Source organism: Xyrauchen texanus, chromosome 8, assembly GCF_025860055.1.
Source record: "Xyrauchen texanus isolate HMW12.3.18 chromosome 8, RBS_HiC_50CHRs, whole genome shotgun sequence".
Classification (NCBI taxonomy): domain Eukaryota; kingdom Metazoa; phylum Chordata; class Actinopteri; order Cypriniformes; family Catostomidae; genus Xyrauchen; species Xyrauchen texanus.
In genome coordinates this window covers 38,801,101-38,930,820 of record NC_068283.1, presented here as the reverse complement: position 1 = coordinate 38,930,820, position 129,720 = coordinate 38,801,101, and the positions used below count along the sequence as shown (strand labels likewise).

General features: G+C 39.0%; 1 protein-coding gene across 1 annotated transcript; it reads right to left on the bottom strand.

The window, feature by feature from the left end:
• Positions 1 to 38,478: 38,478 nt before the first annotated feature.
• Positions 38,479 to 127,593, bottom strand: LOC127647285 (glutamate receptor ionotropic, NMDA 2C-like). Its single transcript, XM_052131444.1, has 14 exons — positions 127,211 to 127,593; positions 126,053 to 126,535; positions 96,002 to 96,443; positions 77,793 to 78,391; positions 72,862 to 72,976; positions 61,206 to 61,417; positions 52,848 to 53,016; positions 51,136 to 51,289; positions 46,932 to 47,057; positions 46,468 to 46,697; positions 42,552 to 42,712; positions 42,274 to 42,461; positions 41,839 to 42,071; positions 38,479 to 40,711 (listed from the first exon to the last, which is right to left on the bottom strand). Exons 3-14 carry the CDS (start codon positions 96,425 to 96,427, stop codon positions 39,140 to 39,142), a joined length of 4,185 nt encoding a protein of 1,394 aa, XP_051987404.1. The 5' UTR covers positions 96,428 to 96,443; positions 126,053 to 126,535; positions 127,211 to 127,593; the 3' UTR covers positions 38,479 to 39,139.
• Positions 127,594 to 129,720: the final 2,127 nt, after the last annotated feature.

Genomic DNA, 129,720 nt, shown 5'->3' with positions numbered 1-129,720 from the left:
TCTTTTCTCACTGTCTTACTTGAAGACATATACAGTGCCCCCAAAATTATTTTGACACTTAAAGGGGTCATGACATGCCATTTTTATTATTGTAATATGTAACTTGGGGTTCACTTATAATAACAATAAAGCTTTTTGCACAAAAAAAAGTCATATCTATAAACATGATCATTTTCCACCCTCATTCTGAGCCTCTGTCAGAAATGCTCATTTTAGTGTTGCTTCTCCTTTAAGACTTGACAGTAAATGCCCACTGTTATGATTGGCTTTCTACAGTACTAGCCATCTCACTGCTCACCACTATTTGGTGGGCTACGGATATGATAAGGCCAAGTAGGCACTGAAATGTTGTTGTTGAGGTGGTCAGATGCAAATGTCTACTACAGTGTGACATCACAATGTGGAGGAAGTAGTGAACAAGTTGTTTCGGCAGCTTGGTTTCAACAAGTGCTTTTTTTTACTTAGAGGAGGAAGTTTTGAGTTCTGAAACTTACGGTATGTTTTATAGTACAATGACTTCTTATATGTCAAAATATCAAGGAAAATTTGATTCCTCATGTCATGAAATCTGGGTTACAGTGAGGCACTGACAATGGAAGTGAATTAGGGCCAATCTGTAAATATTCAAATATTCAAATCTTTCTCAAGTATATCCACAAGATGTAAACAATATGCATGTTAACATGATTAGTGTGATTAAATCGCTGACTAAACTTTTCGGTGTAAAGTTATATCCAATTTTGCAACTTTATTGACGTGTCGACATAACACCGTAAATCCTGTTATCCCTGTAAACAACGATTTAAACAACTTTACAGCTATGAAATGTGAGTTTTAATGGAAGAATGTGCAGACTGATCTCACAGTGAAGTGGGAAACAGTAGGTTGAATTTTCTTTAGGTAAAATTGGTGTGTGCTTACCACAATTTGAAACGCTGCCCCCAGTGGCCTAAAGATATTTGTGGTTTTGTTGGGCGTATGGTAGAGGTCTGCAACCCGATCCAGGCCCAATGTGTTTTGGGCCGTGTTCGGTCAGTTTTTTAAGTAGTACTTAAGGTTCAGATTTGTAATTAATGAAAAAATAAACAGACATAGCCTACCAAACTTATTTCACGCACGTTTACTGTCAAAAGGCCCTGAACTTTTTGAAGATTCAAACACGTTTCACTTCACAAATAAAATAGGTTTTATTTACTTTGATTTTTTTCGCCCGTACTAGCAGTACGTCTGTCCTTGATCAAATGCAGTCAGCACTGGTTTTGGTAGATTACGTTTACCGCTTACCTTACACGTTCTTCCACTCACCTCAGTTTTATATTGTATTATAAATAGGCAATTGTTGAACAGTACCTGTTCCGGCCGATAGGTGGGACAGTTGTCAGTCGGCAGGTTTCAACAAACCGCCATTGAACAGTCCTCATGCATTCGCTCAAATAGCTGGTGAGGTAATAATACAACTGTTCAGCGAAATTGAGAACTTATTTCTAACTTCAAAGCTTAATAATTGTTTACAATGTGACCTTGTAAGTTTGTAGTATTGGGGAAATTAAATAACTTGAACCAATATAATATAATTCATAAATGTATAAATACACTTACATTAAAACTTAGCAATGTTCTTGTACAATTTATGAGCTAGCTATTTTATCTAGATATGATATAGCCGGCTAGGCAACTGTCTGATAACATATGTTACTGTAATGTTATCTAGTGTTGGGCAAATCAGTTGTTCCTACTTAAGCTAGCTATAACTCATAGTTAAATCAGAGATTTGTTGGCTAGCTTGCTACACCTCAGTTAATCACTATGTTTGTAGCCTTGTAGCACATTGTTTAGATGCTTCATATATGCTGACAGCTTAATATAAATCATATTTTCAGATGTGAAATGAAGACATGCAGAAAATAACACAACTGAAAACAGACAGACACTGCCGACCAGGAGGAGATAGGGGGCTCACGAGGTATATGACCCATGACAGCTGTAAATGAGGAGTGGGTTGATTTATGCAGACAGAGATTTTGTCTCTCCACATTTTACAGTTTTTCTTTAGATGTTTAGAGTTGGTCATTTACCCACATGCCATGTAAACTAATACATGTCTTTAATTTATTTAGCTTTTTCCCCTTAATTTTAGTCAGATCAAGCATCAAAGATGTGGTCAGAGAGGGTCAGTATCCAGAAGGTGGCTAAATCGGTACGCTAAATAATGACATTTACCAAAGTCTTAGACCCAAGTATTCATCTTAAAACGATTATTTCAGGCAAACTGATGAATAATTATCAGCAAACCCTTTATTTACTTGTGTGGTTTCTGCGAGCAAATACTTAGAAAATGATATATCTCCTGTAGAAAAAAGATATTCATGTGACATGTTACATATTTAAGTGTTACAGTAAGCATCTCAGATTTGTACATCATTTGTTTACTATATATATATATACTTTGTAGATCAGCCTGTGAGGATAAGGGACGAGCATGAGACTGTTGAAAGAACAGGAGATGATGCAGGGAGAGCTAGGGAGGACAAGGATGACCTAGGTGACCTTGAGACAGGCCATTGAGCCATTTTAAGTTGCAAATGAGGGCGTTCAATTCAAAATGGTATGATAGTTTTTTCTGGCTTGAATACTCAGTAGAAAAAGATGCAGCGTTTTGCTGTCGCCCATTTGGAAAACAACATACTCGAACCAACAGTGACAAAAATTGGAAGAAAGCCCTCAGTTCATTCAGAGAACATGAAAAAAACCTCTGTTCACACTGCCAGCATGGTCTCGTGGCAAGGCTTCAAAAGTACAAAAGAGCATGGTGATATATGCATGCAACTGCACTCGGCCAGTATAAATGAAACCCAGGAAAGACGTGAATGCCTTTGTCGCATTGTTGCAATAACAGGATTTCTAGCAAGACTAGGTATACCATTTCGGGGCCATAGTGAAAAAGAAAGCAGTGAGAATCAAGGAAATTTCTTAGAGTGCTTCAAACTACTGACTCAGTTTGACCCGTTCCTTCAGAATTACACGGTTGCCTCTAATTCCACCTATCTCTCTCCCTTGTGTGGATCGGATGATTAGTGAGCTCTCTTGGTACTCTCTTCAGCAACATTCTTGTCACAGGATCTGGTCAGTGAAGTTGCACTACACTACAAAATAGAGCTTTGCACAGAAGAAGTAGAAGTAGAAGGAGGAAGGTATCATTCCAGACATGTTTTCCTCTCTCAAAAAACTTTTCCAGACTGCACTAACTCTGCCTGTCAGCAGCTGTACATGTGAATGATCATTTAGTGCCCTGAGATGCCTGCACACATGGTTGAACCATGGGTCAGGACAGACTTCCCAATCTTGCCTTTTCAGGGTGATATCACGTGACTCAATCATGCTACATGAGAACAACTGTGCTCACAATAACACATTATTTACTGCATCAACTTCAAAATACAATGTACAAATATACATATAAAATATAATAAACAAAATAAAACTTCTGTTTCTAAACATTCTAAACAAGTTCAGGCTGCATAGAGGGGACTGTTGCAGTGTTTCAAATTATTGCAGATTGTTCTGCACCAAATGAATTTTCAGCGCATAGGGTACTAAGGCGCTGCCGTGCCTTGTTAAATCTGTGTATGTTTACTGTCGAATTTTGCCTATTGCAACAGTACTTGCTAGGAGAAGCAATATCGGGTTTGGGTTGGGTTTGGGCTTAAAACCTGATTGTATCGTTCGGGCGGGGTATGGTCGGGTTCAGGTTTCATTTTAAGGCCCGTGCAGACCTTTAGCGTGTGGGCACATGTGAGCTCCATTTTCTGGGTGTAATACCCACAGAGAGGCGCCAAAAGTTAGTTTTTTTCTGCTGTACAGGCTGTAATACAGTTAAGAGGAATGCAGTTGTATTAACTGTACCCACAACCTAAACCCCAAACCAGAACCTAATCTTCAGTGTTGTAAAAATGTAATATTAGAGGACAAAATGCAACCTCTGAATTGCACTGATTGCATGAACACAATTACTTCCTGGTTTTAACTCTGGATTCGAACCCGGGTCTCCCACTCTGGGGACAGTAAACACACCGAAGCAGATGCAAAAATGTTGCCCGTCAATCAATCGGCATTGTGTGGCGATCCAAGGGAACTCTCGGAAACAGCATGCCGACTTCCTGTGTGATCATCCTGCAATGTGAGTGTTTTTAAATTTAAGAAAATTCTGCCTTGAAACCCTCTGAAAATTGGCCCCATTCACTACCATTGTAAGTGCCTCATTGTAACTTGATTTTTGCATTTAAAAAAAAAATGCTGTCAATTGACCTTAACTTGTATTGAACCCAGAATATCCCTTTAACTATGGACATGTTCCACTTACAATCAGTAAGTGCATATCCTTTTCCTTCTTTCAATGAAACGTTAGTGCATAACAAGTTAGTGATGCAGACAGTCAAGTGGACTAATCAATAAATCTCATGCCTTTCTCCTGTAATAGGAAGAGCAGAAAAGAGTTCATTAGGACACCGGTAATAGCTTACAGCTAGATGGAAAGAATGAAAGGAAACAGCTCCTATCAATATTTTAAAATGGTCACTGCACTTTGGGGAAAATGTATTCCAAGTTATTTCAGTATTTTCAAAATGATCCTATCCAATTAAATAGATTTTTACATTAACTTATGTACTTATATTCGCAATCACATAGCTATGGTGTTTTTGGATTGTTGCCAATTGCTTGCTAAGGTGTTCCGAGTGTTTTTTATTGTGATTCTAGGCATAGGTTTGCTTGTACCACATTGGCATGCTGACAAACCCTCTAAATAAAAGTGTCTGTGGAATGTAAAACAGCCCCTCTATAATAAGATTAAATTGCAAGCGTATGCTTACATGTTTATATTCTTTTTAGCCTCCATCCATCCATCTTCAACCGCTTATCCGAAGTCGGGTCGCGGGGGCAGCTGCTCCCTATCCCGAGCCACATTAACCAGCTCTGACTGGGGGACACTGAGGCGTTCCCAGGCCAGTGTGGAGATGTAATCTCTCCACCTAGGCCTGGGTCTTCCCCGAGGCCTCCTCCCAGCTGGACGTGCCTGAAACACCTCCCTAGGGAGGCGGCCAGGGGGCATCCTTACCAGATGCCCAAACCACCTCAACTGACGCCTTTCGACGCAAAGGAGCAGCGGCTCTACTCCGAGCTCCTCACGGATGACTGAGCTCCTCACCCTATCTCTAAGGGAGAAGCCCGCCACCCTTCTGAGGAAGCCCATTTCGGCCGCTTGTACTCACGACCTAGTTCTTTCGGTCATGATCCAACCTTCATGACCATAGGTGAGGGTAGGAACAAAAATTGACCGGTAGATCGAGAGCTTTGCCTTTCGGCTCAGCTCTCTTTTCGTGACAACAGTGCGATAGAGCGAGTGCAATACCGCCCCCGCTGCCCCGATTCTCCGGCCAACCTCCCGCTCCATTGTCCCCTCACTCGTGAACAAGACCCTGAGGTACTTGAACTCCTTCACTTGGGGCAAAACCTCATTCTCTTTTTAGCCTATGTTCTGAAAATAATGAATTCAGTAGCAATATTCTTGATTAAAGAAACTTACGTTAGAGATCTTGTCTTTTAAAATGCAATCGATGATATTGAAACATAACTGACCAACTTATGCTTCATTCAAACATTGTATAGAAAGTAAACTTCGGTTTTTGAAAGAGTCTGTTCTCTTGTGAGAGTGGCAGTTGTCAAGCTATTAAGGACTTAGCGAATGACTGCTCTCCACAAAAATTAACTGTCCGTTTCGGCATTTCTGACATAAAAGTCAGATTTATGGTGTCGGATGAATGCCTAGGTAAAGGTCTTTCTGCAAGCAGAATTAAACTCACTTTTTATAGGATATTATGTAATTTCCCTGATATCAAAGTGGTCATTTTTCTTGCATCTAATAATCCGACCGCTTCTCGTTCTAACCCTCCCTTTCTGTCTAACTTGTGGTAATTTATGGAATTATGTTGTACATTAGATTGATATAGGCTAATTCTTAAGAATAGCTATTTTGCGCTTTCATTATCACTTAATGTATGAAAAAAACATTTAGCTCCATAAATAATCACCTTGCTTTCTGAGAAATTTCTGCTCTGTCTATAGAAATGAGTCATTTTAGGTTATGCTACTAACACAACCAATATGGGTTAATTAATAATTTGATGTTTGTTTACTCTTCATTTGCAAAGCATTCTGTTTCTGGAGACTTGTGGTCATAAAACATCAATATTTATACATTAACATAACTGTGTGGAGCATCTGCGTGCAACATGAAGCAACCTTTTCATTAAGATCTTGTTTGGTGAGACTAGTCAAGAATATAAAGAAATGAATTATTGTACATTAAGTATTTAGCTGAGCCTCTAAGGATCAGGTGTGATACTGAGATAAAGACAATCTATAAACCCATTCCTGGTTCACGTCCCTGCCAAACTAATGAAGTGTTTAACTGAATAAGCCTTAATCATGAGACAAGGATGATTTCCGCTCATGTCAGGACAGAGACGAGACCAATTTCCTCATCTTTAAACTTTTCTTTAACCTTTTTTTTTTTGGAGTGCATTTTAAGCCTGGCAGGTGTAGACTGACTAAATCCTCTAAATTGAAGAGGTCTTTTGGGGAGCCGGGGAAGAATTTGAGTTTTAAAGGAGAGCACACGTTTGGAGAGACTGATTCTGTTAGATGCTATTTATTTTGGGTTGGTTAAGTGGGTGAAGTGCTAAATGCTCTAAAGGGAACAACTGTGTATCTAATTTGTGGATCCATGATCCACAAATCATGGTGGATAAAACCATGGTGATGTTCAAATTTACCATAATTAAATGCTCAGAGGTTTGATACCGATTGTAATTTTTGTAATTTTACTTTTATTATACAGCTGTGTAGTTCTGGACCAATGGGATTTCACTGTAGGTGGAGCTAAAAAGGGCGAGAAAATAAGCCATTATCCATCAATCCATCCATCCAACCATTTTATAGATAGATAGATGGATAGATAGATCCATCATCCATCCATTCAGTTTTCCATCTACTGTATTATCTATCTCATCCATAAATGTTTCCATCTATTGCATCAATCCATCCATTAATTTTTTCATCCATCCATCCATTAATTTTTTCATCCATCCATCCATACATCCATTAATTTTTCTATCCTCTATCCATCATCCATCCATCTATTCATTTTTCTATCCATCCATCCATCCGTTCATTTTTCCATCTACTCCATCCATCCATCCATCCATTAATTTTTCCATCTATTGCATCCATCCATCATCCATCCATCCATCCATCCATTAATTTTTCTATCCATCCATCCATCCATCCATCCATTAATTTTTCTATCCATCCATCCATCCATTAATTTTTCCATCCATCCATCCATCCATCAATTTTTCTATCCATCCATCCATCCATCCATCCATCCATCCATCCATCCATTTTCTATCCATCCATCCATCCATTAATTTTTCCATCCATCCATTAATTTTTCCATCCACTATCCATCATCCATCCATCCATCCATCCATCCATCCATTAATTTTTCTATCCACTATCCATCATCCATCTCCATCCATCCATTTTTCCATCTACTGTTTCCATCCATCTCTCCTTCTTTCCATCTATCTACTCTCCCTCTTAAAAAAGTCTTAGGCTTTTAAAACGTTGTTAAACTTTTAGACAAGGCTTGGTTATGTCAGCATGTAAAGCCCTTTTCCAACAATGGCACGAACGGTTCTCGTTGGCATGTTTACAGTTTTTTGTTTTTGTTTTTTTGCTGCGAATTTAGGGTTGCAATGGATTGACTGAGCAAGTGACAAATCACGAGTCTCCACATCACTACAGGCGTTCCACCAGAGAAATTTGGGCCGGGAATGGTTTGCAATTGTGTACCGAACTATGCTTAAGTAGAAATGCTAATGGATCCATTAATGACTGTGCTCAGAACTGTTCAGCCCAATTGTGAAAACGCACTTATAGATTGTCTTTGGAAACTTACTATAGGCCTAGTTGTTTTTGCAGTTTGATTGGGTTTCACTTAAGCCCCACAAATACACACTTTACCTTTAACATTTTACGCTTGGGTCGTGAGATGCAAGGACAATGTAACTGATGTGCTCCTCATCCTTTCTTTCCATTTCAACACCTTCTCCATCCATTACAGTCTTTTCGATCTGCCTCAAGACAACTGATCCTCCTTCCATCCCCTCCGTCTCTCTTAACCAGAGCCAGCCCGTCCTAAAGATGAGACAGGTGGCCGCCTTGGGGGGCCCTGCGAACATGTGCAAAGTAAATGAACAAGTCATAAGATTAACATTGATGACTTTTATTTTGTACACACTAATCTGGATCATTCATTCATTATGCAAAGCATTGCTGGGAACTGGAGCGTGGCTTCTTTTCACAGTATTATTAAACACAGATCACACATTGCTGAATAATGCTCACGTCTGACAGAAACATAGAAAATAAGTTATGGACGATATTGAATTATGGCTATTTGAGACTCTGAGGCTTACTGTAATTAATGTGTAAATGACAGCAGAAACAGCGCTTGTCAAAACATTAGGGCTTTTAATGTTTTCTCAAGAATAATCTGCTGGGGAAGGAATTAAAGCAGATGTAAAGACATAAATAGCTAGAATAGAGTGAACATATGAGCAGTTAATCTGGAAAATAACCAAACTATCTGCAAAGATCAATGCTCTCGAAGAGGTATGTGTTTATTCTTTACATTTGTTTACAAATATATATTTAAAAGTATTGTGTTTATAGGCCCTATTTAAAACACACTTTAACCTAACATCTTCACGTTGGGGAAAAAAGCTATTGGACACGTTATTACCGAGCTATACAGTATAGTGCTTCTTTTTTAGTGCTTTCTATTTAAAAAAATCTTCTCATCACGTTTGCAGTGGTACTATGATGTTTTAAAGTTAAGACAATTTTCACACCGGTTGGCCCATTTTTATGACTTTGCCTAGGGCCCCACAAACCCACGGGCCGGACCTGCTCTTAACCACATGAGTCTGTGCTCCTCTGTGGTCCAGGACCAGGCTGTAAGCTTGTTCGCCTCTTAATCAAAGCAACAGATGCGATTAGTCTGGAGCGGGTGACACAGTCTGCTCCTTCCCCAGGGTAATCAATTTGCAAAGGCAGATGCTCGCAGGAGGGAAATCTTGCATGCTCCACAACAGCTGTTCCCCCAAACATATCAAGGATCTCTCTCTTTATTGACTCTTGCTTTGATCTGGGGTCAATAAAATGTTCTACTTTGTAGTCAAACATTCAGAGATCACATTGAAAATGGAAGCATGGCTGTAGAGCTTCTACGTGTAATGCGCAGGCTTACCTAGGCTTTACCTAAGGGCCCACAGGCTTTCTGAAGGAATGTATGATATATTAAAATTGATCACTTCAGTGTGTTGGCTGTCATAACAATTTTGCTGTTATCACTTTGGTATGAGTGTGTGGATGTGAGAATGGGGGGAGGGGGTGAAGTGTTGGATAAAAAACAAAACAGTAAACTAGCTATAATGATTGATGACCCTTTAAGTTCTCTGAGAAACGTACTTTTAGTTCATGCAATAGCTAAACCAGTTGCTGCAGTAACTCCATCATAAGGGGAAGGCTTTCAATCTCAAGAGTTTTGGTTGAAACTCAGAGTACGTTTTGTATCGAAGGAATCCAAAATGGTGCCTCGAGTGTTATCTTTACAGTGTTGATGGATAATGCTTTTGTGGCAGGGCGGAGGGCGAGACGGGTCGTAATTATACACACCCGGTCCCTTACCAGGCTAATTAAGCCTCCGAGAGGGATAAAGGCCGATTGCGGGCGGTGGTGCGGGAGAGAGAGATCGTTTACAGACATGTCCGACATGCGTGTTGTCTTTTGTTTCAGTTTTATATTAAACTTTTATTTATATTATCAAGCCGGTTCTCGCCGCCTCCTTTCCATTGAACTAAGTTACATTGGTGCAGAAGCCCGGGAAGCTGGAGGGATGCCCGTAACTGAGTCCTCGACACTGCCGTCCGACCGGTGTGTATAATCATGACCCGGCTTCGCCCTGCCACAGCATTCTGTTCCACCAAGGGGAGACAGGTGGTCGAGGGGCAGACAGGTGGTGCTATTTTGGCACCCACATAGTAAAAGATTTACAGATAAATTGAGAAGAAACAATCATCAGGACTCAAATTCTCTCAATGTTACAATAGTTCAACATGATTATGATGGATGGAATGGAGCAGAGGGCAAGGCTTTGCTCTTTGAGCAGCTGCTGATCGGAAAAGAGACACCGGCCGACTTTTGATCCACACAATCTGGCAAGTTACCGCCAGCACTGCTCACCTTGGCTAACTGGAATTTGTAGCACTACAATCTAAGTAGTGCTACACTAAGAGGCTATTATTTCTACTTTGCTTGTCAAAGCACTGCAAGAGTTTGACAAATGATAGCAGACCGTTTGCAGCAACGTTCATCCATTTTAATTAGGGCATTGGGCTCGTGAGATGGCTCTTTAGTTGGACACTAGACAGAGGACAGTGGAGTGGCACAAAACTGCTGCCCAGTCAGGATGTCTTCAGGAAAGAGTTTGGGACAGCTTGTCCTCTGCATATTAGCTAAAGCACTCCAGAATGATGGGATGTGTTAAAGGAATAGTTCATCCAAAGATTACAATTATGTTGTGATTTTGACTTTGTTTCAAATCTGTATGACTAGAGCCCCATGAGATTCATTTTATTTTATTTTATTTTATAAGTCAGTTAAATTTTTTCACAAATTCTGTGTTTTCCGGTTAATTTTTGTTTCTGAATTCCATTTGAACAAATGTATTTATTGAAACATTAATAAAAGTGAAAATACATTTTTTATCATTTTTTTTTTGTCCCATTTAATTTTGTTTCCGCTTTAATTTTGGCTTAAAACTGAGTGAAATCGTTTCAGTTTTTGTGTGTTTTTGACAGTAGTTTCTCACCTCTGGATAAGCTGGGCACTACATTGCCCAGTGTGATTATTGCCCACTGTAAACAAAAAAACTGAAAAATGATCAAGCTGTTTTTTCAGTTTATGAGTGGCCGGCTTCACACATTCACTTTGAAGCATGCAGCACATGCAGAATATATTTAGCTGATTAAATTGCAGCAATAGTGATTTAATAATCACACTAGGACACATCACAATTTGAATTTGATTAATTAGAATTCAAACATGTTTTTTTAGCGCAAATAAGTCATATTCCGTGAACATTTACATTTACATTTATGCATTTGGCAGACGCTTTTATCCAAAGCGACTTACAGTGCACTTATAACAGGGACAATCCCCCCAGAGCAACCTGGAGTTAAGTGTCTTGTTCAAGGACACAATGGTGGTGGCTGTGGGGATCAAACCAGCAACCTTCTGATTAACAGTTATGTGCTTTAGCCCGCTACACCACCACCACTGCGTGAAATTCCATGTTCTATAGTTAATTCTGTTTTTATGACTGAATTCTGCGAATCCGTCCGCAATTTCTGCATAGGGCCCTATACGAATTTATTTCTTCAGTGAAACACATTAGGAACATTTTTAAGAACGCTGAGGCTAATCTTTGTTTCCCAAAGTGAATGGTGATTGATAATAGCATTTTGCCCAACATCTCTTTTGTGTTCCACAGAAGTACAGTAAGAAAGTCATACAGGGTTGGATCAACATATGGGTGAGTAAATATTTACAGAATTGTATTTTTGGGTGAACTGTTCCATTGACTGTGCTTTAGTTTATTCTGACATGAATTCGTTGTACATGTGTGGAGCGGAGGGGGGCAGGGCCGGAATATCGCACGCCCGGTCCCCAATCGGCCTGATGAGGCGTGCGAGGGATAAAGGCGGCCGGTGACGATGGTTCGAGAGAGGAGAGAGAGAAAAAGCTCACTCACCGGTTCTCTGATGTACCGTCGCGTGGTCCTCGAACACTCCTCCACACTCAGGCGGACGACAGCCGCTCCAACCCCGGGCGAACCGGAGTGAAACCTTCGACCCCCAGCGGGCAGAACGCGCCTCCGCTTTTCTGGAAGCAAATGGGGACACTCCTCCGCCCCTGGCAGCGGCTCTACCGCTCTGGGCGGTCGGACAGTTTCTTCCCTCCTCCCCTCGCGAACGGCGGTCTCCGTCGACTCCTCCGCATCTCTGGGGACAGCAGGGCACTCCTCCACCCCCGGCAGCGGCTCCCTCGCTCCAGGCAGTCGGGGTATCCCGTCCCCACTTGCCCCGCGGATGACGGCCGTTTCCCGCATCCGGGCAGTCGGGCTACTCCGTCACCTGGCCGATGGCAGCGGTGCTCCCCAGGGTGGACGGCAGTGTCGAGGACTCTGCGACGGGCATCCCTCCTCCTTCCCAGGTTTCGGCACTAATGTAACACAGTTAAAGGATGGGCAAGGAGGAGGCGAGAACCGGCTTGTCAACATAAATGATAATTTAATAAGAACTTAAACCAAAAGCACAAACATAAACACACATGACGGACATGCCCGTAATTCTCTCTCTCTCGAACCATCGTCACCGGCCGCCTTTACAGTGTTGCCAACTATTTTCAATGGAAAGTAGCTAAAGCCTGCTCGAAAAGTAGGTAAATGTCGCCAGATGACGTCATGCGTCATTAGCATATTAATGACGTCATCACGTCGTATTTGCATTCTGCCTAATTTGTCGGTACTGTAGCCTACTTCAGTTTATAATAACGGTTATCTCCCCTAAACCGTGCTCATACTGTTTTTATATAAGTATATAGCCGAATGTCCAGTAAAACGGTTCTCAATTACATATTTTCTGTTAGACAACGGAACGGAACTTAGATAACGTTACATGTTTATGAGTTTGAAGAAGGTTTATTGTTGTGTTTGGATAAGTAAAAGTATAGAGTCTGTAAATATACGATCTGAAGTCGGAGAGTTCAGAAACCGAACCGGAATGAACTAAAACTCTGATTAGTAGTGAATATAAGCGCATGCCAAGAAAAAACGGTCAAATTAAATGTTTTGAATTAAAACAAAGGAGAAGGCAGCTGCTATGTGATCACTTATTGGTTCCTGCTAACACAGCGTGCACATGCGCAGCTCATTCATGTCTATGTCCGCTGGCGTGCAGTCAACGGAATGTGCTGCTCCTCTCAGCCGCTCACTGAACAGAGCAGACGCAGCGGGGAAGTAAGACCTCACGCTTGCAGTACTGGCGATATTTGGAATTTGGAAAGTTGCTAAGGTTTGTCCAAAAAGTCGCTAGATTTGTCACTAGTCGCTTTTTTGAAAAAATGTCGCTAAAGGGGTCTGAAAAGTCGCTAAAAATAGCGACAAAGTCGCTAAGTTGGCAACAATGCGCCTTTATCCCTCGCGCGCCTCATCAGGCCGATTGGGGACCGGGCGCGCGATATTCCGACCCGGCCCCGCCCCCCTCCGCTCCACAGTATGGTTCATTAATAGAAAAGCAGGAGCACTATAAAGCTCAGAGATGTCACCAGTTTTGTTACCTGGAATGGAATAAGAAATTATTTATAAAAGCAGAAGAATCACAAGTTTTAGCTGACACAATCTTTTCAGATTTCCAGAAAGACTTGGTAAAGTTTAACAGAGTCTGTAACATTGTTGTTTGTTTTATCTCTAACTTGTGTGCTTGTAATTTTAGCACCACGCAATCTCAGGCTTCAATAATAGCAACTGTCACTTTCTAGGTAAAATGCATCATGATAAATCCTTCATTGAAACTGACACTGGAATAAAAACTACATGCCTAGAGGACAGAAATGCCATCCATTTATATCCAAATATGTTATTTTAAATCAAACATTCTGAGACAGTACATGAAGGCACATGTCAGATGAGTTTGTGCTGTCAGTCAAATAAGATGTCAGTTTTAAAGAAATTGTTTACCCTAAAACTTCTCACCATCATGTCTTTCCAAACTCATCTGACTTTCTTTTGGTCAGCAGAACACAGAAGATGAATTTTAAAATCTCATATTTTAATACAGTGTGAAGCCTTGTGAGCAGATATCTCCACCAATGTACCAGATAGCCGCCAATGTACGAGTGCATCCACGTGACCGTGAGGGACAGTCAATGTTTTACATTGGTGTGTATAAATGGGTATAATTTATAGTGTATGTGTATGTTTTCCCACTGTACTCCCAGAAATGTGGAATTCTTTCCACTGTGTTGACTTGTTGTTGAGCTCCATCCTATGATGTTAATTATCTGGTCTATTCCACGCACATACACACTACTTAAAAACCTGTAATAATGGCACTTATGTGTTTACACGGCCACTTAAGCCACGATCTCTGCGAGAAACCAGGTGTGTTAAAACGCTTCTCTTAAACTCTTAAAGGTGTAAGGGCATGATGTTTCATAACTCCTCTTTCTGCAAAAACCCAGGAATAAACCGTTTTCTTTAGTGCATGTAAATGTGGTCATTGAATTGAAATCTGAGATTAAGGGGTGATTTCACAATTCCGATGCCTTTGCATCCTGCTGACTTCACATTTGCTAATATACACCTGAGAATTGCCATGCCATCCCAAATGTGCATGAATTTCTTTCTTCTGCAGACCACAAACGAAGATATCTAGAAGAATATCTCAGCTCTGTTGGTCCTTCCAACAAGTCATCACAGAACAAAACCTGGTGGTTTAATCCATATATTCAGAAGTGATATGATAGGTGTGGGTGAGAAACAGATCAATATTTAAATCTATAAATTCTTCTCCATACTCAGTCAATTTCCACTTTACTTTCGCTTTCTCCTTCTTCTGTTTTTGGTATTCACATCCTTCTTGCATATCGCCCCCTAATGGGCAGGGAGGAGAATTTATGACCAAAAATTGCTTATTTATCTGTTTCTCACCCACACCTATTATATCGTGTCTGAACGTCATATGCATTACGTTTATGCCCCCTTTATGCTTTTAGAGTTTCACAATTTTGCCACCTATTCACTTGCATTGTGAGGACCTATAGAGCTGCAATATTCTTCTAAATAAATCATTTGTGTTTTGCAGAAGAAATAAAAGTCACACAACTGGGATGGCATCTTTTTTGGATGAACTATCCCTTTAAGAAACATGACCTTTATGAGAACATGCGAGTTTAAAAAATTGCTTAAACCATTAAAAACACAATCAATAAAGTAAAAAAAAAAAAAACATTTCACTCATCTTTCCGCTCTGGTACTATAATTTACCTTGAAATATATATGTTAAAGTACCCCAAAACATTATTATCATTACATTATTTTGTAAATATACAATTTATATTAGGTTTAAAAAGCATATGTTGTGTTATTTATTTAGTTTGACATTTATTATTTAAAATTTTTTCCTGCATTTTCAGTGATATTGTGATTTTTACAGAGAAGGTACTGGTTCAACCCTGTTACCCAAATTATAGGTGTAATTTAATAAAAGTAATGAATTAATTACAAAAAAAAAAATACAAAAAATTATGCATCCATTGTCCACAAAAAAAAAACATAAAAAAACAAACACATGCAACAAATAAAATATCAACAGACTTTTTGAATGTTTGAATTCATGTTAAGATCAAATGTTGATAATTGACAGAAAGTTTACTTTCATTTTTAAGTGAAATTAACATTTTAAATTACTGGGTCTAAGTGGCACCTCAACTGTGGAATCACCCCTAGACATACTTTCACATTTCTTCTTTTGGGTTCAGAGGGAGAAAAAGTTATAGGGGTTTAGAACAACATGAGGTTGAGTAGATAATAACAGAATTTTTATTTTCCTTGATGTTATCTACAAGTTAATCAGGTAGTAAAACAATTAATTCTGGTTGGCAAAGAGCTGCGGGCGTGAAAGGAGAGAATCAAGACCTGCTTCTACTGATGAAGGTCAAACGTGGCCAAGGCTGGAGAGAAGGGAATCATGGGGATTTGTTTCTGATCATTTCCCACTGATAGGGAGGGATAAGCACTCTAATAGACCTTTCCCTCAAAAGGATTTCTCCGAGGGAGAACAGCAGATTTTTCTCATAAAAGGTCCCGGATTGGTAAATGTTCAGTAATCACTTTTTCCTGCCCTGTTTTATCTTCTATCTCTTCCTTTCCTTCTCTATATCCTCCTTTCGGATCTATCTCTTTCCATTGGTGCAGTCAGGCCTTTCATAATCCATTTTCACATTCTAGCAGAAAGGTGGATCGCCGTTGAGGGGGAGTCACGTTGGTCCCACAGTACAAACAATGGGATTTCTCTGCTTCCCATCTTGTCAGGAGGGAAGAAAATGAATGTTTGTCCTTTGTAGAGTGGGTCATTTCCTTCAGGTGAGTGGCTCTTTATTAGGATGCTGCTCTGACCAGAGGAGGCAGGAACAGAATCTTAATTAGAAGAGTGTGTGTTTCCCTGGTATATCCCAAATCATCACCATCTCATACTGGACAAAGACTGTGTGTGTGTATGTATAAATGGATGTATGCTGGTCTCAGCTTTATTCAAAGCTTTTTCCATTGCAGGGTTATTTTCATAACCCTACTTGTACAAGTGTTCATTTAAAAACACCTTTAAGTCATAACCGTGGCCTAGCAGTTAGTGTACAGAAGATGTCATTTCTTATCTGGTCTGTGTTATGTCCTGATTTCATTCACCATCTCTCTCCTCTATATTTCATGTTCCTTCTCTACCATCTCTGTCAGTAAAAAGTAAGCTCGATTTTTCCATTTTCTGAATGAAATGTTGAGTGGTGCTTGCCTGTGTAAGACCCGCCTAAATGCTGCAATATTCTGGGTCGTTGCCAGGGTGTTACAATGTGGTTGCTGTAATCTTCAGAGTGTGTTTTTTTTGTGTGTTGCTATGTGGTTGTTAGGGTCTTTAGAGTGTTTCTTAGCATTTTGCTATACTGTTGCTAGGGTGTTCTGAGTGGTTTGGAAATGTGGTTGCTAGGGTGTTGCTATGTAGTTGTCTCTAGAGTGCTTTTAGCATCTTAATATGCAGTTGCTTGTGTTTCCTGAATGTTTTTAGTGTGTTGTCATGTGGTCAGGGTTGGGGAGTAACAGAATACATGTAACGGGATTACATATTTAAAATACAAAATATAAGTAACTGTATTCCACTACTGTTACATTTTAAATCATTGGTAATTAGAATACAGTTACATTCTAAATGTATTTTGATTACTGAAGAGATTACTTTGCATTTTATTGTCATTTGTTTAATTTAATATTTCGTCCTTTCAGGTGAAAACATTTATACATATAAATTATGTGATCCAAAGTGCATTTGAACAGTAGTGAAACACTTTCTCATGATGTTTTCATACGAGCAGACAGAGAAGTACGTTTGAAGTAAGTTTGGGGCACAAGAAATAGAAATAAACCTTGTGTAAATTGTTAGCTTTATGCTAAGCTAAAATGCTATTTCTAGCCATTTTACATGCACGTTACCAGACATGGTCATATTATTTATCAAGAAAATTCACGTTGGATCATAATTGCTTTTTTATAGTAAGATCTTTGATATTAGGGCAGAAATCATATTCTTGATAATAATTTTTGTATTGTTTTCCTTAAAACAATGATCTTGTTTTAGAAACAACACTGCATGAGATATTCAGGTTTTTCAGAGAATGTATTTTTAACATGTGTATATTGTCTTACTGTACTGGCAGAGTTTTTATAGTCAAAACAAGTGAAAAATCTACCAGTGCTGAAGAAATAATCCAAAGTATTTACAATACGACCTTGAGTAATCCAACAGAATACATTACAAATTACATTTTAAACATGTAATCTGTAGTGGAATACATTTCAAAAGTAATCCTCCCAACCCTGCATGTGGTTGATAAGGTGTTGTGAGTCACTGCCAATGTGTTGCTATGTAGTTGATTAGGTTTTCAGAATGCCTTTAAAAGTGTTACTATTCAGTTGCTAGGGTTTTCTGATTTTTGTTAGTGTGTTGTCATGTGGTTGCTAGGGTGTTGTGATTCACTTCCAAAGCATTGTAGTTGATTAGATCTTCAGTGTGTTTTTAGCATATTACTATGCAGTTGCAAGGGTTTTTAGCGTGTTGTTGCTATGCTATGGTTTTTGTTAGTGGTTTTTTGTGTGTTTCTGTGTGATTGCTAGGGTGTTCTGGGTGGTTTTTACAGCGTGTCTATGTTGTTACTTTGCAGTTTCTAATGTTTTCTGAGTGTTTTTTAGCATGTTGCTATGCTTTTCTTAGTGTTTTCTGGGTGGTTTTTAGTGTGTTATGTGGCTGCTAGTGTGTTGTGTGTTATTGCCTGGGTGTTGCTATGTTGTTAATAAAGATTTCAGAGTGCTTTTTAGCATGTTACCATCCAGTTGCTCAAAAGTCAAAATTCATGTTTCCATGAGTTTATAGTTACTCCTTTAATGTAAGTTTTGCATTTTCTTTCTTTTTTGTATTTTTTTTTAGTTTTTTTTTTTAAGTTTTTGCCTGTTTCCTCCTCTCTGTCAAGTTTTAACAAGTTTGACTGGTTAAAGTAATTCCTCTACGGAGCCCCCGAAGTGACCTGTGCAAAAAAAAATCTAAGAGACTTTCTCGTGCGCACGAGAAACTATCGCGTGCGCACGCGTTACAGTTTCCGGTGTGTGTATAGCTCTTTTCCGATTGCGTCATTGCCATCATTCTCAAAGATACTGAGAGCATGGATGCGCATGAATTTATAGAGATATATTTTAAACTTGGCCTTCAATACAAAGACATTACTGTCTATGACATTTGTAATACTGTCATGGCTGAGACACGCTTTGATCTTCCAAAGGACACTAATCAAGCAATAGACTTGTACTTGCATTTAACACTAGAACTACCGAATTCTAGAACTACTAGAATGGCCATAGTGGTCATTCTGACCGTTCATACTAGACTGGACCAAATGTCATGTCATATTTACATTGAAACTTCTATTGAGGTTTTAGAATGAAGCTTCTAATGTCTGTCGTCATATTTTATGAGCGTCATCACCCTAAAAATGTATTGAATAGAATAGAATAATATGGATTAAATGGAGCACCAGCTTAACGCAGATAGTCCTACATTATACGATCTTTTTTTGTAATATATAATAGTGCTAGACTATATAAATACATAGGCCTATATATATTATATATTATATATATTAGCTGCTAGACTGCCCCGGAAGGTGCGTGCCTCGCTTTGTGTCCCGCAAGTTTTTTCCACCACAGTGAAAATGGTTTTGAAAGTCTAAACGCCAACAAACATGGATTGAGGCAGAATATTTCGTTAGATAAAAACATGTTGTGAATTTTGGAAATTATTACATCTATCCTTAATAATAATATAAATAATCAAATTTGTATCTGTAATTAGCTACAATAGCAAGTTCTGTGGTTGTCGATGAACTAATACATTTTCACATTCATTAGAATTACAATTTCGTGTCCTGGTGTTTATTATTAATATTACAGATTCATTTATTCATGGATTTTGATTCCAGTGAAAAAACTTGCGGGACACAAAGCGAGGCATGCACCTTCCGGGGCAGTCTAGCAGATAATATATAATATATATAGGCCTATGTATTTATATAGTCTAGCATATATATTACAAAAAAAGATAGCATAATGTAGGACTATCTGCGTTCGCTTGGCGCTCCATTTGATCCATATTATTCTATTTTATTCAATACATTTTTAGGGTGATGACGCCATAAAATATAACGACAGACATTAGAAGCTTCATTCTAAAACCTCAATAGAAGTGTCGAATGTATAGATGACATGACATTTGGTACAGACTAGTATGAACGGTCAGAATGACCACTATGGCCATTCTAGTAGTTATAGCAAGTACAAGTCTATTGCTTGATTAATGTCCTTTGGAAGATCAAAGCGTGTCTCAGCCATGACAGTATTACAAATGTCATAGACAGTAATGTCTTTGTATTGAAGGCCAAGTTTAAAATATATCTCTTTACATTCATGCGCATCCATGCTCTCAGTATCTTTGAGTAAATGAATGATGGCAATGACGCAATCGGAAAAGAGCTATACACACACCGAAACTGTAACGCGTCGACGCTGATAGTTTCGTGCGACGCTGAAAGTTTCTCGTGCGCACGCGAAAATCTCTTAGATTTTTTTTTTTTTTTGCACAGGTCACTTCAGGGGCTCCGTATTCCTCACCTGTCATCAATGCCAAAAATAATTTCAGGTAGGCCTATCATTCACAAAGAAAGTTTAATACTTAGGTTTAGGGATTTTAACAAATCCCAAAATACAGCATAAAAAACTGATGAAATGTAAAAGCAGCATACAGTACTGTGAAAAAGTTTTAGGCACTTGTGAAAAATGTTGCATAGTGAGGATGTCTTCAAAAATAATGACATAAATATTTTTCATTTATCACTTGATGTCATACAAAGTCCAGTAAACATAAACAAATTAATATTCGGTGTGGCCACCTTTACCTTTAAAACAGCACCAATTCCTCTAGGTACACCTGGACACAGTTTTTCTTGGTTGTTGGCAGACAGGACGTTCCAAGATTCTTGGAGAATTCACCACAGTTCTTCTATATATTCTCAATTGCTTCTGTCTCTTTATGTATTCTCAGACTGACACAATATTCAGTGGGGGTCTCTGTGGGGAACGTGACATGGTAAATGGTCTGCACTTATATAGTGCCTTTTTAACCTTAACGGTATTCAAAGCGTTTTACACTGCGTCTCATTCACCCATTCACACACACATTCATACAACAATGGCAGCAGAGCTGCTATGTAAGGTGCTAGCCTGCCATTGGGAGCAACTTGGGGTTCAGTGTCTTGCCCAAGGACACTTCGGCATGTGGAGTCATGTGGGCCGGGATTCGAACCACCAATCCAGTGGCCGACCTGCTCTATCAACTGAGCCACAGCCGCCCTGTGTGCATTTGTTGCAGGGCTCCCTGTTCTTCTATTCTAATCTTTTCTTTACGCAAAAGTAATGTTTGGGAGTCTAACATTGATATTTCCTATTGACACACTAAAGCTGAAGATATAAATAACCATCTTAAGACAAATGCTTTTGTGAAACATCTTATGTGCCTAAGACTTTTACACATTACTGTAGGTTTAAAGGAGTACTTGTACAACCATTTTACATTTGAACTAATTCATTTCAACCTCCTAAATTACACTTTATGGCTCCTCTATGGCCAGCCAGTGCAGCTTGTAAACTTTGTGAAGTGGAGAAATTAGTCTGTGTGTTACAGTAGATAAATGTGGTTGTTTCTCCCAAATGTATCATCAGCTTTATTTGGCTTTGTGAGAGAAATCAATGACTAAAATGATCAGAAGTCAATCGTATGTGGTGTTTAGCTATGTGTGTGTGCAAAGAGGTTTGTGTGAGGATTAGGTTTAGTGGTAGAGTTAAAATATAGAATATAGAATTGGCTCAGTATAAAACAAATAGAAGTAAATAGAAAGTTCCCATCTGCAACGAGATGCAATGTACTATGAGTACCCAGATATTGAATGTTCAACCAAGAAAACAAAGTGTGGACGTGGCATCTACTGGAATGTCTGTGACAATGACATCACCTTACATATGTGAGCTGAATATTTGATCACAATCCACTTTGTGTAAAATATATGAAAGAAATTTTGCAAATGAATTCCCATTTGGACTCAGGTTAGCTAACGTGCTAAAGCTAGCAACAGGGTTGAAGCATAATTTCCCTCAAAACCTTAGTGTTTGCCTTCGAAATGCATACACTAAAAGGCCATGTACTCAGTGTGTAGCTTGAAGTTACACTATGTAACTTTTTACCCTCTTGCGGTGAAAAATAAAACTGCATGCATCTAATGGCGTAAGTTGTGCTTCGACTCTGCTCCTCTGTGCGGATGAATGTGGTTCGAGGCACCGTGTACACACGGATACAGGACATCTTATCAGAGCGAATGGACAAATAAATAACGAAAGAAAGGAAAAGACGGATATCCGAAAACATGTCGTCTGAGCAGGTAAGTGCCATATCTTATGCTGTTGTTTTGACTTATTGGAAACATTGATGTTTTGAAATAAATGACTTTACAAAGGTTAGGCAACGTTCGTTGTAATTAGACATAACGATTGCTAGTCTGATGAGGTCAAAAGTTGTAAAGTTTTTATAACAGCAGGATATTCTGGCCAAATAGACCACGGTAGTAACTCATTTATAGATTGTCATTGTTACCAACCAGTGGTCAACATCATTTCAAGATTCGCATGAACTAATTTATAGATTGTCATTGTTACCAACCAGTGGTCAACATCATTTCAAGACTCGCATGAACTCATTTATAGATTGTCATTGTTACCAACCAGTGGTCAACATCATTTCAAGACTCGCATGAACTAATTTATAGATTGTCATTGTTACCAACCAGTGGTCAACATCATTTCAAGACTCGCATGAACTCATTTATAGATTGTCATTGTTACCAACCAGTGGTCAACATCATTTCAAGGCACCTCGCCATGAACTCATTTATAGATTGTCATTGTTAACAACCAGTGGTCAACATCATTTCAAGACTCGCATGAACTAATTTATAGATTGTCATTGTTAACAACCAGTGGTCAACATCATTTCAAGACTCGCATGAACTAATTTATAGATTGTCATTGTTAACAACCTGTCGCTACAATTCCAAGCGTTTACCCTGTTTCCTGTTCTGTCTATCGTGTATCGACCCTGCTTCGTCTCAGTACCTCGTTTGTTTGCCGCCTGCCCTGTATTACTATTGCCAGTTCTAGTTTATCGATTGTTTGCTGCCTGCCCCGGTCTTCTGCCTGCCCTTACTCTGATTCTGCCTGCCTCTTACATACCTGTTTACCTGTGCTTGACCATTGCCTGTACGACTACTGAGTGTTTATCATTAAACTGCTTATGGATCCCAACCTGCCTGAGTCTTCGTTACAGTTACCAACCAGTGGTCAACATCATTTCAAGACTCGCATGAACTAATTTATAGATTGTCATTGTTACCAACCAGTGGTCAACATCATTTCAAGACTCACATGTGCTTGGCAAGTCTAGGACTAAAGGATTTATTTATATAAATGATTGCCGTTATAAAGAAAAAAACACAGACATGTGCTAGCCTACCGATTACAGTATAATTATTGTATTTCACTTTTGTGATTATACAACTATACATAAACCCATATCAATAAAATATCTTACATGTTGAGTAAGAAAAAAGTGATCTCTGGGTCACTTTTAAATCCTTTCAGACCTTAGAGATGTCGCCAGCTCTGAAAAGCCAAGCCGATGTTGATTCAGGTTTCATTACGGACCCTGTCGCTTTCCCTTTTTTGCTAGTTGAGTCTGCTCTGTTCTGGGATTCTTTGTTTTTACAAACGGTGATTCCCCAGAGGTAATCACATCAAATAATTTTCTTGTTCATTGTGACAAACTTTCAGCTTCACGTTACACAGACTACACACTTATTTTCTTTGTGTACAGATATGACGTGACATGCAAGGGTGAATGACGTATGCAGTGAGTCCATGAGCTCTAACTGACCTGAGAAATATTTTCTAGCAATGACCAATTTGCGAATGTATAATTCTTTTGAGTGGGCTCTTTTCAGTAAATTAGCCAAACAAGCTTACCAAACTGTCTGAATCGATTCATGATTCAGTACAATTTGTTCGGACCGCTCTCTCACTGAATCATTTGGACCGGTTTCTCACACAGTAAAACAGCATCGGGATATTCACGAATACAGAGAACAAACAGTGCTGAATGCAGTGGAAATTAACCTACAATCATCAGAGACAAAAGTCTGACTTTTTGAGAGGTAACTTTGAGAGATAACACATTAGTGATGTGTCATGTGAACAAGGGGCTGTTCAAACTGAATGTGTTTTTGCGTCTGCTCACACTGTTTTTCAACCGTTGTCTATGTGAACATTCGCGAACATGTCTTTTGACAACTGCGTCATGTTTTACTGTGTTTGTAGGATCTCTAACAGGAGCGCTGCATTTCTAGAAGCCATTTTAAGTTACAAAATCGCTGTGGTGCGTTTTGCTTTTTTAGCGTGAGGCCGTGTCTGTTCTGAACGGTTACTGGAAGCCACTGAATGCTTTAGCCAATAGTTACATGAATGCTTCACTCAAAGTCACAAGAAATGATGCTTTGATGTTGTTTTTGCAAAAGCAATCTCACGGGGGAGCATGCCCCGCCCCCCAGATATAAGGTTGTACAAGGCATATTTCTGTGCGTACCCTCAGATGAAATCCAGCAGGCGCCCATGGACGCATTTATTCAATTTCACGTGAAATCAGTCCCGACAGCTCTAAAATATAAATCATTATTATAGGTTTATCAATGTGTATTTGGGTAAAGATATGGTTTGGAAGATGGATTTTTGTTGCACTCTCTCATTAATAACATTTTGTTGTTTTTTTAACAACAAAAGTTACATGGTTATTAATACATTATACAGTATATTAATTAAGTATATTAATTAAGACACAGCTCATGTCTGTTTGATCCCTGAAGGTATTTTTCTCAAGTACCGTATAGTGAAACTATTGTAACACTTGAGGAATTTAAGACTGCTCAATTAAGTAAAATTGAAATAACAGCTCTGGGCAATTAATGGTTGAGCATATTAAACAATCTGGCCTCGTTTTCTCTCTGCAATAATAAGTAGTGGGAACCACAATGCATGAAGCGTGTGGATGAATGTCAAGTCCTCTGTATTTAAAAGTGTCCATAATAACATAACCTTGCATGGTTATTATCATGGTATAAACTATGTCCACACACCGGCACATGTCTTGATACAATAGGTAAAAAGGACAAAAATAGTGAATGAAAGTGAGAGACATTAACTCGGTGGTGACCTTGAAACACTCTTTCTTAATGAGAGCTTCCAGTAATGACTGCACCAGGCTGAGTGGTGGTTGTAGGTGTATGACTTGGAAAAGATGGAATTGAAAGCTGGCTGAGGATTTCTATCATCCATCCCTCATGACCCGAGCCCACCCCTGTCCATCAGTTGACACTCCAATTTCAGGCACATGTATCTACACTACCGGTTAAAAGAAACACTTACTCATTCTTTAGTATAATTGTTTTTTTCACATTTTAGAATAATAGTAAAGTCATCAATACTGTAGAAGAACATAAATGGAAATATGGGAATTATGTTGTGACTAAACAAAATCCAAAATAAATCAAAACTGTGTTATATTTGAGCATCTTCACAGTAGTCCCTCTTTGTCTAGAATTTACAGACATGTACTCTTGACATTTTCTCAAGCAACTTCTTGAGGTTTCATCCTGGGATACGCCTTCAGATCAAAAGATTTATAAGATCATGAAAAACATTTCAGTCAAGTGTTTCAAAACTTTTGACCTGTTGTGTATGTATGTATCCACGGTCCGCCACACTCAATGGATTCAATCCAGCGGCCTGAAGCAGCTGGCCGCGCGCTTGGTGTAAGACTCTGTCACATGACCTGGAACAGTTTTTAGCCTGAGCGTTAGGTTTCAGTGCCACATAAGAACATTAGGACTTCCTGTAACACTCAGCTAATGGTTTCCAGTAACCCCCCCACTAGAATGCTTTCATCTGAGAGAGCATGGACTTCAGAGCTGATAACAGTAAGCGGTAATTAGATTTCATGCTTACACTATGCAAATGGTAATCAATCAGTGCTTACATTAGCAGGACTTTCAGAGGAAGTTCTATAGAGTCAGTCAGTCATAGTATGCACCATATTTAATTTGTCTTGAATTAAACTGAGGCTGTGAGGGATGGATGTACAATACATTCATTACTGTATGTCAAACTGTTGTGTTGTTTCTCAGTGTCACTCTGTGAGAAAAAAAAAGGACGAAAATATGGAAAAATGGTTGTGAAAATAAAATGAGGAAAACCTTAAGGTCAATGACGTGATGATTATTTTTTTCGTCTGGATAGACAAAGTAAAAAATGTCTAAGTGGTGTAACCATCCATCAATGTCAATAAAAAAATTCTTGTTGGCATAAACAGTTTGCAATAATCTTTTATTATTATTTCAAAAAACTAAGCAGAGAAACTATTTTGTTTTAAAACATTTTAATATTTGAAAACGTGTCCACCAAGCCAAATGTAGATGGTGCAACCAACATGCTGGTTGCCAAATTGTTGTTATGTAAAAAAAACAACAACATGTTTTTACATTTATATATATTAGTTTTTTTTTAAATGTCAGATATATTGAAATTTTTATGAAAAGGGACCTTTTTTCTGGTCAAATGGAGTAGCCCAAAGAAAACTTAGTGATAATGTGTACCTTTTTTTACATTTACAATTGAGTTGCATCAAGGTGTACAAGGAAAGTTCTTGATGGTTACTCCACTTGACATTTTTATCATTTTTTTTATAACTTAAAATGTTGTTGTTTTTTTTGTAGAAAATGCTATAAAATATTTGTTTGTTTTTTTTAAATGTCTGAAACCAACATGTTATATATAACGTTATATTTCTACGAACTTGACACATTTTTTTAACTAGATTTTTAAAAGACTTCCAATTTTCATCACCTCGGACAACTTTATTTGTCAATAACCCTCATGTCAAATGTGCACCTAAAAACAAAATGAGATATCTGTCATTATTTACTCACACTAAACTAACGTCATTCCAAACTTGTTTGACTTTCTTTCTTCCATGGAATCACTGGAGAGGATTTTCCCTGGGCACTTTAAGTACTTTCCTTGTATGGAAAAGAGCAGCATAAACGTTATTCAAAATTTCTCTATTTGTGTTCCATGGAAGAATTTCACACTGGTTTCAAAGACTACATTTTTATGAACTAAATTATGCACCTAAAATCTATAAATCTACTTAGTCTTAATCTGTACTGGATGTGCAGTGGTTAAAGATCTGGCTTGATAATCCACAGGTCAAAGGTTTAAACCCTGGAAGACGTGATATAAATGAGTAACCATGCGTTGCCAAGATAGGTTCATGCTCTATTTGCATGAGAAATGAGGAGGACATTCTTGGACGCATTATAGGTTGTCTGGACAGACTCCTTGATGCTTCATCACCACTGATGTCTTTGACTCATTGTGAATAGATGCAATAAGTGTATACAGTATATGTGCTTTTCATGACCACTGCTCTAATCTTTGTTTTCCACTTCCATTTGTGATATTTGCTGGACTTTACTGTCCCCTCAATTTCTCGCATCTAAGCCTCAAGCTGTTTCTCTTTCCTAGCACACTCATCCTTTACTGAAAGCTATTCTCAAGGTGACTCATAACATCTGGGAAAATTTATGGAGTGTGAGGTTATTTATTCAGGGCGAGAATGTGCAGGGAATGCTGCTCCATAGCCGTTCCTTCTATGGAGAATATCAATTAGTGTGTGTGAGTGTGTTTGTGTCACTCTCTGTCTCTTGGCATAGAGAACTGTCATGAAATAAACATGTGATGAGATGACAGATGATCACCAGGGTGCCTCTCAAATCCAATACATCAGAACAAGTGTTTTAAAATGCCACACAGGTTAATTGATGAAATTGTTAGTTAATTGACAGTATGCCACTTCATGGAGGGCATAGAGATACCAGTTTGCCAATTCATAGAAACACAGCACACTGTACCCACTCACTGTATAATACTAATAGATGAATGTTATGGCTCCTATTAGTGTAAATTATACAATATTTAGCATTTCCCCCCTTATATTCTGAATGTACTGTCTTCTATATGATTCCTCTTATTGTGCGTATCATTTTGCCATAATTCAGCAGTGAATTCATCTCAACTGCCATATATTACGTTTTCTGTATGAACAATATTATTCCACTATCGGTGGTGTTTGTTAAGGCAAACTATTACTATTATACACTATTACTGTTGCTCATACTTAGGATTAGGGATGCACTGGCTGGACATAGTAGAGTAATGAAATTAAAATTAATGCAAAATGGTTGGAGAAGTTCCCCATTTCATGCTTTTTATGCATTTACTATTGCTTATAGTTAGGCTTAGAGTTAGGGATTTGAACAAACCCTAAGAATAATTCATTCTGCACTAAAGTTATACTACGAACATGAATGATCTCTCAAATTCCTCATTTGCTAATTCCTTTCTAAGTGATCTGACTAATGTTTTTTTGCACTGTGGACAACAAACTAATTAATCCAATAGGGACCCAAGGTAAAAACACTTGGACCAAAGGGACTACGTGTAAAAAAAAACATATGCTAAAAACACTCTGAGCACTTAGCGAGTCTGAAACAACATGCTAAAAAACACACCCTTTTCATTGTAGCGATCGCATAGCAACATGAAAACACTCGCAATCTCAAAGAAACATGTTTAAAACACTCCGTAATGCATAGCTCTCAGTATAGTTTAGTTACCACGAAGCAACATGATGAAAAGGCACTCAGGACACTAAAGCAACTACAAAACAATATGCTAAAAACACTCTGATCACTTTAGTACCAAAAGAACATGATAAAAAACACTGCGAATATGTTAGCAACCGCAAACCAACATGCTAAAAACACTCTGAACACTTTAGTACCAAAACGTGATAAATAAACACTCCGAATATGTTAGCAACCACAAACCAACATGCTAAAAACACTCTGAACACTTTAGTACCAAAAGAACATGATACAAAACACTCCGAATATTTTAGCAACCGCAAACCAACATGCTAAAAACACTCTGAACACTTTAGTACCAAAAGAACATGATAAAAAACACTCCGAATATGTTAGCAACCACAAACCAACATGCTAAAAACACTCTGAACACTTTAGTACCAAAAGAACATGTTAAAAAACACTGCGAATATGTTAGCAACCGCAAACCAACATGCTAAAAACATTCTGAACACTTTAGTACCAAAAGAACGTGATAAAAAAAACACTCCGAATATGTTAGCAACCGCAAACCAACATGCTAAAAACACTCTGAACACTTTAGTACCAAAAGAACATGATAAAAAAACACTCCGAATATGTTAGCAACCGCAAACCAACATGCTAAAAACACTCTGAACACTTTAGTACCAAAAGAACGTGATAAAAAAACACTCCGAATATGTTAGCAACCGCAAACCAACATGCTAAAAACACTCTGAACACTTTAGTACCAAAAGAACGTGATAAAAAAACACTCCGAATATGTTAGCAACCGCAAACCAACATGCTAAAAACACTCTGAACACTTTAGTACCAAAAGAACATGATAAAAAAACTCTCCGAATATGTAAGCAACCGCAAACCAACATGCTAAAAACACTCTGAACACTTTAGTACCAAAAGAACATGATAAAAACACTCTGAATATGTTAGCAACCGCAAACCAACATGCTAAAAACACTGTGAACACTTTAGTACCAAAAGAACATGTTAAAAAACACTCCGAATATGTTAGCAACCGCAAACCAACATGCTAAAAATACTCTGAACACTTTAGTACCAAAAGAACATGTTAAAAAACACTCTGAATATGTTAGCAACCGCAAACCAACATGCTAAAAACACTGTGAACACTTTAGTACCAAAAGAACATGTTAAAAAACACTCCGAATATGTAAGCAACCGCAAACCAACATGCTAAAAACACAGTGAACACTTAAGCAACCACAAAATATACAGCTCTCAATACTTTAAAGCAACTGCAAAACAACATGTTAGAAACACTCTAATAACTTTAATCACAAAGCAACATGCTAAAAAACACAGAACCATGGCGCACCGAAGCCTGCATGGTCTAGTCTTGGTCCTGCCTGTTTTAGTCATTTTTTTGAGTAATTGTTTGGTACAATTTAGTCCTTTAGAGGTAAAATCATCTCTGTACAAATGTAAGAAAACATGTGTGCACCAAGGTTACCCCGATAATATAACAATGCTGCCCGAACATTTCTGTGCCACCACAGACTGATCACTTGCCCCTGCCTGGCCACCACTTTGAAAAAATCCTGGCTCCGCCTCTGCTCAGAACACTTTAGCAACTACATAGCAATGCCCTGGCAACCACCCACAACACCCAAGCAATGTGATGGTGTGTTTTGCATGTGCAAGCTCTACTCACATTTTCTTCAGAATATGTAAAAATCATATGTGTTAATCTGTCCAGTCTTTACCATTTTTGTTCAGTTTTCCAGCTGCTCATATGAGAAAGATCCAGTTGGGTGGGCCAACAGAGAGGGACCTCCCATTGGGAGCCAGACCCATCTGCAAGCCCACGATAATGGATGATAAATATCAGATGCCATCATGGTCCACAATCTGCCGCTGCCACTGTCCTTCCATTCACACCAGCTTTACTGCCCATGTGCCACCTAATCGTGAGCTGGCCAAGATGTCATGGCATCTGCCCACAAAATTGAGGCTCATGCTTGTCCCCACAGAGAGAGCAGTGCCTATAGTTTGCAGCCTGGTGTCTGTTAGAACCTGGATGAATGCCAACCAGATTGTCGATGAGGCCTTTATTATTTGGACTAATATGCCAGTGTCTGGCTCATATGAACAATTTGTGTTTTACAGTATATGTGCTAAAAAAACACCTCTATACAATATTTTATAGAGCAATCAAAATTGGCAGTGCAAGATCAACAAAGAAAAGCTGTGATGGATATAAGAGAGTTTGGTTCAAAAACATGCAGATGTTAAGGCACGTAAACGAAAGTTGTTCAGTTTCAATGAGTGACATTCGCCATTTGCACAGCGATGTGGTCATGTCCAGTTGTGCAATAGAGTAACGAAAGTTTTAATGCAAATAAGAATGACAATGTGGTGACTACCAATTGAAGTGAATACAGTGGAGGATGCTTGATCTGTCTCAGATGACAAAGTTTATGTTCCCTTGAACAATTTTCCTGTTGTATATATATTTTCTGCACCATATAATTAAGATAAATATAATTTAAATATATATATATATTTATAACATTTTTATTATAAATTATTATATAAATTATTCAGATATAATTAATTGAAATATTAAATGGTCTCCACTTATATAGCGCCTTTTTTAACCTTAGAGATTACCAAAGTGCTTTACACTGTGTCCCATTCACCCATTCATTCACACTCACATTCACACACCAGTGGCGGCAGAGCTGCCATGCAAGGCGCTAGCCTGCCATTGGGAGCAACTTGGGGTTCAGTGGCTTGCCCAAGGACACTTCAGCATGTGGAGTCGTGTGGGCCGGGAATCAAACAGACATCCTTGCGATTGGCGGACGACCAGCTCTACCACCTGAGCCACAGTGTTATACCCTGTATTATTAAAAACAATAATAAAAAAAATATGTTGCAGGGAAAACAGGGTCAGAAACTGTCGCCATGCTAAGTGAGTTTGGTTCATGCATTGATAATCGTTCATCTTGTTCATGAAATTATGCATTATCAAACCCCTCCAGAACATTCATTTATAGTGGCAAGTAAATTAATTCATATGTAATGGAAATAAATGTTAAATTTTTGTATATTCTATTTGAGATCAAAAGCTAGGGCGAGTTGTGCGGCTGGCCAATAACGTTTGGCAAGCAGTGGTACATACGCCAACAACACCTACAGCCAACAATTCAACCACTTTGCATCCTCCAGCGATAAAATCACTGTTAGACTAAACAGCATTTTATAGATATTCGTTAGAATGTATTTTATGTGGTAAGACTGAGATCAAGAGTTCTCTATGGGGTTCTTGAAGGTGATGTGTAATTTGTTCAATGTTTGTTAAAAAAATAAATCTGCCAATTTATTTGAATTGCAGTGACAATAGTAGCTTGATTTCCTTGAAAAGTGTCCCAAGAAATTGCAAATCCATTTGGTGATGATAGTGGTGCAGAAATGACACATTTCCTCTTTAAACTAAAAATGTACTATATTTATATATATAAATAAATAAGGGAAATCTCAGTTAGTGTAGATGCTGCTGTTGTCATCCAGCGATACATTTTTAATCTTTGATTAGATTGTTCTTAACATTGTATCTTTCACTATCTATACAATGAAATTCAGCCTTCATTGATCACATCCTTAATTTCATTGCATGATCTGTCTTGTCAAAAATCCAGCCTTTCTTATTAGACACAATTAAATAAGGCCTCTTGAAACCATTATTCATCTCAGCACAGTTATGAAAAATGATTCCTGATATAGGCTTAAAAATTGATCGCCCCTCCAAATAACAAATCATTCATATCTCAAGCTTTGATAAATCTCATCTGTGAAGGGCTTTCAATATTTATGTAGTTTGTTACCTCCAGAGGTTAGATGTCTACATAGACACCTTAAAGAGACAGTTCACCCAATAATTAACATTTCAGAATCATTTATAGGATATATAAACTCAGCAAAAAAAAAAAAAAGAAACATCCTCTCACTTTCAAATGCTTTTATTTTCAGCAAACTTAACATGTGTAGATATTTGTATGAACATAAAAAGATTCAACAACTAAGACATGAACTGAACAAGTTTCACAGACATGTTACTAACAGACATGGAATAATGTGTCCCTGTGAGATGTTACCCCACTCTTCCACCAAGGCACTTGCAAGTTCCCGGACATTTCTGGGGGGAATGGCCCTAGCCCTCACCCTCCGATCCAACAGGTCCCAGACGTGCTCAATCGGATTGAGATCTGAGCTCTTTACTGGCCATGGCAGAACACTGTCATTCCTGTCTTGCAGGAAATCATGCACAGAACGAGCAGTATGGCTGGAGGCATTGTCATGCTGGGGGATCATGTCAGGATGAGCCTGCAGGAAGGGTACCACATGAGGGAGGAGGATGTATTCCCTGTAACGCACAGCATTGAGATTGCCTGCAGTGACAAGCTCAGTCCGATGATGCTTTGACACACCGCCCCAGACCATGATGGACCCGCCACCTCTAAATCAATCCTGCTCCAGCCTTCAGGCCTTGGTGTTACGCTCATTCCTATGACGATAAACATAAGTCCGACTATCACCCCTGGTGAGAAAAAACTGTGACTTGTCAGTGAAGAGCACTTTTTGCCAGTCCTGTCTGGTCCAGCGAAGGTGGGTTTGTACATAGGTGACGTTGTTGCAGGTGATGTCTGTTAAGGACCTGCTTTACAACAGGCCTACAAGCCCTCAGTCCAGCCTCTCTCAGCCTATTGCGGACAGTCTGAGCACTGATGGAGGGATTGTGCATTCCTGGTGTAACACCAGCAGTTGTTGTTGCCATCCTGTACCTGTCCCGCAGGTGTGATATTCGGATGTACCGATCTTGTGCAGGTGTTGTTACACATGGTCTGCCACTGTGAGGATGATCAGCTGTCCTTCCTGTCTCCCTGTAGCACTGTATTAGTGCTACAGGGAGTGCTGGCTAATGCAAAATGTAGCTTTTGTAAAATTGATATTCATGTCAGCACTAATGATGTCTGGCATCGCCAGTTGGAGATCACTAGAGAAAATCAAATAAATCAAATCCCTTTATTGTCACTCAACCATTTACACAAGTGCAACAGTGGAAAGTCTTGGGTGCAATACCAAGCAACATAGCAGTAAACATCTAATTTACACATAACACAATTTACACATTTTGTAATGTGTAAATAACTAATATTTTGCCCTTGCTCAATATATAGATCACCTGGGCCGTATTCTGATTTCTTTGGTGAATTTGCACATTTTCTGTCAGTATCTAGTATTTACAGTGAATAGAGCTTTAATTGTTGGTGACTTCAACATTCACATAGATAATACAAATGACACATTGGAATTAGCATTTATCTATATTTTCATCTCTCTTGGAGTCAGACAATATGTGACAGGACCAACTCATCCCCATAATCATATGCTAGATTTAATTCTGTCATATGGAGCCGATGTCGATAATATAGAAATTCTGCCGCAGAGCGATGATATCTCAGATCATTACCTCATCTCTTGAATGCTGCGATCAGCTAATGTTACTCAATCTACACTATGCTATTGATCAGGTAGAACTATTCTTTCGACCACTAAAGATAGCTTCACTAATAATCTTCCAGATCTATCTCATATACTCAGTAAGCCACAAAGTCTAGAACTTGATGTAATAACAGAAAATGTAAATACAGTCTTCTCTAGCACTCTTAATAATGTTGCCCACCCTTCGATTAAAGCATATTAAAGGAAAAAGCCCAGCACCATGGTACAATGATCACACTCATGTTCTCAAAAGAGCAGCTCAGAAAATGGAGTGCAAGTGGAATACAAAATTAGAGTTATTTCACAGTGCATGGAAGGTAGTGACAGACAGGCAGTAAAAGCTGCCAGGTCAGCATATTTTAGTAAACTTATAGAAAATAACCACAACAATCCTAGATGTTAATTCAGTACTGTGGTTAAATTGGTTAGGAATAAAGCTTCAACTGAACCATATATTTCGTTCCAGCACAATAGTACTGACTTCATTAATTTTTTAATGATAACATTTTAATAATAAGATATAAAATTGGAATTATGCAATCATCAGTCACAATAACTCTGTCTCATAAATTTCTTCACGAGCAGCTTCAATCCATCGCTGTCATAGGTCATGAAGAGCTAACAAAACTTTAAAAGCCACAACATGAATGTTAGATCCAATACCAAATAAGCTTTTAAAAGAGGTATTGCCTGTAATCTTAGAAGTTCTTCTTAATATTATTAACTCCTCGCTATCCTTAGGACATGTCACAAGAATCTTTAAAATGCCAGTTATTAAACTGCTTATTATGAAACCACTGCTTGATCCTGAAGAACTGGCTAATTATAGACTTATTTGAAATCTCCCATTTATGTAAAGAAAATACTAAAAAAGGTAGTATCCTCTTAACTATGTTCATTTCTGCAGAGAAATAGTATATGTAAACAATTTCAGTCAGGATGTAGGCCCCACCACAGTACAGAATCTGCACTTATCAGAGTTACAAATGACTTGTGTTATATTTGATACCAATCTGTCCTTTGAAAGAACAAAAGAACAGTTTGTAGAACAGCATACTTCCACCTCAGAAACATTGCTAAATTACAATGCATGCTCTCTGTTGCTGATGCCAATAAACTAATTCATGCATTCGTGACCTCAAGACTAGATTATTGTAATGCATTACTGGGAGGATGTCCAGCAAGTTCGATAAATAAACTGCAATTGGTTCAAAATGCAGCAGCAAGAGTGCTGACGAGAACCAAGAAATATGATCATATTAGCTCCATTTTATCATTGTTACATCAGCTACCTGATAAATTTCAGATTAATTTTTAATTTCTGTTAACTACATAAAAAGCTTTGAATGGTCTAGCTCCTCAGTACTTAAGTGACCTTCTACCACACTATATTCCATCACGTTCATTAAGATCGCAAAATTCTGGCCTGTTAATAGTTCCTAGAATTTTCAAAATCCACAAAAGGAGGAAGATCCTATATCTATTTGGCTCCTAAACTATGGAATAGTCTCCCTAACACTGTTCGGGACACAGACACACTCACTCTTGTTTAAGACTTTATAGATATTATAGTTTTATCTTCTGTTAATGCATGGTTTTCTGTAAAGCTGCTTTTAAACAATGTGTGTGGTGAAAAGTTTTATACAAATAAAAATGACTTGACATTTACTGTACTCACCACCTTAAGTTATTCCAAACCTGTCTGACTTACTTGCTTCCATTGAAAACAAAATTATATTAGTAAGAATGTCAGGGAAAGACCTGACAAGTCACCATTCACTTTTATTGCATCTTTCTCCCCATACATTCTGCCTAACATCTTTTTGTGTACTACTTAACAAAGTAAACTTTCCCTTGAACCTTCCTGATCTTCAGCCCACTCTTCCCTGAAACTCTGTCTAGCCAAGCCACTGTACAAGAGCTGATGAAATAAATCCATCTATCTCGTCCTAGTTATCACGGCACGCTTTTGCATTTCTTACTCGCACATGTACATTCATGACCTTCAAAGTCATCTAACTTGTTATTCCATCTGTCTGCCAATATCTGATTATTTATGTTGTGGCTTGAACATACATCATCAATGGAAAACATAGATCAGGGTGTGGAGATGAGAAGATAAAGCCTCCAAAGGATTCTCTTTGCCAATTGCATTCTCTCTTTGAGATGAGACAATAAATCTTTCTATTGGGAAGCTGGCGGATAATGTTGGTCTGATAACAATGGCTGGTAGAATGAATTGTGCACATTCACAGTGCAAATCTCCCTTAGTAAAAAGCCTTTGCTGTCAGCAGCTTTAATTGACACTGTAACATGCTCTATACCTCACTCTGTTTTTACACAGTTTTTTTTATATTTTCATAGATTTTGTCTATACATGTAGATGGAAATGTCTATTAAATGTAGTCATTATTTAGTAATGACATATTTGATAAAGGTGCAATATGTAACATTTTATTTTGCCAATGTGTTAAGTGCAACTTAAAAAATTAGCCCTTCCCGGACTTCCTAGGTTGCCTATTAAAGCCTGTAGACGGATTTTCATGTGATGGGAGCGGGTCGCTTTTGCTGGGAAAATCCAAAGGATGTGACGATTATGCGCACTCCCGAGAGCCTTGCCTCAGACACTAATAGCTTCTCTTCCGCTTTTCAACAGTGACAACAAACTGCAACACTAGGTAACGTTATCTCAGAGATGTAATCCTGCAAAAGTCAGGCTCTGCTGGACAACACTGACTCCAACAGAAACTCAGAGTAAGCCAAAAAAAAATAAAACACAATTTTTTATCTACTGAATCCCATCTAGCTAAGCGGGAATGTGATCGTGGTCGAGCAAAAACTAGAGTGAACACCGGCAGGGCATTTGATTCCTGAAGGGACCTTTGTTCGGTTTGGGGGATCAGAACCAACCCTGAATTGGCGTTCTTCTTATTGGACAGGAAAGCTTACAAAACTTGATCTTTTGCTAACGCTGACAAATTGCAAGCTACCTTGCTTCGTAACTTTCAAATAATTTCAAAATGACAGTTGTGATGGAATCACAGCAATACTGAATTGTGTCAACATATTTATAATGTACAGTCTATTTTATAAACATCTACTGTCATCATCCACCAAATTTAGCTAACAGCCATTGATAATGCTGGCTAGCTAGCTAACGCCGACATAGGCTATCATATATATGCAGTCAGTTTACATTTACATTTATGCATTTGGGAGATGCTTTTATCCAACAACAGAGCACTTATTACAGGGACAAACAAAAGTGCCTTGCTCAAGAACACAATGGTGGTGGCTGTGGGGATCGAACCAGCAACCTTCTGATTACCAGTTATGTGCTTTAGCCCACTACGCCACCACAACTCCTTATTGTGTAAATGGAGTATGTGCGCACGATCATGAGCAACAGGTAGCTGGCTGCAGTTCACTTAACGGGCACAGGTATCATTAATAACAAGAGTTTCTGAATCTTACATACTGCACCTTCAATTTAAGTCTATTTGAAAACATTTTTTTTGCAAAATTACAAACATATGTGTAAACTGTAACAGACTTTATTGATGCTTTTCATCTCATCTTTGTTATCATAGATGAAATACAAAATAAAAATATCTTTGTCAATGAACATTTCCATCTGTAATTAAGTTGACGACATTAACACTGCTCTCTCTCTCTCGCCGCCAACCCCCTACACCACCATACTGCTGGAAGGAGAGTTCAAGGTTTCATTCTACATTCAAGTACCTTCTCTTCGTGGTCACTTTTACATCTTGTTCCATCTCAAGGGGACTAAATGAAGGGGTTGATGCTATAGGTCGATACCGTGTCCCTGATGATTGGCTCAGTGCCCAGATGTGCATCATCCAAAGCCAGCGTGATTAAACATACTATTCCCCCGGGTCAATCAGCCCATTTGTCCACCCTTTATTATACTGACCTTTGCACTTTACAGGCGCAGAGCTGAAGCCCTGCCAGTCCTCCTGGGGCCCTCAAGAAGGGCTGAGACCACATCAGTGCTCAATGGGACAAGATGAATGTTAGCAACCCACATCACATTTTAAAGACATAGGAAGGTAAGAGAAATTAAACTGCTCTTTGGAAGCCTGCAACCACACAGAGTCAGCATTTAACCTACTCGACATGTGGCAACAGAGCTGCTTCAAAAACAGGGGATCAGCAAATAAAAGACCAGTGTTTAGTGTTACACTGTATGTATTTAAAGGTTAATTACAGGGCAAAATGAATGAGATTTAAAAAAGCTTAACATTTCTAAGCTAGTTCATTAAAGGGTTCTTTTTTGGGAGTTATAAAAGCATGCAGTTTTTCACACAGTTATTAAGCACTGAGGTTATTAATATGTCTTTGTTCTACTGGAAGTCATATTTTCACATTTCCTACATTACAGCGTGCCTAACTCACTCAAGAATCCTCATTACTTCAAAGGAGTTGAGATAACATCTTACAGTATGTTGATCTCAGAAGGCCTTTTGGGACAGGTATTTGATCTTCTTTGATACATTTTATCTTCTTGATAAATGTGCATCTAATATTGATTAATTGTTTCCCAAGTTGGTTTTTCTTTTGTTAAAGGCACATAAGAATAACACCAAAGTCATTTCCAATTGGCTCTCAGGCCATACCATCATTTATTAAACAGTGAAATAGCTGTGGAACAACAGATGACGAATCACTTTGCTTTTGTGTCATTCTTAAATTCAGAGCTGAATTGCATTGGTGGCGTAATGAATTTCAACAATTAATCATGGCTTTCTAAAACCCCTGGATTTATAAAATTCTTGGAAGACATTTTTGTGTGGCTGTGTTAGAAAAATCTCCAGTTTAGTAGAATACAGATTTGGTGAAATGCCCTGCTTTAAAGCTGCCTTAAGACATGCTTCATCCAAATGTTTGCGGGGAATGAATGTTAATAGTATAATGCCATTTAAAAACCATTTGAATAACAATCGATGGATTATATATTAAGAACAGTTCAATTTCATTTTTTTCAAAGTATACTGAAATAAGTCTCCACAGTAATCACTTGTACATTCCCCCCGTCCCATCCCTGTTGTCATATTGTATTATTGCACTGAGATTGTATTATTCCTCCTCTAGTCCTCCTTCAACTTTTTTGCTTGACTCTTTCCCAGTGTTTCTCCCTCATGGTTTGAGAGAAACTTAAAGTATTTGAGTCTGGAGGTCTTCTCCATGAACTTCACACCTCGGACTCCAAACTCGACACCCTACCCCAGGGCCTTGGGGCATATGGGCTGTGAACATTACGTGCCACCAGAACCTGTCTGCGGTCCCTACGCACGGAAGAAACCGGCACAGTGTGCATTGACTCCTCGTTTGAGCGCCCAGCCCCTTCAATAGTGGTACTCTGGTACAGTACTGGTCTGCTTCCTAACCGGGGCACCAGGGCAGCATTATCCGGGCAATGGTTGGTGCATGGAAATAGGTGGCACATGTCTTTGGAGTGCTCATGAAAGTGAGCGGGCCCCTGTGGTACAGGACCCAAGTACACAGGCTGGTTCGTGTACGAGTTCAGGTATGTAGAATAGTGTCCTTGCACTAGTGTGGAAGAAGAACGACGCAAGGCTGCCGTATTCTGTAGAATCGCCTCCCGGTACGAAGGAAGGTGGATAGACTTTGAGTACTTGAGCTTCTGGGGCTTGTAAGGGTAGGAGCCCATGTGGGCTGGGTCCAGATAGGCTGGCTCCACCGCCATGTTGTAGCGATGGTTATTACCAGCACTTCCATACATCTTTGAAGGCTTAGGATTTGTCACTACTACTCGTGGGAACAGGTCGGGCATGTTGATGCAACCGGAAGAAGATGCAGAGGTGGAGGGCTTCTCATCCAACTGCCGAATCCTGTCTCCACCCCACGTAGCCCTGAGAAAAGAGGCACGGCGATTCATTTTGTCCTTGCCCAGAAGAGGAACGTCATCCATGTCCGGTTCTAGGTACAACTTCGTGCAGGAGTTGCAGCTAGAACTCGGTCTCTGGTAGTGGCTTTGCATGCAAGGTGTGGCATGGGAATGGTTCTCCATGCGGTGGTTGCTTTTATGCTCAGCCATACAAGACTGAGGAACATCATAGTCGTCTCTCCTGCGAGTTTCTGGTGATGCTGCTACGTAGCTGTGGGATCTCTTTTTCTGACCCATGTATGATTTATGGCTTCCAGAAGCTTCCTGGTGTTCCACAAAGATGTCCGGTACCTGAAAGTCACGGTAAGAGACGTAGCGAGAGGTAGGGTGGTGACAGGACTGATCTACAAACATGTGAGGTTTCGGGGCTGTTGGAGGTGGTGGGTCTCTCATTGTAATTTGGGGACTGCTAAGGCTAGATATGGGTAGAGTTCTTTCATAAATGTGGTGGTGGCTGGTGCGTGCAGGAAGAGTGTATCGCAGTGAGGTAGGCCGTGTCCCCACGTGAGGCTTCTCCAGCAAGTGCTGAGTGGTGTTATCCATAATTTGAGGGTAGGGGGAGTGGTTGCCTGTAACACTGGAGATGCAGGGCAGGCGACTGTGGCTAAAGTCAGTTCCAATGAGGCAAGTGGGAAGACTAGGTCTGGCTGCCTCCGGATCTCGTCGACTCCAGTTCTCTATGGTCTTAGTGGCATTGTCGAGGGAGTTTTCCACTCTTGCAGATGAAACAATGTCCTTGGCAGTTTGGAGCATCTTCAGCATGTTGGCCTGATTGTAGCTGGTGGTGACATCTGGGTTCTGCATGTTCCCTTTGCGGTCCATGTCCTCAACACCATTGAAGCAGCTGTAGATACCCTGTAAGAAGCAAATAAGTAAATTAGTTTGGCAAACAAGCATCTTGGACAGCATTCATCTAAACAGTTCTGTTGAAGCAGTAGCAATTACACGAAAGATTTTCCACAAGGTTAAATTAGTTTGTATTGTTGACTTCACCTCACATGATCACAATAAAGTGCCATTTATTGTGGAATGTCTTAAACAATTGGAAAACAAATCCCAGCTGGAATGAGTGGCAAAAGACTACAACAAATGGAAAAGTGTGTTTAATTACCTGGATGACTGTCAGTAACCGATAAGGTTGTCAAAACTATTAGTATTATAGTTTTGTCACAAATTGTCTGTAATTAGCCAATAGAAAAGGAGTAGCCTATGTATCCATCCCCCTCCGTCCGTCCGTCATATTTTAGCTTTCAAGCTGGTCTTCAGATCTGCTTAAGAAAAAGCTTTAGCAGCTCTTCTATGACCCAAAGACACTAATGTAATTTTAATGACTGTGCCCTTGACTTTTGTTTCATGGCCTGCAGTTCCCCTGAAAATCAATTTTCACCAATGTTTATGTTTCTAAAGCAGGGTTGGGGAACCTTTTTTCCATTGCAGGCCATTTGAGTATTTCTAAATTATTTGCGGGCCATACAACTGCTTGCAGTTAATGATTTGTGGGTTGAAATTAACATACGCATTCCGTTACGTGCTCCTGCACCAAGAGAAAAAACTCAAATATCTGTCTATTATACAATATTTTGTGTCATTATTATTTTTTATTTAATTTTATTTTCTAATTATTTCTCAAATGGCCTTAAGGGCCAGGTAAAATGGTCTCGTGGGCCATATACAGCCCTGAGGCCTGATATTCCCCACCCCTCTTGCACATTTAACCTTTCTTAATACAATTATCATTGACACTATGTCCTTGTTGGCACATTCTGAATTTAGAGTAGATGAATTTAGAGTAGATCCACTTTTATGGATGAGTTATTAATTATTCTACACCAGGCAGTGGAATGATTTGTAATAGATTGTTAAAACTATGTTAAAAGCATTAAACATTTTTACATAAAAAAAAAAAAATAACATTAATGCTAAATAAAAAAGTTAATTTCACAGGATAACTGAAATTAAAAAAAAAAATAATAATAATTTACCCTGCTAATAGCCAGTAAGAATTCCAAACGTTCTGACTTGCGAACAGAATGTCGTAATTTCCAGTAAAGCAGATGTTCCCAGGCAAAGACCAGCAGACTGAGACCCATAGCCACTAGTAGCATGTAGAACACTCCAGCCATGTTGTCTATGTCGAGCTTCGAGCTCATGACCTCCTTTTTCTCATTACGACAGATACCAGTCAGCCACACCGTCTGCAGCTTCTGAGTGTCACCTGTGATACATAAGACATCTCTGTCAGAAATACTTATGAAGTAGAGCTCCTTTAGTTGAAATTACATGGACAGAATTTTAAATGGAAAGGGGTGTTTGAGAGGGTACTGAGGACCAAAATATGAAACATAAAAACAGGCTTTAGAAAGCTCTTTAACCATGGAATTGAATTCAAACTTATCAGAAGGGCTAAGTGAGCTTACCATCAGCAAGGAACTGAAGAAGAGCGAGGTCTATTGGGCGCTTCCAGCGAGATTCTTTTTGAAGGGCGATACCATAGCCTGTGGTAGCAAATACCTTCCCACTACCGATGGTCACAAGTTTACAGCCTTCATCTTTGCCGGCCATGTAATTAAGCACAGCTGCATCATAAATGAAAGCATCCAGCTTCCTGTAGCGGTAAAGAAACAATACATTGCCACTGTTAATACATTCTGGTTAAACTTTAAGTCAACAACTGTTCAATGTACAGTAAACGTACCCTGTCTTGAGACTGTTGAGGGCATCTTCCACACCTTTCTGGTTGTACTTGACCATGTGGGAGTGCATCTCCGGATAATTGCTCCGTATGTTGCGTTCTGTGCTGCCATTGGGCACTGTACCAAACCGAAATGGAGGATACTGGTCTTGTGGTTTCTGGAACTAAAATGGAAGATTTTAGCAATTTAGCGTGTTTAGCTTAGAAATGTAACTTCATTGAAGGAATACAAGTTAAGCTCAATCGACAGCATTTGTGGCATAATGTTGATTACCACAAAAAAGTGAAATTATATTATATATAAATATACTTTTCTACATATTGCGGCGCAGTTTTGTGGTCCGTTCTGCATACTGAGGCGGTTCGTTTTAACTTATCGCGACACATTCTGCACGTTTCGCGGCCGACCCACCGGCCTGCTCAGCTCTCCCAATGACCCCTGATTGGCCCCAAAGTGTGTCAGTCCATCAGGAAAATGCCCGGTATGCCAGATTACCAGTCCAGCCCTGACAGTGAGGCACTTACAATGGAGGTAAATGGGGCAGTTTTTGGAGGGTTTAAAAGGGCAGAAATGTAAAGCTTATAATTTTATAAAAGTGCTTACATTTATTTTTTATTCATATATTTATGTTGTCATGGCAACTAAGTGTTAAAATTAGATATAACTTTCCACAGAAAAGGTTAGTAAGTGATTTTATCACACTAAAATTATGTTTACACGCATATTGTTTATGTTCATTTCCCCCATTTATTATTTCACTCGGAAATGTGGCACATTACAGAAGAAAAATTTGTTGTGAATGGCAATTCAAATTGACTTTAATATGTACAGTAAAAGTGTGAGCTCAGGAACAGAAGTAGCAAAAATGTATTACGAAGAGAAGAATGAGAAAATTTTAATAGATTATTCCACCACTATTTGATAAACAATATAATGTCTTTGGTTGTGAAACAATAATTAATGGTTTTCTTTAAGCTGAATTTCTGCATGTGAATTTCTCTATTTTATGGATTCTCACAATTCAGTATCACAAAATGGTCACACTAAACACAATCTAAATCCAAGCAGCAGAGAGAATATAAGTAGGATTAATCTTCAGGAAAACTGGAAAAAAGTTTTACTGCAGTGATAAAACTCAGACTAAAGCCATTTTGGGTCATCAACGCTCTTTCTGTCTCAACCCCCCAAGTGCCTCTCAGCCTATTAATTCCCTGCTCTGCTCAAATTCTGACATTTTAACCTCTGCTTGTGCTGTACGTTCAACGAGGGGAAACTATCTCACCCGCTGGGCCAAACATCCGTGGAATTTCAATGTTACTTTTCCCTTCTAAAATCTCGCCTCATTTTGGCCATGTGCATTAAGTGCTACTAATGTAACATCAAATAAATATAATACACTCATTAAGACAGAACCTCAGAAATCGAGGAATGAATAATTGTTCTGTAATGTAGCTAACCTTGGTTTAATGAATGAAGGAGAACAGTCTCTAAGGAATGGATGAAAGTGATTATATTCTGGCTGAGGGCATATGACAGACTTCGGTGTCTGAATGCGTCATTCTAAGTATTTTTGCTAACGTTCGATGAAAGAGGAGAGCATAAGTGTTCTCTTTCATCTTATGGCCCTGATGACCACACCAAAAGCTATGCTAACTAAGAAAAAGTATTGCAGCACTGCACATCTTCTAGGTATTATATGTCTCCGTCTGTTTTGAAAGCACAGTGTGTGCATTAAGCTAATTTAGATTTATATAGCATTTGAGGGATACACTGATGTCATTTAACTTACCATTATCTCCCTGTACAATAATTAGTGGTGTTTGCCAAGGCACTATTACTATTGCAAATACTTAAGGTTAGGGGTTTCGACCAAACTGTAAACCCTAAGTATTAAACATTGGTGCGTAACTTGTCATGGACATGAAAGAAACCAACATACCATACCACACAAATCATGTGGCTTGTTGTGGAGAGGTGTGTGGTTGATTTTCTAAACAGCTGTACTTATGATTTTCACCTTGTGGACAATAAAACATCCCATAGATTTACATTGCAGGAGGGAACCGAGTTATATCTTATGACCAGGATATCATTGACTTGGGGTTGAACTCTTTTGACAAGTAAAAATCTATTATTAGTAATAATGTTAAGATTTCTTAAATGATTGAACTGCAATTAAAACAGCCCGATAATAAAGCCTTTATGAGGTAAATTATGTTATTACAATAATTTACCTAAAGTTCCCTAGAAATAATATTCATGGCAGTAAAAAACAGATTCTATCATCAACGTTTGAGTGGTTTGAAAGCAACAGTGCTTTGTGACTTATCAGTAAGCATTGCCATCAGGCTATACTTTGCCCTACAAGCAATTTGTCCATTGTTGTAATGCTTTCCAGACTTTAAAAAAGCATCTTGCTGTCAGTACTTCTGGGTACTCAACCTGCAGATCTTCAAGCTTTATATGGCTCTATAATTGTGTAGCGGCTCAAAGTCTCACTTTTCCCCCAAAATCGTTCTTTAACAGGTTGTAGTCTGAGTCTTGTCAGTTATAACCTCTTGAAAGTCACATCGCTGTGACGTACTCTTACACTGCCAACCGCCCGACCAATCAGAATCACCCATAGGTCTTGACCTCAGACATGTCACACAGTAACAAGACGACTAGTTAGCTAGCTTCCTTAGGCAACATTTTATTAACACAGGTAAGAAAATAAAGCATATAATACTAGACATACAGATATAATACAGATTATAGATTATATACAGATTATAATCCCTTTACACAGCTCTATATTAATGCAGTATTACACGAGCAAGAGTGCTATATGGCCCTACATTAGCATGGCTGTGATTCGGCTGTTCTCTCCTCCACCATGTTCTCCTCACAACGCGGAAACTCCGGTATCAGGTAAGCGCCCTGATTATGCGTGATTACTCCATTGGATGTGTTTCCCAGCTGTGATAAACCCCTAATGCTTAAGCTGTTCCCAGCTGTAATGGTGTAGAAGGAATCCGCATTGAATTGAGGATAAAAATACAGATGAATATGGTTGAAATGATGAAAGATTTAGATGTAGCAAATCCCCACTAGGTGACAGTACTTCTTTTTATTTCACCTTTAGAGACCGCTGTTATACTGTAGAACAAAGCCCTTCTAACTATAGACTCCTCCAGTGCTCTGACCACAGAGGAACATTGAGGAATACAAAATAAATAAATCTCAAGTATTGGCATAGATTTTTGCCCAAAATATGATCCAGAAAGCAACTATCAACACCAATGAATTGGTAAAACTGATATATCAGTCTATCTCTACTATATTTGGCTCATTACCCTGTTTCAATGAAAGTCTAATGGTTTTATATGCCTGTTTTATGGCCACTCAAGCAAAATGTCGTAATTCTGATCAATTTGAAATGGCACATCTCTCCTCAACAAGCCGCAAAGCTGACTTGAGGTACCATAGCTGTAGCAAAAACAACATGGCACGATATACAAGCCAAAATGTAATATTTATTATAAGGTCTTTGTTCAAATGGATATGATGTATTAACAGTTTTTATGATGTTGATATCTTGAATGAAGTTGATATATGAAACTTTGGCATCATGTTAAAATCTCTACTTTGTCAATTTGCCAGCACATTTAATACCATTTTTCAAATGGTCCATTAAAGTCTTATTATAATAGCACATTTAAGCGATCAGATGTGCAGGATCATGGATATGATTTTCACTAATTAAAAATGTCAGTATTTAGTAATAATTTGCACAGTTCTCTCCACATCAACCTGTACTTCATCAAGAAGGGTCACATATGAACATATTTTATCAAGTGCACTTGTAGTTCTAATGTCTGTCAGCTAGTAAAATGCCCATTTATCTAAGAAAGACGCTAGCAGTTTTACAGTTCTTACCTTTTTGTCGCTGAGTCCAGAGACAGTGTCGATGTATTGCTCCTGGATCATGAAGGCTGCCAGGTTGGCTGTGTAGCTAGCCAGGAAGATCACAGCAAAGAAGGCCCACACCAGCACCATGATCTTACTGGTGGTGCCTTTGGGGTTTTCAATGGGGACTGAGTTGTTGAAGACGATCCCCCACAGCAACCACACAGACTTTCCGATGGTGAACGTTGGCCCACCTGGATCTAACAATGGGAACATTTTCCCATGTCAGGACTCTTGAAGACATCATTTACAATTTGAAACTATATCTGCTGTATCTATCATCTATTTTGACTTTTTTGTTCAAAAGAAGAGGACGTAGACATGTAATAACAACTGTCAGACTAGTCATGTTTGATTAACAGGGTTTTAGGTTGGCACTATGTCTGACGTCCATCACAGTTCCTGGAGTGTCAGCTGAGACAGTGATCACTGACCTTTGGCACTGACCAGACTGCGGTTGTAGCCCACAGGACTGAAGTATTCAAACACAAACACAGTCACTGCCACTACAGTAAGACACATTACGAACATCATCACCCACACCGCTGGGCTATAGGGCTCTAAAAAAAGAGACAGCAAAAACACAGATGAATGAATCAAATAATGCAGATCCCCAATGACGCCGTTTTACTTGAGTGGGATTGCAAAACCTTTTAAAATTCTGGTTTATGGAGTGAAAAATCAAATGTAAATTAAATCCACACTATTAGTGTCCCACTAAACAAGCGAAACACTGATTAAAAGGTTTCTCTCATGCTGACGTATAAGCCTGCACTGTAAACATTTGCTACAATTTAAGAATACAAGGTGCTGCATTAAATATTTCTTCTTAAAAATACAGTTTATTGTATTATATTATTGATTCTGGGAGCTGATGTCAATTTTATTGAAGGTTTCTTGTAGAATTTACAGTAAGATCATGGGAAAATACTGTATGGCTAATGGATGGCTATGCTACTGCGGCATAGTGGTTAAAGAACTGGGCTGGTTACCAAAAGGTTGCAGGTTCAAACCCTGTAAGGGATAAGCTGTGAATTTGATAGTGCCCTTGAGCAAGCCAATTAACCATTGGTTACTCCAGGGGACACTGTCTCTGTAGCAAATTTACTGGATGCAACTTTGGATAAAAGTATGAGCTAAATTGACAAATTATACATTATGTTTATTGTACTTTTTAATTATACGCACAGGATACAAATCCCTTTATATTTACAGTAATGCTGTTCCAGTTTTACACCTGCTGCATGCATTTACTGTAAAAATGACCACTTTTACAACAATACTTTTTAAAGTAAGGAAAATAATGTATTTTATGTGTTATTTAGGTGCTTTTTCACTATTTTTAATCAACTACCTAAAAATTGTGCAGTGTGACATTAATTGTTAAAAGTACCAAATATTCCACATATTCTCTACAAAAAAACACATGTATACATAAGTATAAATATTTATGGTGCGTTCACATACAACGCGAATCCAGCGTTTCGCGCGGCGCGATTACATACAAAGTCAATGCAAAGACGCGAATAGATATGAATTTGCGGCCGGCGGCGCGAATTAAGCGAATGGCGCGAAATCGTTTCATTCACGTGAGTTTATTTTTTTATTTATTTTTTACTTTTTTGTTATTATTTGGTATTAAAATCACACAATAATCAAATACAGAATGACAATAACATTAATTGCAATAAAATCAGTAAAAAAATACAATAATATGAATACAAAATATTACAAGTAAATAAAATAAATTAACAACAAAATAACACAATTACGAACTATATACATAGGAGTATTAAAATCAAAAACATATCGGTAATTACAAAATAAATACAAAAATCCTTAAAAAGGATAATATTTCAAGGCTTTACAACAATCTGTAGTCTTTTTTGCTTTAGTGTTCCTTACACCCTCCAATGCTTTAAGATACTGACAAAGCTCAAACTGAAATTGTACAAAACTAGGGTGCACTTTTTGACCAATGACGTTTATGAATGTGATATTTCCCTAAAATCATAAACAAATTAAAAAGAACAAATGTTCTTTTCTAAAGGCTTATCGTAAAAAATTAAATATTTTTGTCCTCCACAGTAATATCAGACCCAGAAATCTCCTTAAAAAAGACCTTAAAATCACACCAAAACAATTTGGTCCAAATGCTCTCTTCATTCAAATTACAAAACACACATTTCAAATCAATATCTTTCTTAAATCCTTTTATAACCTGATTTACTGGATAAATACAATGAATCATTTTAAAAGAAATCTCTCTAATCTTATTGATGACACTACTGGAAGCCAATAAACTTTTAGCTGGGGGTATCCTAAAAGACCGACATTTGTCTAATGTTTGAATCTATCTAGAAATTCTTCATATGAAATTAAGTGACCATCATGGCGAAGCAACTGCGTCACCAATAAAATATCATTTCTAAACCAATATTTTAAAAAAAGTGTTTTATTCTTATATTTAATATCTTTATTACTTCAAAGACAATTGCATTTAAACCACCTTGATGAAATAGATTACACCTCTATTTAAGTAACGTGGCCTATTCTTCCAAATAAATGTATGCATTTTCTTATTAACGTGCTTGATAAACTTTGGAGCATCTAAAACCATTGCTCTTGACAAACCTTCAGCTTTTGATAGCAATATTCAACCAGTCAAAGATAAATCTCTTATTAACCATTACATTTCTTTTGTACTTTATCAATTAATGGAAGATCATTTAAATAAATTCTTTCCATTTGATTTTTACATATTTTGATCCCCAAATAAGAAACCTGGTTTTTAACTGGTATGCCACACAATGGCATGTCTTTCAAAGGGAACAACTCACATTTATTAATACTTAAACCTGAGACTGATGAAAATATATCTAAAACACAAAGTGCTGCATTTCTCTGCAAGCTGTGTAGGCCTACATTTTATTTCTTTGTCAGTTAAACAAATACCCTGAAATGGATACTTTTTAATATGAAGACACAACACATGCATAACTAATAGCTGCAGGATCTCCTTGTTTTACACCTCTAGAAATATTAAATCTGGGGGTTGCTCCAAAAGGTAATTTAATAGAAGTATTGCAATCGCTATACATTGCACGAATCGCTCTGATAAAATTATTACCAACGCCAAAGAAACCAAGAGTCTCCATCATGTGAGTTTACATTTTTAAACTTGAGCAAAATATCCGCATGGCGCGTTGCCGCGAAAACCTATCAGCATTGAGACTGCCCGGATGTCACTGACGTACTGACGTAGTAGCAGAAGAAATCAGGATGAATGGGTGAGAAAATGGTTGTAGCCGGTGTGTGGGCACCCATAACTGTATAACGTTAACGTATCTGGGACTTCCTCAACAGATACAGAGCAGCAGTCATTGTGATATGGGTTGTCGTAGAAGCCCCTCCTCCTGTCCTTTTCCGGAAGAGAAGGGGGAATACTCGCGGGTTCGCGTTACTGGCGCGAACTTGAGGTTTTTTTAATTAATTAATTAATTTTTTATTATTATTAAGCTTCAAACAAACAAAGTCAATGTACAGTCAAAACTACAATAATACATATATAAAGAGAGAAAAATACAGCCAGATGGGAAGGCTAAACATTATGTAATTGAAAGACTCGCATATAGAAACAGTTTGAATTGCTTTCTTATTATGTGAATGAAAAATAGTCTTGATATATATTTGAATTTCTTTTCAAGAACCAAAAACAAATGTTGGGATTTACTGTACTTATATTTCTGTATATGAAATTTAGAAAAAAAATTAATTACATTTATAATGTAGTATTCTTTCCTTTTATTTGAGGGGATATTTTTAAAACCAAATATAAAATTTTCTAAACATAAAGAAAAAGTGGGTTCAATGTTATCAATTATAAATCTAGTCAAATCTTTCCAAAATGTCCTTACATGAGCACAATACCAAAATAAATCAGCCAGTGCATTGCAAAAAGTACAGTTCAAATCAATATCCTTTTTAAATTTAACAAGAAAAATATTAACCGGGTTGTATCAGAAGTTTAAACACAAATTTAATCCAGCGGTCAAACTTGTGCACGCAATGCGAGGCGTTGTATGTGAACGCACCATGACAAATTAGAACTGTTTAAAATAGTTTTAGTGGAAGTACAGAATTACAGTAAAATTCTATACAATTACAGTATTTACTGTTTATTAATAGAACTTTACCGGAAACTTAAGTAAGTTGTTATGTTATACAGTAGGGCTTGGTGTCGCCAAGCACCACTCAATGCAACACGTACATCACAATACATATATCAGGATTTCAATAAATTGCAATATATCACAATATTAAAATTGGATTGCCATGAGTGAATCTGCAGGTTCAGTTTAATCCCTCTCATGCCTCATCGAAGCGGTTCTGAACGCTTTGAGAAATTCTGATGATGGATTTCGAGTTTAGATGACTTATTCATTATTGAACTGTAGGCCAGGACATGAACGCATGTATAAATCGATAAAAATATAGATGCAGGGACCTTAAATATCGATACAATATGGTGAATAATATATGTTTGTATCGGCACAACACTATTAACAGTCATTTTTCCAGTGAAATGTAGGACTTTTTATTAATTCCACATTAGTTATATAGTACATAAGTAGTTACCAAGGAAGGCTGAAGGAGAAACGGTTCCGTTGCTCCGGGCCACCATCACACTGATGCCAGTCTCCACAAACGGCACAGAGAAGTCAATGATCTCAGAACGCTCCTCGTTTATTGTCAGAGAGCCAATGGCCATGTCTGCTCGCTTATAAAACACCTGAGAACAAAAGAGCGACAAACGGCAAAAAATATGATGTTTAGTCTGTGAGATTATTATGCAAGAGAGCCAAATTATGACATATCTAGCCATCTGTATTATAGTTCGATGTCATTTTCCTGTAGTTTAACCACACGGTCTTATATTGAGATCTTACGATTTCCAGGTTACCAAAGCCACATTATGTTTCAAATATCATTTTAATGACTGCATGAAAAAATATAACCGTACAACTAAGTGTAGTAAGCACTATATCTTCAAAACCTTCAAGGTTTTCCATAAGCCTAGGCTACCATCCTGATCTTTGCAACTCAAATTCCTGGGAGTTCCTGATAAAAGTGTGTACCATTATATGAAAGTAAAACTTTATAATCTGTTTCTGTCCAAAAGTACAACAGTTGGTACCTGTTATAAGTCTTATAATGAGATTGTGGCTTTGCAGCTAATGCATTACAGATATTAAATATAAATATATTAAAGTAAATGGTATGTTTGTTTCAGCCATCATCTTTCTCATCAAACACAACTTGCATAAAGCTATTAATATCCATATAGATGTCTGTTATTATGGTTCTGCTAGTCCCGTAATTACTGTGTGTGTGTGTGTGTGTGTGTGTGTGTGTGTGAGCGTGTATTTATCACTTTGTGGGGACCAAATGTCCCCATAAGGATAGTAAAACCCGAAATGTTTGACCTTGTGGGGACATTTTGTCGGTCCCCATGAGGAAAACAGCTTATAAATCATACTAAATTATGTTTTTTGAAAATGTAAAAATGCAGAAAGTTTTCTGTGAGGGTTAGGTTTAGGGGTAGGGTTAGGTTTAGGGGATAGAATATAAAGTTTGTACAGTATAAAAACCATTATGTCTATGGAAAGTCCCCATAAAACATGGAAACACAACATGAGTGTGTGTGTGTGTGCCAGTATATTTACAGTCCAGTCACTTTCTATTTGTAATTTTTACCCACATTATGCATAATGCCCCACTGAGCACAATAGTTTTCTTGGATCCCAGGAAAAAAGGTCAGGCAGGAGCCAACGTCATGCCTAAAACTCCTCAGAACCCGGCGTGCATTAGACGTTGACATCAAGATTATTTACAAGGATCTTTTCGTCATTACAATGCCAGTCACGTTCCCTGGAATGCACAACCTTTTATAAGAACTATTGTGGAGTCTGAGAATCTTCTCTCATGAGGATTAAGTTTAGTTTTCTTGATTGGTTTCACATCACAGATGCTAAACAACTTGTTAAATCGGTTTTCATTAGAACATGACAGATAATAGCCTCATATTAAAAACATAATTATTGTCAACAGGAAACAGCATTCGCAAACCATTTTACTTCCAGTAGTGTGACGCATTTGAGAGTGAAACGGGATATTCAACAAGAATAAAATGTGGGGTGGGACACCTTGAGCCATTTTAGGGGCAGATTAATAGTTATTAATTTTGTTATTTGATCACAATAAAACCAGGAATATGAATAGGGTCGATTTTCATTTCATTTTCACTTTAATAAAAAAAAGAAAGAAGGAAAACTGAAATGTTTTCTCACCTCTCCGATCATACCATTCCAGATCCCACGTACAAGTTTGCCATGTTTGCCATTGGTGACCAGGTAAAGGTCGTAAGAGAACTTGATATTTCGAGAAAGCTTTTTCAAAATGTCGATGCAAAAGCCTTTGCAGCATAGTTTGGTGTAAGGTTCAGTGTGTCCGACAATCCTGTGGGAACAGAATGGAGACTTTTTGTTATATTGCTGATAACAAAACTAAAATCATACACCAATCAAATGGATTATGAGACTCTTTTTTTTTTTAAGGATGTAGTGTGCTAAAAGTAATAACCCTTCCGTTTAGGCTAGATCATACAATTTTCTTTACAGTGGAGAAAATCACAGACCTCTTTATTATGAACACCTGTACACATGCGATTATCTAATCAGCCAATCGTGTGGCAGCAGTGCGGTGCATAAAATCATGCAGATACGGGTCAGGAGCTTCAGTTAATGTTCACACCAACCAACCATCAGAATGGGGAAGAACTGTGATCTCAGGGATTTTGAGCTTGGATTGTTGATGCCAGACGGGCTGGTTTACGCACAACAGTCTCTAGAATTTAGTCTGAATGGTGCCAAACCATTCTGAGTAAACTAGAGAGCGTTGTGCGTGAAAATCCCAGGAGATCAGCAGTTACAGAAATGCTCAAACCAGATCATATCTTTCCACATTCTGATGGTTGGTGTGAAAATTAATTGAAGCTCCTGACCCGTATCTGCATGATTTTAAGCACTGCACTGCTGCCACACGATTAGCTGATTAGATAATCGCATGAATATGTAGGTGTACAGGTGTACCTAATAAAGTGCTCAGTGAGCATCAGGTCAAGTCATTTTAATTTGTATAGCGCTTTGTACAACACACACCATTTCATAGCAGCTTTACAGAAAATGGTGCTGTAATGTCTTAAACTCCTCATTGTATGCTTATGTATTTGTCTTTAAGCAAGCCAAAGGCAACTGTGGCAAGGAACTCAAAAATGTATAGTTTGTTAGTTAATGGAAAGAAAAAGAAAGAAACTTTGGGGAAACCAGGCTCAGCTGGAGGAGCCAGTTCCCCACTGGCTAAACAGACTGAATATAATGCCAATTTAAGTTCTCTACAAGTAATACAAGTCATGTTTTATGTGAGTAAACTGAGTAGATGTTGGTGGAAACTGTTCAAAACTAAAGAATATTAATTGAACTGTAAGATGAACAATTAAGTGTTTTTGAAGCTGAAGTGCATGTAGATGCAGTGGCCTTTTTATCTGGCTGATGAAGGCTTTAGTTGGCATTCATTTATTATCTATGTATTGCATTTTAAGTAAGTGTAGTTTATCCTATGACCAAGATTAATATTAATATTATGAGTAAATTTAAGAATCGTATACAGTAGCTATGAACTCACCAAAAATAATCTAAGGCAAATTAATTACCAATAAACACAACAAGAGAGCAGCGCTGGGATACATGATCAACAAGTGAAGAGTCATCTCATCTGAACTGGTTCACATTATTACAGCATTTCTGTCTTTGTTTGGTGTGGCCTAGTGGTTAAAAAACTGGAGTGAAAACATACAAATGAAACTGAAAATGTAAGTTCAAACCTCATAAGGGACAATCCATGAACGATCACCACTGAGCCTTTGAGCAACGCACATTAGCCCAGGTTATTCCAAAAACGCGTAATGATCAATGAACGTGGGATCTAAAGGACAAGATTTACAGCTACTGTAAAGCTTAGCTATACATTTAATGTACATACCAGACTGAATCTTTCCAATGAATCTATCAAACAATTATGTGCTTGAGTGAGTTGTCCGAATGAATCAAACATAACCGATTCAGTCTGAATCAATCGTCTAAATCTAAAGGGACGCTTCACTCATTTATGGAATTGTTTGACCAATTCATTGAAAGGGTTCATTCAGGAATTGGGCATCGTTCTTCTGATTCTAAACATTCGTAAAACTGTAACGGGATTCTTTAACAAAGAGCGATGTTTATTTTTGAACCATAACAATATTTGTTCAAATAATACTCACAAATGCTTTCTATTGTGTGCCAGAGCTGAACAAGAACGCCACTACGGGTAAAGGCATAATGCAACCAAAAGGCAACCAAAACGGTACATAAGCACTTAAAAGTACATTACCATGTTTCTTTCTATGTATACTGGACGTACCCTTGTTAGAATCCCTGAAATGATCACATTTATTTTGAAACAAAATACTCATGTGTCATTTTCAGTTTTGTTTAAGGTGATTAAAAGTGTTTGATTTTGTTTAAGTTTTATACGTTTTTTAATATCTATCCATTAAGTGAAAGGATTGTATTAGGGGTTAAAAGTCCACCTGTTACAGGGGCTAAAGGTCCCAATAAAACACACTGTTTTATTAAATGGGGTGAATAGTTTTGTTATGAAGAATGTTTAAAGTGGGCTCACACTGGCTGATCCAATCACAATGGAGGTTCATTTGGTAATAGGATACTTAAAGGTGCACTCAGTCATTTTTTTCCCCATAAAAAAAAAAGTTTTCCTCTTAAAGGAATTCATTGTAATTTTGAACCATGTATAATATCATGACAACTCACATGAGATGAGGACTCTCATATCAGTAAACTTACAAAAGATCTTTTATTTCGACATGGGGCTACTCTTTCAAAATGATAGCTTTCGTTTTGTCTTCCGAATAGGTCAACAATAAACTAAAACAAGGTACATCATCTCATTCCACATGCCACTAGTTACTCATACTATTTTTTAAATGATGTTCAGTGCCAATCCATTTGCCTCCATCAAGAAATGAATATAAACGAGGCCATTTTTGTGTTAACGTCTGACATGGAAAATATCTCAGCAGTGGTTGTGCTTCATTAACATTACATTGTTTCCCCACTCTTGGCCTGTTTCCTGTTTTGTTGATTATGAATGTCGAGTCGACCTCACGTCCAATCATGAGTGATTAACGAGAGCTCCAATAAATCCATTCAAACCGTCTAATGGCAGTGATGGAGGCTGTTTGTGCTTCTCTATGGCCAAACAGGGAACAACACTGCATGCTAAATTTGTAACAGAGTCTTATGGTTATGGGCTGCCCATTTTTAAATTAGCTCCATGCATACACGCATTGCGCTTATTTACATTAGAATAAATGTAATTAAGTTGCATTGTAAATCCATTTGAATCAGAAGGGACACGTGCTTCTGACTATGAGGGGATGCAAAGATTAATGGCAAGACTTGAGGGAGAAGGAGAGGACAAGTGACGTCAGTAGTGAGTGGGTGGGTGGGTAGTGGCAGTCACGGCAGGTCCTCATGTTTAGTCGCTGCTGTGACAGATGGAAGGACAGCCGGGGCGGGCCAAAACAAATCCAACTCAAATTAATCACAAACAAATAAAGGCGGGAGAGAAGCGGCATGCTGGATCATTGGGTTTGGCCAGAGAAGCGAATGAGCGCACACTGAATAAAAGCTGTTTCAATATTGAGACTGTACACATACTGACATCGTGATGATGCTCAACATATATGTTGCAGAATGTGCATCCATGTGTTACTTGCTCTTTTATATACAGTATATTTAAACAGAGCTGTCTGTCAGTATGTCTTCATAAATGAAAATTACATATGCTCACTTTGTCTCTATTTTCTCTAGTTAATTTGTGTTCTGTCAGCCTTGTGGCATTGGTTACTTTACTTCTAAGTAATTTAGAAATACTTTGGAGCTATGGGCTAACGGTTAGTACACGTGACTGTGATTTCACAAAAACTTGCCTTAGCAAGCACCATAAGGCAACACCCTATTATCTTTTACTTTCTCACCTTTTAGAAAAAGCTCAAACATAATGCATTGTTGGAAATAAAAGAGCATCCTTTATAGTAAACAATAATGTGCCATTTTTAAGCCCCATGACACACTCAAAAAAAATATTTTGCCCACAGATTTGTGCATTTCAATTTCATAACAAAACTCCATCAAAATGAATTGTATAATATTTTACTTAAATATTCAAATGTAATAGTCTTTTTAATTTAAAGGAGGTATTGCCTCAAGTGAAGGAGTTCAAGTACCTCGGGGTCTTGTTCACGAGTGAGGGGACAATGGAGCGGGAGGTTGTCCGGAGAATCGGGGCAGCGGGGGCGGTATTGCACTCGCTCTATCGCACCGTTGTCACGAAAAGAGAGCTGAGCCGGAAGGCAAAGCTCTCGATCTACCGGTCAATTTTTGTTCCTAACCTCACCTATGGTCATGAAGGTTGGGTCATGACCGAAAGAACTAGGTCACGAGTACAAGCGGTCAAAATGGGCTTCCTCAGAAGGGTGGCGGGCTTCTCCCTTAGAGATAGGGTGAGGAGCTCAGTCATCCGTGAGGAGCTCGGAGTAGAGCCGCTGATCCTTTGCGTCGAAAGGAGTCAGCTGAGGTGGTTTGGGCATCTGGTAAGGATGCCCCCTTGCCGCCTCCCTAGGGAGGTGTTTCAGGCACGTCCAGTTGGGAGGAGGCCTCGGGGAAGACCCAGGATTAGGTGGAGAGATTACATCTCCACACTGGCCTGGGAACGCCTCAGGGTCCCCCAGTCAGAGCTGGTTAATGTGGCTCGGGATAGGGAAGTTTGGGGCCCCCTGCTGGAGCTGCTGCCCCCGCGACCCAACTTCGGATAAGCGGTTGAAGATGGAGATGGATTAAAAGTTTATTCATAACACTTAAAATATTTAATTATTTTATTTTATTTTAATTCAAAATTACTCAATTCAATATGATGTTTTTTTGTTGTTGCTGAAATCTAAATGTGTGAATCTTTAAATAATTTCCTTGAGTGCATTTTACTTTGTCTCCAAGACTCTTTTACCTGGGTTCACCCCTACGGGGGAGACACCTTCTGACGCACTCCACAAAATGCTCTATTAAACACAATGTTTATTCTACATCATGAAAAAAACAATTCCGCTGCATCTTTAATAAGTCAATTAGATGTTAACTGATCAACTTTATCTTACATAGTTTTGCAGAAAATTGAGAAAATGTGAACGTTGCCATATGGCAACACCTCACCACAATGGAAGAATTGCTATGTTGCCATATGGCAACTCTGTACTACAATGGAATTTCACTAATGCGTTTTCTCATTGGGGATTTTTATGGATTGCGGCATCTATTATATTATTGCATTTATTTATTTATCTGGAAAGGTTTACCATAATATAATTGCATTTATGTATAAAGAACACAATCATGATTTGTAGTCTTCTTTTCAGGCGAAAATGAACATGGAAAAGTTTTATGGAAAGGGCAAGAAGAGTGCACAGTTAGATATGACTGACAACAGAGAGGATAAGCTAGGCTTCAGTGACAGTGAAAATTATGTTGATCAACGAACATTGATACTTTATGAAAAACTAGCTTTGGACTTTTGAAATTTTCCATGGTGTTGCAGAGTTGCCATAGGGCAAAGTTTCCCATGTTTTCCCAAAATACATTTCTATTCCATCTATTCTATTCCATATTCCATTGTTAGAACATAATATGTACCACACAGATGGTCCATAAAGATGGACAGAATTTTAAAGTGTAATCATGAAGCAGAAAGTAAAGGAGGAAGAACAGTAGGAGGAGGAATAAAGATGTTGTGATGATGCTGCAGAATACAGAACGCTCTAATGCCATTCGCTCTAACCTCCCCTGTAATCTCTTGACTAATGGTGTGTACCATAAAGGAGATTAGAAGCAATGAGTAACACTAAACACTCCTCCCACCCACCCACGTACTATCATCACCATAAACCACAACACAACAACTGAAAGTCAGTGATTTGTTTGCCATCAGCAGCGACCCGACACAAACAGCCCACTCTCTTCCTCCCGTGTCACGACAGCTGGCGGGATTCATCCGGGAGGGTTAACCCAGCTTCCAGTGGCATCTCTGCAAGTTCACACACAAAAGCTTGTGTTTCTTTTCTCCTCCATGTTTATTTTTTGTATGTTTTCTTTAGCTGTCTCCAGAAGCCCAGCATACTCAGCGATTTAGCCTCAAAGTAATGAGTAGAAAGTCCCGAGGGAGCCATTCTTATGTAATATGTTAATAGGCCCACCACAATGGTGTATTTGGAGAGGGAAGGCAAACCCTTGGAGGTTTGAGAAGTTCTGCTGTAGAGTCTGGCATGGCTCTATTCAACTCTACTAATTACTGCTCATCTCTAATGAGAGGATACACTGTTCGCTTTATCCAGAGCTGAACGCAAGTTTCTTTTACCACATAGATTTACACTGGACAGCAAGAGGCGGTGCAACACAGCACCAACATTTTTTATTAAAATCTATGAGAACACACAAACCAATGCAGATGCATAAGCTTGACCAATGCATTGCAAGAACGCATTCCCATTTTTGCATTAATGTGTCCATAACAAACCCAATCCTCAAAGGAGCAATATAATTACTTTACATTACTCATTAAACCGCATGTGTTATTATTCAAGTAGCTTGTAGACAGTTTAACATGCTAAGCAAGAGTCTCTTCAAAACATGACAGTAGTCGATCTGAAAAAGAAAAAATACAAATGAATAGAACAGTTTTGGAAATGCCCGTCATAGCACCCCTTGAGGGAAGACTGAGAATGTAATGCATTGCATTGTGTTAGGAATTGCTGAATTATGAAACCATTTAATGCATGCATTCATGGCCTTTGCATTCACATACTCGTGTAGAGTGTTTTTTCAGGCCTTAAGGTTACCATTCTATTATTCTATTTGAAGGAATTGGCATTTAGCATATAAATAGTTTGATATTTTCATTTTCTCTCTTGCTCCATCTGTTTTATTTTCCACAGAATTTTCCCATTCAATAGATTCTGCTGACATCTGTGTAATATTGTTATATCTAATATATTAATACCAAAATCTAGCATCTCATAATGGCTTGAACAGCTGGTCAATCACCAGAGTTGCATCCAATAGAACTAAAACAACACAATTACACAGTCCTTCGTTCTGTTCACTAATATGATAAAAGCTTAAAACACTCCCTTATCCCTTAAGACTGATGTCAGAGCACAGGTCTCTAATTACCCTCTGATAAAATGCTCTGGCAGGGTTGGTCATCAGTATGATCTGCTCTCTGGTTGGTTACTAATGACCATTGCAGCTTCTGGGTTATTCCCTCATTGTTGGCAAGGTGAAAGTATAATTGAAATCAACTTGCCTCGTGTGCCTTTGTAGTCCCCTTGAGCAAGTCACATGACCACCAGCTATTTCAGAGGTGGAAAAGCATACAGTATTTTGCAAAAATGAAGACAAATGATGACACTCTTCCTTTTCTTCCATTGTAAGATGCAAAACTTCCTTCTGAGTTCCAGATTGTCTGTAGTATGCTTGCTGCAGTAAACCAAACAAATTCATAATTTTGTAATAGCGCGAAACAGTCTGGTTCCGGTAGTAAATATCCCATTAATGTTTTTCAACAGTGGATTTGATTTTTACTACAACTTATAAACCTTAAAAGACAGATCTACCGTGAGCTCAGAGGATGTTAATCAATGGAATATGCTCCTTTTGAAGCCGTCAGTCCACATTATTTCAACTTTATCTGTAAAAACATGTTTAATAGCAGAATACATAAGAACTACACTACCCATGAATCCTGAAGATACATATACAAAACACACACACAAACACACACACATACATATATATACATACACGTGTGTGTGTGTGTGTGTGTGTATGTATATATATATATATATATATATATATATATATATATATATATATATATATATATATATATATATATATATATATATACACTGTATTGTATGTATATTGTACCAATACATATACATATATATTAATGTCACAATATATTAATATGTATTACATATAAAATATATTGTTTCTATAGTTACAATCAACAACTTAAAATCAATAGTTTGTTAATACTATCAATAGCTTTGTAGGATTGTAGTTTGTTTCCTCATGAAAGATGTTAGAGTTTTTTGTCCATTTTTCAATATTTTTTTTTACATTTTTTGTTTTCAAAGTTTGTAATGTTGTGATTCACCTCTGAGCTGGTTGGATTAGTTCATGGATTAAAGCTCTTTTATAAAGGATTTTTATGAAATCCCTATGGAACAAATGAACCAAGCTGAAAAAGTGAGCGGGCGCTGTATTTAATGGGCCTTTCTCAAGGCTTAAACAGTGGTAGTTCATGAGACACCTCTTCTGGGGTTTGAACTTTCTGGTTACAAGGCCATATCCTTAACTACTAGTCCACACTAACGAAGGATCATTGACAATACATTCTGTTAAAAAGATCCAAAACTTTATCTACTATCAAGTCATGTCAAGTATCAAGAAAACCAAACTTTGGTTACTTACGTTTCGGTTTTGTTTGACTGGCGTCTGCAGGGGACAGTATTGCTAAGGCAGGTGCCAGTAACAGGATCCACAGCCTCTACAATAACAAAAGGCCTTTCCTCTAATGTGGCGACTGTTAAGTGACGATTATCGGACACCGGCTCCAGGTAGCTCCCGTAACGCGGCCAGACTGGATACCTCATTTGTAGTATACCAGACTCAAAATTTCCCACCTGTTGAAAAGAGAGAGATTTTAAACTGTTTGCTAGAGATTGCAACACATACTTAAAAATAAGCTTAAGGTTTTGGGGTTGAACAGCATGCAAATACAGTATGCATTGTCCTAGTTCTGGGTTCACAGTGATATCATGCCGATAATCTTTGCTTATTGCCGAGATGGACACTATTGCCGATAAGGTCAAGACCAAGAATGTGCATAGTCCCAAACCCTCACTTGCTACTACAGAATATATTCAATTCAATGGGACTTTATTGGCATGAATGTAAACAATACAATATTGCCAAAGCAGAACTACATCTTAATCTATAATTAGAATATATCTATATAATGCATTTTAAGTATAAGAGTGTATAGTTATTTTTCTTCTTCTTCTACTGCAGTTTTTACACTTAGATTGTTATTTAATTCCCTCTTAATTATGACATCGCAAATGAATGAACAGGCTTAAAACATCATTGTTAGTTTTGTGAGACCACAGACAAGACCCATGAGAAAAATAATTAGGGAAATGAAAACAAGATTGCATTTCCATAAATGACTTCCAGCAGATGTGATTCTCTGACTAAACACTTTCTGCTCATTGCCCTTTATTAGTGTGGATTTTTGAGTAATAATTCTATTCATTAGATTTTATGGTGCTTAGTAATATAGACAAATTGTAAAATATTGGCTAGCATTTGTCATCAACAGAGAACCACATGGCAAATGTAATTACTGTGTTTTATTTAGAAAAGACAGTCCACTCCTCTCCGGGAACCAGCACCTTATCGTGGTGGAGAGGTTTGTGTGCCCTTATGATCCTGAGGGTTGTGTTGTCTGGAGCCATGTGCTCCTGATAGGGTCTCCCAAGGCAAAGTGGTCTCAGGTGAGGGGCCAGACTAAGAATGGTTCACAAATGACTCATGGATAAAACGGCAAGAGGAGGAGTTACCCTGCCCGGAGGAAGCCCGGGGCCCCCGTCTGGAGCCAGGCCCAGATGGAGGGCTTGTCGGCGAGCGCCTGGTGGCCGGGCTTGTCACGGAGCCCGGCCGGGCACAGCCCGAAGAAGCGACGTGGAACCCCCCTCTACATCCCTTGGGCCCACCACCCATTGGAGGAACCGCAGGAGTCGGGTGCGCTGTCATATGGGCGGCAGTGAAGGCCGTGGGCCTCGACGGACCAGACCCGGGCAGCAAAGGCTTGCTCTGGGGATGTGGAATGTCACCTCACTGGGGGGGAAGGAGCCGGAACTAGTGAGGGAGGTGGAGCGTTACCAGTTGGATCTGGTGGGGCTTACATCGACGCACAGTTTTGGCTCTGGATCCGTACTCCTGGATAGGGGATGGACTCTATTCTTCTCTGGAGTTTCCCAGGGTGTGAGGCGATGGGCGGTTGTGGGGATACTCACGAGTCCCCGGCTGAGCGCCGCTACGTTGGAGTTTACCCCGGTGGACGAGAGGGTCGCCTCCCTACGCCTACGGGTTGTGGGGGGGGAAACTCTGACCGTTGTCTGTGCATACGCACCGAACAGCAGTTCAGAGTATTCGGCCTTCTTGGAGACCCTGAATGGAGTCCTGAATAGGGCCCCAGTAGGGGACTCCATAGTGATGCTGGGTGACTTCAACGCACACGTGGGAAATGACAGGGACACCTGGAAAGGCGTGATTGGGAGGAACGGCCTCCCTGATCTGAACTCAAGTGGGTGTTTGTTATTAGACTTCTGTGCTAGTCATGGATTATCTATAACAAACACCATGTTCGAACATAAGGATGCTCATAAGTGTACGTGGTACCAGAGCACCCTAGGCCGAAGGTCGATGATCGATTTTGTAATCGTGTCGTCGGATCTGAGGCCATATATTTTGGACACTCGGGTAAAGAGAGGGGCAGAGCTGTCAACCAATCACCATCTGGTGGTGAGTTGGGTCAGGGGGTGGGGAAAGACTCTGGACAGACCTGGGAAGCCCAAGCGAGTAGTGCGGGTGAACTGGGAACGTTTGGAGGAGGTCCCTGTCCGCGAGATCTTCAACTCACACCTCCGGCGGAGCTTTCCAGGCATCCCTGCGTAGGTTGGGGACATTGAACCGGAGTGGGCAATGTTCAAAGCTTCCATTGCCGAAGCCGCGGTGGAAAGCTGCGGCCTCAAGGTTTTAGGTGCCGCAAGGGGTGGTAACCCTCGAACACCGTGGTGGACACTGGTGGTCAGGGAAGCCGTCCGACTGAAGAAAGAGGCCTTCCGGGATTTGTTGTCCCGGAGGTCTCCGGAGGCAGTTGCAAGGTACCTACAGGCCGAAGGGCTGCGGCCTCGGCCGTGAGGGGGGCAAAGCAGTGGGTGTGGGAAAAGTTCGGAGAAGCCATGGAGAAGGACTTTCGGTCCGCACCAAAGTGCTTCTGGAAAACCGTCCGCCACCTTAGGAGGGGGAAACGGGGAACCATTCAAGCTGTATACAGCAAAGATGGGACGCTGTTGACCTCAACTGAGGAGGTTATTGGGCGGTGGAAGGAACACTTTGAAGAACTCCTAAATCCCAACACACCCTCTATGGTAGAGGCAGAGCCGGAGGATGATGGGGGATCAGATTCTATTTCCCTGGGGGATGTCACTGAGGTAGTCAAACAACTCCGCAGTGGCAAAGCCCTGGGGACTGATGAGATCCGACCAGAAATGCTGAAAGCTTTGGATGTGGAGGGGGTGTCATGGATGACACGCCTCTTCAACATTGCGTGGAAATCTGGGACAGTGCCTAAGGAGTGGCAGAACGGGGTGGTGGTTCCCCTCTTCAAAAAGGGGGATCAGAGAGTGTGTGCCAACTACAGGGGTATCACACTTCTCAGCCTCCCTGGTAAAGTTTACTCCAAGGTGCTGGAGATGAGGGTTCGGCCGATTGTCGAACCTCGGATTGAAGAGGAACAATGCGGTTTTCGTCCTGGCCGTGGAACGATCCTCTCGCAAGGATCCTGGAGGGGGCCTGGGAGTATGCCCATCCGGTCTACATGTGTTTTGTGGATCTGGAGAAGGCGTATGACCGGGTCCCCCGGGAGATACTGTGGGAGGTGCTGCGGGAGTACGGGGTGGGGGGATCCCTTCTTAGGGCGATCCAATCCCTGTACGTCCAAAGCGAGAGCTGTGTCCGGGTCCTCGGCACGAAGTCGAGTTCATTCCATGTGGGGGTTGGTCTCCGCCAAGGCTGTGCTTTGTCACCAATCCTGTTTGTGATATTCATGGACAGGATATCGAGGCGTAGTCGGGGTGGGGAAGGTGTGCGGTTTGGTGGGCTGGGGATCTCATCGCTGCTTTTTGCAGATGATGTTGTCTTCATGTCATCATCGGTCCGTGACCTTCAGCTCTCACTGGATCGCTTGGCAGTCGAGTGTGAAGCAGCTGGGATGAGGATTAGCACCTCTAAATCTGAGGCCATGGTTCTCAGCAGGAAACCGATGGAGTGCGTACTCCAGGTAGGGAATGAGGTTTTGCCCCAAGTGAAGGAGTTCAAGTACCTCGGGGTCTTGTTTACGAGTGAGGGGACAATGGAGCGGGAGGTTGGCCGGAGAATCGGGGCAGCGGGGGCGGTATTGCACTCGCTCTATCGCACCGTTGCCACGAAAAGAGAGCTGAGCCGAAAGGCAAAGCTCTCGATCTACCGGTCAATTTTTGTTCCTACCCTCACCTATGGTCATGAAGGTTGGGTCATGACCGAAAGAACTAGGTCGCGAGTACAAGCGGCCGAAATGGGCTTCCTCAGAAGGGTGGCGGGCTTCTCCCTTAGAGATAGGGTGAGGAGCTCAGTCATCCGTGAGGAGCTCGGAGTAGAGCCGCTGCTCCTTTGCTTTGAAAGGAGTCAGTTGAGGTGGTTTGGGCATCTGGTAAGGATGCTCCCTGGCCGCCTCCCTAGGGAGGTGTTTCAGGCACGTCCAGCTGGGAGGAGGCCTCGGGGAAGACCCAGGACTAGGTGGAGAGATTACATCTCCACACTGGCCTGGGAACGCCTCGGGGTCCCCCAGTCAGAGTTGGTTAATGTGGCTCGGGATAGGGAAGTTTGGGGCCCCCTGCTGGAGCAGCTGCCCCCGCGACCCGACTTTGGATAAGCGGTTGAAGATGGATGGATGGATGGATGTCCACTCTTTTCATCCAATGCAAAATCTGTCAGGAGTGAATCACTTAACAGTTGTGGAACTTTAGTGTGCTCTATTTAAGTGGATCTTTTTCACATACTGTTATTAGTTATTACTTATAAGTGTTGGTTATCATATTGCTGTTTTTTTTAGAGACAGTTGAATAAGTGTTGGTTATCATAATGCTAGTTCAACCATGACAATTCTCAGAAAGATTTAGTATGTTTCAGAGAAAAACTCTCACAGCACTCTGCAGTGAAACAAGCTTATCTGCAAAACTAAGCATTTTAAATGTTAGACAAAGAGAGATGCATGTTGATTGACAACCCGATTACATGTCAAAGGACCAATCAGCGTACATCATGCAAGCTGATTGGCTTAACGTGTCACATGTGAGTTCAAAGAACTTATCAGCTTGTGCCACTGAGTTTCATGGCCGAACTTGGGTTTTTTCAGCCAAGATAGCTCTCAGAAAGATTTAGCATGTTAATGTGGGTATGACATATTGGTTTTGGTGGACTAAATCTGCTATGCTGCTACACAGTCATACTGAGTTGAGCATGTTAACATTCTGCTGCTGCTGCACAATGAGACTGTGGCAGGGCTAGGGCGGGGCCGGGTCGTGATACTACACACCCGGTCCCTTATCAGTCTAATCAAGCCTCCGAGAGGGATAAAGGCCGACTGTGGAAGATGGTGCGGGAGAGAGAGAGAGAGAGAGAGAGAGATCGTTTACGGGCATGTGTGTGTTTGTGTCATTTAAGTTTTTAATTAAACTATTATTTATATTGTCAAGCCGGTTCTGACCTCCTCCTTGCCCGTTTAATCCTTTTACACTGCCGAAATCCGGGAAGGAGGAGGGATGCCCGTCGTGAAGTCCTCGAGACTGCCGTCCAGCCGGGAGTGCACCGCTGCCATCCGCCGGGGGATGGAGTAGCCCGACCGCCCGGACGCGGTGAACGGCCTCCGTCCGCGAGGCAAGTGGTGACTGGACTCCCCAATCACCTGGAGCGATGGAGCCGAGAGCCCTGCCATCCCCCAGAAAAGCGGAGGGGTCGAAAGAAGACCGCTGTCCGCGAGGGAAGTAGGGAAGAGACCCTGACCCGAGGACAGCACCAAAAACTCCAATGCATACCCCTTCACCGACTTGTCCTTCAGATGAACTTTAAAGAGCTTCCTGACCTGCTTGGCTCTGCGTCAAGTAGGAAGAGGTCAAAAAAAAGAAAAACTCATTCCTGCTGGGTCCATGTTGGTCGGATCGTTGTCACAGAATACGTCAGGAATGAGGACCCAATAGCAGGAATGAGTAAAATATACGATTTATATAAATAAAATAACACAAACAGGAAAAACAAACTCTCACAATGGAGGAAAAAACTGAAAAACAAAACGATACAAACTTTAAACTGAAAGAGAAAATACAAACCAGATTGGAGACAGAGCAAACTAAACATGAGAAACAAAACGATCCAGCAAACACAAGAGGAAAGCAAGCACAATATATACAGGTAGGGCACATGAGAAAACAGGTGAAGACAATTAACAAGGTATAACCGAGGGAGAGTGATGAGGATAACGAGAAGGCAAGGTATTAAACACAAAGTCCAGTGCTAAGACACCGAGACTAAAACAGACATTAGTGCACATGGTGATGAAGGACCAAACGCAGCCGTGTGCACTCACACAAGACTGACAGAAGAGCGCATGGCAAGTGGACCGAACCCAAAGACGAGACATGAAGCATGAGTGTTGACCTGACCCAGTACAAAAACTGGACCCAGACAAAATGCTCCAGTTTAAACATGACTGACAAAGTGCCAGGATCCTGATATGGCGGTAAGATAGATGTGTAAAATAGATACAGATAAGAGCCGTATATTACCCCACCTGAGGCAGGAACAGTCAGCCAATGAGAATGGAAAAAGTTGCCATCTCTAGGCAATCCATTTCATCAAAGGAAGTTCATCATGCCAGGTGTCATGATGTACCAAGAACGCATTGACAATGCATGAGAAGGATGAAAGAAGGCTGACTCTTTGAAGAAAGTAAAATATAGCTTTCTTTGTTTATCAGGCTTAAAGATTAGTAAAAAAAAAAAAAAAAAGCAAGAGTGAGTATAATACAACAAGGGGAAAATATGTGTTAAACCAATTGACAGTGAGTTGTGTTTTGTTACTCTTGTATAAATCAGTCAGGGTGTCCGACAGGGAATGTGAGCTGGTACTAGATTGAAGACCAATGTCTTAATGGTGTCTCTGATAGAAAAAGGGATAGTGAGATTGTAAAAATGATGGGAAGACACCAGTGAAATTCCATCGGAAAGAAAAAAAACAAATATCTCTTTAGCATCTCAATTGTTTCTCCTTGACAAAGCAGTGAGATTAAATGGAGAGCAAATGGGGACTTTTGCTTATACACTCACCTAAAGGATTATTAGGAACACCTGTTCAATTTCTCATTAATGCAATTATCTAATCAACCAATCACATGGCAGTTGCTTCAATGCATTTAGGGGTGTGGTCCTGGTCAAGACAATCTCCTGAACTCCAAACTGAATGTCAGAATGGGAAAGAAAGGTGATTTAAGCAATTTTGAGCATGGCATGGTTGTTGGTGCCAGACGGGCCGGTCTGAGTATTTCACAATCTGCTCAGTTACTGGGATTTTCACGCACAACCATTTCTAGGGTTTACAAAGAATGGTGTGAAAAAGGAAAAACATCCAGTATGCGGCAGTCCTGTGGGCGAAAATGTCTTGTTGATGCTAGAGGTCAGAGGAGAATGGGCCGACTGATTCAAGCTGATAGAAGAGCAACTTTGCCTGAAATAACCACTCGTTACAACCGAGGTATGCAGCAAAGCATTTGTGAAGCCACAACACGCACAACCTTGAGGCTACAATTTGCAAGAGCTCACCAAAATTGGACAGTTGAAGACTGGAAAAATGTTGCCTGGTCTGATGAGTCTCGATTTCTGTTGAGACATTCAGATGGTAGAGTCAGAATTTGGCATAAACAGAATGAGAACATGGATCCATCATGCCTTGTTACCACTGTGCAGGCTGGTGGTGGTGGTGTAATGGTGTGGGGGATCCTCTGATGGCTACTTCCAGCAGGATAATGCACCATGTCACAAAGCTCGAATCATTTCAAATTGGTTTCTTGAACATGACAATGAGTTCACTGTACTAAAATGGCCCCCACAGTCACCAGATCTCAACCCAATAGAGCATTTTTGGGATGTGGTGGAAAGGGAGCTTCATGCCCTGGATGTGCATCCCACAAATCTCCATCAACTGCAAGATGCTATCCTATCAATATGGGCCAACATTTCTAAAGAATGCTTTCAGCACCTTGTTGAATCAATGCCACGTAGAATTAAGGCAGTTCTGAAGGCGAAAGGGGGTCAAACACAGTATTAGTATGGTGTTCCTAATAATCCTTTAGGTGAGTGTATATAAAGAAGAAAAAAGTTTAAATCGGTTCATTTGAATAAAAATCAACTCCTGGGACATGGAATTATATTGAACAGAAGTTGAAGAAAAACCCAATTAATTTATTTCTCTTTCTTACAATTTAAACAATTGTCTAATAATTGAGAAATATCTGAGACAAAGTTGATACTTCAGTGAAACATAACTACTACCCCTATTAAGTCTCCTGAGCTATGAAAGAGAAATCTCTGAGCAATAAGATTTTACTCTGAAATTTGTTGGTGCATGCCCATTAAAGCCAAGGCACAGATTTCCTTTTTTGACAGGGCTTTATAAATAACATGCTCTTGTAAGCTTACAAAAATTCCCTACTCTGTATTAGTGTCTAATCACTGTGGAAAGTAACAGAATTGCATTGTCATGATATTCTACCTTGTTTTAAATAGATTGTGTTGATTTTGGCACCACGAGTTGAAACCGTCAACATCTCATTTGGAGCTTTGTTCTAGTTTTCATGGCTTCCCCTCTCTCAGCTATACACGTATTGCATCAGTCTCGGCTCCTGATATAGCTTTACACCACCTGGAGCAAAAAGCACAGCCTCTGCCAAGGCCCTTTGGGCAAGATTCCACACCCAATATAAACAGAGTCCAGCCTGAAGAAAATACCAATCGCGAGTAATTACTTAAAGACTGCTGGAGGCACTTTTTGAGGACCTGAACCAATACAAATGTTTGGCATCTTACCTGTTGGCAATGTAAACAGTGTTGGCATTGTGAGAAAGTATTTGTGGTATCATTTTGTACACATTTGCATGAGGGTGATTTGTCAGTTAGAGGCCCTTTTGACTATACTTGAAAAAATAAACTTTTTCAAACTCTATTTTACCTGGAATAGCCTGTAATAGTGATCAAGGCCTTGTTCAATCAACCTTCAAGTGGAGTTTGATATAATGTGTGATGGTAATGACAAGCAGTTAACTAACTTTGAACTTATAATGACAAAAATAAAATCTAAAATGAAATAAAATACTGGCTGGTTTGGTATTGACACCTAATAAATGTACTCTCAGATCATGATGTAAACATCTAAAAATAAATGACATTTCTGATCTTCAAACGATCATTCTGCTACCCTGGTTAAGATGTGCTCATCTTATTCCCATGGTAACCAAATATACATTTTTGTAAAAAAGTCCAAAATGCTTTGCATGATGATAATGACAACATTGAGTACAACGACAAACTCTACTCATAAAAACATTTCTGGTCTCATAGAATAATGTTACTATACCTACATTATTGCAAAATGGTATTTATTTGGTGTCCTGCTAAAATGGACATTAGAGGTGCAATAACTATAATTATTGAGTCGTGAGTTAAATGCAGGGCTGGACTGGTAATCTGGCATACCAGGCTTTTTCCCAGAGGGCCGACGCACTTTGGGACCGGTCAGGGGCGTACTGGCCATCAAGAGAACCGAGAGGGCCGGTGTGTTGGCCACGAAACGGGACGAATGGGCTGCGATAAGCTAAAATGAGCCGCCTCGTTATGCAGAACGGACCACAAAACGGTGCCGCAATATGCAGAAAAGGATAGCAAACTGCTCAAATTTTGGGCCAGTTGTTATGTAAAATCCAGAGCCAATTTCTCTTCCCAGTCCAGCGCTGGTTAAATGGCAGATTTTCGGTTCATAAACATTTACTTTTGACCTGTTCCTCTCACAATGCTGTCTTATGACATCAAAACACTTTTACTATAGTGCATTACTTGTAAAACGACACATAATAACCAGCTACAATTACAAGCTAGCTAAACTGATAGAGCATTGCACTTACGATGCATAGGACCGGGGACGAGACACGATTCAGCAGTTGCATTTGCTCTTTATGACACTATCAGTTAGGTTTAAGTTTAGGGTAGGGGATGTAGGTTTGTTTATTTAAAACTTGATAGAGCATTAACCTTAAAAACCTCATCTTTTAACTACCACCTCTGGAGTCGTGGGTTCGAATCCAGGGCGGGCTGAGTGACTCCAGCCAGGTTTCCTAAGCAACCAAATTGGCCCGGTTGCTAGGGAGTGTAAAGTCACATGGGATAACCTCCTCGTGGTCACTATAATGTGGTTCTCGCTCTCGGTGGAGTGCGTGGTGATTTGTGAGTGGATGCAGCGGAGAATAGCGTGAAGCCTCCACACACGCTATGTCTCCACGGTAACATACTCAACACCTGATAAGACGCTCGGATTGACGGTCTCAGACACGGAGGCAGCTGAGATTCGACCTCCACCACCCGGACTGAGGCGAGCCACTACGCCACCACAAGGACTTAGAGCGCATTGGGAATTGGGCATTTCAAATTGGGGAGGAAAAAAATCTCACCTGTTTGTAAAAATATTGAACTCACTTTTAGCGCCACACAATAGACATACATGCAAGGAACCATGTAATATTTTTTCGCAAACATTTTGCTACTTTCATGTAAGTTCTTACAACCAGGAACTAAAAACGGTTCAAGAAATGAAAACTGAAAAATATATTTGTTTGCAGAACGTAACCAAAAATGGGAACAAAGTGATTTTCAATTGTATGTGCAATAATTCATGTTGACCAATATAAAAACAAAATGCATCTGAGGGCGTTTTGGTCATAAAACCAAAAGATGTGCACAGATGTCATCCAGCTCTATTAAAAAGCAAATACCATGGTTTAATAGGAAGTACCAATTTCCAATTTCAGAGCTTTCACATAAAAAAGTGAAGATTTCCGTACATAAAGTGCTGCTACTTTTCACCCTAATAACACTAAGGTGTGTGTGCTATTTATCACTAACATCCTGACTAGCCTGAAGGCAATCAAACCTGCAGAGGGGCATCAAATATTGAGGAATACATCATGACAGTGCCATTGGAGGTGAAACATTTTTAAGGGGATAGTTCACCCAAATATGAAAATGTGGTCACAATTTACTCGACTTCATTTTCTTTCAAAATTGCATGACATTCTTTCATCCACAGAGTACAAGAGTAGATGTTAGACAGGATGACTTAGTCATGCCTCAGTCACCAATCAATGTTGTTGTTTAAAATATAATAATAAATAAATAAAAAGATCCAGTGAAAGTGAACGGTAACTAAAGCTAACATTCTGCCTTAAAGGGGTAGTTCACCTAAAAATGACAATTCTCTCATCATTTACTCAACCTAAACATACCAACAAATATCTTATTTCTGTAGGTCCATACAATGCAAGTGAATGGTAAGAACTTTGAATCTCCATAAATCACATAAAGGAAGCATGAAAGTAATCCAGTAGTTTAATCCATGTCTTCAGAAGTGATATGACAGGTGTGGGTGAGAAATAGATATATATATAAGCTCATTTTTTTACTATAAATTCTCCTCCCTGCCCAGTAAGTGATATGCACAAAAATGCGAATCACCAAAAAACAAAAGAAGAAGAATATGAAAGTTAAAGTGGAGATTTATAGTAAAAAAGTACTTAAATATTGGTCTGTTTCTCCCTCACACCTATCAGATCACGTCTGAAGATATAGATTTAACTACTCGAGGCATATGGATTACTTTTATGCTGCCTTTATGTGATATTTGGAGATTCAAAGTTCTGGTTACCATTCAGTTGCATTGTATGGACTGGGGCGGAAATATTCGTCTTAAACTCTTAATTTGTGTTCTGCAGAAACAAATAAAGTCATACACATCTGGGCTAGCATAATAGTGAATAACTGATAAGATTATTTTTATTTTTGGGTGCACTAACCCTTTAAAATCTCCTTTTGTGATCCATTGATTACCGAAAGTCATACGGGTTTAAGGGTGATTAAATAATGACAGAACATTAATAGTTTTGTTAACTATCCCTTTAAAGAGAAAATCAAACATCAGACATTCTTACCTTATCCCACTGTCTCCCGCGGTCCAAAGTGATGATGATCATGGAAGGGTTGACCAGATATCCATCACTGTTGAAGGAAAAATCTGTGTTCTCCCAAGACACATTCAGCATGTGCCTGTGAAAAGAGTCACAGAGCAGCTCAGTAGCCTACATAATCCATGTTTTCTTCACATTATTAATCATGATTCAAAGACCTTTAAATGAGAAAATTACATCTTGTAATTTTCATTCATAATTAGTGTTGTTTTGCTCACACTTATGGTTATGGATTTGAACAATCCCCAGACCCTGTGTATTAAACTTTAACGTGTAACTCCTCCACGTTGTTTCCAATATGACACCTTGAATTGTGCTTCTTGTTGAGGAGAGCTGTGCTATCACTTTTCTAAGCAATCACATTCTCACCTGGTGGACAATCAAACAGGTAAAAAAGCCCCATAAACTGTTAATAACGGCCATATTTAGAGACAAAGAATATCATAGAGACTTTGGCTCTTTTGACATGGGACAGTAAGTAACCACCTAGCAACCACCCAGAACACCCTACTGCACCGTCTCCTAACCTCTCTGGGTTTTAACAGACATCCTTGCAATTACTGGATTTTTGGAGTAATTATTGAATTAGCAAAGCCAAGCTATTGCCATTGAGATGAATGGAAATGCTAACGGCTCAAACAAAACGTACAATTCCATTTAGTGCCACCAGTGGGACTTGTTACCCGTTTCAATCTCCAGCTCATTGCCGCTTTTTTCATGCAAGAATTTGTATATTAAAGGTTTTTGTTTGTATCTGCTGTCCCCATGGGGTTTACATTATTTTCTATGGCTTTTGAGCCTGTTTAGTGTCTACAAATGTGTTTTGTGTCTTTTGGGTGCACATAGTTTCAGCAGGGCTACTTGGTCATCTACATTACATCCATCTAAAAAAATGTAAACATCTTTATACACACTAATACATTCAGGATAATGCTATTTTTGCATGTCGGGATCATCAAATGTGCAATTTTACAAAGCATCCCAGAGAGAGGGGAATATATCATCACAACATACTAAATTAGCACGGTCAACATCTGGTTGACTTTTAAATACTGACCATTGCATTAGTTTGTTCAAAGCTTTATTAAATCAGGTAAATGCTGCAACGTGATTCATCGTGCATTATAATCTCAATGCAGGTTGGGATATTGGACAGCTTTTTTTCATCAAACTCTTCTATACACACACACACACTCACACATACACTCACACATACACTCACACATGTCCCAGCAGAGGTGATGAATGCCCCCTGAGTATTATGGGCATGCTTGAGTGTTATCTGTGTGAGCCAGCATAATCTGGTAATCTGCTGTAATCTCATTAACAGGTAAAATGCCTTCATCACAAGCGCATTCAAATCAGACTTAATTTAAAGTGGCCCATCAATAATGATTGTTCTGGATGAGGTATTTTATCTTAATGCCCCAAACTGATTGAGTAAAGACGTAAGAGACTAACTCCCCTCTAAAGCAAGATTACATTGTCAAGAAGTCATGCCATTGGTGAAATTTAACGTTTTCCTTGAGGAAGTTTGTATATGAGGTGAGAAAATTATGCTTTTTGAACAGTGGTGTGGTATCTTTCCAATTTAAAGGCAAAAATTGTTATTCTGCCATTATTTACTTACTCTTATGTTGTTCCTAACCTGTATGCTGTCATGTTGTCAGTAGATACCAAAGTATACATTTTTGAACAATCTTCATGCAGCCCTTTTCCATACAGTGACAATTAATTCACTTCTATGGGAGAAAAATATATGGGTTTGGTTGTAAATATGATGGTTGTAAATAATAACAGAATTTTCATTTTTGGGTGAACTATCCCTTTAATAATGGCATATATCACACACACACACACACACACATACACACACACACACACACACACACACACACACACACACACACACACACACACACAGATCTCTCATACAATTCGGCCATGCAAACTCTGGCGCCCTTTGGATGATTAAAACATTTTCTTTACCAGAAAGAAACAGGACTTGTTGTGTTCCCTGGCACAGATGACACCAGACTGCACTTTTGGTCAGCCCTGGCAAGAAAGGGCACATCACACACGATATCTTTGCCTCTGATCTCTGCATCTAAATCTGGATGGCACAGACTGGGCAATGGTAGGCATAGTGAGCACCTCTGTTTTTGGCTCTTGTCTAAGGTTCAAACTTTCCTGTCACTTTGTATCATTCCACTATAAGTTCGCTTTTGCATTTCTGTTGGGTCAGGTAAATCTAAAGGGTCTTGGGACTTTTTTTGTTACTCTACCATAGAATTCGTACATGATGACCGTACATTTGTACACTTGCATTTTTACAATACCCTCTTTTCATTTTGATTTGTTCTTCAAAATCTCTACCAAAACTATGGCTGCATCCTAACATGCTTACTATGTGAAGTTTTTACAGTATCAGGGATTCTCAACTGTCTGGTGGGTTGTAGCTCAAATAGGTTGAAAGTCTGTTCTGATAGGGTCGTAGACAGCAGGGATAAACAATGGTATGCAAACAATAAAATGGAACTGGCCATATAATGATGCACAGTCAGGATAGCACAATAAAGAGGCCTTTCATATTGTTAGAAGAGAATATGCTACAGTACAGCATGATCACACAGAAAATTGACATGTTTTTCCAAAAGTTACGTTCCCTGAAATCAACCATATTCAGCCGAATTACTAACAAGCAGCATCTCCCATCAGACATTTTTGCATCATTTCAAGCATGTATACATTTCCCTCTTGCACTACTAATAGCATGTTGGGTGAGCAACCTCCGAAACACGGGTTCTGGACACATGGGAAGCAGGAAGGAATCTCATTCACATAAATATTAGTGAACGTTATTTGGAGGTTGTATTTTCGCTTAAAATACAACCAGTTAGTAGAGTTAATAAAATTAATTAAGTCAATTACAATTAATTTTTACCACCACTCTGTGGACATTTTACCCACAACACATCCAGCTTTGGCCACTGGGGGCAGCGTTTCGAATTTCAGTAAGCACAGACAGATTTCAGAAGCAAAACTTTCGACATACTGTTGCTGAATTTACAATGTGATCAGTCTGAACTAAGGAAGCAAATTTTGGCAAATTCCTTTAACCGAGTAAATTCCTTGAACCGCCAGCATTAGAGGTGGGGGAAAAAAAATCTATATGTTAAAGTATTGCAAAATATGTTCATGCACCAAACATTTTTATTGTTATATTTACATTCTTACCCATTAATTTTATGGTCTTGGGAAAAAAACATTCTCTGACTTAACCAAATCAATCTAGTACTTAAACAACAGTACAATAGATGGTGCACAGGGCTGAACTGGTAGTCTGGCATATCGGGCATTTTCCCAGTGGGCCATCGCTCTTTGGGGCCGATCAAGGGCAGACTGGCCATCGGGAGGTCAGAGATAAGCTAAAATGAGCCGCCGCGTTATGCGGAACGGACCACAAAACTGTGATATGCAGAAAAAGGACCCGCTCAACAAGTTTTGGGCCAGTTGCCATGTAAAATCCCGGACCGATTTCTCTTCCCAGTCCAGTCCCAATGGCACAGTTATTACATTTAACTTCTGAGACAGAACGTAACTCTTCAGATGTCGCCCCAGTTCATGGAGAATTTGTTGACACCATGGATGGGTCAGAGACTATTCAAAATATGCCTTCCTCTTTTTTTTTTTTTTTTTTTTGCCAAATCCAGAGTTTGAACCTTCATTAAAAGAAAAACAAATTATTTTAATCTCACAGTTGGCACTTTACTTTATAGCCAGATGATGGTACTTTACATGCATTGAATATGCTGAGCGAGCCATCACAGACCCACTAGCATACACACCGCTGCATATGCCAAAATAATGTTAGAATGAACTAGAATAAACTGGCATTGTTTGCTTCATAAAGATCCCTTAAATCATTAAGAGCCTGATGAAAGGAAAATTCACTTTGAAAAGTCAAAGTCAAATAGAAAAAGACTTATTTGAGGGTCAGAATTGCTTATGTTCACAAATAAATGGTTATATTCAAATTATCTTTTATATTTAATATTAACAATGCATTTGTTGATTTGTTAACAGAAGAATAATGAGAAACAGTAAAATATGTAAAATATTGCACTATATCATATTTTGAATGGCAATAAACCATATACAAAGAACCGCAATAATATCATATCTTGACCTAGATATTGATATAACATTGTATCACCAGTTACCTTGTGAGTCACACCCCTAGCATGAATCAAACAAGTCACCAAACAGGCATGACAAAGCTCTATACTGGCTGAAACAAAACAGGCTTAAATGACAGATGACCATACTTTAGTATTGTTAGTTTAGTGATTACATCAACATTTGAATGAACAACCATATATTTCTTTCTTATATTCGTAACAAACACATTTTTAATGGATTGCTTGCAAGTGTAACCAGCCCTGCTTGTCCCGCTCCGTGCGAGATTCGAACCGGCGTCATCCAACATGGGAGGCATGTGCTAACTAGGAGGCTAAAGGCTACAGCCGCTAGTGTCAGTCGCTAGTGCACCTCTTGAGCCCAAGGGAGTAAGGTTTACACATAACACATATCAGCTGGCTTCTGTTCCACATGCCCAATTACCCTACGAGGTGGCAGTTTAACAATGGAAGAATAAAAACGTAGCCTACTCACATATAAAGCCAGAAAATATGCTTTGCGATGTCTGGGCTTCATTCCAGCCCACGCAAGAATAATTTTAACTGTTGGCACTTTACGAACAAATTTTACTGGGAATCGTGCTGTTAATGAATATCTTCAATTCTTTCCTATGCAATGTATGGTAAAGGCTGTCTGAGCAAAAAACAGTAACCAAGTGGGGCTTTGAGCTTAACAAAGGGTCAACTCCCACTCACCTGTAGAGAGTCTCATTGGTGGACGGCCGCAGCGGACTCTGACAGTCCATGTGTCCGTCTGGAATAAACCCCCTCTCCTTGCGGAAGCTCTCCACCCCTTTTACCACAATCGCAACACCGTCCCTGACCCTGTTTCTCAAGCTCATCTTCCAGCGATTCGTGATAATGCTGATCAATCCAATGGGGAAGCTTTCTGGAGGTGCCATATTGGGGTTTCCCACTGCAAGACTCGGGATAAACCAGATATAACCTGGACCAACCAAACCCACATCTCTGGCCATGGTAAACAGGTATTGGGCCTCGTCATGGGAGCAGTACACCAGCAGCACCTGGGCATCAATCTGTTGAAGTAACCGTTGGGCACGGAGGTCATTCATGCCATCAGCCGACATGTCAAACGTCAAAGTGTCCTGCAACTCCCAAAGGAAGTAGGAAGTATCGATGAAGGAGCGAATGTAGTCCACATAGGTGTCATAGCCAGGGTACAAGCTGGTTACTACCACAAAACTGTCCCAGTTGTATTCCTCCATCATTTTAAACATTCCATGAATCTGCTGCTCAATGGAGGAGCCCAGCTGAAGGAACGTAGAGCCATCACCCTGTAAGAAAGAAAGGAAATTGATGCATTGATTCAGCAAGTGCTTACAATTTTAATACAATAATTTTTCCATATATGGCTTTAAGCTGTGAAAACTAAAATCTGTACAAATGAGTTGTATCAAGGAGAAAAAACTTAATTCAAATTAAAAAATGTAAATGCATTGGTCAACCTAAGAAAACCTCTTATTCCTACAATCGGAGCAATTCAAGCTTGATGTACCACCTGTTTTCAGCAGGGGGCAGTAAGCAAAACTCCAGCTTTATAGGCAATGCACAGCTGTACAGACAGAGAACAAACCACACTCAGGCTCCTGATGGGAGAAAGGTGCCTCAGGTTGTTCCTGGCTGGGTACTTTAGGGCAGGATTAGGGAAGGGGTGGGTTTAGGGCATCTTCTGCCTGCCAGGAACAAACAGAGGCAGCTTCTTGCAATGGGCGCTCAGGCCTGACACCTACTGCTTTACTGTAACTGAGATTTTATATATATATTATAAAAGAAGAACAAGTCAAATTTTTTTTGTAGTATTCAACATCATGCCACAAATGCTGTCGATTGATCTTAACTTCCTTAACATTCCTTTAATGGAATCTGGGTACATTTTAAGCATGTTTGTGCCAAGTTGTGGTCTCAAGACAATCATTGCAAACATTTCAGATAAGTGGCAGATCTTATAAACATCATTCATCATTTTAGATCAATGTTGGAGCTGTACCTAAACTTATCTAGAAGGTGAAGGCCAACTGATACCACGAGAGGATATTAATATTGTTTTAAACTGTTTCCTGAGAGAGAGAGTTTCAATGTTACACAATGATGTCCTTTAGACAAAAGCTTTGAGAAAGTAGGGTAAGCCTGTTCATTAGGCTGTGAATGGGAAGTTTCCTTCCACCTGTTCAGTGACCCCTTTAAACGCTCCAAAAATTACAATGCTTGAATGCTTGTGTCATTGCAACTGTTATAGGTAATATAATAGGTTAGATATTTATAAGTTGGTCCCGTTACAAAATTACAATGCCAATTGTACAAGCATTTTTTCATGAAACTCTTCAGAATCTCTGAAGCTCAAACAGCAAATTAACCTTCATAAGAATAATTTACTAGAACGTAAGGGGCATGGGACATTTTGATAGGGCTATCTTAAGTATTTAGGATATATCTTGGCCAGTGTGTCCTCCATTCTTTGATATATATTAACCTTGAATACTATTTCAAGCTAAATACATTTTGGACCATCCTTATCAGCCATGGCAAATTTCAATTAGGGTTGAAACACTGACAGAATGACTACAGTGTGCCAAAAATGCACAAATTAGCTACAGTTGGATCTGTCAGTGGATCGTTTTCGGTTATTGATTATGGCAATAAACTCCAAGCAAAATTACATTGATGTAGTGTGGGGTCAAACTGGGTTCAAAGAAGCAAGAAAATGGTTATTTGTGTTCAATCCGTTCCATTACCAGTCTGCTCCAGTCCAGTTCATGTTTGATTGATCATTTAGTTTATTCTGTTATTTGTTTGTTTTCTAGAAATCATATGTATATAGTATTTTTACAGCAGGGCTTCAACATATACGAATATGATTTTTGGGGAATAACTTATATTAAAAAAGCAGATTATCAGTTCATAAACACTTACCTACACCCTGTTCATCATGCAATGCTATGACATCAAAATATTTTGACTATATTGCATGACTAAATGTGATACATTTTAATATTATATAAACAACTACATTTACAAACATTTTGAAACACAATCCAACTGCACAGTAGCTGAACTGATTGAGCGATGCATTTGTGATGCAAAGGACATGCTAAGGTATGAGTCCTGAAGGGCATGCAAGTCGATACGTGAGCCTAAAGTGTCATAGAAGCACCTCAAAATGACATGATTGCTTCAGTAATCAGCCTGATCTCATGAAATGTACGTGATCATGACAACATTTTTGCAATTCAAAATGTACGTGCTGTATAACACGTTTGGCTGCAGGTTTACGGTGAAATGTCCAGCTGGGGGCGCCAAAAGCGAGTAAAATTGTGTCGTATTCAGACGAGCTTTTAAGGTAAATTTCAGATGGATGTTTTTAAAGCATACCTCTCTAACATATAGCTTTTGCCTGAACCTAAACAATAATGTTTCAAATATATATAAAACATAACAAAATACATCCTTACCTTATCAATGCCTCAATTTAACCATTCATGTTTTAAAATGCAGAAGCAAAATTCAAAATCACATTTTCTGAACCAACTGCATCATTATGACACTTTTATGACGTTGCAATGTCAAGTGTCAGTTTGACTTCATGATTTGTCTTGAAACGCAGTCCTCCGACTTTAAATCCAACGCCCTATCAGGTGAGATACCACACAAGCTAATCCTGATGGAATAAGTGTATATGTGTGTAAACCAGTTAAACGATGGGCAAGGAGGAGGCGAGAACCGGCTTGACGATATAAATCATAGTTTATTGGAAAACTTAAAAGACAACACAAACACACATGACGGACATGTCCGCTAACGATCTCTCTCTCCAGCACGGCCCTCTGCAGTCAGCCTTTAAACCTCACGGAGGCATAATTAGCCTAATACGGGACCGGGTGTGTAGGATCACGACCCGGCCCCGCCCTCCGCCCTGCCACAATGTGTAGGTGGGTTTTTAAAAATATGTTTGAGTAAAAGTGTGACAATATCATAAAACAGCAGGATCTGAATAATAGAGAGAAAAATGATTTATAAAGTCATAATCAGCCATTAAAGTCATGATTTGAGTGAAAGTGAATAAAACACAAAATTGTTGTAACACCTCTAGTGATAATTTCACATGGAAACTGCAGGAAATTGTACCTGGAGACACGTATAACAAGTTTTGCATTTTCACTATGAGACCACGTTGTCAGTAATTGTGTTTTTCAGCTTGCATTTGCTCTTTATGACACTATCGGTTAGGTTTAGGTTTAATGTTGAGGATAGGTGGGTAAGTTTTGTTGATTTAAATCTCAATAAAGCATCAAACTTAAAAACCTCATCTGTTTGGACAAAAAATGAACTCAGTTTTAGTGTCACACAGTGGACATTTCACCTGCCGCTTTACATGTCATGTAATATCATCTTGAAAAATGTGCCACAGTCACGTGATCCATATCTTTATTTAGAAATATTATGGATTTCCTATATCCAAAATTCCAATTTAGCACCTCAATGTAGCTGTTTTTAACATTTGCTGGCCTGTGGCTTCCTAGCGCAGCATGTTCAGAGTTTGGCAATAGTGACCAGAAGGTTGTTGGTTTAATCCCTGCCAGAAGGGAATCATGAACCATCATTGTGCCCTTCACCGAACATGCATTATTCACTGTAATAAGCATACCATAAGTCGCTTTATATATATATATATATATATAAAAAAATCTAAATCACTATTTACTAAATGACTACATAGGACAACAACACAATCTCGCAATCACTCATACTGAGATGTGAAATGCATCTCAACAGACTGCAATATTAAATTACATGATAATGATAATGTATTGTCAGGAGGATTATTTCAAGCTTAAGCTATCATGAATGTCATCTATCTACCTATTTTTTCCCACCTATTTCTGTCTAATATGTAGTAAAACTGTCTGTACTGTGTGTGTGTGTGTGTGTGTGTGTGTGTGTGTGTGTGTGTGTGTGTGTGTGTGTGTGTGTGTGTGTGTGTGTGTGTGTGTGTGTGTGTGTTGCAGCTCAAAGTACTGTTTGCTTAATGTTGCTGGTGACTCAAAGTACTTGGCAGCTCCATTTATTTGTCTCAGGCCCCTCCCCCCATGCTGACATCACATGCTTTATTTAAATGCAGGGCTTTGGAAAGGATTACCACCCTCATCAGCACCACATATGGACACTGCAGAGAAATTGTGCAATGAATTCGTTATCAGATCCTGTCCTGTATTAACGCATATACATATTTTGCACATGTATTACTGAGTTACCTACAGAGAGCAAATCCAGCAGGCTTTCAGCACAGATGACAGACATGTTATATAAACGGGCAAGACAATGTCAGTCTATATGGAAATTAAACTACTACTCTTGAGCTTCAAGCTAGGGAAATTGAGATTCTAGTTTCATTTAAAGGGATGGTTAAACTAAGTATGAAAAGTCCTTCATTTATTCACACTCATGTGTTCCAAACCATTATGACTTGTATGTGCATGACTTTCTATCTTCTGCAGAACAGAAATTAATATTTTTAGTAGAATATTTCAGTTCTGTAGGTCCATACGATGCAAGTCAACAGGGTCCAAAAATTTGAAGCTCCAAAAAACACATAAAGGCATAATAAAAGTAACCCATAGGACTCTGGTGGTTTAATCCATGTCTTCAGAAGCAATATGATAAGTATGGGTGAGAAACAGACCAATATTTACAGTATTTTTACTTTAAATTCTCCTCCCTGCCCAGAAGTTTGAGATATATAAGAAGAATGTGAATCACCAAAATATAAGGAGAAGAATGTGAAAGTGAAAGTGGAGATTTATATTAAAAAAAAATTAAATATCTTAAATATTACATTAAATATTGATCTGTTTCTCACCCACACATGGATTTAACCACTGGAGTCATATGGATTACTTTTATTCTGCCTTTTTCATGCTTTTTGAGCTTCAAAGTTCTGGCCCCTGTTAACTTGCATTGTATGGACCTACAGAGCTGAGATATTCTACTAAAAATCTTCATTTCTGTTCAGCAGAAGAAAGAAAGTCATACACATCTGGGATGACATGAGGGTGATTAAATGATGAGAGAATTTAAATTTTGGGGTAAAATATTACTCTAAAGCACCAATCGTTCATACAACTTATGCACTACATTCCAGGTGTTCAGAAGCCATACGATAGCTTTGTTAAATTCATACATACACATTTATATATGCAGCAGCAATTACATTTTGTTGTTGGTTCTTGCCTCTCATTATCAATGAAGAATGACTTAAAATGTGGTCTGTTCTTAACACAACACTATTGAATAGACTTGGAATATAACGTACAAGTCCTATGTACAATTTTAATAACAAATTTAGCGATAACAAACAAGTTCTTCTTCATTTTTGGAGATTGACAGCCCCAGTCCCCATTCATTTTCACTGTAAGGAAAATAAAGGGAGGGCATCCATTCAGCAAGAGTTGACAGAGAATTTGGAACACTATGAGGGTGAGTAAATGATGACAGAATTTGTATTTCTTTAGACCACATTTGATTTTTGGTCTTGGTCATATAGCTCTAGGCAGCTCATATTTACAGATCAACTCTTTTATATATATAAACAATTGATATATTTTAATCCCACAGTCGCACATTCACTGTTTCTCTGGTTTTCTCTTGATTTCTCCTGTTATTACTCAACAATAGGTGCCCTGGTCCAGTCAAAGAGATAAATGTAATAGCTTTGATGCTTATGCATGCTTTATCTCCAAAGAAAATTTCTCTCTGTCTCTCTCTATGTAAGAGAGACAGAGAGTCAACTGTGTTAAATTCAGAAAGAGAGGTTACCAACTGGTAATTACAAGAGTATTATGCTATAAATGTGGACATATCTAGTATCCCCATAATTCAAATCTCATACTAAGCGATGTTTTATTTTGAAAATGTACAAATTTAGTTTGATTTGTTACTCATTTATTTATTTGTGTAATTTATATTTTGCATAATCATAGAGAAAATATATAGCTTATTTCTATCCTATGCAAATTGCCCTTTATTAAGATGAAATACCAATTCCCAGCTCATTATCCCATCAGACATTTCTCACCAAGTTGGAGCTGGTACGGAGACCAGCCAGGTGGAACGGAACAGTTGGCCACTCCCAGATGGCCTGTCCTTCACGTGTAATGCCATAGGTGGTACTTCGGCCATTGCTATGACCACTCACTGTATAGCCAACACAGGAGGCAGATCAGCCACTAACCGAGCCCACTCCCTCCTGTCCTCCTTCCCGCACTCAACATGCTTTGACCAGGATTAATGTCCAGTTAGAGCTAGGGTTTGGATTAGGTTTAGGGTTGGGGTTAAGGTTAGGATTCAGGTTAGGATGTAGGGTTAAAGTTGAATCTCAGACAGTACTTTAGGTCACAGTATTTTAGAATTATTTGTATATTTAAAATGTTTGATAATTAGGGTTAGAGTTTAGATTACAGCGGTGCTTTAGGTTCTAGTATAAAAACTATTTTAATATTTTATTTAAAAATATATATCTTTTTTATAATAAAAGAAAAATAATGTAAAATATAAATAAAATCAGGATCCATGTTTCGAGGTGATAGGTCAATAAATATAACTTCTGAAACTACAATATTAATAATAAATAAATTTTATTAATAATAAAGTTGTACAATAATAATGTTGTAAATATTCAACAAAAAAAAGTGCTCAGAATCAATCCAACCATACATAAAACAATTATAAAGACAGAGAAATAAGGAAAAAAGCAAACCACACAAGTGTGAAAAATGGGTTTCTATTCAATACCTCTTACTTTATATATATATATATATATATATATATATATATATATATATATATATATTAGGGCTGGCGATTTAACACGTTAATTCCGTGCGATTTAATAAAAAAAAAAATAATGCATTAAAAAAATTTACGCAATTAATCGCAATGCCCCCGGACCGTAATAAGGAAGATTCCTGAGAAATGCAAGCTTGTAGTACCACCTGTTTACTCCAGAGGGCAGTAAGTGAAACTTCAGCTGTATGAGCAACATGCAGTTTATACAGTGAAGAACAAAACAACACTTCAGTAGCAACAACAACACAAACATTCGTTACATTCTTGCGTTCAAAACACTTGATGGAGCGCAAATTCGAACTAAGAGATTTCAAGATGTTTTCTAAGTATTAAACTATATTTAACTTGACACAGTGACCTAAACATTTTGTTTATGATGCAATGCACCCGAGACTCTACACAAGCATGTCTGGGTGTGCATTGTTGGATCCTTAAACAAGCCCTCATAATAAATCTCCAACTGATTGACAAATTCACTTGTGAAATGGATTACAGTGAAATGTGTACCAATGATTGACTTATGATCAATAATATGGTAGTAAATAATACATTGTATTCTAAAGCCACTTTTTATATCGTCTTATCAATGATGAACTCTTCTGCCACAAGAATGTAATGCATTTTAATTATCTGAATATATATATATATATATATATATATATAATATCATGAATAATTAATCGGGACACCATGTAATAAATTCGATTAAAATGTTTAATCGATTGACAGCCCTAATATATATATACAGGTATATACTCATTCTGTATGTTCTTGAATAAAATTGACCATCAATTCCATTGTAACACACTCCGCACTGCCCCCTCTCCGACCTCGAAAGGTGTTTAATATTAATAAAGAAATATCATACAATTATTTATTTTATAACAATTTGCAGTTGTCCTTCCCTATATTATAAATATGCTGTTTTAACCCTATTTCTGTAGAATATCTTGTTTCACCAATGTATTGTTTACCAAAGAGTTGACAAGTGATGAGGTAAATTACATTCTGTGTGTGAAAAGTAATATTATCTGGAATTGGGTGTCCTTCCCTTCTTACTGTCAAGAACTTCAGCCTATGGAAAAATGCCTATGATTAGATGCACCTCGCAGAATATGAGATCTATATGAATCTGAACTCAACTTTGACTTAACCAATAAATCAAAATTTTTTTGTTTTACTTTTACACTGAAACTACTTTAAATCCTAATGGTTCATGTATCTATTGAGTTTTGGAGAATTCTTCTTTTACCTTGCTGCTAAGTATCATAGCCTGACATGAAAAAGTGGTAATCAATGGGACAAAACCACACGACTCTTCCCCTCCCCTGCCATTTCCTGTAGAGTAGTTGATTTGATGAACCTCAAAAATCTTTTAGAATAACCCCTTTCTCTAAGTGCATGGAATAATGTTGTTGTAGCCTCCCGGAAATGTTGTTTTTGGGAGCAAATTCTGTGAAATCGGATTATTTGTGATTTAATCAAGCCTTTGAATGTGTTTTTGGGATGAAAACTACTTTTATGTAATAAAGTGTGTGTGTCTGAAGGTTTAAAGAATATTTTTGTCTGTAACGATTTACTTCCCCCTATAGAGGGTATGAAAAATGTTGTTGTATCTAAATGGTTTAACTCCTTGTAACTGCTATTATGTTTCATTTTGATATGTGGATGGTACGTGTTGGCCAATTGTATAAAGTCAATGAAGATCACTGTCCCGTGGCGACAGATCCCAAAGACATCATCCAGAAACCCATAATACTGTAGAGGTAAATGTGTACATTTCTTAAACAAGGTATTTGCCCATTCTACCATATAGATGTCTGAATACGACGGGGCAAACTTCTGGATCAATAATCAAACTGAAAATTATTCCTGGTAAGACGAATTTCCAAAAGCTGATGTATCTGTGCATCTGACCCAGTCTCGGACTGGATGTGTTTCAAAACTTTTTTGGACCGCTTGTAAACCCAACTCTGCATTAATATGTGTATATAGACTTTCTATGTCAATTGTGAACATGAAGGATCCCATAGGGAAGTCATGAGTTTGGGAAATTGGATTAAAAAAATAATCAATATACTGTGATATGTTATGAGATTCACTGTCACAGTCATATACAATAAGTCTCCCCTTTGGGACCTCAGAAGGGACCGTTTACATTTCTGGATTAGCATGAATTTTGGGTAATAAATAGAACTGTTGAGGTCTTGTTGATCTGGACCCATAAGATACTGTCTCCTTTTGTAATGAATGTTTCCAGTTGTCTCCTAGCATCCCATTGGTATTGATATTTGTCCATAATGACTATGTATGTGTGGGCTTGTTTATGTGGTTTATGAGAACATTTTTTTAGGTTACAAATTAGTAATTACAAGGGTATTATGCTATAAATGTGGTTTATGAGGACATTTCTATTGTCCCCATAATTCAAATCGCTTATAAATCATACTAAACAATGTTTTATTGAAAATGTAAAAATGCAGAAAGTTTTTTGTGAGGGTTAGGTTTAGGGGTAGGGTTAGGTTTAGGGGATAGAATCTATAGTTTGTACAGAATAAAAATCATTATGTCTATGGAGAGTCCTCATAAGGATAGCTGCACCAACATGTGTGTGTGTGTGTGTGTGTGTGTGTGTGTGTGTCCAAGGAGCTTCTAGGAAAATTAAATATCAAGACCAACCCAGTGAATCTGACTTTTATTCACTTCCTAGAAGTCATTAAGTCGTACTGGCAAAGGAAATCCTCCATTCCATATTCTCATGCCTGAAACTAGTTAATGCCTTCTGCGTTCTCCTCTGCCAGATATCTGCAGTTGCCCTTGTGTATAGCCAAAAACAGTTTGAATGCTGCATTGATCCATGATTGACAGGTGAGAGGGAACACACAATGATTTCAGTCTCATCATATGGTTGACATATGAACACTCGCTTCAGTACGAGATTAGATTCTGTACACGGCTTGCGAGATGAACACAGTCCAAATAAATTAATTTCTGTCCACTAAAATGGATTCTGGTCGCTGTATATAGGATCAAAGGTGTGGCCATGAATGTCTAAAGAAACATCCTGTATTTTGCCCTTGTTTTTATGGTAACAGGTGACCAAACAAGCCTGTAACGCAGTTCAATGGGAAGGAGGAGACAAAAAAACACTCAAATTTAAAAGAGAGGGAAAAGGCCAAGACAGAGCGGCAGTGAGAGGGAGAGAGGAGAGAGAGATAAAAAATAAAATAAAAAAACGTACTCGACAGTTCTCCTATATGCCGTAGATTGGTCCCCGGCCGCTCCTCCACCCTCAAACGGACAACAGCCGCGCCTCACCGGGCGGATCGGAGGCAGTCCTCCAGCCTCTGGTGGACGGACTGCTCCGCCGCGTTCTCGGGGAACAGAAGGGGTCTCCCCCGCCCCTGGCAGCGGTTCTCCCGCTCCAGGCTGTCGGCTGCGAGCCCCTCCCCTCTCGAGGTTGCCGGTCTCAGACCCCGCCGCGTTTCAGCGGCTGGTAGGGGTCTCCTCCACCCCTGGCAGTGGCCCTGACCGCTCCAGGCAGGTTGGTTAGGAGCCCCTTCTCCCCTTGCAGTCAGCGGCAGTTCCTCCACTTCCAGGCAGCCAGGCTTCTCGTCCCCCGGCAGATGGCCACGGCGGCTGCCCTGTTGGGGTGGACTACGGCGTATCCTTCCTCCTTCCCGGGTTTCGGCACCAGTGTAACTCAGTTCAATGTAAAGGAGGAGGCGAGAACTGGCGTGACAATATAGATAATATTTTAATGAAAAACTAAAACAAAAGACACAAACACACACGACGGACATGTCCGTAAACTATCTCTCTCTCCTGCACCACCGTCCGCAATCAGCCTTTATCCCTCTCGGAGGCTTAATTAGCCTGATAAGGGACCGGGTGTGTATAATCACGACCCGGCCCCGCCCTCCGCCTGTCACAAAGCCATACATATGTCTATGGTTTGTTTAGTAGGGTGGTTAAAAATGTATCTTGATATTGTTCAACCTTTTAAAAAATATTCTATATCTCAATGTATTTGCTCCAAGATTGGTTAAAGGGCCTTTTTTCCCAAGTAGTTACCAAGTACCATAAAAATTGACATATCCCTTCTTTTCTTTAAAAAAAAAAGCAAAAATCGAGGTTACAGTGAGGCACTTACAATGCGAGTGAATGGGACATGTTTTTTGGAGGGTTTAAATGCATTAGTGTGAAGCTAATAATTATATAAAAGCACTTACATTCATTCTACTGTTAAAACCTATGTATTATTTATGCTGTAAAATTGTTACAATTGCCATGGGATTATGTTGTCATAGCAACAACATTTTAAAACTGGATATAACTGCACAGAAAAGGTAAGTAAGCGATTATATCACACTAAAATTGTCTTAATGTGCACATTGTTTATGTCCTGTGGCTATACTTTTGAAACAGTGAGTATTTTAACGTTTATGGATTGGCCCCATTCACTTCCACTGTAATTGGAACCCAGTTTTTCATTTTTTCTCTCTCTCTTTTTTAAGAAAAGGAGTCAGGAGTCAGTAACTGGATGGGAGACCTCCTGGGGAAAACTAAGGTTGCTGCTGGAAGAGGTAATAGGGAGGCCAGCAGGGGGTGCTCACCCTGCGGTTTGTGTAGTTTCCAATGCCACTAGGGGTCTTCACAGGTCCACCCTAACCCAAGGACTCGAGACCCAACCCGGGACCCGTACGGGTTCAGATCCATGTTTTGTTTGGTCAGCCGTGTCCGGGTCGGGTCCCATGCTATTGCTGGTCCTGGTCGATCTGAGAAGACCCGGCCGTGATCAGACAGCGCTGATGATGATGGTGCCGTGTGTGCATGTTGTAACTTGCAACACTGTAAAATTAGGATGAAAAAGTGCGGGCCAGGAAATAAGGTGGAAAATGGAGCAGAGCCACAATGAGCTGAGTGACATCAGAGGCAGAGCAGAGTTAAGGCACATGATAGCAAATTAGCAATGCTAACATTAGCAGCCGTGGCTATGAATGAGCAATCGTTATTATAGTTCAAAAGGGCAAACAGTCAAAGTTATCTTATCGCGAGATACAAAAAACTGTAAAGCTGATTCTAAACTGGCCGCGTTTGTCATCCATCACCAGCAAGTGGACTTTTGAAGCTGAAATAATGAGTGTATTAGGTATGCTGTTTCAATCCGCAAAAGAGGAATCACAGAGAACCTGGATTTATTTGTTCTGCATGGGTACGGGTGCAAGCTTTCAAATAATAGATGTGTCCGGTTCGGTCTTAGTAGTAGTACATTTCTGGGTCTCTTTGGGTTCGGGCATGGATTTTTGGACCTGTGAAGACCTCTACCCCAGTATAGTGATGGGACACTATCACTATACTGGGGCCAGCTTTTGGTATAGTGATGGGACACTATACTGTAAAAAGGCAGCGTCCTTGAAATGAGGCATTAAACTAAGGTCCTGACTCACTGTGGTCATTAAAATTCCCAAGGCACATCTCGTAAAGAGTAGGGGTGTAACCCCGGTGTCCTCGCCAAATTAACCCCATTGGCTCTAGATAATTATGGCCTCCTAATAATCCCCATCCATTAATTGGCTCTATAACTCCTCTCTCCTCTCCACCAATAGCTGATGTGTGGTGAGCATACTGGCGCACTATGGCTGCCGTCTCATCATCCAGGTAGATTCTGCACACTGGTGGTGGTTGAGGAGTCTTCACTGTGTAAAATGCTTTGAGTGTAGTGTCAGAGAAAGCGCTATATAAATGTAGAGAAAAAGAGGGATGAGTGGAAATTAAGTTTTGTTGCTATCAAACCTAGAATATTCCTTTAAGAAGAGGTTAGTCAGTCATAACAGAGGTCACTTACAGTTCATATAGAAGTCTTAAAGGTACAGTAGCAAAAGCTGCCTGATTGAAGTCAAATTAAAGTAAATTAAATGATGAGGGTTTTGGAAACCTAACGTTATAGGTGGACTTTAGAGAGATAAATACTAAAATCCTATAAGAATGTGGCTGGTACGACATTTTTTAAATCTTCTGAAAGCATGTGATTTAACTGCCATCGTAATGAGAAGATGGACCACAATATACATTAAATCATCTTCTTTTGTGTTCCACATTTGAAAGAAAGTCATATTGATTTGCAATGCCATGAGGGTGAGTTAAAGGGAAAACTACCCCTTTAACTGAGATACCATACTCTGTATGTGATGACTTTGGCTACCAGATTTGCAGAGAGTGAGGCTGATGGTATTTGTCTTTGGTACTATGCAAGAGGTGGGCAACAGGATGGCCATCTGGTGTAATGGTGGAATTCATCAGTCAAGTCAAGTCAAGTCAAGTCAGAAGCTGAGATGACTACTGTGCCAGCCTGCTAATGGCAGCTTATAATGAGAGGCATGAAATAGTAATTTTACCCCTTAAACTTTCCTCATGAGGGCTCAAATCACACAAACTCGTGTAATGTGTCAATTCTAAACTAAGTATACAGAATATTGTACATACTACACAGTGTTGGTATTGCAGATCTTAAAGGGATAGTTCGTGGTTTTAGAAACCAAGACTAATATTATCGGTGGATTTTAGAGAGATACAAACTAGAATGCTATACGAATATGGCCCCTTCAAAGGGATAGTTCACCCAAAATTAAAAATTCTGTCAATATTTACTCATAGCCATGTTGTTCCAAACCCATAAGTTTTAGTTTCTTCTAACATTCCACCTGACAATTCCTTTTGTGTTCCACAGAAGAAAGAAAGTCACGAAAGTAGGGGTGTTACTGTCCAGGCCAAATTCCCCCCATTGGCCCTAATCAATCATGGCCTCATAATAATCCCCATCCATTAATTGGCTCTTTCACTCCACTCTCTCCTCTCCACCAATAGATATGTGGTGTGTGGTGAGCGTACAGGTGCACTATGTCTGGTGTCACATCTGTGCTGCACACTAGTGGTGGATGAGGAGTCCCCTGTTCACTGTGTGAAGCGCTTTGAAGTAGTGCCAGAAAAGCGCTATATGAATGTAAAATTCACTCATTCACTCACAGATAGATAGATGGATGGATGGATGGATGGATGGATGGATGGATTAATATAGTTCATATCCACATTTATAGCTTTAACATTGGAAACAAGTAATGTTTTGCTGCTGTGCCTTCAGTGCATGATGAGTTTTGAATCTAAATGCATTCAGATGTTAAAATACTGCATATTGCTACAGAATCGCAAAGCAACATTTTCAGCTCTTAACATGAACTATGTCAGCAGTCCACTTTATTGTTTCATATCTTGCCCTAAATACAATTATATAAACATATATTGTGTGGAATGGTGCACACTGTCTTTGTTCACAGTGATTTGCATAGAAGCAATAAAACTGGGACAGGCTATCATCTATTGTCTCTTGCAGAAATGTAGTGGTCTGATAAAGAGACGGAGAAGTTTGGCCTTATGGACTCTCATGAAAAGTCTACATGTATAATATTAATGGCAAGTGTCTTTCACAAACCTGTTTTGGATGTGAAAATGTTCTGCTTGGACTGGTTTACAATGCAGTAAAGCTACAAGAAACTTTGACTTTGTATTTTACTGGTCTCTTAAATTTGGAAATTTCAATCCGTTTGACTGTCTTTCTTCCCTGGAAGGCAAAAAGGAGATGTTCAACAGGAGGTTATGGACTGCCAGCCTCAGTCACCATTCACTTTCATTGCATTTTTTCCATTCAATGAAAGTGAATGGTGACTGAGTCTTTCAGTCCTTAACATTCTGCATAACATGTGTGTTCCACGTTATATAGAAAGTTGTATGAGTTTGGAACAAAATCAGTGTGAGTAAATGACAGAATCCTTTCAAGTAAACACAAGGCATACAGCAAATAACCTTGCATCTAGTTTCAAACCCTTCTCTGGGTTTTTGCTTCTGCCATTGTGCCCAAAGAAGTCAAAAAATCTGTTCCCCTTGCTATTTCTCTCTCTGTGCTCGCACAAAATTTCTAGGATATTTCAGCAATGAGAGACTACTTTGATTAATTTGACATTTCCATTACTTTTTACAACAGGTACTATATGTACTATTACTAAAATGTATAAATATAAGTATTGTTGTAACAAAGCCCCATCTAATCACTTTTTTTTGGAATAGTATGATTCATATGGCCAAATAAACCAACCAACCTCTAAAATGAAAGTTAATTAAGGGTGACGTTTTTCAATATTACAATACTTACTCCTTTTTCATTTTAGCGACAACTTTAAATTAGCAATTCGTAGATTGATTTTTTATAAAATCTTTTAAAAAAAGTAGATAGCTACACTACAAGCTACAAAAATGACATTGAAGCTATTTAAAAGAAGAAATTATTTTAGATACAACTAGTTGAGAGCATTAAATTCTGCAATGATTGCAGAATTCGATCACTTGATAGTTATATATTTAATTAGGGTGACATTCCCTTATGAATATTATCCAGGGTTTACCTACAGTGACTATTGTTTAACTATGATATTTGTTGCCAGTGCTGGGTGTAATGCATTACTAAGTAATTCATTACTGTAATTAAATTACTTTTTCACTGAAGAATAAAAAGTAATTGTAAGGGATTACTCTTAATTTTCAGTAATTTAATTACAGTTACTTCTTAAGTAATTGCGGTAAATACTTAAAATAATAGGTAACGACCACATCCAGGAATGACACAAAGACGGAAGGGCATCTTTAAAAAGATGTTCAACATCAATGTGTTTACTTTAGTCCTGCAATCTGGCAACCATGAACGCGCAAGCTCTCTCTCCACTGCAACAAAAGACTCTGGTTTTCTGAAAACTCTGAAAACGCTGTCGGTGTTTGCAATGGGTTTACTTGTTCTTGCTAATGTTCACATGAAACTTGCGCCACATGTTTTAAAATGTTTCACGCACTTTCAAACATAGTCTGCAGTGGGCGAGCGATCTAGAAAAAAAAATGTCATGATCATAACATGGATTATTTTCACAAAATTATTCAGAAAATACAATTACAGAGGGTAACAGGTGCATATTATGTTCATGTGTCCTAGCTGTCAATGAAGTGATGCTCATTTTTGTCTTGGTCTATTATATTATAAATACATTAAAAAAAAACACAATTCACTCAAACCATTTACTTGAATAAACCTCTTCTATGATGACCATTTTTCAATTGCTGAGTTTAAAGTCATATTGATATTTTTTCTGGGGCTAAAAAAAAAAAATGTGATGTGGTGTCCAGACAAAAAAAAAAAAGTTGGCATGACTAGTGCAGAATAATCTTTAATTGTTATTTCTTAAAAAAGAAAATATTTTTGACTACTCCATCCCCCTTAAAATAAAATTACAAATCGACCACTGGGTAAGATGTAAATGGTCTGCACTTATATAGCGGCTTTTTTAAGCCTTAATGGTATTCAAAGCGCTTTACACTGTGACTCATTCACCCATTCACACACACATTCATACACCATATGTAAGGCGCTAGCCTGCCATTGGGAGCAACTTTGGGTTCAGTGTCTTGCCCAAGGACACTTCGGCATGTGGAGTCGTGTGGGCCGGTATTTGACCCACCAACCCTGCGATTAGTGGCCGGCCCGCTCTACCAATTGAGCCACAGCCGCCCCCTATTTAAATGTGTCATGCACATCCATTACCAGTGTTTAGTTTCAGTTTCTTCAGAGATCTCCAGCAACGTGCATCCGTGTCTTCATTTGTGGTTATATATTGCACGATGTGGGCCCTATGCAATTACTCGGTAGCAGCTGTTATATTTAGCATTTTCCCTATGCTGACACAGCGCAGTTTGGGCGTTAAGTTTACGTATGCTTCTTGAACAGCCAGATACTTTTACACTTGACCGAGTTACGAATGGAAAGCTTCTCAAGTAAGTGGTTTGAGCGATCGGATTGCAATATGTCTCGAATGCATTTCAGAGAGCATTTACACCTGGTGTTTTCTTGATCTGATATCCGATCAGTGAAAACGTATGAAATGGCCAAGTGTAAATAGGCCCATAGTGTTTGAATACTCTCACGGCTTCATTGCTGCGTTCCAAATATAATTTAACAAATGTAGCATTTTGTGATGCTACAGGGTAGTGCTGGGGGATGAAACGACATAGATATTTATTGGACCGAACAAGACAGCACTGACAATAAAATACAGCGATCGAATGAACATCAACACCATTTCTCTTTATTTATTTGCTATTTAGTTGAAAAAAAAAAAAAATTATGATCCATATCGCTGTCACGGGCAAGAAAGTGTTTCTTCTTCTTGTGATGTTTATTAGTGGTTGGTAATCCAGTTTATGGTACATTGCTGCCATCTACTGAGCTGGAGTGTGGAGCGTCACAAGAAAGTGGAGTCAAACGTCCACTGAAATGGAAGAAATTTAATCGAAAAGAGATCACACACCTTATGTAGGATTAAATCCTAAACTGGGTATACTTTAAAGGTAGCTTACCCTCTGAAGTTTATGCTGAGGTCTAACAAGCATGTGGAATACATTTCGTCCCCCATTAATGGTATGAAATGTTTATCGTGATGAATATTGATATGGACGATATTAAATAAATATCATGAAAATGTTTTTGTTCATCACCCAGCCTTACTACAGGACTACTTACTGGAAAATGTAGCACGTTACTGGAAAAGATTAACCTTTGTGAAAATTGCTAAGCTAGTGTCATGCTACTAAAAATGTAGTTACGCTAGTAGCGTGTAGCATCACTACGTTTACTTAACTACTCCCCAACAATGTTCAATACATTGCTATGTTTGTTCAACTAATGGTATGAGTTTGGGGTGGGGCTATCTGTTTGTCTGATCAATAATACATGGGGGATGTGTTCAGGAAACCTATTTGAAAACAGTTATTTTTTTACAATGGCTTTTTGTCAGGAACATTATCTATTATTGGGGCAAACAGTTCATTCATATTGATTGCTTTCAGCATGAAAACACAGAAATCTGAGTTTAAACACCCAGATCAAATGTATCATTGTGCCGTCTCTAGAAGCTAGCATGGCTCAGTGCCTGGGACCATTAGTGGCTGACCTTGTGAGGCAGAACGACAGCAGATCCCCCGCTGATGCCCACTATGGGCACTGCTGTCTGGGTAGATATGAAGTCCAGGATCTGCGCCACGGCCTCTGACCCAATGTTATCTTCAAAGACCACTCCGTGCACTCTGTTAGCAGCCAGCGTGTCGCAGATGCGTGTCAGTAGGGTGCGAGGGTTGGTGTTATTCACCAGCACAGTGATGGGGTTCACCTCCAGCGGCAGGTCCAGGAAGTTCTCCCGGCTCAGTCGCCCTTTGATCTCCATCTGGTAGGCGGAGCCGCTGAACACCACCGCCACGTTCACAGAGGGCTCAACCATCCCAAACGGTCGGCACTGGCAACGGGGGGTGGACCAGATGGACAGCAGCAGCAGCAACGGCAGCCACAGTGTGTCGCTGAGACAGCCTAGATGAACGCCCATCTCAGCCGCCTACTGCCTGAAAACAGAAATGGAGAAAAGGCAATCAGAGCATGAATTAAAGGGTCTTGTAAGGCTTGTTCTATACTGTACATTTTACAAAGAACGTATACTACTAAAGTATATGTAAAAATTACTTGGACACTTAAAAACAGGCATGGATCTAGAAAGGCAATGGACAAAAAGGCAATGATATACGATGGAGTGGTGGTGACCAGCTGCGCCTCTACATTAGGTACAAGTGGGGCTATGCACCACCAGAAGTGGCGCCGTTGAGCAAATTGCATGTCATCATCATACATTTATTTTGAGAAAAAATAAATTTTCCATAACTTAAATGTGTTTTATGTCCATTATACAAGAAAAAGTACATATTCTTTTGAGAAATTCTATTATTATTAAGTTAAGTTGCATAAAATCCATTTAATTGTTCTCATTTGCTTTGCGTGGGGCTAGCCATTCATCCTCAAAGTCAATCAACGGAGATTTGGATAGCATCATGCGCATGTGCAACGAGCATTCAATGATAGCCAGAAGGGCTAGTTTGCCTTTGCCCCTGAGCCAATCAAATGTTATGTCAGCTGTTGACATAAGCATCGGAAGTTACCACTCTTGACTGCAGACCTGCGTAGTGAACTTCATTGGTAAGCAAATTTTTTTCTAATGTGCTGTTAGTTGGATTAGTTAAGCACCGTTCATCATTTCATTGAATTGTATGCCATTGCATTGAGGTTTTGTGTTGTTGCTGCATTGGTTTGTTCAGTTAACACAGTTAATCCACTAAAACAATGGACAATTCTGCTCTAAACATGTTTGCGCTTATTAAATGAATGCATAATGGGCTGAAATGATTATTTCTTTTTGTTATTATGCGGTTTGCACTTTATTATCATACATTAACACATTGAAGTAATGACTGATGTATGCAGTCATGAAATCAGATACCTTCTACTCAAAATCTAACACAAAAGAGACGCACAATACCAGGTGTAAATAATGAGTGCCAGTTAATACGCATCTAATATGCATATTAATAGCAGGGAATAAACAGGTCACATGCACAGTGGGAATTTGAGGGACAAAGAGTGGTCAAAACTGATGCAGTAGGTTAAAATGTTTTTCTTGTTTCTTTTTTATCTGTCAAAATGAGAATTTAGATTTTTAATCAAAGTTTCAAAGATATGTAAAATAATTGATTGTGAAGTGATTGTTTGTCCCCAACAATAAATAATCACCCTGAGACTCCACTGGTGGTGACGTGGAGGAAGGGGATGGTTAGGTGGAAGTGAATATGTGTGTCTTCCTTTGAAGGGAGGGCGGTGCGTGTCTTCCATTCAAGCGCATTCCATTAGGGCACCCACCAAACACCTTTATTGTCTTGTTATCTTGTTATTAGTTCAGTCTTGTCATTGGTTGTTTATGTCATGTGGTTACCCATATCCTTGTATTTAAACCCTCATGTTTGCCATGGTCCTTTTTCAGGTATTGTTAATGTAACGTTGTTTGTTAGTCAAATTAATTCAAGTTTATCTTTTGTTATGTTTCACATTTGGATGCCACTGTAAATAAACTGCACTTGGGTTCTTCACATCATCATCGTCTTCATCTGCCTGTCATTGACAGCGATCTTTACAGAATACCTAACCAAATATGAACCCAGCAATTCAGCGCCTACGTCTGGGGAATCGTCCCCTGGAGGAATATGTAGAGGACCTCTGCGCTCTGGCCAGCAGGGTTGACTCTAATGATATTGCCCTCAAGGACTTTTTCCATATTGGGCTGAATGAGCTGGTCTCCTCCCTAATGCCTGAAGGTTAAATTACCCTGAATCTGGCTCAGTTCATTGATTTAGCCCCACAATTGAGTGGTGGATCTTTCACTGTAGGAGTGGCTGAGGAGGAACTATGCTCTCCTACAGAGACTGCCATGTCAGAGCCGTCCTCCGTCGTGGCTGCCGAGCCAGAGTTCCTCGTCATGGCCGCCGAGCCAGGGTCCCATGTCATAGTCACCGATCTTGCTCCACCTTCTGCCCCGGACCCGGAGTCTACTCCATGCCATTTCACAGCCATGCTCAGACTGCTCCATGCCATGCCTCAGCCATGTCCGAGTCCGCTCCATGCCATGTCACAGCCACGACTCAGTCTGCTCCATGCCATGTAACAGGCAAGCATTAGTCTGCTCCATTCCCTGTCACAGCCAAGCTTCAGTCTGCTCCATGCCATGTCACAGGCCCACCTCTGCTCCACGGTCATGGCCCACCACTGCTCCATGGTCCAGGCCCACACCGCAGCCTCTGCTGCACGAGCCAGCGCCCAAGTCTGCCACCGCCAATGAGACTATGCCAATGCCTGCCACGTCAAACGAGCCAGCGCCCACGCCTGCCATGGCCAACGAGCTAGCATTGCAAGCCTCATCTGTGCAAAAGCTAGCGTTGCAAGCTATGTCTGTCCCAGAGCCGGCATTGCAAGCCTCGTCCATCAAAGAGCCGGCGTTGCAAGCCTCGTCCGTACCAGAGCTGGCTTTGCAAGCCTTGTCTGTCCCAGAGCCGGCGTTGCATGCCTCGTCCGTCCCAGAGACAGTGTTGCAAGCCTCAAGCCATGCTCCACAACCTGCTTTCGCCAGGCCATGCTCCACTCCCTATTTCGCCAGGTTACGCCTCTAGGACCCCTCCACCCCAGCTCCCTATTGAACTACATGCGTTTTTGTTTAGGCATCAGGAGCCGCCCCTTGTGTAGGGGATATGTCACATTTATGTGTTTTTTGTCTTTTATTTTGGAAGTTAAGTTCCTGTTTTACAGTCATGTGTTCCTGGTCTTGTGATATCCTGTTTCCCTCCATGTTCATGTGTCTTGTTTTCATTGGTTTATTTTTTTATTATCTTGCTATTAGTTCAGTCTCGTCATTGGTAGTTTATGTAATGTGGTTACCCATGTCCTTGTATTTAAACCCTCGTGTTTGCCATGGTCCTTTGTCAGGTATTGTTAATGTAATGCTCTTTGATAGTTAAGTCAAGTTTCGTCAAGTCAAGTTCATGTTTATGTTTTGTTATGTTTCCCAATTGGATGCCACTTTAAATAAACTGCACTTGGGTTCTTCACATTATCATCATCTTCGTCTGCCTGTCATTGCCAGTGATCATTACAACTTTAACTATGGAAATGTTCCACTAATATTTGACAAACATAAATGGGACAGATATGCTTTGCCATTATTTTGAACAATACATATATTATTATTTAATGCACAGCCACTGTATAGGGGAAATTGATGCTAGCTGTCACACGTTTTACTTCAGTTAATATTTTTCACAGTATGTTTATGTTTTATAGTCAAATTCTGCATAACATACCTTTAAGTCTTGGCTACAAGTCCCAGGAATAAAGATACAGTTAATTGAGCACATTTTGGGATTTGGGGCAAGTTGTCAGAACGGAAGTTGCCACTAAATCAGAGCAGTAGGTTTCTTGTGAACACTGTGGGTTAGGGAACGTGTCCCTACCATCACAACCACCAAAACAATATCTACGCCACTTTTTAAATCCACACCTGCATTAAATAGCCTAATATAGGCTTTTCAGCAAACATTAAAAAGTTAAACAAATTATATGCACAACAAAATTCATAGACCAACAAAGGCGAAATGAGGTAACATACAAACATTTCAAAACATTGTTTTTGCCTAAATGTAGTATATTGTAATTAATAAATTGTATCAATTTATGACATTTAAAACATATTTGCACAATGGGACTTTTGAATCCAAGCCTTATACTAAGAAATAGCCCTTTCAATTCCCCCCTGTGATAACTAACCCTGGTCTCCCCTACACGGAATATGTATGGAATTTCGCTATTGTGTAAACACTCAGAGTAAAAGGTGTGGTGATGTAAAGAAGATCAGTTTCATCCATGAAACAACATTGTCATAATACTTCATAATCCAGACCAGTCAAGTCAGCATTATCGTATCAGCAAACCTTTTAGAACACTTCTTGTATTAAACGTTAGAGGCCATTAGAGATGTCCAGAGATTGCACATTTAGAGTCATGCTATTATAGAGTCGGGTGTCACCGCGTTGCCCAGCTGCTGTCCAAAGAGCCGTTACTCTGAAACCACCCAGTCCGATCCAACAGATGGTGAACACTGTGAGAAAAAAATCTCCTTTTCGCAACAAATGGATAACATGGGGATTTATGATCCTCAACTTGTCTGTCTTTTGGGCCTTTATATTTATTGAGCCGTAATCCCTGAAATGAAAAAGTCAATATGCAATAGAGGCTAGAAATAGTGTCCTTAAAGTTACATTATTGGATTTTAGAAGCTTGTTTAAAGCCTCCAATACGGGTAGTAAAAAATTGAGGTTAATTTCAGCTTTCAGTTTTTCTTATCATCTTCCATTTATAACTCTCCCAGTCTATCTTTATGATTTGAGTCTTGGATCCAGCAATAACAAAGCAGCAATCCTTAAAAAACATCAGTATCTATGTTTGCTGTTATCCGTCAGACTCAGTACAATTTTTGAAGGGATTCAGGTCTCTGAATGGCTTTAGCTGTCCGACCGCCAGGAGACATGTGCTGCAGAAATGCCATTTTTAATGTGCTGACCAAATTTACTGTGTCTCATGATCCAGACACCATGTAATCCCCCCGCAATCCCGCCTAGTTTGTTATGCTTCGTGGCTTGATGGTATCACCTCATCTAACGGTCTTGTGTGGCACAGCTTGTCGTAATGCCTTTATTCATGCACTTGCCTCGGTATAGCAGGTTCATATAGTATGGAAAGCTTTTGTGACTTTTGTACATTCAAGTAGTTTTGCACATAGGTATGTTATATGAGTGAATGTTTTTTCAATGCATCTTCCAACCTATATATACACACCAAAATATGTATATATATGTGTGTGTGTATGAATATATATATAGAACCCAGATTCCGAAAAATATGGCAATGTGAAACAGGAGATGTTAAACAGGTGAGGCAATCATTTTATAGTATATAAAAAGCCTCCAAAAACAGCCCAGTCCTTCAAGAGCAACGATCATTTGAGACTTGTCAATTTGCAAACAGATGCTTCAGCAAATAATCCAGGACTTTGAGAACAATGTTCCCCAAAGACAAATTGGAAGGATTTGGGGCATTTCCCCCTCTACAGTGCACAATATAGTTAAAAGATTCAAGAAATCTGGTCAAATCTCAGGTGCGTAAAGGGCCAGACGAAAACCACTTCTGAATGCGTGTGATCTCTGATTCCTCAGACGTCACCGTCTTAAAAAACATCATTCATCTGTAATGGATATCATGAACATGGGATTGGGATTACTTTAGTAAATCTTTGTTAGTCAACATCACTCAATGCTGCATCCACAGATGCAAGTTAAGACTTTACTATGCAAAGGAGAAGCCGTACATCAACACTGTCCAGAAGCGCTGCCGACTTCTCTGGGCTCGTTCTCATCATAGATGGAAAGTAGATCTGTGTAACTGTGTTGTTGGTCTGAAGAGTCACATTTCAAATAGTTTTTTGAAAAGCAAAGCTGTTGTGTTCTCCGGGCCAAAGAGGAAAATGACCATCCAAGCTGTTATTAGCATTAGGTCCAAAAGCCAGTGTCTGTATGGGCCAGGGATGTGTCAGTGCCTATAGCATGGGTAACTCGCACATCTGTGAGAACACCATTAATGCAGACGAATGTTTAAAAATTATGGAGCAACACATACTGCAATCCAGCTCTGAATTTCCAGGGACGTCCCTGCATTTTCCAGCAGGACAATTTCAGAACACATACTGCCCAAATTTCAAGTGCATGGCTGTGTAAGCAGAGAGTGTTGGTGTAAATTAGTGCAGTGTGGGTTTTAATCTTAAAGGGGACTTTTGATATGTGCTGCAATTTGAGAAAACATTGATTATTTTTTTTTTTATTACATAGTATATCATTGCAATAGGAGAGGTTCTAACTGTGTAGAGCAGGATAACTCAATCAAATGAGTGCAGTGAGGGTTGTTTTCACCTTAAAATGGGCTCTTGGTATGTGCAGCACTTTAGAATAGATAGTGACAATCAAAACTGTTTATTACATAGTAATAACATTGTAATAGATGCAGTTCTAATACTGCAGAGCTGAAGAACGTGATCAAATTAGTGCAGTAAGGGTTTTATCTTAAAAGGTACTTTTGAAATGTGCTGCACTTTTGAGACGAGATCGAAAAATATGTAATTTTATTACATATTAGTAACAATGCAATAGCTGAGGTTCTAACCGTGCAGAATCAAATTCGTGCAGTTAGGGTTGTTTTCACCTTAAAGTGGGCTCCATCAAATTAGAGCAGTTAGGGTTGTTTACATTTACATTTACGCATTTGGCAGACGCTTTTATCCAAAGCAACTTACAGTTCACTTATTACAGGGACAATCCCCCCGGAGCAACCTGGAGTTAAGTGCCTTGCTCAAGGACACAATGTTGGTGGCTGTGGGGATCGAACCAACGACCTTCTGAGTACCAGTTTACCAGTACTGTGGTTTAGATCACTACACCACCACCACTCCTTGTTTTCACCTTAAAGTGTGCTCTTAGTATGTGCAGTACTTAAAGAAAATCTGAATATTAAAACTGTTTATTACATAGTCATAACATTTCAATATATGTTGTTCTAACACTGTAGAGCTGGAGGACTGGATCAAATTAGTGCAACAGCAGTTGTTTTAACTTTAAAATGGGTTCGTGATTTTTGCTGCACTTTTGAAAATTGTTTTGACCTTAATAGCATCTAAAAACGGCAGTTAAATGGGAGATAACTGAAGGAATTATTGGCTTGCACCAGTGCAGAAATGCCTCATTAATGACCAGAATCAAATGCTCTGATTTTGTTAATATGCCCATTCAATTCAGGTTTATGTCAAACAGACAATTAAACCGTATTAAAACATGGTGGGAATTTGATTAAAGCACATTATTTGTACACCACATGAACGATGAAGCGTTTTACAGAGCGAAAGTAACAGATTTCAACACAGCAGTTGGCACAGACTGCACATGCCTACACGGAGGGAAGACTCGCACAGTCTGCATGGCCTTATTAACCTTATGCAAATATCTATCTAGTGGAACAAAAAGTAAATATGCAGAAACCTCATTTTTATCATTTGCACAGATGCAATGGCTTTGACATACCATTTGCTCGTTCACTAACAGCTTTGAGTAATATTCAGTAATTTACCGATATAAATCGCTACTATAACTGATGTGAATACAAAGAGAGGTGCATTATTCTCTGAAGTCTGAACTTACAAGAACTGATTAAAAACAACTTAACTTTGATCTTCATGAGTCCAAAGAGTTGCAGAATCAAACGGATTTCAGATGTAATCTCTCAAGGCCAGTGTTTACCAGAAATTAAGGGCATTCCTTACCATATAATAGTGCATTAAAGCCTAGATCATGTCCATTTAATCTCAAAACAAAGTATATATATATATATATATATATATATATATATATATATATATATATATATATAGATAGATAGATAGATAGATATGATAGATAGATAGATAGATAGATAGATAGATAGATAGATAGATAGATAGATAGATAGATAGATTTTAAAATGTACTTCCAGCCACAACAAACCCTGCACACTTACTTGTACTGTACAACACTTACTTACAGAGACAACTACATTATAAGTTAGCCTTTGATAGGTAGATTTCCTTGAAAAGTGTAAGCATTGCATTTCTGTGGTGCTTTAAGAACATTGCCCTGTTTGTTTGAGCATACTGCCCAGACAGACCAAAGGTAGACAGGAATTCCATTATTTTTGCAAATCCCTTCAGTGACATTAGTGGCACAGAAATATCACACTTCACCTTTGAGAGAAGTAATCCAGTCAGCTTCCATCCATCCACACCCTACACTCCCCCCCACATGGGTTTAATATGCGTCACTGTCCTTGTCCATCCTGTGCTTCTATCAGTAGGACGTTTGTGTGTCTGCTCAGATTAGTGACCTCTTTGATTTGGCTCTCTCAAAGTTATGGCTTGCCTCTGAGAAAATATACCAGATTAGATCAAAGTTACAGCCACAGATGAAGTCTAGCATGACACGCCGGCATGCACAGCTCTCCCACACATTCCAGTACTTAGCAAATCGTATTCGGACATGGCTATTGTTTGTGCAAAGTCTTAAAGTTAGGGAGAAAAAGAAAAGAAAAGAAACTATTGTATGTGTGCTGTTGGCCTGACCAAGCAGAGGAACTATAGCAATTCAAACAAAGATGTGTTTAGCACCCTCTAGTGGAAGAAAGGGAGAGGAAAGCATCCATCGGCAGGAAAGCTTTTTAAAATAGAAATAGAAATGTTATTACTGATGGTTATAAATACCATACCAAATCATAAATATTTTTCCAATCTTTAAATAAAATCTATCTAGTAGTAACTCATTAGGAATTGCAAAACAAAGTAACAACCCTGATATGGGGGGTGGGATCTTTTGACTTGTGCCAGTACGTTTCAACCTAGCAACAACTTAGCAACACCCTGGCAACCACCTAGAACACCCTAGCACAGTCATCAGGCAGTCATCGCTCACATTTTTGTCCAAAAATGTAAAAATCTAGTTGCAATTCCAATTGGTAGTTGAACCAACTATTTAATCTCAATAATATGAGAGGGATTTGATGACTTGTTGTATGTTTAAGTATTTGAATGCACTAAAAAAAGTTAATAAATTAGTGCATTATGGGTTGTTTTCAACTCTTGCCATTCTGACATTGACAGAGTTCACCAAAGGCAGTCAAGTCACAGCATCAGGACATAGAGAAGTTCTTATTTGTTGCCATTTATACAATAAATCAATTTATGCATTTGGCAGATACTTTTATCCAAAGCAACTTACAGTGCACTTATTACAGGGACAATCCCCCCGGAACAACCTGGAGTTAAGTGCCTTGCTCAAGGACACAATGGTGGTGGCTGTGGGGATCGAACCAGCAACCTTCTAATTAACAGTTATGTGTTTTAGCCCACTACTTTGGTACAATTTCAACAAGTGTACCAAAATAGCCCAGCATATTCAGTTCATGCAGTTTAGTTTTTGAGCTCAAATCTGGCCCCATGAGTCTGTAGTCTCTCAAAATATGATTCTAATTGGTAACCTCAAGGTCATTGTGACTGCAGTTTGAAACGTTTTAAAATAATCCTATTAAAAACATCCCATTAAAGTCCTAAAACATTAAGAAGAGCTACACATTTCTAAAGTGTATAGTTCATGCAAAAGTATATCCATCCATCCCAGAGCTAATTGTCTTATTGGCATTCATTTGAATTTAAATCATTCTGAACTTTTGATATGTATAAGTGAATAATATTACAAATACAGATCCTTAATATTCTGACTCTGGCAGATTACACAGGTACACTGACATTTAAAGGCTTCTGTCCCATAACTCCATCTTTGCCCTTACCTGACCAGGCACATCTCTAACCACAGTGTGTCGATTGTAATATCAAAAGACAAAAGAAAATGAAAAAAGCAATTATAGGCCAAAGTAATAATCCCAAGAGCAAAAAGTGCCGCTTCCCTTCCTGTGTTTGACATATCCGATTAAATGAAATTGAATATTGCATGAGAATTACACACCAAAATTCATGTTACTTCAGTATACTGTGGATTTTGAACTACTTCAGCTGCCTGTGTTTCACATCATTTAAAGCTGCTTGATACGTTCACTATATATTTGGGATAATGTGGCCATTACAGTAATTTGGTGCTGCAATATGGTGCTATAAAAGTTTAGTGTGAAGTGTGTAATTTTAATGTTAAAATACTTTCTCCTCCACTGCGATCCAGACACCTGATTTGGCTCTTTAATATACAGAAATGCGCTTGACTACACTGTGTTAGGATCTATGACCGGCAATATCTGTCATTTGATGAATTACTGAACAGAAAATGTGTTTTTAATACAATACAATTTATTGCCTGGTTAATGCGGGTGGTAATAATGCAAAGTTAATTGTGCCAGATAAATAGCACATGAGTTTTGTGGGAAAAAAGTATAAAGGATACTAAAATAAGCCTCATTTACATAGAAAGGAGGTGTGTTTGTGCTGAAATGAAAGACAATGAAATAATTTAAACTGAGTGTCTATTTGCACCACGGTTTAAATAGCATCTGCCACACAGACCAGGTATTTGCACCCCAATATTCGAGAAGGGTATAGCTGTAGGAATTGCTCCAAAAAGGGGCGGTTGCTTCAAAATGCCATTGAAGATATAGGGAGACCCTTTCCCTAACCTTAACCGTGAGTGGAAGTGACACCCCCATTTGGACTAACCACGCCCTCTGTTGGAGATTTCACAGTCGCAGCATCCTCCAAACTCGTTTAGTGGGAGATGCTGATGTAAACACAAAGAAGGTGCGCAATGGTTAAATCCGTCTGTGTAGTGCATGGTGAGTGAGCGCAAACCATTGTGTGCAAACAAAAAATTAGGTGCTTTAAAGTTTGGGTTAGTTTCTTTCTAGCAGTACAAGTTTTAGGTGACGTGTGTGTAATTCTGCACATAATTACACATAGCGTGATCAAACGGAACTGCAAAAATAATGATATCCCATAAACTCCGTGCTGGTTGGACAATCAGGAACTCCCGCCTCAAACTGGCGTCATTGGTTGAACCAATGTTGCACTGCTCAGATGCCAACAAAGTCTCATGATAACTTGTAATAATTCATAAAAGATAATGCAATCATAAGGTATCATATAAGTCGGCTTTTACGAAAAGGCACAACTTTTATTCAGACCAACCAATCAACAAACGTAATAGTTTAGCTAGCCTCCTAATCCAACACTTTATTTTAAGAACATATTTGTTTACTTATTCCATACTTGTGCAATAGAAATGACAGATGTATGTCAGTGACCTGTAGTATGCTTCCCTTGTCTTGTTCCAAACCACAATGTTTTCTATATTCTGTGGTATACAAAAGTTATTTTCCTATGAAAATCATGGTTAGGTTTGGGTTTTGGTAAGGGGTTAGACTTTAAGGTTAGGATTAGGTTTGGGATAGGGGTTAAACTTCATACCATGTTGTATGAGCCAACTCATACGATTTCTTACCATTTAACCATCTTGTACTATTCTTATGACTTGTCATGAGACTGGGTTAGAATTTGTCTCTTAGTCTCTTCCCTCAGAAACACTTCACCCTTAATAGAAAAGGTTGGGATTTTTGTTTCCCAAAGAACTAAGTCTTGCAGTGCAACATGAGTAGGTTAAGTGTGTTATTAAGTGTGTGTTATCTCTGTATGAAACGAGCATCACCAAACCGAATCGTAAAATACTGACACAACAAACACGCCCCCACATTGGTCAAACCAACAGATGGAAATCGGAAACAATAGGTTGACTTTTCTTTAGCTAAAATCAGTCTGTGCTTACCGAAATGTGAAACGCTGCCCCCAGTGGCCAAAGTGGTAAGCGCTGTTGGGTGTATCAGCACGTGTGATTTCTATTTTCAAGGTGAAATGTCCATGGAGGGGTGCCAAATGTGAGTTGTAAAGCAATTTGTTTTTAGCTACCGTATGTTATTCAGTATAAAGGATTGCAAACCCAAGCCTAAACCTAACCATAAGTGGAGTAAAGATGTAATGTTAATGTAAAAATGCAACCTCTAAATCTAAAAAAAACGAGAAAACAAAAAGTTAAACAGTTCAGCTTTAATATTAAAAACTGTGACTTCCCAAGCAAGCTGCTCCCATAAAAATGCTTGTGGACAAGTAGGGGACGTGAAGGGGTAATTTCAAATTAGACCAACCTTCGCTGATCTCATTTTTGGACAAACATCCTAGTCAATAAACAGGCGCCGTTATTGTCACATCAGATCAAGGTCAGCACTCCATTTTAATCTCAAGCTTCATGACTGTGGCGCTGACAAATATTTAAGTGGCAACATCCATTCAGCCTGCCATCGAATTTCACCTCCTAGCTATCGTAACTCCACGTCTGGCTGTCTGTCATGGGCTCTGACAACCTCCATGCTCACATTTACTCTTGTTGTTTCTGATTAAATGATGCCTGTCATTATGGCCTTGTGATAAACATCGGTACCAAACTGTCACGTTAATGCTGTCAACACGGTGAACATCATTTCTCTCCTTTCTTTTTGTATCCCTGCATCATGGACGTTTCTCTTACTCCAGGAAGTATTGCTGTGTCGGGCTTGTCAGAATACTCATAGATCAAAGAAATGTTTTGATAGTGCCACAGAGACACAGTGTTTGCAATTTAGGAGGACTCACCCTACAGCTGGCTTACTTACAGCTGTATATTTATCTCTACATATTAAAGGAATATTCCGGGTTCAACACAAGTTAAGCTCAATTGACAGCATTTGTAGCATAATGTTTATTACCACTATAAATATGTTCAACTCATACCTCGTTTATTAAAAAAAAGCAAAAAACGCAGTTACAGTGAGGCACTTACAGTGGAAGTGAATGTGGCCAGTCTATAAACATTATAATACACACTGATGCCAAAGTATAGCTACATGATGTAAACATTAAAATGATTTTAGTGAATAAATCTCTGTTATGATTTTAGTGTGACCTAATCATTCAATTACAGTGTTACGTCGTCATGGCAACGAAGTTGTAAAATTGGACATAACATTACACAGATAAGGTTAGTAAGCGATTTTATCACACTGAAATCATGTTAAGACTTATGGTGTTTGCGTAGTGTTGCTGTACGTTTGAAACAATGTGCATTTGAACGTTTATGGACTGGCTCCATTCACTTCCATTGTAAGTGCCTAACCGGAGCCACAATTTTTGCTTTCTTTTTTTTTTAATAGACAAGGGATGAGTCGAAATAATTTTTGTGGTTATCAACATTATGCAACACATTCTGCCGATTGATCTTAACTTGTATTGGACCTGGAATATTCCTTTAAGGTGGGACAGGACAAATAAGTTTTGCACCAAACAATTACACATATTTAACCCTGGCCACTTTTAACCCCGGATTAAGCAACATTTCACACTTAATGGAGACTCTATTGTCCTCTGCTTTTGTTGAACTATATAAAGTTCTTTATCAGGAGCCATAGGGTGTTGCACCAGAGTACCTAATTTCCTCTATATTCTTTTGTTTGACAGTGTATTTTACTATGTGAATTTGCTTATGGGTGCAAATTCATCATTAAGGCTGCTGCATGATTGTGCCTTAACGAGCCATTAACGAGCCATTAAGACTCATTAAAGCACAGTCATGCAGCAGTCATGCTGGCTTAACATGACACTGACTGATTCTGAGAGGAGCTGCAGGTGAGATTATGCATCAGATGCCATAAAGGTGGCTGACCAAACATTATCCAGCCTTTGCAGAGCTTTCCTAAGTCACTATAGGGTTGCTCCGATACTAGGGATGGGCGGATTGTCCGATTCTGATGTGGAATCAATAATATCGATCCTCACATAAAAATGTCAATTCTGAAGTTTTTTTTTAACTAGAGATCTTATTATTTAGATAGTATGAATATTAATGCATCTCATAAACTTTGAAGTGGAATTTTTTTTTTCTTTTTTTCTTCCGCTCATCTTGACGCGCTAAATACAAACATCGCTCACCCTTTCAGTCACAGCGCTCGTTCAAAGAGGGAACATGGAGTTAATGACAGAAAACCTGTATCTGGAGTTATTCACACTAAGTAATGACAAGCCTAGACATGACATGGATCATAATGGGCTTGCGTGTCCATTTTAACAGGCTTATTTAAATTCAGAGGTGTTAAAACATTGATAATGATCTTTAATCCTCGTTTATAATGATACCCTCATGAACATTACCCATGGATTTACTGTAGTAATATTGTATTAACCATGACTAGTAGCCACGACTGTAGTAACCATGTTTTTTTTTTTAGCATTAACCAAGGTTTTGGTACAGTTAACCACAGTTTTGCTACAGCCTTACTGTAGTATCCATACTGTAACTTGATTTTAGTAATAGTTGCCATATAATAATATCTGTGGTTAATTTTGTGGTTTTATATGCTGCTTGTACTTAATAACTTTTAAAAGGTAAACAAAGCAGCATAATAATTTTCTTCTTAGGCTTACAAATATATATATATATATATATATATATATATATATATATATATATATATATATATATATATATATAAAATTAAAGTAATAATTTAAGTTACATATTGTATCCAGAGAATTCATACAAATCAAATTTATTTGAGGTATCGGTATTGGTATCGCCCATCCCTATACGATACCAACATTTTGGCTTTGGTACGATACCATCCCCAGTACCTCGGTATTGATACTAACTCGAACTGCATATATTCTTATAGATACAAATTATGGATTTTCAATTACACATTTTCTGGATTCTGTGTTAAATGTTTTAATTAAATGTTATGATCAAATTACGTTAAATCAAATACATACTGTACATCTTAAATCAAATGAAAATACAATACTTTCCAACTATATATATATATATATATATATATATATATATATATATATATATATATATATATATATATTTTGTAAAAAATTTTTTTAATGAAAACATTAAATTAAAATAATCTGATTACCTGAGGCAAAAGGCTGCCATGTTTGATTCACAACTTGCTGATATTCAGTACACTTGCTTATGTGATATTGCTTACAGATAATAATACTAATAATATAATCATTTAATATTATATTATTTTTACTATAAGTATTATAAAGTAGTAATATTTTTCTGTCGTAATGTCTTCAATATCACGCAATCAGTTGAATAGAGCTTTCATTTCAGCTGGACTTTTATTTTGAAAGATCTTTGAAGTTCTTCCTGTTTTTGAAGGGTTTGTTATCAAGGTTCCTGCGACTTACGAACAGAAATCTCTGAGCTGCAGTGGAAAAAGAGAACATTATAGAGTTCACAGACGTTTATACACTCACACTGATATGTGGCTCTGCAGATGGATACTATTGGACACACTGCATGAAAATCAAGCATTGGTAGTGTGTGTTGCGTTTGTGTGTGATCCTATGTGTGTGTGAAGGAGATGACAGGGCAGAGAGGCTCCTCTTATTCATACCGTGGCATGCAGCAGATGTGACTATATTATTTCATTAAATTACATCCTTCTGCTGTTTAATGGTCACACTTGGCCATATAGAGGCTTTTTATTATTATTTTCAAATGGTCTTTGATTTCATCACAAAACTCTCACTTTACATTACATTTTGCTAATGGCAGCATACTTTAATATATTACTGAAATTAACAACAAGATGATATCGTACCATTTTAAATGTTTTGGTATTGCAATGTTTTGTTAGTACTGGTATACCGTGTAACCTAATCCACTATTGAAGGTAGTGCAAATGTTACTGAACTGAATTACTAATTTACTTAAAGGAATATCCTGGGTTCAGTACAAGTTAAGACCAATCTGTTACTGTGCTGATGCTGTTCAAGAGATGCAGGCGAGTCCTCACCCGTACAAACAAGGTATTTTCAATCTCTGCTACCTTGTGCTTCACAGACACCTGGCTGAGTGAAGCCATTCTGGACAGCGTGGTACATCTGCCGGGCTTTCAGCTGTTCATAGCGGATCACATCGTGATTTAACGGGGAAAACGAGAGGTGGTGGAACATGCTTTTACATCAATGAAGGTTGGTGTACAGATGTAACAACATTAAAGAAGATGTGCTGTCCTAATTTGGAAGCACGCTTTATGAACTGTAAGCCTTTCTACTCACCACAGGAGTTTTCCTCATTTATTTTGGTGAGTGTTTATATCCCGCCACACACGTGCTTATGTGCCGCACTGCAACAGCTGATTGATTAAATCACAGACACGGAACAATTATACCCGGACTCAGTTATTATTCAGTTATCATTACAAGCCCAACCATAGACAGAAATACACTGGATCACTGCTACACAACAATAAAGGATGCATATCGCTCTGTCCCTAGAGCAGCTTTGGGACTCTCTGATCACTGTCTGGTTCACCTTCTTCCAACCTACAGGCAGAAACTAAAATCTGCTAAACCTGTAGTAAGGACTTTAAAGAGATGGACCAATGAAGCAAAGCTGAAACTACAAGCCTGCTTTGACTGCACTGATTGGAGTGTATTTAAGGCTGCACACACCAATCTGGACGAGCCCACAGATACTGTTACATCATATATCAGTTTCTGTGAGGATATGTGCATTCCTACAGGACTTATTAAACATACAATGACAAACCGTGGTTTACAGCTGAACTCTGTAAGTTGGTGATGTAAGAGTGGTAAGTAGTTCCACCTGAGATGAATCGCTACTAATGACTGTTTATATGTTTGCAGCGAGAGAAGGGGAGACAAAAGCAGCCCAGTCCTCAGAGAGAGGAGAGAGCGACAGACCAATGTCTTTGTGAGAGATTTCTGTTTATTAGAGAATAAAACAAACTCAGGTGAACTATGGAAACTGGCTCCTGCTTCCTCCTTTATCTGCCCAAAACAAACTTTATCACAGCACGTTAACATGATTTGAGTGGATAAAATCACTTACTTACCTGTTCTGTGTAAATTTATAGCCAATTTTTCATCTTCGTTGACATGATGATGTAATGTCAACAAACTCTAAAACCCTAAAATGACTGTAAAAGTAACAATTCCACCCGGAATATTCCTTTAATTGAGATCAAATGGTTTGGTAGCTGAAAGGTGACTTAAAAGCCAATAACAAACAACTGTCAAAACTTGTTGTAGCACCTAAAATATAAACTTGCCCTTATACACTCAAAAAAGTATTTTTACTGCTTGTCCAATTTACTTAATAAAAATGAACTAAAGCAACACAATTCTGGAACACTTTGTCACAATTTGATTTTTTGTGTTCTATCCATTTCGATTTGTAAAATGGAAGTTTACTAAATTAATTTGAGTTGGAAATACATGAATACTGTCTGTGGTGTGTGACAGGGCGGAGGGCGGGACTTGTGATTCTACACACCCGGTCCCTTATCAGGCTAATCAAGCCTCCGAGAGGGATAAAGGCCGACTGCGGAAGATGGTGCAGGAGAGAGAGATCTTTTACAGGCATGTCCGTCATGTGTGTGTTTGTATCTTTTGTTTAAGTTTATCATTCAAATATTATTTATATTATCAAGCCGGTTCTCGCCTCCTCCTTGCCCGTCTAAACCCCTTTACATGGTGTTAATGTAGCATTGATTAAAATGGGCAGGTGATTTTCATTACCCAGTATGCTTTGCGCAGGACTGGATGCAAGTGCAAGTGTTGAAATTAGGTGTTATTTTATGAATTGGTGAGTAAAATCAGAATAGGAAGAGATTTAATGTTCTGTTAAATTGGTATTTTATAAAATGGGTGTTATGCTTTAGTTTTGGGGGTTGCCATTGTAGTGAAGAATGGCGCTTGTGCTTAGGTTGAGGATCGACTTTTACTTTCAAGTAATTCTTGATTTGAGTGCAGCTTTGCTCTATAAGCAATTGATGCAAAATTGACAGTGAAAATATTTTAAGTTGGACCAACATAAGAAAGTTAATTTAATAAACCTTAGTAAACTGACGAACAAACCTAATGAAGCTACTATAGTACATTCATTTGACCTAATCCAACAAAATTATGTTGACTCAATGTTACCGATTAATTTGAATGAAAGTCAATAAATTACTTGCAAAAGCTTTCTACAATTCAATTAAATAAGGGTGATGACATCATCCCCATTATTTTAACCGAAAATTCGGATGTTGGAAAAAAAAAAGTTCATGTCCATTTTAATTGTCAATTTCGCATGTGTATGCACACTGTCAGAATTTTACTTTTTCATAATGGGGCAAAATTGTGCCCTTAATTCGATTACCAATTTATGAGCACATACTTTTGATTAAAATACTTCCATTTTTAATCAGTTCGTTTACATAAAATCTCAATCTGCATAATGGACTTTTTTCACAGACTGTGATGAAGTGTTTCCGCCTTATTTAGCAGTGTAAATCTAGCAAAAACTTGTATATATTTAAATATTGAGTGGAAGTTTATAACATTATTCTTTGTGTTATATTACCCTGGAATTAGTTTTAATAAATGGATCACTTCTGCTGAGAGAGTGACTGTAAATTTGGGATTTTCTCTCATCTGACTGTCTTAATCCACTGCTCTCTATTTTTTATTATTTGTTTCTGGAAAGTCATTCAAATGTATTATTGGATTTTTTCTTTTGTTCTTGGAGCAAATGGGTAAGTGAAAATAATATTTGCTGTGATCTCCCATTCACTCCCATTCATCACTGTTGAAGTTCACCCTGCAATCGTTTACTTCCACGTTCGAGTGTGAAAAAGGTCCGTTAGATTGAGAATATTTGACCTCCTCCCCATACCATTAAATCAACATCAAATCATATTTAATGTGATAATTTGCATGACTAATGTAGGCTCAGAATATATAATTTAAAGAACTTCTGTAAGTCAGATGTAAGAAATATTTTGACAACATTTTGAATTTTAGGGGCATTTTTGTTCATTTTGGTGGCATTTTTAATTTTTGACCCTGATGCATATATTGATTTTAGTGATTTGCATATTAAATCAGATTTCACACAGCTTTTCTCTCTTATGAGTATGAATCTTGACCATCTTAAAGGACACAGAACTGGTCCAGGACCAGCAGCTGGGACATTCTGTAAAGATCTCTGTTAACCCAGAGTCCTAGAAGGATGCAAAGAGTCCATCAATCAAGATCTTTTCTCCACAACACATTTCTCACTCACTGCCAGCCCTCCTCGCACAACAAGTCGATTTTCTTTATTGCGGTCTGTTTTTGCGTGAGAGCGGGGATTTTTTTACCAGGCTTTTTAACTGTAATAACATCTGAAAGGCAGCAGATTACCCTGGAATTTAAAATGTGTTGCAGGGCCAATGATCCATTTTATTTGGCACAAGTAGCCGTACACTCCATACATCTTATATGGCACCACTGTTAATGGTAACCTCCGGTACATATTGGGTTACGGTGCATGGCAAATACCATCTGTGGCTACTGGCTAGTGGGTTTTCTTACACAGACACATATGGGCAAGTGACATCATGTTTTAACTGTCCCATAATTAAAAAGGATATACATCTGGAATTTCAAACTGACAAATAAAGGTAAAGAATGATCAAATTTGTCTATATGTCTCAATGTAATCCTGCAATTTTGAGCAGAATTGAGAAATATAGGTTAAATTGTGGCATTTACTTTCATTGCCTTTTTTCCATACAACACACTTTAAAAAAATTACTGAAATTGTAATTGTAAAATTACTGTAATATATTTTTTATATATATATATATATATATATATATATATATATATATATATATATATACACACACCACAGTTAGTTCCGGTCCTCAAATCTGATTGGACGAGAGATGTCATGAGCACTGATGGTCTGACAGCATCAGCACTCGGACGCTTCACTGTGTGTGTGTATCACTCCGCTTGTGTTCATCATCCTAAACTAACGTGTAAGAGCAGTGCATATCTGTTAGGAGTTACTGTCTTTATTTTTGGAATTATATATGTTAGCCAGCAGGTGGTGGCAAAAGATAATTTTTGTGTGTAATATGAGCCAGTTGGTGACGTAAAGTGAATCCGTTAGTCATTGTTTACAACGAACAGCGCTCTGTGAGTTTCCACATTGGATACATACTGTTTAAAATGGCGGAATACATCGCTGTTTCTATAGTGAATGACATTTGCGCACTGGCTACCCCGAAATAGAGAGGAATACCCCGCTTGGACGTCTATATTCCACTGAGAAAACTGACCTTCAGAAAGCTGACAGCATCTCTGATTGGGTGTGGCAACATGTGATCGCACACCCTTCATCTCTTTCTCTCCCTCTCTTTCTCTCTCTCTCTCTTGCTCTCTCACACACACATCCATCCATCTATCCTTGTTTATCCAATAACATGTTAGAAACAGCACAAGCTGTGATATTATTTCTGAAGTTAAAAATTTGAATTACTAACGGAGGTTTGGACGCATCATTTGTTTTGAACCAGCAACGGCAGATTCTGATCCGTCGCGTAAGAAAGTAGTTTCATGCACAAATGCGCTTTTTATGACCGTACTCAGTTTTTCCTAATTTTTCAAAACGTACTTGTTCATTGAACTGTTGTATATAAGCAATATCACACTCGCAATCGTGCTATATGGCCCGACATCAGCACTGCTGTGATTACCTACGGCCGAATCACAGCAGTGCTGATATAGGGCCATATAGCACAATTGCGAGTGTGATATTGCTTATATATATATGTGTGTGTGTGTGTGTGTGTGTGTTTTAGATGTAAAAGTATGATTTTACCATTTAATTAATGTTTAACAAGAGAATACATAACGTTAAACATTTTAAAATACATTTTACGGTAAACTATTGTTCAAATTACAGTGCAAAATAGTAATCGTGCATTCCCAGATTCCCCTGAGTGATCCATCATACTTCATTATATTTTATGGGAATAGTTATGCTTGTTCTTATTTTTAATATCAGTAATGTACTTTGGGGTGTTCTGTGTTGTATTTTATATAGTTCAGTTAATGTTTATTGCATTTTTTTAGTGTCACATGTTACCCTGATGTGTTTGTGTGAGTGACACTGTACCCTGTCTAAACATGTGTATTGGGCATTGCCCCTGGAACCAAAGCTGAAAGTTTTGCATGTGTTGATTTTGATCGCTCAGATATTGAATGGCTCAGATTCTGACCAGGTCGCACGATATTGCGCAAATTCGCTTTCCAGGGGATTTCAGTGTACATTTGAGGGGTCTCAGGTCCCCCGTAATTCACACCGTGCTAACATCTCCTTTGTGTTCCAAAGAAACAAAGAAAGTCACACAAGTTTGGAACAACATGAGAGTGAGTAAATGATGACATGATATAATAATATTAACAATTATATGTTTTTAACCTAAAGAAAAGCATCACTGTTGAAAAAAAAAGTTAGTGTCCATTTGTCAACTACCCATATGTGTGTGTGTGTGTGTGGGCTATATGTAGAGCAGGATCACACTAAAACGGCCTTAAGCTGAAGTTGTGGCATTCGCCACAGAATCGCCCCCACTCCAGATGTCATCCCAGTACTTTAACAGCAGTGTATCTGCTTTACATACACACACAGACCCACACACACATACTCGCTGCCCCTCACACTCCCACAGAGTAATCCACGTATGAACATACCACTTTGTTTTGTAATCTGTCTTGTGGATTGACACCCACTCTCTCGGCAAGCTGTGTGTTGACAACAGAGTAACTATGACCTTTTTCATAGATGAGGGACACGTCTGTGTGAGTTACTTAAAAGGGTACTTAAAGGGTAAGGTGTTTGTTAATACAGTGCCATAAGGACTATTACCAATAGTAATGGTAGTGCTTGCCAAGGGGCTGTTCACATTGAAAAAAAGCTAAACACGGCACCACGAACAGAACAGAGTGCAGGTGTCTCCAATTCTTTTTATTTAAATGTAAAAAAAATATGAAGTCAATTCTACATCTGTACTCAATTTAAACATGTCAACAAATATTCTATGGTTTCACTCTCTGAAAGTTGATTTATACCAATTTTATTGTTGATTTTGTTCTTACGTTTGGTAACATCTTGTTTTGTGAAGTCTAAAGTAAATTCTCTACTTAAAATTACTCATGCATGATCAAAAAAACGTATCTGTTTAATGTTACAATCATCGTGTTTTGTGCAGCAAGTGTTGAGGTCAGCTTGTTCAACTCTGTATCTTGTTTCTATCACCATTAAAGTAAGGTAAAGTTGTCTAGACTACATTACATACAGGGCTGGACTGGTAATCTGGCATACCGGGCATTTTCCCGGTGGGCAAACGCACTTTGGGGCCAATGAGGGGTAGGCTGGCCATCGGAGAACCGAGCAGGCTGGTGGTTCGGCAGCAAAATGGGCAGCATGGGCCACGATAAGCTAAAATGTGCCACCGTTTTATGCACAAAACGGCGCAGCGATATGCAGAAAAGGACAGCGGACCCCCCCCCCCCACCACTCCCTCCCGCTCAACAACTTTTGTTGTTGGGCCAGTAGCTATGTAAAATCCTGGGCCGATTTATCTTTCCGTCCGGCCCTGATTACTCTTCCAATGCTGGTGTGCAGAGATGAAAAAATCGTTTGGTGTGAACAGCCCCTAGGCAGCAAATATGAGCGGTTACTGTCAACAAGACATTAAAAACAGCTTTTCGAATGATAATCATTGTTGTTTTGTCTACTGAAGAGAGTTTCTGGTCTCCTAACCACTTGATAAATGTACATTTGCTAAGATGTGCATTTGTACATACATTACACATTACAAATACAGATTACATTCAATTTACCCTGCAGTATAGGGCGGACAGGGATGTATGCTTTGTTATTTGTTGTCATTTTCTTAGTATCCTATGGTGGTCAGTTTTCCTTCTTGCCAGAGGACGTTATTGTGGACAAAGTGCACTTGGGCTGCACTCTGAATACAAATTCAAGCATGTGTTTTGTTGCCGCTAACACCTGAGCATGCCAACAGGAGGTTCCCTGCTTCTCAACTCTCAACCGTAAGAGTGACATGCGGTAATCACGTTTTCTTCAGCGCTTGGAGGAGAATTGTTTATTCCCAGCCTGTTTCTCAAAGGAAATAGCCTGATTGACAGACCGCTTGGCCGTGAGAGTATGTTGATTGAGAAATTTACAATTTCTTCAGTTTGACCTTGGAGCAATCTTGCAAGCTCTGCTTTTCCATCGGTCCCACAGTGGGTGTGCCATTGTTGCCATGCAATCTTGTTACCTTGTGCCCGTTTGCATGTCTAACCTCTCTCTTTCTTTTAAAGGTGAAGGGTGTCATTTCTGCACCACTAGCACTAGAAACAGAATTACATATATAAAGACTAAAACAGGTACCTTAAACACTCCCCCGTCCGCCATTGGTTAAACAAACAAATAGCCCGTGAGCCAACAGTGTCATTGAAGAAACACAAAATGACGTGGTTGCATCAACAATTGCGTTTTTCGTCTCACAGTTGCTTTTTATGACACTATCGTTTAAGTTTATGTATGTAGGTTTTTTTATTTACATCAACCTTAAAAACCTCCTCTGTTTGGGAGAACATTAACTCGCTTTTAGCACCACACAGTGGACATTTCAGCTCATAACTGCCGTAATAATTGCAAAAATATTGCCACAGTTTTATGAGATCAGGCTCTATTAATGCTGCAAAAAAAAAATAAATCTTAATCGTTGCATTGTTTTCCAATCAAAAATATCTACATGCAAAACAAGACGTGTTTCCTTGAAGAGCAAAATGAAATGTGGACAAATTGTAATCCCACTTTGCTCTTGAAAGTTATATCTTATATTTCATAATCCTCTCTTATTCTTTCTAATATTAATCAATGTTCTGTTCCTCTTTTCCTAAAAGGTGCAAGTAGTATGCATGCAGTCTGAGAGGTGACTGAGGGTCTGGCCCATGTCAGGAGTGCAGTAACAGGGTTAACTCATTCAGCCCGGCCTCCGTAGAATGTGCATTTATGTTGTATTGCATTTATTCCATTTCTATTTTTATTACATAATGAATCATATACCGTATTTAACCATTACATCATGTGATTGATTCATCACAAGAAGTAATATAAGAGAGAGAGATCATAGTTATGAGTTTTAACACCTACACATTGCATGTCTAAATAACTCTTTGCCATAGTCAAAAACAACTTCCAAGGTTTTTAATTGGTCTCCATGGTAGAAATAAGGAGTAGCCATAACTGATAGCGAACCTTTGATATCTGACCATAAGTTGTTTCAACCAAGGATGGGACCTCAATTCAAGTTTTGGCTTCCAATTATTGTTTGCACGAAGACGGAAACCGTCCATATTTGTAATATGTTAAAATGTTTGAAGTAGTTGACCAACCAGAATGCTAGAAATTGTGGTACGATGACACCTTTAATGTAATTTGCATATGACTATAATGACTATAAGTCATTTTTTGCATTGTAAAAGAAAGTATTTTAATATAGAAAAACATTTTATTGCCCCTTTATCCATTAAAAAGTCCATATAAAACCATGCTGTGACCACTTTCATTTTCTGTTTGTGTGTGTGTATGTGTATGTGTGTGTGTGTGTGTGTGTGTATGTGTATGTGTTCATGTGTATGTGTGTGTGTGTGTGTATGTGCGTGTGTGTGTGTTTATCACTTTGTGGGGACCAAATGTCCCCATAAGGATAGTAAAACCCGACATTTTTTATGTTGTGGGGACATTTTGTTGGTCCCCATGAGGAAAACAGCTTATAAATCATACTAAATTATGTTTTCTGTGAGGTTTAGGGTTAGGGGATAGAATATAAAGTTTGTACAGTATAAAAACCATTATGTCTATGGAGAGTCCTCATAAAACATGGAAACCAACGTGTGTGTGTGTGTGTGTGTGTGTGTGTGTGTGTGTGTGTGTGTGTGTGTGTGTGTGTGTGTGTGTGTGTGTGTGTGTGTGTGTGTGTGTGTGTTCTCCACTCAGCTTAAAGTCATTGAAACATTTCATTAAGCTGATCAGCTTTGGGTGACACGTCGTGTAACAGCTTGCTGACGAGGCATCATCCTGTGGTGTGACCAGCTCTGGATGTTGTTTCTGAGAGTCTGATCTCATTGAGCGCTGTGAACAGCACCAGTCACTCATCTGGAATCAGACACTGGACACCAGAATAGCCTTAAAGAAACATGGTCACCCAGAAATGACAATTCTGTAATTATTTACTCACCCTCGTGTTGTTACAAAACTGTTTTACTTTCTTTCATGGAACACAAAAGATTATGTTAGGCAGAATGTTAGAAACTGACAGCCTCAGTCACCATTCACCTTTATTGTGTAGTAAAAAGACGCAATGTATGTGAAAGGTGACTGAGAGTAGCATTTTGACTAAAATTTCCTTTCGTGTTTCACTGAAGAAAACATTTCAAATGGGTTTGGAATTATATGAAGGTGAGTAAAAGATAACATCATTTTCATTTTTGAGGGAACTATCCCTGAGGTGCAGGATTACAGGCTTACAGCCACACCTGAAAGTACAACACTTTGATTGGTCATGATTTGGATATGAATTTACTGCACTGCCAGTATAGCATTCAGTAGTCATTATCCAACATCTATTCATTAAACTGAAAGCAAGAATATCACTGTGCCCAATTATTTGTCTATGCGTGTCTTTACGTGCTTCTGCACAAAGATTGAATGTTGTTGTTTGGCATTGGGTGATTTCAGACAACAAGATGTATGCAAATCCTCACATCAACTCAAATTTGAATCAAAATCAAATTTGTCAGTCCAACTTCTACAGAAGTGTGTTTGTTCAGCTGGGGTTATCATTACTGTCTTTGTGTGTGTGAGTGTGTGTGTGTGTGTGTGTGTGTGTGTGTGTGTGTGTGTGTGTGTGTGTGTGTGTGTGTGTGTGTGTGTGTGTGTGTGAGCGTGTATTTATCACTTTGTGGGGACCAAATGTCCCCATAAGGATAGTAAAACCCGAAATTTTTGACCTTGTGGGGACATTTTGTCGGGTCCCCATGAGGGAAAACAGCTTATAAATCATACTAAATTATGTTTTTTGAAAATGTAAAAATGCAGAAAGTTTTCTGTGAGGGTTAGGTTTAGGGGTAGGGTTAGGTTTAGGGGATAGAATATAAAGTTTGTACAGTATAAAAACCATTATGTCTATGGAAAGTCCCCATAAAACATGGAAACACAACATGTGTGTGTGTGTGTGTGTGTGTGTGTGTGTGTGTGTGTGCTTTGTGCAGCTGCAGTGTGCATGTGTTGCATGTGATAAAATTTTGTGTGTTTGTTGTGGATATGTGTTGCATGTTGGCCGTAGTACGGATTAAGACAACATCTGTTTAAAAATCTCTGTTTGATTGTTGATCTGACCTGTGCGCTTTGTACAACACCCTACCACAGAGGGAAGCCTACCTTCACAAACTTACTTTCGGTTTGGCAATTATATATTTTAAAAATTGGAAGAACATTTGAGTGCAAATGTAACCACCACCATGCTAGGTAGGTTGCCAGAGCATTATTAAACATTTGTAATGGTTGAGTTGTTCAGAGTGGTTGCTAGGATGTTACTAGGTGGTTGCCAGGATGTTACTATGCAGTGGATAATCGATAAGGTGTTTTGGGTGGTTGCTAGTTGGTTGCTAAGTGGTTGCCAGGGCTTTATGATGCAGTTGAAATGGCTAAGGTGTTCAGGGTAGTTGCTAAGGTGTTGCTAAGTGGTTGCCAGGGCATTACTATACAGTTGATTATGGCTAAGTTGTTTTGGATGTTACTATGCTATTACAGTCTAATGTGTTTTGGGTGGTTGCAAAAGCATTGCTAGATGGTTGCCAGGGCATTAATATGCAGTTAGTAATGGCTAAGGTTTTCAGGGTGGTTGCTGGGGTGTTGCTAGGTGGTTGCCTGGGCATTAATATGCAGTGGATAATCTATGAGGTGTTTTGGGTGGTTACTAGGGCATTGCTAGGTCATTGCCAGGGAGTTACTATGTGGTTGTCAGAATGGTTGCTATGTGGTTGCTATGAGGTTGCAGGACATTACTAAGCAGCTTATAATAGATAAGGTGTTCAGGGTGGTTACTAGGGTGTTGTTAAGTGGTTGCCAGGGCATTAGTTTACAGATGATAATGGCCAAGTTGTTCTAGGTGGTTGCTATGGTGTTCTAGGTGGTTGCAAGGTGATTGTCTGGGCATTACTATGGGGTTAATAATGGCTAAGGTTTTCTTGGTGATTGCAAGGGCATTGCTAGGTGGTTGCCAGGATCGTACTCTGCACCTATTAAAGGCTAAGATGATCTGGGTAGTTGCAAAAGCATTGTTTGGTGGTTGCGAGGGTGTTAATATGCAGTTAATAATGGCTAAGCTATTCTGGGTGGTTGCTAGGTGGTTGCCAGGGCATTAATATGCAGTGGATAATACTTGAACATTGCTAGGTGGTTGCCATGGAGTTAATATGTAGTTGTTAGATGCTAAGGTGTTTAGACTGGTTGCTAAGTTGTTGCTATGTGGTTCCCAGGGTATTAGTTTACAGAAGATAATGGTGACAAGGTGTTCATGGTGGTTCCTATTGTGTTGCTAGGTGGTTGTCATAGTGTTACTATGCAGTTGATAATGCCTTAGGTGTTTGGGTGGTTGCTAGAATGTTGTCAGGTGGTTGTCAGGGAATTACTATGCAGTTGTTAATGGCTAAGGTTTTTAGTGTGGTTGCTAGGGCATTGCTAGTGTGTCCTTGGTAGTTACTTTCTGGCCCAAGCTGAAAGAGCTGCCCCTCAAGTATCCATAATATTCTGGTCCCTAGATATGTCCTGAGTCAGCTCCTGTAAGTCAATGGGATTTTTCACTAATTTTGTTGTCTGCCAGGTAAAAATCATACGTTAGATTGCTTAGAAATGTAGTAACACACCTCTCCTCAACAAGTCACAAGATTTGAAGCATCATTCATGTCGGCAGCACAAAAAGTGCCAGATGAGTTACATCCTGAAGTTTAATACTTCAGTTGAGGGATTTGTTCAAATGCCTCAGCAAGCACCACTAAAAATATAAAATTGAGCCAAAAGACATAGAGGACAAGTGTGTGTTAGTTTTCAAATGCCCATGTGCACTTCTATGTCAAAGTGTACATGTCTGTCCACCTTGTTGTGTTGTTAACAAGTCATTGCAGTGTGGAGCCAGCAAACCCTGTGATCAATGCCTCTGCTCTCTGCTCATGCACAACACGACCACCATAGAGCTGCCATACACTCGCTTTTTCTGTCAACACTTAATATTCAAAACGCAACACTCATTCCAACAGATTCGAACTTGCAGTTATATTTTATCTCAATATCTCCTGACATCACGTTGTGGTGGCACCACTCACCCTTTCATCAGAAAATCAAGTAAAAATCTAGTTTGACCACAGAATTCTTCCCAATGAAGAGAGTTAGTGTTGAAAGTTAGTGTTGAAAAAAACTCTACTGTATGTGCATCTGTTGAGTATGAAACCTTTGTAGGTTAACCTTTAGAAATCTTTTCATCTGTAAGTGTTTCTTAATTGATCAATAGGAACATTTTAGGTTTGCAGTGAAATTTTGCTTGATTTCTCTTCTGATCTACACAGGCTCATGTAGATATAGTCATTATTAACCAATACAATGTAGAAAGGACACCTTATATTCTTGAGATAACAGTCAGCCACTTGACGTAACTGACCTACACTCCTCAAACGTACACTGCGTCCTTCATATAACACACTACGCATGCAGTACTGCTCTGATGCAAATTGCTAACCCATCGTCTGAACCCCACATAGATCGTGTGTGCATTTCTCTACAAATTTGCAACACTGGCACGTGCACACCTAGATCCAACCAACATACTTTTAACTACAACATTAAAACACATTTAATACAGATAGTCACATTTTAGTTCAGAAAAGACTTGCCAATGTTTTTATAGCAATAAGTATTACTCCAATGGCATTGATCTGAAGGAGAACGAGGACACGAGGGCAATTAGGTCACTTCCACAAAATGTTTAATTTTTTTTTTTCAGATAAACTATACTACATTATATTTATGATGCATATGCCATACATTTATTTAAAACAGTTGTTACATTTTACTAATCGCCTGTTTTACTATTTACTAATTATTCCCTTAAATATATCTAGATATGCCTGAAAACTATTTAATCAAGGTCCTTTTAATTTCACATTTGTCACCCACCACTAAGAATTCCCAATAACTTGCCCTCATCTTTTGCTTGAACATTTTGGACAGAGTTTCTCATGATTTGGATCTAAAAGACAGGCTTTTCCCTTACTTTTTCATTCTCTTTTTTCCAAATATTCCCTGTCTTTCCTTTATGTACCTTGTTCTTATGAAGCACCCTCTCTTCTCACTATGAAAGTGGCACATTATCACAGCTTCAGTGGGACCATTCCCAAATGCGACAGTCGTGTGCTCCGTAAGAACTGCTCCCAACAGTAATTAAGGAAAGCTGTCACCGCTTCTCTTCCAAGATATCTCAGTTCACCTCTCAACAGAATTCAGTTTCTGCTGCTTTAACATTCCTGCACAATGACTTTAACTGATACACACTCCATCTGCAGTGTGGAGCAATTGATGTTTCTTCATAGTAGCTGCGAATCGAGAATCCCAAAGCTAAGTATTACAACAACAACAACATGCATTTCTAACCCAAAGGTTTGTTTTTGGTTTGGAATTCATTTCTTCCAGGTAAACTTCACTGCTCCTACAAGCATACAACCTGTAGGCGTCCTACCAGACACTTTCAGAATCATAAACACAAACACACACAACACAATTTCACATATAGCCATGTAGTTTGATACGACTCATAGAGCAAGAATTTTTGTATGTCTAAACCGAAAAATGTGTTTCATACCAACACAACTTCCAAGCACATTTCTACCATTAAAATCACACACTAACAGGTGCACAACTACAAATATCCTGTTTAAAGTATGTATACATGCACGCATCCGGTAGGAACAGTTGTGACTTAAGTGAAGGTGATTATTTACCTGCTTTGGCAAACCACATCCAGCCCGGACTCTCGACAGCACATCTCTCCTCTGTGACTCGTCCTGATTTTTTTTCTATTCTTTTATTTTCCTGTCCCCCCCCTCCCTCTTTCTCTTTCTCCCTGTCTCTCTTTCTCTGTCCCTTGCTTCCTCTTTCCTCCTGTTTGAGTCTATTTCAGTGTGGACAGAAGAGCCCACTGTGACAGTGGCATGGTCTCTAGCAGTTTGGCAGAAGGTCACATCATCTTCCACGAGGGGAGGGTGGGACGGATGGAGGGAGGGCGGGAGAAACCAGGAGGTTTGTGCGGAGAGATGGAGGGAAAGTAACGGATGCCAGAGGAGAAACGACAGAGGGGGATGAGTGTCCACAGCTGTAATGTTGTAGTCGAACATATAGGGATCCTGGTCCTGGACGGTCACTGGTTAGGTGGACAGATGTGTCTCAACTCTGACTGGACGTGTCCAAATCAAATCTGTCCAAATCTGTCCCAATCAAATGGAAAAATCACCTTACTGATCACTCAATGCACAATTAATAATCAAGAAGTTTTAGTTCAAAAAGCATGAAAATAAAGACACCAAAAACATCAAAATGAGAGTTTTAGACTATATCAATCAGCTTTGAAGTTATCAATATACTAGTGTACTGCTAAAAGTTGACGAAATACATTTTAGCCGATTTACGCATCTTAAATATGCTTTCTCTTTTGGGGAAACGGAAAACAAATATTGATGACTCATCTTGCACTACACATATTTTTGTCCAATTAAATTCTCTAAAATGAGAATGTCCCTCGCCCCCAAAAACCCCTTGCAACCGACTGCAAAGGTCATGGATAGGGTTAGTTCAGGTTTGGGTTATTAAAGTTTAGGGTTAAGCAAATCACTACTGTGATGTCACTAATGTCTATTTGCTATTTAAAAAAGGAGTGGGGCTTTGATATGCCCCACCCAAACGTTTCAATATAAAATGTGTCAATACAGGAAAGAAATCTGAGTGGATCAAACCATTTTATGAGGTCTTTAAAGACTAGGAGAATCAAGATTTTCTGAACTTTCCTTCAGTTCCATGTGAAAAAAAAACGATAAAGGAGAGTATATTCCATTTTAGTGAGGTTCAGACATGAGTACACAGAAACATTTGCACCTTTCGTTTACCTTGTTTTCTGGTTCCTGGCCCATGCTTCAAAGATCCTCATTCCAGTGAAAGCAGCCACATATTTCTCCAAAAACTGTCTGTCAGTGCCTGTACGAACAGGTGGCACAGGCCGACAGGCAGAGCTTCTTGTTTTAGTACCAGGCTGTTGATTCCTAGCCAAAATATTTTTTTGGTTCTATTTTCCCCTTGAGATTGGTATTTTTGTTTTGTAGTCCAATTATAAAGTTGTAGAGCGATGTCCAATTGGATTGAGCCTTTTTGTAGTTATTTTGTTCCTGTCCTCTGATGGTTGGTAGGAGTTTATATGTACAGCTGTAGCTGTAAAGAGCAGCTGCGGTTCTCAGATTACTGTAGTTGTAATCTTGGCTCCTTCTGCACTCCATATCACAGGCAGGACTTGTGAGCCGTAATCATTATGTGGTAAGGATTTATTCTCTACTCTCTCTCTCTCTCTCTCTCTCTCTCTCTCTCTCTCTCTCTCTCTCTCTTCCCACCCTCCCATCTTGTTTTCTATTCCTCCAGACTTTCTCTCTCTTTTTTGTTTTTTAAAGAACTCTTCTTAAACAGATGGCTTCCATGCATGTAAGACATTTTCCACTCATATTCTTTAAAGTCCAGACATGATATTCATAGCAGGCCGCTTTGAGAATTAAATGCTTTTGCCATCGTTACAAATTTTATGTCATAATCTTATTTATGACCGTACGCTTTGGTGTGCAGCATCTATTGGGGTTTTAGTAACAGTAGCTCTACAGCTGTAATAGAAATGTTGAGGTGATGTGAATAGCCAGAGTTGTTGCTACAGAGGAGACAGAAGTAAATGCTATCATTAAAGTGTAATTTCTCTGTGTTATAATGAAGCTCAGAGGAGGAAATATGTGCTGTATTTATCTTGTTGGGCCCATAAGATTTTGGTCAGCAGCAGTATTAAACATTTGAGAGCTCTCAAAAAAATGGCAATCCTACACTCAGGTTCAAGTTTGGTCATTCCCCCTCTTCTGTGTCTCTATACTGTCATGTAAATAAAGGCTAAATATCCTATATTGGACATAAAAAATGTAATCTAGCAATAGATTAATCTAATCTAATCTGAACGTAACCAAACAGACAGTAAGAGTACATTACAATTCATTCAATGTATAATTTTGGACTTTTAAGCGAACAATTGGATTAAACTGTGTCATGTGTAAAGCTGCAAAAATGAACGTTTACAAATAAGGCCGAAACATACTTAAAACAAGTATGTGAACGCAGGTGCTTCCAGCAACACTAGCTAGATTTTGTACGTTTTTGCGTCCCTTGAGTATTGAGGTTTGTTACTGCCATATTGTGGCACGGAGGACCATTTCTAGGGACCAGAATATCATAGAGACTTGGGGGTGGACTCTTTTGACCTGGGTTCACAGAAACCCCCTAGTAACCACCCAGAACACCCCAGCAGCATTGCAACATACTGACAACCACTCAGAACACCTTAACCAACCTCATAGCAATTCCCCGGCAACTACCCACAACACCCTAGCATCGAGGTGACAACTAGAAATCAGGTTTATTATAGCTGCCTTCTTAGAATTAAATCACAAAGTACATATAGTTGCTTCAAAGACTCTCTGTAGCAGTAAGTGAGATCAGACATCAGTGCTGATTGTGGCCGTTAGCACGTCAGCAGTACCTGTTGGCGAGGAGTCGGAGATTAGCTCAAACGTTAGCGGAGCAACAGCAGAAGGGACACAGGAAGTCTCACAGGTGGCCGTTGGGCGGAGGAGTACACACATGTCAGGATGAGAGAGAGAGAAAGCGGGACAGATGGACATATACCCTCTCTACACGACTTGGCTAGAGCATTTCACACACTAGAACGCCATACCAGCCACACTGAACAACAGAAAAGAGAGATAAAAAGAAAGGAGTGAAACAGACAAGTAAAACCAAAATGGTACAAACTTAGTTACTAACGAAAACTTTAATTCTTATCAGTTTTAGCAACCTTTACTGTGGGAATTTTTTATTTAATTTTTGTATATATTTTCTACCCTTTTCTCCCCAATTTGGAATGCCCAATTCCCAATGCACTCTAATTCCTCATGGTGGCGTAGTGACTCACCTCGATCCGGGTGGCGGAGGACGAATCTCAGTTGCCTCCACATCTGAGTCCGTCAAGCTACGCATTTTATCACGTGGATTGTTGAGCGTGTTACCACGGAGACATAGCGCACATGGAGGCTTCATGCCAATCTCCGCGGCATCCACACACAACTCACCATGTGCCCCAACAAGAGCAAGAACCACATTATAGTGGCCACGAGGAGGATACCACATGTGACTCTATTCACACTAGCAACCAGGCCAATTTGGTTGCTTAGGAGACCTGGCTGGAGTCACTCAGCATGCCCTGGATACAAACTCATGGTCCAGGGGAGGTAGTCAGCGTCTTCACATCTAAAAGAAAATTTAGATGTTACCAGATGACGCTGACAAAAGATTTTAAAGAGTGTTGTGACACAAAAAT

What these genes read in the sequence shown, in the direction of transcription:
- LOC127647285 (XM_052131444.1), bottom strand. Translation starts at nt 96,427, where the DNA reads ATGGGCGTTCATCTAGGCTGTCTCAGCGACACACTGTGGCTGCCGTTG. An exon ending in ACCAATGAGACTCTCTACAG is followed by an intron (nt 72,977 to 77,792) that starts GTGAGTGGGAGT and finishes CTCTTTTCACAG; the next exon opens with GCACATGCTGAATGTGTCTT. An exon ending in CAGTCTGGTCAGTGCCAAAG is followed by an intron (nt 46,698 to 46,931) that starts GTCAGTGATCAC and finishes TCCCATTGTTAG; the next exon opens with ATCCAGGTGGGCCAACGTTC.